This window comes from Coloeus monedula (assembly GCF_965178545.1).
Source record: "Coloeus monedula genome assembly, chromosome: 6".
NCBI classification, from domain to species: domain Eukaryota; kingdom Metazoa; phylum Chordata; class Aves; order Passeriformes; family Corvidae; genus Coloeus; species Coloeus monedula.
In genome coordinates this window covers 22,940,994-23,085,172 of record NC_138786.1, presented here as the reverse complement: position 1 = coordinate 23,085,172, position 144,179 = coordinate 22,940,994, and the positions used below count along the sequence as shown (strand labels likewise).

General features: G+C 42.1%; 2 protein-coding genes across 3 annotated transcripts; both read right to left on the bottom strand.

Annotated features, from left to right (window-relative positions):
• Positions 1-42,325: 42,325 nt before the first annotated feature.
• Positions 42,326-98,823, bottom strand: TTC17 (tetratricopeptide repeat domain 17; the record flags this gene model as incomplete). 2 transcript variants are annotated; one of them, XM_082284105.1, is made up of 25 exons in its annotated part: positions 42,326-43,383; positions 44,700-44,843; positions 47,043-47,162; positions 48,659-48,742; positions 49,212-49,371; positions 49,692-49,812; positions 52,135-52,300; positions 52,825-53,075; positions 53,459-53,629; positions 70,314-70,500; positions 72,633-72,857; positions 74,985-75,062; positions 75,590-75,764; positions 76,884-76,999; positions 77,421-77,561; positions 78,507-78,619; positions 78,931-79,091; positions 79,318-79,457; positions 79,826-79,970; positions 80,264-80,373; positions 81,066-81,197; positions 82,302-82,413; positions 84,072-84,241; positions 85,559-85,648; positions 98,608-98,823. In XM_082284105.1, 25 exons carry the CDS (start codon positions 98,821-98,823, stop codon positions 43,252-43,254), a joined length of 3,660 nt encoding a protein of 1,219 aa, XP_082140231.1. In that variant the 3' UTR covers positions 42,326-43,251. The 2 variants fall into 2 exon arrangements, with proteins under 2 accessions (XP_082140231.1, XP_082140232.1); XM_082284106.1 differs by having other exon boundaries at positions 79,949-79,970; positions 98,608-98,781.
• A 1,656-nt stretch (positions 98,824-100,479) lies between these two features.
• On the bottom strand, positions 100,480-117,714 carry API5 (apoptosis inhibitor 5). Its single transcript, XM_082284108.1, has 14 exons — positions 117,551-117,714; positions 113,877-114,038; positions 112,990-113,083; positions 111,955-112,020; positions 111,440-111,591; positions 109,907-110,113; positions 109,259-109,363; positions 108,488-108,577; positions 107,722-107,903; positions 106,446-106,539; positions 105,882-105,938; positions 104,751-104,827; positions 104,269-104,405; positions 100,480-102,691 (listed from the first exon to the last, which is right to left on the bottom strand). Exons 1-14 carry the CDS (start codon positions 117,617-117,619, stop codon positions 102,612-102,614), a joined length of 1,572 nt encoding a protein of 523 aa, XP_082140234.1. The 5' UTR covers positions 117,620-117,714; the 3' UTR covers positions 100,480-102,611.
• Positions 117,715-144,179: the final 26,465 nt, after the last annotated feature.

Below are 144,179 nucleotides of genomic sequence, written 5' to 3'. Positions count from 1 at the left end.
CCGGGCGGAGGAGCGGCGGCGGGGAAGCCTCCGCGGGAGCGGCGCTGCGGGCGGCGCAGCGCGGTCCCCGCCCGGCGGGCACCGGGGCCGGGACCGACCCCCGCCCGTGGCGGCGGCGGCAGAGGAGCGGCGGGTTCAGCACCGGGGCGCGGACAGCTCCCGGCGGCCGCCCTGCGGGGAGCGCCCGGCCCGCGCCCCCGGCCCCGCCGCCGGCTCTGCCTCTCCCCCCGCGGAAGGCGAAAATAGAGGGAGGGGGGCGGGCAGGGAGAGGGGCTCAACAGCGCCGACAGAGAGAGAGAGAGAGTTGCAGCTCGCTATTGATTCAGAGATTTACCGACAGGGTGATTCCCCTTTCTGCAAGAATTCCCTCTGTCTGGGCTCCGGGCATGCACCAAATTCATTATGTAGACGAGTATACCCCTCTCGCTTTAGAGGAAGAGTAGAAAGGAAGGAAAAAATAATCCAGGCATGCATAAAATAAAGACAAGACTCACGGCCACTCTCTGCATCATGCACAGGAAAGATCACTACTTACCCAAACGGGAACTCCTCGGTTAGGGGAGGGAGGGGAGGAGGGGGCGAGGGGGGAGCCGGGGGGGGGGGGGGGGTGTGGAGGGGAAAATCCAACAATTAATTTCCAGACAGGAGTTGGAAAAAAAATACTGCGGTGATGTCCAGGTTTTCTTCCACCCGCGCTCGCTTTTTATACAAGTGCAACCCTCTGTCTATTTCTGGAACGCGATCAAAACCCTGATGCTATTTTTAGCAGGTACTGGGGAAAAAAATCCACACACAAAGGCATTTTTCTGGAACGCTACGTCCAAAACATTAAATGTGCATCTAGTCTGCCCCCCTACAACACAACAACCCCCAACCACGCACCCCCATACCCCAGCCTCTTTCTGCAACACCATCTACATTTGCTTTAGGTGCATCATTGCAGAGAAAAAACCCCCCACAACAAAAACAAACAAACAAAACCCACACCAAACGACCCAAACTGACCGCCTTCCATGCTGTCCTATTGCATAAACCCCTAATCCACAGTTGTATTGAGTCTGTCTCTGTGCCTCTCTGCCTGTTGCCTTGCAAGCATTATTGTGTCTGTCTTCCTCCGGAGTCTCTATAAAGTGGGCTTTGGAAAAAACACAACCACCATGCACCAGTTTGCCATCATGCACAAATGTGGATTTCAGGCAGGGATGCTTGCTTTGCCGAGAGACAGAGATGGTTTCATGTACTGAACTGCACCCAGCACCAAGAAGGGTTGTTTTCAAAATAATTCTCCCCTCCCCACCCACTGCCTTTTCCCCCTTTAAAAAAATCCTTTGTTTGGAGAATAAAGGATCTATAAATATATATATGAAAAAAAGGGGGTGTGTGTGTTTGCGTTCTAGTAATTCACTACGAGGGGGGACTGGGGGAAAAAATAGAATCATTAGGGCTTGCAGGCTGCAAGGAGCCAGCCTGAGACTCCTTTGCAAGGCTGCGTCAGTTATCAGCTATTGACGTCACGTTCAGATTCTCCTCTTCAGAGGCTCTAGTTCATCATAAAAGATGTCTGTGCTTGGAGCTTTGTGCTTGCAGTAAGGCACTTCAATTCGAGGAAAAGAGTTAATTAGCAAGCCCCATATTTTGTGTAGTGCAGTTCTCTGTACAGTTGCACAAAAATCCTGAGGGCGCTGGGGGGGGTGGGGTATGGGCTGGGGACAGGGAGATATTTCTTAAAAACCACACACATATCCCATGCAGAAGCAGAGGCAGGGAGAGCAATCTGCATAGCCAGACCTTGAAAGAACATTAGCCCACCCCCCCACCCCCCCCAAGCCCCCTTCTCGTGGTTACCAATTTTAAGAAAAAGCAATTTGGAAACATAAGCCTGTTTTCTGAATATTTGTAAGGCAAACAGCATGGGGGTTGCTGAATATATTTTAGCATCCTTACTTTCTCTCTTTCCCTCTCACCCCCCCGCGTGTCCCCCCCATACCAACAACAGCAGCAGCAAGTCCCCCTACCACTTTACACTTGTATTTGGCTACTGTAGCAAAAGACAGATATTGATAAAACCAGGATTAATTCTGTATATTTGTCAGGCAAACAGCCCCGTCTCCTAGAATGACGCAAATAACAGATTCTATGGCTCTGGCTTTCTATATTCTGCACCCACGCACTCTGCTTGGTCTCCCACGGAATCAGCTACAGAGAGCAATGATCCAGATTATACAGAGAGAGGGGTGGGGGAAAGGGAGAGAATATCAAATGAAATTGCAATTAAAAATTATAATGCTGCTATTGTCTGTACGCAAATGGCTAAACCTGAGCTTGCACAGTGGTACACACAGACACACACTCGCACCCCCGAGCCCCCCGCCTCAAACCCAGGCATCAATAGCAACTAGACAAAAGAGAATTGTCTTGCTAACAAATGCGGGGTTTATCTGACCAAGAGAGGTATTTTCTTTAAGCACTACACCTTTCCCTGCTCCCATTAAGCAAAACACATCTCTGAAACGACCTCTCTTGCCACCAAGTGTGTGAAGAGGGGTCAATTAACAAATGCAGCCGGGGAGGGGAGGGCACCAAGAGCCCTTCCACGGTCCCAGAGGAGCTAATGAGGACCTTGAAGAGCAGATCGCCTTCCCTGTCTCCCAGTCAAAGGGATGCAGCTCTTCCTTAAAATGCCTAAAAAAAGGCAAGCGCAAAGGGCTGCTGCTATTTTTAAACACATCTCTCATTTGTTGGAAAATGGCACTAAAAGCATTAAACAACCTCCCCGCCCCGGGGACAGGCTCAGGCACACACACCAGCACCCGAGGGAAAGCCAATGTTTATGGGACCATCTCTTCACCAGGTGAGAATATCCTACCATGCCCTGCCCACCATCAGCCGTTTTCACACCTTGTTTGAAGAGAGAAGCAAAATGCTTGGGCAATCAAGAAGCCAGTAAGTTATTTACTGTCTAATCTGTACACACACATTCCTTATTTATTAACTCACTTAATTATTACCAACTTCTTTTGCAGACAATGAATTTTCTAATGTCAATAAACTGCAATCAATGAGGTAAGGCTGTCTACTCCTCTGTCTCTTAGCCAGATAATGCCACTGCAAACTATGGTACTGATAGAGCAGCACGTAGGGAGCGGACATCACACACCTATATGAGATCACATCATAGACACTGTCAGGCTTGGGGAGACAGATAGGCATTTTAAAATGACTACACACACTCTCTGGTAGAAGTGAGCAGATCCAGGACTGGGAGAGATGTTGTGCTCCAGACCTAGGAGAAAAGCCCAACCTAAGCTGTGTTTTCACCATGTACACCTGGGAAGCTGGCCTTTATAGCAGTAGCAGCCCAGAAGCCAGACAGATGCAGAGAAATACCACTGTAGGGAGACCTTATACTAAGGACAGATCAAGACACCTCAAGAGCCCAGACAGAGCACCAGACACACAACATATCTTCTTTGAGGAGCTGCAAGGAAGCTCATCCTGGGTTAATAAAAACATTAGGCAACACAGGAGATTAAGGATGGAGGAGTGCACACCTAAACTATCTTCTGTCACGCAGACCCAAGAGCTTTCAGATAACCCATGGCCTCCTGCGGAAGGAGGGGATGATCATCTACTCTATTCCCTCCCACACACACCCCAAGAGCTCTGCATTTCTCTGTAGTGTTCACTTCTGCACGTGTGAACAGAGGAAAGCTGTTCAGCTTTAGTTTTTCTCTGTCACAGAGAAAACAGTATCAACCTGGTTGTGTACAAAGGATGTTCTCTGTGGCAGGTCACGAGCAGGCATACTGGCAAATCTTGCAGCTCCTGGACATCAGGCCCTCTCCAGCCATAAAGATACCTGGAATTCCCTCCCTGCTTCACATCTTGAGCAGCTCCCTGCAGTCACATGTGTGGGTTACTTAGGTTTGATTTTGGTTGTTTTTTTGTGTTGGAGGATGGGGGGGGGGGGGGGGGGGGAGTTGGGTTTTTTGGTGGGTTTTCTTTTTCCCTAAGCTCTCTAATCTTAGTGAAAGAACTAGATCTTTCTACCAAAGGGTTTGACATGTTCTCATGGAAGCCGTAGTACCATCTTCCAGACTCATTTTCACAAAACCAGCCTGCCTTCCTCTTTGCTCTCCCCTACTTCTCCAGCCCAATGCATCATCTGCATCTCAGCAGAACCACCTCGTGTCTTCCCTGCCTGCTGCTAAAGGCTTGGTTGAAGTGAGGTCCAGTGCCCAGAGAATCTCTCTCATGAAAAAAATAAGAAATGGAAACTATCCAAACTGAAAAGAATGTTTGGCAGGTGACCATGTACCAAACAGCAGTTCCCATTTCTCCTGATCATTAGAAGCACTAAAAAGAAAATCTATCTTCTATCTCAACATTTTAGTTATTAGCCATCTCCTTATTTTTGAACAATTAAGCCTTCCTACCAATGAAGTCTTAATGAAAGCAATGGATCCTGTATTTTTTCCTCCACTGTTAAGTGATACCTGACAGCAACTGAAGCAGCAGAGTCCCCACCAGCTGCAAGTATGTGGCCTTTCACCTACAGCTACTGAAGATGCCAAAGGGGCAGCCCAGTTTCTAACACATATGATCCACATATTGAACTATTCTCACCCTTGGAAATTTCCCTTTCAGACTCTGGCCTGATGGAGAATGCCACAGACTGGGATACTACTATTATTATTACTAGTAAAACATTAGCGTGCACAAAATTGCTGCTCAAAACCAACTATGATCTGACACTTGAAAAGTAGTATACTTTGAAAAGAAAACTATTTTAGCGGTATTCATAATTTGTTTGGGGTTTTGATCCAGCAAATTCAAGGCACTACCTCCTTCTCATTCTGGTTTTGCTGTAGTTTGACAGTTACCTCCTCAGAGCCTTGGAGATCTGCTCACCTGTGAGCCATTCATTAACATAATTGCTGTAAAATATTCTCCTAGCCCAGTCTTACTCCCACTAACATTTTGAGTCTGTTCTTGGCCTAGTTCACCCAAGCAGCTGAAAGACATGTGATATGTTCCAAACATAAGGAGAACAGAAGATAAACAGAAACAGAGTGAAGTGCCATCAGGATATACTAGGATCTCACAAACCCCCATCACCTTTTTGGATAAAATTCACCTTGTATCAGGTCAATCAATAACTTATGCTAGTTAACTCTTGTAACTGGGAAATATAGAACCCAGAAGGAAAGAGCAATCACATTAGAAGTAAATAAATTAGAGCAACATCTATTCAACAATTTGCTGGGTTTTATAGGTGGCAGAGAATATGCTAGTGAAAGGGCTGAAGAAGGGTAATTGCTAGTTAAAGCAGAGGATTAGAATCTGGATATTCCTCTTCCAATCACAAATTTGCTACAACAAGTGTTGATTTGAAATTTCTCATGGAAAGGCTTTTTCCTTGAATAATTTTGACGTTCTCCTCAAATTTTAGATGAAATGCCAATCAATTTATCCTTGGCATATCTACTCATGAAATGAAGATAAGGCAATACTCACCTAAACAGGATGTTCTTGAAGATATCTATAGCATTGAGATAATCAATAAAAGTAATCAGTAAGAAGACAGCAATATTATAAATAATCAGAGATCAGAGCATGCAAGGAAGCAACAGGAGGAAAGGAATGCTTTACCTCCAACATCAGAATGAGAAACTGCAGTACATTAGTAAAGAAAATCTCACCTGTGTCAGAAGATCAAGGACTTATTAAAACTTCAATTTATGGAACATTTTGAGAAGCTGAATGCATATACCAGAACACCAATAAAATAGACAACTTGTGCAAGTATCATCTCACGCAGATTGTATTAATAAACACTTGGAACAGTTTGGGGTTGAAATGTCAGTATACGTGGGTTGCTTTGTCATCATTAGCTTTTCTGTTTACATTAGAGATACGTATCATTGCTATAACATGTAAAAGGATAGAAACTGGATTTTCCTCCAATGGCTGCAAAATCAGGCCCTGGAGACATAGTTCTGTGTAACAGGGATGAAAAGAAGAAAAGCATTAGCATAATGAAGCTCGTGGAAAAGAGTACTAAGGTCTCAATATTGAGGATGATATCAAAAGAAAATCATACAACTTCTTAATGAAAGTTAAACCTATGGAAGAAATACAGTGAATAGGCATCATACTTCAGATACAAGGAGCATAACCTTTGAGGAATCCTGCTACAAATTTGATGAGCCTTTACACTAAGATTAGATTTTCATTAGCCTTTAAAATGGAACTTGTCACAAATAAGACCCGTGACCTTTAACATAATGTGCACACATATCTGGCAACCACCTTAAAGAAAGAGTTATAAACAAGACTGAAAAGATAAGACAACACTTCAAGGTAAATTATACAGGAACTTGAACAGGTAGAAAATAAGGGAAGGCTGTGATGAAGAGATGCCAGAAATCTGTGTCAGTCTTCATGCTAGCCAGTATTATAGTCAGTGGGAGAGAATGGGCTATGGAGTGGGGTGATATTGAAGTAATTGAGAAAGAATTTATTTACTGAGATAATAAAACATGAAGCCAAAGGATCCAATCAAAGAAAAACCATCAAGTTCTCTCAAGGCAGAAGACAGTGTGGTGGGAAAAAGAAAATACATTCATTTAGCTTCATTTCATAGATGGTGAGGTGAAAGACAAGGTGAGATGCCTAAGGTTATGAGGACATGGCCTTGTGAGATCTTATTCTGATATATGATGCTCCTGTAACACTGTTCTTTCCTAATTTGTTGCTTCTGATTTGTTCTTCCTTATAATGCAGTTCAATGTGGCTATCAAAAATTACAACATAAAATTGCTACTCAGCCAGAAAATGTAATACATATTCAAATAAGGACAGGATTGTGATTTCATCAGTCACTTCTCTACTTACCTTTCACAGTAACAAAAACTCTCAAATTCACACTGTTCAGTAGTCTGGAATCCCTATCTATCTAGACCCCCAAATTCCAGAAATCCACATTCAATAAAGCAGAAACATCTGGCAGTCTCAAATAACATGAAGGAAAATGAAAACACAAATGGATCAAAAGATCTAGATCACATATGATTTTTTGTCTGAACATCTATTTTTATTCTCAGTTAACATTTATGCACTGTGTGCTAATAGCAAGTTCAACCCTATAAATGGCACCAAAATCCAAGCTGTTTCTGCTCAGATCCAAGCTGTGTTTTCTATGCACAGTTCACAAACTAAGCCACTGGTTCCCTGACTGTGACTGGCAAACCATCAGTGTGTACAGAACTTGTGGAAGTCCCAGGAGGAGCAGCTGGGCAAGCACCAAGACTTTTACTTTTCCAGATGCTGACTCTTCTCAATAGAAACATGCTAGACTTCACATTCTTTTACTTTGCCAAATAAATGACTATGTCTATTAGTACATGGTGTTATTTGGTCATGAATCGGGAGGAGGTAAGTCATGTGACTGGGCATAGGAGCAGAAACATCTACAAGTTTTTACTGTTAAGACATGCTGCAGTTCCCCTAGGAAAAGCTGTGACAGCTGCTGGACTAACAGCTATCACTGAGAAGACAAGACATGCCATGAAATTCACCAGAAAAGGGACACACTTCATTACTTGGAAGGGCATAGGCCCTTTAGAAATTCCTCAGAAACACCACTGCACTGCACACACCTGATCAAAACACTAGCACCAGACAATATATGGCCAAATGCTTGTGGGGGAACTACAGTGGTTCTCTCCATTTTGTCCCCTCCAAAGCACAGGATGGGCAGCACCTCTGGTCCTTGCTGTGACTGTATGTATATCCTTTTAATGACAGGAGATGTGTATTAATACTTACCCAGCTCATGATGTGAATTGGATGGAGAAGTACCATACATAAGTTACTGAGTATTAGTAGAATATCTGGAGATCCATGGATAAGCAACAGAGAAGTGCAGGCTACTATCATATTGCTATAAATGCTTGCTGCAGAGCCAGGGGATGAAACCCATATACTTCTGCAAATGCCTCACAGATCACTGTTTTGTGCTGCTTTTGCAGTAATTGCAATTATTATAGGACTATATGAACAGAGATACAAAGTCTGAATTACATTCCATGTAATGATTTTCTGACTAGTTCAAGGTTTGCATATAAAAGCTATTCTGAGTTGTTGTTCAAGACTGACAATGAGTATTTAGCTAAATTTAGAAATGTGTTAATTTTTGTTCACGTTAATATTGTATCAGTTGATTGCTCCTTATATTAGCAATGTGTCACAAGTTAAACTTTCAAACGTGAGCCTCATTATCATATGCTGGCAATCTCAGATTAAGCTCCCATCCTACTGGATGCTGTGTAAACCCAGAATCAAAAAGGAATCATGTGGAACATTCTAGCCAGGAGCCAACACTTGAAAACACAGGTTGGAGCATTAAAATTAAGCTGGATACTTATTCAGGGGGAAGAAAAAGTAAAAATAATGACAGATGATGTCTTTGTTACCTACCCATCTGTGATGCAACTGGTACTGAACAAAAGAATGGACAAGACTCAGCCCTATGAGGTTACAATTCAAATGGAAGGGCACAGAACAGAGTCCCATAAAAAACAGGAAAATTACTTATATCCCAGAATGGTTTTGTGTTTTGGAATAGTTATATTTTGCAGAAATATTATTGTTATATTATAAATTATATTATGGAAATAACCTATTATTTATATTATAAACTATATTATTTATAGTATAAACTATATTGTGCAGATAATTTTGGTAGTGTTACAGTAAGTGACAGACACAAGTTGATAGGCAGGAGATCTTGGGTAGTACAAAGAGAAGTGGAAAGTAAGCAAGCAGTAAGAGCAAGATGCATGGCCTCATACTCCCAGTGGGGATCAATGGGAAGCTGGTGGCCTAGGCTGAAAGGCAGGAGCAGCTGAAGCTTCTACTACAGCAAGAATCTGCAAGAATGCATTGCAATAGAGCAAATATAAGGGCCGAGCCAATCTTTCAATCCTATTTGTGATACTGGTGTTTCAAGGGGAAAAATGTCATAGAATATCAAAAATACTCCAATGAGTATGAGGATGAGTGGAGCCACTCGTCTTGGCTTGATACTAGGTTTTCAATTGAGAAAGGAGAGGTGAACTAACTGGGCAGTGAGACTGCACATGGGTGCCAATGAATTTTAGAGTGTCTTTCAGAGAGGTCTGCAGTGAAGTTGAGAGAGGGCAGATCTTCCGCCAGACAGTTTGTGGACTGGTATCCTCTTGCTCATTTTTCTATAAATTAAAAGGGAATACAAGCAATAAACTGTTTAGCTCTACCTCACCAGCACTGACTTTTTGTCCAGTCCTTCTACAGAATGCACAGTTTAGTAGAAGAAAGAGTTTTGCTTCTTGTGCCTGGAGCTTATAAGGTGGTGTGGGGTTGCCTCTCTGAAGGCTTTTCAGAAGAAAGTGGTACTTTCATTGCCCATTTACTGTGAAGATGACTGTATCTAGATCTCCAGAAGTACTTTGCAATTCTTGCTAAGACCATTCAGAGAAGTCCTGTGAGAAGAAATACAGGATTTTCATCTATATGGCTGTCCACCTGACATTGAATATGCTCTATGGTGACATAAACGATCACCATCTTAAATAAAAACTTCACTTTAGAACTAGCTTATGCAGCCTCCTTGAGATAAGTTGCAGCACAGGACATACTTTAACATGAGAAAATCAGGAGTAGCAGAAGACTGTACAAATCAGGAGGACTCTTAATGAGGAATGTTCTTCTGCACAAGCATCTAAACCAACATATGCATTTTCAGGGTAAGATCATGTGTTGATGCAGTCCTGTTCACTGTTGGACTAGGAGGAGATGGAAGTAGAGAGAAAGGACATGGCAGAAAAAGAGGTAGTGGTTAGCTCTTTCAACACAGAGAATCCTTCTAAACCTGACATGAAAAGACACAGCATCTGGAAAGCTGCAGGAAGGTAGATGAGCAGTGTGCAAGCTGGAGAATTCCCTCTATTGCACAAGCTATGCAAATGTAATTGTAGGCTAGAAAGTGCAGTGACTCATAGGTGAAGTGGATGTGAGAATATCTGGGTTAAAGAGAGTTTGTACAAAGAAGACCATGCGTAGGACCTCAGAAGTTCCCAGAGAAGAGGAAGTCAAAGGAGTTAATGAAAACCCATTACCAAGAGTCATCCTGCCACATACTGCTGTCTTGAAGTGGCAAGGGAGGAGCTCCTGAAGGTGTTTAAACCTGGTAACATTTCAAAACATTCAGATAGCCAGATCAGTCAAAGATTTAGGGGTCAGGGTAAGGAGCAGAGAAAAGAAATACCAAAATTCAGAGGCATTAATGCAGATTAGGAGGGCACAGGTTGGACCCAAAACAGCACCCCGAGGTGATGCACTCCAGCTGCTGCAATGTTATGTGGAGGAAACAAGAGAGTAGCACTGCCCCATGGTGTTTCAGCTTCTGTAGTCTCACTACTCAGATGACCCCAATGACGTATGCATCAAGATTCACAGGAATAAAACACAGGATTTCCATGTTCCCTCAGCTAGACAGGCAAATGACAGATGAAGGGTCAACAGATGGCAGTAGAGGTGATTCAAGGCCAAGCTAACTTGAGATCTCCGTGTTTCTGTAAGGGAGGTGGACCAATGATGCAGCAGACATCAGAAGAATTAAGTGTTGGATGTGTTCAAGACCAGGTTGGCTAGGGCCTTGAACAATGTGGTCACATGGATGGTGTCCCTGGGGGTTGGAACTAGATGATCTTTAAGGTCCCTTCCAACCCAAACCATTCTATGACTCTATGATTAAGAAATGAGTGCTTTGTAACTACCAGTCCATTCTTGACAGACCTGTCCTTCCCGACAAGGGGTGAAAATAGTGTATGAGCAAGTGCGAAGGGAAAATGCTGCCTCCTAACCACCTCACTTTTGACTTCCTGCACGACCTGCCAGGGCTTTGACTTCCACTGCCACCTCACCCTTCTGAGGCACTTGGTCATCACCCCGCAGTTGCATGTTTTGTCCCCTCTGAGGTCAGGCTGCTTCATTGCTCCACTGAGTGCCCTGAGATTCCTCAGAAGAAAAGGCATTGCCCAAGGTGTGACACGTTACTCACATTGTGCCCTGTGTCTGTTGTCACAAGGTATTACTCTTCTAGTTACACAGAACTTGAGCAGGATCCTCTGAAGGGAAAAACACTTTCCACTGGTTAGAGCAGTTGGTCCCTACAGCTACTTTGGAAACCTTCCCCTCAGACAGTGAAGACCATCCAACTTCTTCCAATTAAAAAACCTGCTTGAAATTAGTAATACCAAACCCACTCTTCTCAGGCAAGATATCTCTTGATAACCATGTCGAGTGCGGCAGCAGTAAAGAAAACCAGGATGGTTTTCCTGGTGCAAAAACAGATGGCTGCAGCCTAGGTGGAGACTAAGAATCAGTAGCTGCTAAACCCCCATTACTCTTGAGCTAACAGTATCTGCAATTTGCAAGCCACCGAGAATCTTGGCATCTTGGCTAGCACATTGCAGAGCAGCAAAGTTAGGAACATGTAATTCTCTTTAGTTTCTGTATAGATCAGCTATCAGACATTACTATGTATAAAGATTTCCCTCTACAGGTGGTTAGAGCTTGTAACAGCCTCTCACTTTCCTGCATCGCTTTAATTAGTATTTTGCCTCATCATTTACTTTGCTACTATTTTACCTATTTCCCCCCCTCCACTATGGACTTTCAGTCTATTCCCAGCGGTAGCAAATTCTCTATGCAAAAAATCTCAACTCCCTTTCATCCTCTTTAAGCTTCAACGCTGCTGACTTTGACTCTTTCTGCAATTAAAATTTCATTTGCAAGCTCGTTTCCCGAGTGACTTGACGCCTTCCTTCTCCCCCCACCCCAAAATGTGACAAAATGAAAGTTGCAGCCTCTACAAAAAGTGTGTGTGGGTCTTAAATGCATAGCTCCCTGCCTGCAGTTTGAGCTCGCAACTAGCATGCTTTCCTGCAGGAACATCAAATGCACAGGACACACGACACGACAGCCTAGAGAACTCTTCACAAGGAGGAGGAATGCAACGCTGTCCAGTCTTTTCCAAGGCAGGCAGCCGAACAAATCAGAAAAGTCTACTTCTTGCAAAGCATCTAGCAACTGAAATCAGAAAACTTTGCAAAAAAGCAAAAGGAAAACACCTGCACACGCACACACACGCACGCACACACGCGCACACACAGAGAAACCTACCTTGCAAAATCTTCTTCACTTATTTTTGTATGCAAAGAAAAAGAATCAACAAAGCAAAACAATCCCCAAACAAAACAAAAATAAATAACTCCCTCCCCTCCAAAACCGCTTTCTCCTCTTCCCCACGCCTTAGCTGGATTTCTAGGGAATTTGGGGACGGGTGGGAAGAGCCGAGGGTGGAGGGGCTATATAAATAAACTAGAGCGTTTCGAGCTGTGTATCGCGAAAGGCTGTGGGTTTCGCGTAATGTGTGCCTGCACTCTTCCAGGAGAAAGAGAAAAAAAAAAAAAAAAAAAAAGGGAAAAAAAAAAAAAAAAAAAAAAAAGAAGAAGCCAGTTCGTGTTCAGAGCCTGACTTGGAGACAGGGAGAAGCAGCAGCCCCCTCCTCCCCTCCCCCTCCGCCCCCCCTCTCCGCCGCCCACGCACCACCCCCGCACCGCCGAGCCCGGCACCTCCTGAGCGAGTGCGCGGGGCGGAATCGCTCAGCCCCCGCCGCCCCGCGCCCCCGCCGCTATTTATAGCCCGCGGTCCCGGCCGGCCGGGCGGGCACACGCGTGTCCCTGCCTGCCTCCCTCCCTCCGTGTGCGTGCACCGCCACAATAACGCTGCCTTTCACAGGTAGTGAGGCTTGGCTTCTTTTTCCACCGCACTGGCTCTCATGGCAGATTTTAATTTTTTTTTTTTTTGGGGCGTGGGGGGTGATTGCAAACAGCCCACGAGGTGCGTGGGGGGGGGGGGGCGGGGGTGGCCAGGGAGGCGGCGGGGGTGCGTGTGCGGCAGCCGGGGTGTTGGAGCGGGCTCCCAGCCCTTGGCTCCCGGTAGCACAGTCAGTTCCTCCAGTGTGTGCTATTGACCTGCATTGACGTCATTGCGTCATTAGGTCTCCCTTAGAAACACTGACTTTCAAAAATAGTATCAAATTAATTCAACTGGCAGAGAGAAGCCACTAGCTGGAATGAGCCATAAAACTCCAGAATCTTCAGCCCGGCTTTGCTGTGCCAGCCCACCCCCCTCCCCCCAGCCCTCCCCCCCCCACCCCCCCCCCCAGCCAAGCGGGCAGAAATCAGATTGTATGGAAAATACCACCGATGGAATAAAAAAAGAGAGTAAGAAAAAAAAAAAAAAAAAGGAGGGGGGAAGAGGGAGACCAAATTAGATTGCAAACCCTAGACCAGCCTCTCTCCCTCTCTTTCCTTTCTCTCTCCCTCTCCCCTCCTTTCCCTTTTCTGATCTAAAAATATCCCCTTTGCTTGAGCTGACTGCGGTATCTTTTGTGTTGCATCTTTCTGTTTTTAGCCTTTGCATGAGCCATTGAAGGGTGGCCCGCAAGAGATCAGAAGCACAAGATATTGATCTATCGATACCCTCTGGGGCCAAGAATTAATTTTAAATGAAAGAGCTGCACCTTGATTTTGGCAGTGGGTGGGTGGGCAGATGACAGGGGTTATTTTAGGATACCATTCACATTCTATGAAGCCGCAGCTTCCACTTTCTCCCTCTAGATTCATTTTAAAAATATCTTTCCTTCCTCACCCCACCTCTCTCACGTGGACCTGTGGGCAAGCACATGTCACCCCCATTCATACAAACACAATGCAACGGAGCAGCGGTAATTTGCAGAGATGGTACATTCACAAACAGCAACCCAGTCGCTTTAATGCAGGTTGATTTCACAGAAAGGACACCACAGCCCAGAGGAATTTGATTAGATTGGTGACTTAAATTTGCAAGCTGCTTATTGGGTTCCTTATTGTCTTCACCCTAAGTTAGCAAAACTGATTTAATCTCTCTCTCTCTTCTGTTTTTTTTAAAAAATAAGTAGGAGAAAAATTCCTTTTACACTGTAGATGGTAGACCTAAATCTTAGAACCAGTGGTAAAGGACAGTAAAAATCATTGATGGCGACCAGCTTTTGGGTGCTTTGCATCAAGGCACACACCCATGGCCAGATACAACTATATCTATCCATGACCTACACTATGCAGAGCTGTACATATCTACCAAACAGCAATCTAATCCTGCAACCTTCACAGTTCAGGAGAGTATTTGAGGATTTTTTTTTTTTTTTGCATTGGTGAAAATATTCAGAAACAGAGGCACAGTGCTAGACAGTAATAATTTGCAAGATCAGGCCATAAATAGGGCTCTAGCCCTGCAAACATTTATTCACGTGCCAAGTGTTAAGACTGTGACTAATCTAATTTGAAATCACGGGGATTACTCATAGTAGTAACATTAAACTCATGCATGTTTGCAGGATCAGGGCCTAAATGATTAATCACCACTGCAGCTAGGCACTTTTGGGTACACCATTTATTACTTACAATATTTCAGCACTGTATACGCTCAGATCCATCCTGGACAGTGTGCATTGCTCTACTGTAGTGGAGAATGAGCATCATATTCTGCTCAATGAGGAAGTATGCAACACACCCCAATATTCTTATGCTTGATCTGATTTTTGCAATACTGGTGAGCCTCCCAGAGGCCCTGGCTAAAACCACTTGGGGCAAATTTGGAGTCATTTGAGCAAGAAGTTGCAGATGTGCAGTGTGCTTGAGATGGGCATCTCACATGTCGCTTTTTTCCATGTAATGGCCACATATGTACTATGGCTGAAACTGTATCTGCAGACTGCTGCTGACTCCAAGTTTAGCACTGGTGTGCACAGAGACTCCACTTCTAGTTCCAAGGGAGAAATAGAGAAAGACTGAAAGCATGGCCATTGTATGAATCATTCATTCATGCATTAATTCATCTTTGTATTACTACTGATATTATTATTATTACTACTGCTACTATTATTATTGTCATCATCATCATCCTCATCATCATTTTGCAAAAGAAGTTTTGGCCCTGTTCAGACTGGTCTGTTCTTTGATATTCATTTCTGCTGGTGCTCAGCCCCAGTGATGACACTACTACAAAAGTGACTGACCTTTGACCCTAGGTCCCCACACGAGCTAGTGGCAAACTATCAAGTCAAAGAAAGTAAGTTAAGCATGAGAAGGAAGATGTGCTGAGGCAAGAAGGTTTCCAGGCAGCTTGCTGGTAACATAACTAAGTGATCCATGTGGATCACGGGGTGCCATGGGGTGTTGGCTAAAGCTGAGAAGCACCCGTGCACTGTGCAGGTGACTTCTCTTGGCAGCTTTTGGGAACAGAGGGATATACACGCTTCTCATGTTTTGTCCCTTTGTCCAAACCCCACTATCTCTGGTTTAAACCAACATTTGTGAGTTCTCTAAAATAAACAGTCCAATGTTGTTTTAGAAACATAAGTAGTCAGGAGAAATCAGTAATGACTTACTGAGGGAAGATAGAAGACAGTCAAAAACAACAGGATTAAGTTACCTGGAGCAAGGAAAGTGAATGCAGTCAAAGAAAAACAAGCAATTTGGTCACCTACTCCAATAAGTCACTGACAAAAAATACCTTTAGCACAGACTATTCTGGAGTTGCTAAATTTTTTACATTCTGGGGATAGTGGACAGAGGGAAGGCTTTGGGGCATGTGCATTGACTAAAGAGAGGCAAGGTGGGTTGCGTGGATGCAGAAGCAAGAAGGGTCTGGAGGAAAGCACAGGAAGGAGAGGACAGGATGCTGGAGGGGCAAAAGCAATTAGAGTGAAGGGGTTAGAAGACAGCAGGAAAAAAAGCAAGGGAGTAGAGCTGGGGCCCTAGCTCAGAAGTGTGATGAAGAGCCTGGTGCAGAATGAAGGCCAGGTAGGCAGTGAAGAGGACAAGTCAGGAACACCTTCCATTCCCCTCTGTGTAAGTGGAGTAGAGGGGAATTCTGCCGGGAACCAAGCCTGTCTCTGGCCAGAGCCGCCTGGAGCTGTGCAGTGTTTTCCTTCATGTGGTGCTTTTGTTTGACCAAGAATGAGTTTCTGAATTTCCAGAGCTGTCAACCCCCTTCCCAATGTGCCAGGAGCAGCCTGGAGCTGGCCCTTGGCTCTCATCCCTTGTGTTGCTGCTCTGCACATGGTACACTCACACCTCACAGTACTGCCATGCTCTTACTTGCCCACAGATATGTCAAATAAGCTCCAGTGTGATGTGGGAAGGAGAAGGGTAAAGCTGGGATGGACACGTGGGAGCAAACATGGGAGGAGAGCTGCAAACAGAGCTGCATGGAAAGGAAGGGGAAGGTGTCAGAAGGTATGGAGGTACAAAGTGTGGGTGCAACGGAGGGGATTTCAGAGGGCCTGAAGCGCTGTAGGAAGTAAAAAGAGCCCAAAGGAATATGGTAGATGAAAGCAGTGAAAAGAAATGGGGGAAGCTGAGCACTTCAGCTTTACAAACTTCAGAACCAACACCCATACCTCCCAGGGTTTTGGGGTGCTTTGTTTCAGATCTCCTGCTTGTTGTATGTGTTCCCTTCACATTTGTCCTCTCCATCTTTTAAACTGTCGCCAGTGGCTCCAGGATACTGCACAGTCCTTCCCTAGCTCCTCTTTGGAGCTTCATGCTGGTACATGCAAACACAGGAGCATAAAGAGGGAAGTAGTGTGCAAGACGGTGAACCAAATCCAGTGTGGGGATCTGGGCTCTCGACATGGAAAAGGTTAAGTTTTTCTAGGCGTGTGTACGTTTGTGTGAACTGAAGAAGACTTGGTACAATTTGGTATCCCAAAACTTTGCTTAGAGGGAATTAAATTTCCTTCATTTCCTTTCAGGAAGTAGAGAAGCAGAGAGTGGGTGAAAGCAAGCAAGGAAACCGAAGAGACACAGAATCGTGTTGCACACATTGCTGTTTGCAATTCGACCTCAGCTCTGCCCTCTGGGTGCTGTGCCACAGCAGGGCCCTCACCTGCCATTGCAAGCACACTGGAAATGAATATGGAGGACTCCTGGACAGAGTCTAATGTTTCCTTGCTGTGGCAAAACACAAGGCAAGGTCACAAAAGCAAACAGGTCCGAGCTAGGCTTGGCCTCTGTCTGAGCGCTGAGCCTACATATATCACATAAAAAGATGTATTGACTTTTCCCTTTCTATACAGATTCCTTCTGTGTAATGGCCTAGCTCACCTCTCCCAGTGACCAGGAGATCACCCCACTAGGCTGCGGACAGTTCCTGCAGGCACATTGGCCAAACCTCTGCCAGTGAACCAAATAACCCACACTCCATCTCTCAACATAGACGTTGCAGTGTATCACGATACCAGCTTTCCCAAGCTACTCTGACAGACAATCAATACAGCTACAGTCAACACAGTTAATACACTCAGAATAGATGCAGATAAATGCTGGATTTCCAATTTGTTGTCTGTGATTCTAATAATAGCACACCCAAAGAGTGTCTCAGGTCTATTAGGCTTCTAAGTTTTTGTCATGCCATTTCCAGGAGCTAATGCTAGCAGCTCCCAGTTAAGATTGCGTTGTGAAGGGATATTTCTTTTAGCATTTCATTGTTGACTTCTTAGGCATTGCAGTCCTATGACTATTGGAATTTTCTAGAAGAGCAGGGAGTTACCACACCACCTGTGCAGCAACAAATGTTGTAAGCACTAAATAATAATGAAAGAAGGCAGTTCAGTGCACACAGTGCTGTATGGTTCAGTATAAGAGAGCGTGCTGTACACAAGGAGATTTCAGTCTAAACGAGGAACTGTACAAAGAAGAACAATTAGAAGAGAGGAAGAAGGATGGACAGAGTAAGTTACCAAATTTCACAGTGGGTGGGACAGACACATCTTGCAATTTTCAGCTTTTAAATCAAATTGGCATCCTGTATTTAAAGACTATTAGGAATTACTGCAGGAGCTTCAGTCACAGAAGAAGAACCAGGAGATTTTCAGTCTGGATAAGCTTTGTGGCACGTGGCTTTAGGTGTATTAGAGGCCACAGGCTACAGAGAGCACATGAGCAAGCAGCTGTGTCTAGCTGCAAGTCAAAGGAGGATGTCTTTTTTCCCATATGCAGGAGGGTTACCCTTGGAACTTGGTGTCCAAAGGGAAACTTCTGGTCTGTACAAAGTGCAAGGAGTCTGACGGATGGAGGATTTATCTGGAATTTAGTAAAAGCAAAAAGTACTTCCAAAGGCCTGACTAACTGGTAAGACAGTGAGAGGTGACTGTCCTGCATCCTGCCTAACCAAACATGTCCCAAGGACAAGCTAGGCTTCCCAAAGCTTTGCCCATGCCACACACAAAATGTTGAATGGGGTGGTGTTGCTTTCAGCATCATGACATAGTTTCTGGAAGGAGACCCGTATGCAGCAGCCTTGGATATGATATCCCAGGCTTTAGCATACTTGTGGGTGAGTTTGTTTCTGCTGATTTCTCCAACAAATATTATCATACACACATGCCACTCTTGTGTCAGAGCATCTTACACAACAGAAAGCCCTTTGCAGGTTTATTTCTACCTCTGCTGCATGTACTCAAAATTTTCAGAGGCTCCATTTTGGGAAACTCTTTCAAGACATAAATCTGCTTCTGACTACAGGTAAATCTAGCCTGCTTCTCCTCTTCTTTTTTTTGTATAAAACCTTCCAGCACCTACGTCTTTCTTGTACCTGTGCAGAGGCAGAGATGGAGACAGAGGGCAACAGTACCTTCTGACCTGCATGATGGGGGTTTTCCCTTCCTTTTTAAAATGAGATGAAGGGGCTTGAAGACTGAATAATCAAAGTTAAACAATGGTGGCTGTAGGCCTGGTCCTCCCATGCTCAGTTACTCGAGGAGGCATTCCTTGTGACACATCTGTTTGTCACTATGGACTAATCTAGTATCTTCCCTCTGCATGCTGTGGGGACAGCACTGGTACTTCTCCTTACTGTCTGGCTTTCCCCCTCCCCCTTCCCATCAAAGAAAGGAAAGGGAAGCATGAAATAATCCAGGTAGCAGGGTAAGACTCACTGTCTGCAGGCCTGCCCCTTATTTCAGTGCAGTCTGTAATGACTGGTGGAAGAGCCCTTGAGTGTGCCAGCTGGTCAGAGCTCACAGTGGGTGAAGGTCTGGCAGCATTGCCCAGACACTGGGAGGGGAAGCATTGCAGAAGAAGGTCATGGGCTCACAAGACAGACAGAATGAGTGTTGTCTCCCCCAGCCTGATATTGCTTAGGACCATCCTGATCAGTTCTTTTGTCAAATTCATCCTTGGCTGAACTCTACTTCCTGGAAAGTTATAAACTGACTCCCAGCACATCTGGCTCCATTTTGGATTGAGAATATAGGACTCTAAAAAGCCAATAAACCAAATATTTATTGTGAGATGCTCAGACAGAAAAGCTTCTGCTCATCTCATGTTTTCTTTTATCCATTTTGCAAGACTTTACAGTGGTCTTTAGCAGTTCTTAGTGTTTTAATTCATCAGAGTACTCACACACACCTGAGACCATAGAAAAGCTGGGCTAAAGCATCCGCAGGGATCAGTGCTCAGCCCCTTTCTCTTCCTTCTACGCTGGTTGCCCTTTGGTGAAACCATCCAAGCCCCAACACAGTGCTGTAGAGTCAGGAAGAGACAGCAAAAGGTGGGGAACTTACCATGGTGAGGATGGGTTCAGCCACACCAGGCTAGGAGATGGAGGTGGATGTCAAGTTTGCTTAGAAATAAATATTCTGCTTGTAAATATTCTTCTTAGCCATTAGTCTCCTCTACTGTCACCTAGTGAAGGAATTAAAAATGTTTGGCAGCTGGGAACATTTGCTCAAAACCTTAAAAATCCCAACAAGGCATCCCCAGAGCCATCTCGAGCCTGTGACTATCACTAAGATCTTCCTGGCTTTGGAACTGCTGCTGTCATTACTTTCAGTGGAATTTGGGAGCAGAATTAGGCTCTCTGACTTGCTCCTCACCAGAGCTCCCTGCTTCAGCAGGAGAGGCACAGAGAGGCCCCCAGGTGCACTTTAGACCCCCACCACTTCTCTCCCTCTCTCTGTTTCCCTGGGCACAAGCCCCCCGGCCAAGCTCCCCCGTCACTACCCGTGCGTTCTCCAGCAGCGTTAACTTATGCACACACCATTCACCAATTGTTCAGCTTTTTTTTGTCAATGAAGGCACATTTTATGAATTAGAAGAGCACATGCCCCCTTGTGGCTTGACTTCGCTCCCTGCTCCACACCGCCAGCCCCCTCCGCACCCCGGCGGGGGGATTCGGGCACGGGGAGGCTTCGTTCGAACCTGCACAGAGGTTAAAAATAGCCCACGGCACCCAAAGAAATGGCCGGGGTGTTTGAAGGATGGGCAGGAACGACAGCATGCGAAGAAACACAGAAAAGAAAAATAATTAAAAAAAAAAAAAAAAAAAGGAGAAAAAAAGAAAAAAAAAGCAGTAGCTTGAGGAATAGAAGGATATATATTTCTACAGGGTTTTAAGAAGGGTTTAGCTAATTGAATCAAAGTGAAAAGTAAGACAGCTGACACATATGCAAAATGCAGTCCCCTGTTCATCCATGGAGCAGGTACAGCACAGCAAATGGCTTCTGCCTGACCTATATGGCTCAGGCACTCGCTAGAGAGCTTGAGTGGAGCTGATTCTTCACAGCCTTTTCTCTCCTCACCCCTTCCAGTCCCTAGCACAGGATTTTCTGGGGTTGACTATGGTAGCAGTTTAATCACAAGAACCAGTTTTTACTGAGAACTGGAATGAATCCCATGACCTAATCCACAGAGGGACTCCTGAGAGGATCTGGGTACAACACTTTCATTTTGGGAAATACAGGATTAAAGACCAGAGGAAAAGAAGCAACACTGACAGTGCATAACCCACCCATGGACCTCATTTACAATCAGGGTCACATCCTGCAGTTGTTATTCATGGCAAAACCCAAGGAGACAGTAGCCAGAACAAACCTCCAAAAGCCAGCAAGAGCCCTGGCATCACAGGTTGTGGGATTGCTGTCTCTGGGATTGTGTCTTGGGTTAGGAACTAGGAATGCCAGGGATCTGATTCCAGCTATCATACCACTCCCTTTCCTAGGCAAGTCTCTGTAAAATGAGGATTTAGTTCTCCACCTCCTGGGGGCTATGTGGCTGAATTATTGATGGTAGAAGGTGAAAAGCAATAAACAAGAAATCAACCAAATTGCTAGCATGAGGGAAGAACAGGTATTAATATAATTACGAAAAATAAAATCCTTGTTTCTGCAAATGTAGGAAGGAGTGCTGTCTCATGGTTACTGGAGACAGGGAGAGGCAGGACTCCTGGACTGCAATGCTGGCATGTGTGCAGCAGCTTGTTAAGCTTGACCTAAGCACTCAGGGCAGTTTGGTCCTTACTTGCAGTTGCACATTCCTTGGTCAAGAATTTCCTTGTTGTTTTGCGGGGAGCATCTAGCACTGTGGTGCCCATGGGTGGTATCATGAGGAGACAGGATGCCAGACATAAGCCACACAGACACAATTGTGCATGTGCATATTTGCAACCCTTTCCAGCATAACTGTCTACATCATTAAAAACGTTTTTGGGTTAGTGTCTTACCTTTATATCTGTACACACAAAGACCTTGATCATGATTAGGGCTTCTGAGAATGGACATAATAAAAGCTTAAAAATACAAACAGTAGTGGGTGTTATGAGTGACCTTTGTTTCCTCTGCTTTAGACAGAAAGCCTTGTTTTTCAGTAAGCCTTACACAGTCTTATATAGCTTGTGGGATGTTTTAGTTCATGTGACTGTCAGTTTAAAATACTTGGGTGGAATATTTAACTGGAGTGCTTTCCACCTTCTCTTGTTCTTTGCATGAACCAACACAGGTTTCTTCTCCTGAGTGAGCAGAGTGTCTCTAATACAAGCAATGGCAGCTAAACCTGAAATTGCTGTGTATACTCCTTCATAGGTCATGGTTCAAAATACTCAGTCAAGCAAATAAAGCCCCTTCACATGTGGGGAGAGCTAAGCTAGTAAACTAGATCGTCTTTCCTCCTCTTTCCTCCTCAGAAATGCAGAAGAAAGCAGCTTGGTAACTTACCTTTCTTGGGGCCAGGGCCAGCTCCTTTGGCTCCCAAAAAGAGAAGGGGACTCAACATTTGGTGAAAAAATTGTAACTGCCACCTGTTCACAGGAGCAAATTACCAGGACTGCGTCCCACATTTCTCCAATATGCTTTTCAAAGGTAAAACACACAAGGTTCTACCCAGGAGAGGGCAAAGATGCTTTTGTCTTACAAGATTGGGAGGTCCTGGTAGAGATGTCTGGAGAGTTAGTCCAGTCAGCAAAGACATCTTAAGGATACAATACAGCCTGAAATATCTTTGGTTCTCTGTGCCACAAAGATACCAGTTCCTCTATGTTCCTAATGTCATGCCCAGTGAGCCCCCATCAAACTGACCTGATACATGAGAGCTGGGGGTGCTCAAGGCTAACTCCAAAGGGCACTGGGAGCCCCCACCATCACTGGTTGTTTGCTGGGGAGAGATCCAGTCCTGCTGCTGTGGCTGCCACCACTCCCTAGCGCAGTGCAGAGGGTGCTTGTTCTTGCTCGCCACGTTTGCTCTGGTGTGGACCAGGGACTTTGTCCCCTGTTTGGCTCATCTGGGATGGCTGACATGAGAGTCCTTGCCTACACATGCTGGGGAGGCTCTGAAGTGGAAAATTGCTCTCCCCTGCCCATGTCTCTGGCACACCTGGTGGTGCCTGAGAGGGTGAAGCTCGTCAGGTCTTTGCATCGATGCAGCCTTAAACAGGGAGTGGGAGGAAGATGGCTGGTGATGGGCTGCAGAGCTCTTTGTACTGATGTTGTTTCTGCATGATAGAATTATGAATCCAGGTGGTTCATTTCCTTTTGGACCCAGCATTGGAAGAGTGGATGGTAAGAAAGCGCCACATAAACCAGGCAAAGGTACAGGTACAGAGGAGAAAACTGTCCTATCTATTACCCTGGTGTAAGGGGTCAGAGCAGTCATATTGCCAGAGTTACTTGAGCCCACTGCAGCCACAGCTGTATTTTGTATTTTACCTTCCCTCCTTTTCAGCTCCTTGTCACAGTGAGGATGTGACTGTTGGAGTCAGGCAGGGCAGGCAGCCTGCTGTGGCTTGGGAACGGAGGTGGGCAGGGACACGAAGCACCGGGGTCGGTGGTGGGGAAGTGGGCTGCGGCGAGGGGGCTGCGGCGGGGAGCATATGCTGCTCCTCTGCCGGGTAACTACATTTACCTTGGGGATGTCCGGGTTTGTAACGGGGTTGTTTGGAGTTATTCGCCCCCCAGCACGTAGGGCTTACGTGCCTGTGCCTAAAAATAGACTCGAGCTCGCCACTCCAGTGCCGGGAAGGAGGGCAGAGGCTGAGCTGCCCCAGCGCGGTGGTGCCGCAGGGACGCGGAGGGGAGCGTGCCGCTGATGTAACCGCGTGTGTCCCGGCCAGGGCTGGGATGTGCGCTGGCTCCGTGCTGGCTCTGTGTGCGGAGCTCACGTGGAGCCACTCCCGCAAGGTGGTGGTGTGGGGGTGCGTGGGGGCATGAGGAGGCGGGTGTCTGCCAGCGAGGCCACCCGGGCTCTGCCCCCCCGAGGGAGCACGGGGCGGGGGTACGGCTAAGCTGTGCTGAATCCCCTTTAAAAATCTGCAGTTTGGTGCTTTACTGGGTTTTATTTCTCTCTCCTGTTCCTCTCTCGCCCTGGAGTTCTGTAGTAGCCCTGAATTAGCATGTCACGTGTATGGCATGTGGAAATGAATCAGGGGCATGTGAGGAGGAGGAGGACGCCTGTGTCTGTGTTTGCATCCAAGGATCTCCTCTCACTCTGTGTTTGCGTAGGTGTCTAGCTCCCTTCTCCCTCCTCCCATCCCTGCCTGCCTCTCTCTCCCTGCCTCCCTCTCATCCCTCCATCTGGCCAGCCCAGCTCTCCCTGCCAGCTCAAGCAATACCTCAAGCAGAAACTGCAGCTTTTTCCCTGCACCCCGTTAGAAAAATAGGGTGGCCCTAGGCTCTGGACACGTATTCAGGGGAGAGCATGCACACAACACACTCCCAAATCAAGTTCTCTTTCCTGCTCTCCACCTTCCCTGGATTTTTGCTCCTTAGTCAGCACCTCAAGCCCTGCAGACTGCACCAAGGGCAAGCTTATTAATGCTAACAACAAGAGAACACAACTGCAAACCGGGCCCCAGAGCTGCCTCGGTCAGTGGGCACATTGCCCTCACCCCCTTTTAGGGAACTGCCACCAGCACACGTCTGCATATAATGCCAGGCATGAATCAAATCCACACACGAGCAGGGAAGGGAAAATGTCCCCAGTGGGGCACGGGAAGCAGGCAGGACCTCCAGGGAGAGGGGCCAGGCATGGTGAGGGGAGCAAAGGCTCAGTGACATTTGAGGGATTGCGGGAGGAGGCACTGAGACCCCCTTGGGGAGTTGCCACACATGTGCTGTGGTTCTGCCTGTCTGCTCCAGGCAAGGTCAGAGCTTGGCACCCCAAAAAAGGGGTGATGCCAGGGAAGGGTTGGGGAACACACTACACCCAGTCCCCTGGGTCAACAGGCCACATAAGCCCAGAGTTCCCAATCCCAATTATGACTCTCACTGGACATGCTGCCCCCTCCCCTTGGGACAAACTCCTCTTTTTTAGACTCTCCTGCTGTATTGGGTGAGATGGGATGTTCCTGCATCCTCCCAAATCCACCTCCAAAACAGGCAGGTCTCACTCTGACCAGCTCCCAAGTACTCCCCGATCCCAGACAAAGGTTGCCCAAGATGATTTCATTCAAAGCCCCCATACTAACCGGGAAACAGCTACCTGACATCTCCCTCCTCAAATCTCTTCCAAAACAGCTTCTGTCCTCTGCCAAGCACTGGAGACAGCTCTCCTTGTCCACCTGCCCCCAGCTCCTCTCCACCTTGCATGCCATAGTCCCCCACTCTGCACACCTCCTCTGCTCTGTTCCCTGCCCCTCGTTGCCTTCCAGGCTTACCCCTGCCCTCCTTACCCTTGCCCGGGGCCCTGTGCCCTGCCCTGTGGACTGCCCTGTCCCGTCCCCCCCGGGGGGCTGCTGCTGCTGCTGCTGGCAAGGTGCAGCCTAGTGTGGCGAGAGGCTATAAATAGCTCCGTAAGCTCCGCTCTCACTGACACCATTTGGACAGAGGATGGAAAAATAAACAAAGGAAACTCCAGGCACCAAGCAGCAGCTACATTCCTCATGCTAAATAATGTCAGATTTTCCTCCAAGGTGTGTGGGTAATATACAGATTGCTACTGGGGGGTTGGGGGGGAGCAGGAATCAAAACAAATTATACACACCCAGTGCATGTCAATATTTTGGTCCCTCTCATTCTGCCCTGTAGTAGTTAAGCACACGCAGATTGCCTATATTTAGAAAAGGGTATATTTTTAAATACTCTGAGATGGAGATTGTTTCCATTAATAATGATGGAGCACATTGGAGGAGGCAGACCTGGCGAGGAGCTGTCGAATGTTGCTTTAGTGACATATAGAGGCCTGAGAGATAAAGGACAGGGCAGGAGCAGAACAAATATTTTGAAATCAAGCAGTGATTACCCTGAAGTTTGCAGTTGTGTTGCTATTTTCACACAGGGGGCTGTTTGCACCAGGATATTGTTCACAGTTCCCTGGTGCAGAGACTCAGGCAGTGGAAGAGGAATTATATTATCAGGGGTTTATTTTATTTTGTGGTATTTTCCTTTTTTTTTTTTTTTAATTGAGAACCGAACATACACTGCAGCAGAAATGTTCAGCTCAGAATGGATGAAAGAAGGGATAGACAGAGAAAAAAAGTAGCATTTACTGCCCAATTCTAGGATGCTAACTCAGCCTAGCTTCGGAAGGGCAATGTCTGCATTTTAATAAAATCTTTTTTTCTTCCCCCCTCCATCCTGTCATTCTCAAAATAGCCTCTCCCAATCTCAGTATTCCTACAAGGATATTAATGGTCAATTTTCATTTATAGTATGGGAGGAATTAAACAACCAAGTAAGATCTGCACCATAACATGTGAAGAGCTAGACACGCTGGGTATTAAGAAGCCGCCCAAGGAGCTTAGTATGTGAAAAGAGAAAGAGAAGAAAAAGAAAATATTAAAGACAAAAGGAAAAAACCCTTTGCACTTACTTTATAGCTGGGTAAGTAGAAGCTGAGTGACTCACCGAAGGCTATAGAGATAGTCTGTGGCATTGCTGGGACACAAAGCTGGTTTTTCCACCTTATGGCAACACCCTTCATATGATCAAGAAGATGCTTCTATATTTTTTTTAGCTACTTCACAGGCAGGATGCTGAAAAGCAGAAATCCCAGTAATCTTCCTATTACTCTGTCATGGAGGGACATGTACCAGACAAAGCTGCCCTCCCCATCTGATGTCCAGCATGGTGGGGGGAGGCAGTCCCAGCAGCCTCCAAAGGCCTTCCATGTTGCAGTCATTCCTGTGCCCAGTCTGGATGTGGATGTGGCGAGCACGCACCTGGGGTTTGGGGTGGCAGCTGCCTGCAGTCACGGTGCTACCACCTGGCCCTGGTGCTGGTAGGGCTGCCTGAGGGGTGTCCCTGCTCCTGTCCCCTGCTGAGCTGAGTCAGCCCTAGCCCAAAGCTTCCTTACTCCTGGGGAGGAGAGGCCAGAGGAGGCTCCAGCATAGCTGTTCAGGTACCTTGTTCAGGGAGCTTTAGCTCTTCTCCCAGAGGGCTGTCCTAGTGACACTGGGGAAATCCACTCCTGAAGGGCATCTCCCTGTCTCCCATCTCCACTTCCCAGTCAGGGCTCAGCCCCTCTCCCCAGCCATGCCATGTGGGGAAGGTCATCTTCCTCTGTAGCCTCCTAGGAGGGAGCTGGCCTTCACCAGCTATGCCATTTACCTAATTTATCAGATCTGCACATGCAAATAAACCCCCAGTCTCCTGGGAAAACCCATTCAGGCACCAAATTTCCCCCAAACTTGCATGCACAGAGAACAGATATGGCCTGACAGGTAGGAAAACACTGGGAGCAGATGCTCCTCAGGCTTTCTCTTGGTGCTGTCATGGCCTGACCTGGGTAAGTCATGCTCCCTTACCTAGCAGCACAGAGTAGGAGTAGCTGGGGTAGTCACAGGATGAGATTTATCAGTGACTTGTAAATTCTTCTAAACTCGGAAAAAATGAAAGTTAGGTGATGGAAGATGCTGAAAAATTTGGGAATGTGGGAGAGCTCCCAGCCAGAGTCTTTTTTAACCTGCCCTGCACACACACACGCCACACTGCTGAGAAAGGACAAAGCCTGTCCCCAACTGGTCTTCACCAACACCAGGGTGAACCTCAAGCTGTCAGATCACTTAAGAGGATCATGGTGGTTTTTCGGCTTTGTTATTTTTTATCTTGGAGAGTTCAGCCCACATATTTGAGCTTTCCCCTCACAACTTCCTTACAAACAGATATAGTTAAAGGCAACAGACTGATCGGCCTCCTTTCTCCAGAGGCAGAGGGGTGGGTAGAGGTGGGCATTTCTGGCTAAGCCTCCTAGACTTGCTGAAAAAACTTCCCTTGAAATGTATGTGTGGAGTTCAAATCTATCTTCAGCTAAACCTTTGAATGAAAAATAAATCGACAGCCTCATTCCGCCCATCTGATGCACAGGCAGCACACCCCACACACAGGAGCTTGGGATTTGGGGGAGAGGCAGTTCAGGGATTCCCATTAAGGAAACCCCGCTCACTGTCTGCTCTGGTAAGATGCGGGGGAGGGCTCCTCTCCTTCTCAGCGATACGAACATGAGATCAGTTGCCTCATGGTTTCGTAATGCCCTCACTCGTTTGGGAATTCATGTGCTACTCCATTTAAAGTCTCTAAGAAGAAACCCCTTTTTTCAGGGATTAGGGGCTAAGGAGTGCTGTTGAGCAATGTCACTGGGCTTGTGTTCCCAACTGTCCGTCTTGTACCTCCTGGAAATTCTTCCCTCTTCTAGGTTTCCTCTCCAAGGGAAATGGCTGCTTCACTCGGGGCTGGAGGTGGGAGTGAGTTAGCATGTGTGCTGTGTGACTGCCTCGGGGAACTGGGGGCCACAACATGGGAACTGAATGGATTTGACCTCTTAGTACAGTGTGGCTGCGATGTCAGCATGCCTGTAAAGAGTGACATAGCGTAGAAGACCAGCCATGTCTGGAAAACTCATCTTGCCCTTCCAACCTCCCTCTAGTCTGCTCCTTGGCAACAAAGGGTGAGATGGACCCTGGTTTTAAACTGTGGCAGGTTACCAACTTCTGCAGTTGTGCTATAGCTGTATCTACACTACCACAGGTTTGGAAGTACATTAATTTACTACAAGCTCTCTTCCCAAACCAAAATAGGCTCTTGCCTTCTCTTTATGTTTTGGTTGTGATGGCTCATCAAGCTAATGGTGGCACAGACTGCTCTCAGGGGGTTGTCACAGAGTGGCAGAGCTGGAGGGCACCTGTGTTGCTTTATCTAATCTATCCATCTAGCTGGAGCAGAGTCAGCCGTAACCAACGTCATTCCTGACAGATGCCAGTTCAACCTTTTTAAAGGCTTTGCCAATATCCATTACACCACAATCTCCTTTTCACAGAGGACCTCTCCGTGCTGCAGACAGCAAGTGCAATGTTTCAGCACTGGCCACACTCTTGCCCCCAAATGGAGAACTTGGATGGGCCTGGCCAAGGTCCATGGTCACATCACATAAAGTGGACTGGACTGTTAATCCTGGTAGGCAGCAACCAAGCTTCCATGTTAGCCCAGAAACATTAGGCAAGTGTAGGTTGAACATGCACTGCAGAGCTGTGAGTCTTGTGTGCAATATAACTATGAGAGAAGAGACACGGTACCTGCTATTCCTTCTTTTGGAAACTCTTGGAATCATGAAAATGAAATGGGGGTATAAAAGGAAATACAGCTATGGAAGACGGCTCCAAGGAAGACTTGCAATAGGAGGCTGAGGTATAGCATGACTCTTAGCTGAGCCCCAGGACTAGGATTTCTATTGGCCTTGATGACAGTAAGCCTGTAGCTGACAATGCAGGCTGCTGTTATGCTCTGATATAGCTACAGGGACAGTGGCACCATGCCAGCTGGGTGTTTTATTCATATTTTGCTACTCTTATAAAGATAGGCTCAAGTGACTCATATGTCACTGACCACATACTACACATTTAAAGTCATTGTCATGGATTTGATTTCTGGGGGTTAGGTTGTTGTTTTCTTTCTTCCTTTTCCTTTTTTTTTTTTTTTTTAAAGATATTAATTCCTTTCCCTCTGCTCTCCTCAATTTAATTATGGCCATGTAATCTGGAGATCCGTAAGGCTCTAGCATGAGGTCTCTGGCTATCAAGTTTCCATGTTCACAATTAGCAAATGGAGACAAGAAGAGCAGCACTGGAAGAAAGGGGTTTTAACTTAAGATGCTTAAGAAGATCTGTGAACCTGTTGTCTCATCACTGACAGGAGGGCCATGGGTGAGGAAGGTTTTAGGTTTCAAGCCCAAGATTCAGGACACTTAAACCAGTATGAAAATCAGACTTTGCTGGACTTTCTAGAGATAGACGAATGGTAAGGAATTAGGAGCACTAATGGGATTTTAAGCCACCCCCTGTAGTGTTCAAGAAACATTGAACAACACTGATGTCTGCTTGATCTTAACTGAGAAGTTCTCATTTCCTCTCAAATGTCACTGAATGATGGCTTTTGAGCAACAAAAACCTGAAATTAATGGAATTAATTTTTTCACATTCTGATTATCAGCAAATGCTTTCTCCCTCTTTTCTAACCCATCTCATGCCATAATAACCTCAAAGACATCTCACTTAAACTTTGCACTTGCTCCTACATAGATTCTTGCAGAGGGCTAGGGCCTTTGACACAGTCAAGTGGAAGACAAGAGGCTTGGAAAAGTCCAGTTTGGCACCTACAGTGCTTCTGCCAGGACTTCTACACTGCACTGATGTGTGGAGAGCACAAGAACATCAAACACTCATTAGCAGCAGCATCCAGAAACCTGCTGGCATGCTTTTGAGTTCAGTGTTGGTCCACCATACTTTCCATGTCATGTATGAAAAGTTAAGTCTCATACCACAGTCTTGCAATGCTAACTAGGCATCTTCAACATAGTTTTATCTAATTTTAGGATGAACTCAAAGGATAGATTCAGAATGGTATTATCCCAGAGTTAAGAAAAGTAGACATGGCGTTTTGGGAAAAGATTTCAATTAAGTGATTGGATAGAGCTCATGAACATTTTCCATTTCTAGAACAGATGTGCAGACATGGGGAACTCCCTGCTCTATATCCTGTCTTCCCAAGAACCCATCTCCCCCCTTTCTTTTGAGGGAGAATTTTTAAAAAAATTTTCTTGAAGCACAGTAGGGTGTAAGCTAGCAAATATTTTACACTTGGCTTTCTCAGAGAAAACACCATACCTGTTATGACATACCTGTCTCCAAGGATCTTGGCTCCATCACAGGAGCCAAGGATTTTCACTGCCATCTCAGATGCTATGGAGCCTCTTGCTTATGTCCTGTGCTGTACCACAGTAATGGGGTGTCAGTGAAAGCAAGAGCCAATCTCTACACATCTTCCATGCAGGCACCCCAAGATGCTGGTTGTCTCCAGTCAGACCTGAAAGTCAAAAGAGGAGAGAACTCAAAATTTGCAGACCATAATGAGAAGGACAAGCATATTTAGGCAATGCTATGCTTTAATTGTCATAGCAGTGGAAAAATTCTTCTACACTGGTTCTTGCTGCAGCCACAACTGAGACCTTCTGTGGGCTGTATCCCTGTACAGGTGGTCTCATGGTGAGATTTTGAATTGCTCACAGATGCAGGGAAAAACATTGGAATAAAAGTATGCGGTACATTAGGAAAAACATCAGACCTTCTCACTATGCTTAAACATGGGACAGATGCAGCACCTAAAGCAAGTGATTTCTGTGTAATTCCCTCCTCAGTGATGATGCTCCATTGTAGAAATGAAGGATAATGCAAATAGCCAAAAGCATGAATCCCCTGGCTCAGCTTTCTAAATGGCAGTCTCCTCAAAAGTCAGGTCAGGGTCTGACTTTTGAGGCAGCCTACATGCCCCTCCACCCTGATGTGGTACCAAAGATGACAAGAAGATGGAGGATGCTGTTGCACGTTTGGTACTGCAGTGGTTTGCCACTGCAGGTTTGGGAAAAGGAGGAAACCTAGCTTGAAGGTTAAAGTCAAAACTGAGAATCCCACCTCCTAATTTGTGTTCCAGAAATTGTCTGTTAGGTGGCTTTACACAGACAAATGTAGCTTACTGCCCCCCTTTTTATAAGCAGGTTAGTGACACCAGCTGTCTCCTGGGGGTACCTGAGTGAAGCAGTGGCTGCAAAGGGCTTTAGGAAACCCAGTTAAGGGGTGAGGGTAGCAAAATATTAACTGGCTGGTAATAGACATGCAATAGATGCTCTTCTGCATATTTACTACAGAAAAGCAAAGGGGAAAATGACTCTGAGACCTTCTCCTTGTTGTTTTCCTTTAGACTTCTGCTGCCTGTTTCTTGTTTCTGCTTCACAGGGGAAATTTTTTGGATCTGTCATATAGGCAGAAAACTCCTGGACCAGGATTGTGAGGGCTTTTTGGGTGGGGACAGCTGCAGATAGGTACAAAGCCTGTGCATTTTAATCTCCCTATCTGGCTAGATTAAATACATTTATAGCACACAAAATGTGCTGCAAAGTAGAAGCTAGAAGGCTGGCTTTGTTGGGCAGGAGAGAGTTAATCCCTATGGGGTGCTCATGTACGTCAGAGCAGGTTCCTGTCTGTGCAGTGCTCAGCTAGGATTGAGAGCTTTTGTTCCTTGTTGTTTTTCATGATTTCTTTGCATTTAATAGTGTTTGGATTTTTTTTAAAAAAATACATTTTAAAAAGCATTTCAAGCTGGAAAATGGGGGGCAGTCTGAGAACCCTGTAGACTGCAATCTTCTATGTATCTTAAGATACTAAAGAACATCATAGACACAGGCAGGACAAGTCCCCACCGTGGCCGTGGCTTCTGTACTTCAGCCTTTAGTGCGTGTGCCACACCCTGCGTGGGCAAGTTCCCAGTTCATCTCTCATCACCTGCCAGGGGGCTGAGCAGGGACTAACAAATGGTGGTAGGAGTTGGGGTGGGGATGCTTGCACCACTTCTCCTGCTCTGCCCCTCTAGGTCTCCAAAAGGCAGCTGTTACCTGTGCCAGCAGGATTGGTGACCAACAGGTGAGAAGACCCGATGTTTTACTCCCAGGTTCCGAGTCAAGTCCAGCTCGAAGCATGACTCTCCTGTTTGATTTTTGACTGAATTTAAAACAGTTTGGAAGAAAGTGGTGTCATTGTTCTCGGAGCATGAATCCAGCCTGAAAGGTTCGAAATTGACAGAGCTTGAGGTGCTCTGTGTTCTGAATTACAGACATTTCAGGACAAATGCAGTGCTGGATAATGTCTCTGCCCGCTCCGGAGGCAGAAAAGGTGAGCAGGGAACTCCCTGCCAATGGGCTGTCCCTTGGGCTCTGGGGAGACAGGCTGCTGTGAGAAGCTGGAGGGCACGCAGAGGTGAGGCACTGAGCTAGTAAAAAAAGCTGGGAAGGGTCATCTGGAAAGCAACGATCGTGAGCTTCATGAAACAGATAAAGATTAGCCCAGCTGTGACTGAAGTTTTGGCCAAAACAACAATCCACAGTGAAAGGCGAGGGAATCGCACAGCAGAGCCCGAAGGGCGGATCGGCATGAGGCTGCACAAAGCAGCATTCCGTGGGCTGGGAGGATCGCCCCGAGAAACCTTCCCTGGGCAAACCCTCCCCTTGCAGAATCTAGAGCTGAAGTGGGTAAACCTCTCAGAAATGCAGTGCCGGGCTCCACCTGCCCCGAAGGGGATCGCTGGTAACACCGCGCCGCCTCCTCCTTTCCACCCCCGCCGCCGCATCCCCCGGGTTTCAGACCGCGTGGGCGGGAGGGAAGATTCCCCCCCAGCCGCCGGGGCGCTGCGGTGCCCGCGGGGAAGCCGGGCCGCCCTCGGGGCCGCTCGCCGGGCCGGGAGGCGGGGACGAGGCTGAGGTTTCCCCGCAGCCAGGGCTGTCCCGGAGCCGGGGGTTCCATCCGGGCTGCCGGGCGAAGTGCGGGCGGCCCCACGCAGGGGGAGTCTCAGGAACACCCCCGCAAAACCTGGCGCTCCCACAGCTCTGCCAAGGGAGCTTCCGTCCCCCAAAAGCCCACAACGCATCAGCCCCTGCCCTCCCGGCAAGGGGCGACCCGGGCCGAGGCGAGAACCCCGCGGCCGCCCCTCGGGCACGGAGGGGAGCGGGGGCGGCGCTGCCCCGCCGCCCGGCGCAGCTCTCCGAGGGCAGCGCCCTTTCGGCCGCGGTGTGGACCGGGGAGCACCCGGGTGTCCGCGGGGTGAGCCCGCCGGGCTGGGGCCGCGCTCCGTGCGGGGGCAGAGGGCGGCGGGGGAGCCCCGACGGGAACCCCGGTCCCGAGGCGGCGGCGGCGGCGCTGCCCCGCCCGGCCCGGCCCGGCCGCCTCTCGCCGGGCTGCGGCTGCCACCTGCCGGCCGAGCGGGGAAAGGCGCCGGCCGAGCGGGGAAAGGCGCCGCCCCCGGCCTGCCCCGGGCTCCCCCCGCCGCCGAGCTGCGGCGGGAGCGGCTTTTGTCCCTAGCGGCGAAAGGGGCCGGATCCCACCCTCGGCGGACGGGGACAGGTCGGGACATCTCCGTCATGGACACCCCTTTCCCCTCCCAACGTGAAAAGCTCCTGGCCAGAGTGTGAGCTCAGCCCGAAGCTGGGAGTACTGGGGAATCAGCGTTACCCTCGGCCCGTTCCTTGGTGTCCATCGCCAGCACACGTCCCACCGGCAAAGCCTGGCCGGGATAGGAATACGGGGGACAGACAGAGGTCTGCCATGAATCAGCAGTGAGCGGCTCAGTACGAGGACTCTTTGGAGGGCAGGAAGGGGGCTGTTGGGTGTACCTAGGAGGCTCCAGCGCTGCAGGTGTGTAGGCACAGAACTACACCACCAGGGAGCCACAGGGCCAAAGCCAGAACACAGAGAAAGGCGGAGCAAAAACTGGGCCCTGGGAAAGTGACATTGTCAGTGGAGACCAAGACTGTGATGGCAGAGGAGGAGGAACGGGTAGCATGACTACAGCTCAACAGACCTGGTGTGCCCAGACTGGCAAAGAGCTGCAAGACCCTCACATCACACTGGCTCCCCCTGGGAAGGTGCTGGGACAGTCTGTGGGATGGGATGGGATAGGAGAGGTGTACTGGGATAGGACAATCTTACCTGCTCCTGGTAGGACAGACCATCCATCCAAGTCCAAATATGTCCAGAGAGGAGGCAATACTAATTTTGTCCTTGGCCACTTCTCGTCTTTGCTTCAGCTGCCTGTTCATTAACTTGGAGGTAGAGAGAATAAGACATGACAGTGCTGGAGTGCTTCAGTATCAGTGACAGCACTTTTCCTGGCATGGAGAAAGGCAGAAGCACGGCAAGGGTGAGGGATGTGGTGGGCTTTGCCCCACAGCCGCTGCTCACTCCACTACCTGTCCTCAGCCCCTCTGATGCTACCTCTAGGTGGGGAACAGAAACACATCTGGAGGGGGCTGCAAAGGGGAGCAGACAGCGAGGCTGGCTCTCAGCCCCCAGGTGCTCTTCCCTCTTCTTCCTCCCACTCCTCCCACTTTCCTCCAGCTGCTGGTGCTGCTCTTTCCACCCACACAGCAGCTCTAAGAGGCTGGAGGAGACAGTAAGGAACAGGGGAAGCACTTACAAGCTGACAAATGCCACTGCCTGGTTTCTTTCCAGAGCGCCATCTTCCTTCGACCTTCCCTGTCTCCTCCGCTTGCTCCGAGCTGGCAGCAGTATTTGCAGAAGTGGCCGAGCTGCACGATATGGATGAAGTGGGCACAGAGAAATGTGGGTGGCCTGGGAGCTAAAGCTGGTTAATGAAGCCCTGAGAAGAAGTCATTTTGCTGCAAGCAAGGGAGGATTAACGAAAAAATGGATTGCCCCCCAAAACCAAGCCATGCCATCCAGGATCCATTTTACTGGAGATCTCGTGAGCAGTGTGCAAGCAAGGCTCTGAGATGGTAATCAAGGGTTGCTGGTAACACTTTGAAGTGAAAGAGTCACAGGGATGAATTAATTTCCATTTTATCTGTGGTGACCTTGCTGTTCATTCTAGTAATACCAACTTTTAAATGCATATTGTGAATTCATTCACACTTCACATTCCCCTCTCAAACTTCCTAGAGTCATGCTGACAATATTAGAAAGTCTCGTTTTTCTTTTTCACCCACTTGAAGAGTTGTGTGCTGAACAAAGAAATCACAGTAACCTGATATGCTAGGACATGCTATCCAGATTGAAAGAACTACAAACTGCCATGCAGTCAGTCAAAAAGATTAAAAAAACCCCTCAGGGCTGAGCCAGTAAATAAAAAGATGGAAAGAAAATAAAAGCCCTGTCCCTGGATTCACACAGGTAATGTAATGGGCAGGCTCTACTCCTCTGCCCAGCACTGAGGAAGGCTGAAACTACAGGCAAATAGAAGGGGTTTGTCTTGCCTTCTCTTCTGAAGAGTTTCTAAAGGAACTCCCACCCATCTGGGTTTCTTCCCTTATTTTTGTCTCTTGCAGGTCCTCCAACTGAAGAAAGCAAGCCTTGCCTACACTAAAATACACCAAATTGTTTGTTCTTCTGGTCAAAATGTCTTTGAAACATTTTAGGAGAAAGTGTTTCATAAGAAACACTCCAGGCTTCTAAAGGCACAAAATATCCTGTTTATGAAAAAGGACAGAGGGTTCTTTGTCAGGGCACCAGAAGCAGTGCTGCACTGATCTGATCTGCTCCTGAGGAAAGGCTGTCACTCGGGTTGGAGCCACCCAGTTTTCTAAGAGCTTTTAGTGATGCTCCTGCTCAGGCTAGTTATTGTATACAGGTGTAGGGGGGGTGTTGCTATAGATATTCAAAGGAAGGGGCATGTAAACCTACAGTGACAAGGATAAGAACCCTTGTAGAGCTCTTGCAACCTGATGTGCTGACTAAGCTGCTCCAAATAATTAAAATTGCCCTATGATGACAGTCAGGAATTAATTAATTAGGGTTTGGAAGATCATTCAATTCACCTCTCTCAGATCACTGAAAAAGACTGCAAAGCACTACTGTAATCAAGAGATAACGCACAGATTAAATAGATTTTAGACCCAATTCTCATTATGGCAGTCTAATAGTTAATAGAACTGGTTCAGTGACTGAAGTAGGGTACATCATGCACTTTTTGTTGTACAAATGTGTGCATCCACCCATGCTTAGGGACATACACACCCTGCCATCATGCTATCCACTTGCACAGAAAACTGCCCACAGACAGACAGGTCCTCGTGTCAACAAGACACAGAACTCACTATTTGCAGGTCCCCGAAAAAGAGGGCAAGAGTGAGTGGGCAGGAAGATGTGTGGGAGGTGCAGATTGGCCACCATGGTGTTAACACCTCAGTTACCGGAATCACATCCTGACCTTTCTTTTCCAGCAGTAACTTCAATCTAGGCTGAGAAGGCAGAAAACAGCAGATTATAGATGCTGTACCGTCTTATAAAAATCTCAAAATTGCTTTTAAGCAAGTATTCTACCCTCTGAAAAGAAGTCAGTAGGCTAAAAGCCAAGCCAAGTCTGGTCAGGCCTCACTTTAATCAGGAAGGCATGTCTAAGATAAGCATGTCACAGAAAAGGTGAGGGAGAAAAGCTTTCATGCTCATGATCGTTTATAACACAAGAAATAGCAGGTTCAAAAAGAACAGATACTTCTTCACTGGAAACTGAACTCTGGAACTCCTGGCCGTAGGTGACCACGGGAGCTTCCGTTCCAGTGCTCACAGGATGTTTCTGTGCTTATGCTTGTCCCTCAGCCAGGGAGGCTGAGCAGCTCTGGCCCTCCAAACTCCACAGACATACTCTGTGCAGGAATGCATGTCAATGCCAGGTGCCCCACTGGCTGCAGTAGTTTTGCAGCATTGCCTCACGGCTTCTCAGATGTCCTTCTTGTTTTCTGATGACTCCAGACAACCAGAAGAAACCAGCCACTTGGGCCATTGCTTTGTCCTTTTTACCTTTAGTTCTGCCACCAAAAAGTCTCTGATGTTACAAAAAGCAGGACCCTTGGCTTCCTCGCTTCTTCTACCTGGCGCTTCCTCTCCCTCCTTCAAGAGTCTCACCATTAAAGCCTGGTTTCTTTTCCATTTTCCCAGAGAACATGGTTTCCTACATTAGCTCCTAGCATTGTAGTGGTGGGATAAGATTGGTTCCTCCACCCATTTATTTTGTTTGGATTGCATCTGCCCACAAGTTAGTGTCCCTTAACAATTTTTATATATCACTTCTTTGCTCCTCAGCATATGGATCATAAGGCAGGATACAACAAAACACACTCCTAAGACATAGTGGTAACTCATCATACTGCAATCTGTAACAGCTGCGGCTCTGGGAAATAATTTCTTAAAAAAAAGAAAAAAACCAAATCAACAGTAGAATTACACTATTAGAGAGAGAGGACAAGAGTGGATTTAGATCAACAAGCAGAACAGGAAAAAAATTTCCATTAAATTGTACTAGAATGATGACCATTGATTTGTCAGAGTATTATTCTCAGAAACATGTGGATGGCTTGGATTTTAAAACCAACAGTGGTGTCACCATGGAGGGACTGTGGCCAGAAGGTTTGACTCAACAGCTGTCTGATCCCTGGCTAAGGCATCAGTAACCACTGAAATTCTTCTGTGGGTCAGTGTCTGGGGCTGTACACTTCAGAGCAGAGATTGGCTCTTCTGTCAAGTACCTGGCATGCCATAGGCACAAACAAGTATGCACAGCAATACTCTGCTAGACTAGTAATAACCTGATTCTGAAGGACTGAAAATGGAAGGAGAAGCTTGCAACCAGATTAAAGAAAAAAACTCAACAAATCAAAACACATGCATAAAGACAATCCCCCCAGATTATAAATATCACAAAGCTGACTCCAGCTCACCTATATTCAAAAACCCTTCTTTCTGTGGCACTATCATTGCATCTCCTCTGGGACTACTGAACTTGAATACTAATTTTTTTGCTCTGGAATCCACAAGTAGGTCATTAGGTTTAAAAGGTTAAAAAAACAACTTGCAAAAGTTTGAGGGGATGCTTTTTTAAGCAGTCAGCCTTATCAAAACACTGCTCCTAATCAATCCTGAGCTTTTCAATACCTAAAAATGAAAAAAGCTTAAAGTACAAGAGCCCTCTCCCTTAATTCAGATTATCACTTTCTTAATTTTCTATGTGTGGAATATAGGTTGTATCACTCTTGTACAGATGCCCAAAAAACGGTAGTGAAAACAAACTGCCTTTAAACTCACTGCCTGTCCCTTTGTGGCAGTCATTTGCACGCCTTTCTGTTGGCTCTCACAGATGACCAGCCATGGCACTTCAGCAAGATGACAACAAATTGATAGGAAAGCTTCATAAGCCTCAGAGTTCACAGACCTGAACTGCTTTGTTTAAATAAATGCTGGCACACTTGTGTACGTTCAGCAAATAAAGAGTTAAAAAAACCTCAATAAAACCAATCCCACAAGTGACAAAGCCTTCTCTTGGGAGACATTTCTTTTAAGAGACTCTCATTGACCCAAACATGGCCAGCTGGTCCTCTAAGAAATCAAGGCAACCTGCAGCACTCCAGAAGGACACATCTAAGTAATGCTTGAGATGGGAGGATCACCTGAACCTGCCACACAACATCCAGTAGCTCTGGAGGAGGGGCTTATGTTTTTCTGAATACCCAGGCAAGTTCTTCTAAAGCCTTTTCACTCTTTCAAGTGCTGATACAGACTATTAAACTTTGCCTATTCCCTGTTTCATAGGTTGTTTTTAATTTGGGTTGCTACTATTTGTATTCTCTGGCATTACAACTGTTTCTCACACAAATTCATAAACAGCAATAATGTCAGTTCCAACCACCCCCCCCATATGTTCTAAAAAGGCATCAGACTATGTGTGGGAGGGAGAGGTACAGCAAGGAGGGGGCAATCTGTTGCCTGAAGTCATACAGAAGGACAGCAACAAGGGTAGGAACATTTCTGACTGGGGTTCCTAAATTGGTACTCAGAAAAGTTAATGGAAGCTACTGCAAATGGTAGGAAGCAAAAGCATCACAATATAGCAGCAGAACCAATTAGCATCTTCGGCTATACCATACCATACCATACCATTCTCAGGGAGAGGTTATGGGTTTGTTGTTTGTTTTTAATCTTTTTAAGGAGAGGGAAAGAGGGAGGGTTATAGAGTGGGGAAAGAAGGTTGTGAGCAGCATCGGAAAACTTCTGATGGCCATTTTCTATCACAGGTGATGCAAAGTGTCCACAGGTGATCTCAGTCTCCACTGCATTTTTAAACCTCTTGTTTGAATATGATCCTATGGTCACACTGGATGCCAACATGGTATTTCAGTGTTTCCTTTTTTTGTATGGCATCAGTGCAGTCCTGACCAGTACAACTAGGGCATCAACAGTGAATCAAATCCAACCACTTTATAGATAAAACTGATTCTTTTCCTGTAGCATTTTCCTTCAAAAGTCCCTGGGATGTCAGGAGCTTTAGAGGCTATCTGTGAGGATGCTGAGGATTTTAAGGATGCTATCTGTGAACAAATGGGGACTTTTTTCTCATTTGTACTTCATTTCTGGATATGCTCTGAAAACAACTGAGAAAACCCTTTTTTTTGGAGAAGAGAGGATTTTGCCATTTACCTATGGTTATGTCATCCCTAAATCAGACTACTTCAGTGATAATGTTAAGCAGAGCCAGTCAATGTGAAATAAGTTACTAAGCCTCGTTATTAGAAATCATATTGAAGTTCAGTTTGTCAAAGGTATCTCAACAGTCAATGGAAAGGAACAGGCAGTTTGAACAGGCAATTTGTCACGCTCTACAACAGGGAGGGTAGATCACCCTCTACAGATAATCACCTTTTCCATTTATCAAAGACAGAGCCTAGACAACTACCTTAGCTTATTTTGAAATAACTTAAATGGAAGGAGATGCATGTACTCCCTGAACAGCTAACTTACCCTGCAGAGAATCACACCTTTGCTCTTAAAAATTCAGTGGTCTCCATTTCAGCATGTTGCCCCAACTTGTTTTCTAAGATCAGCATAATTAGTTGTAATTGACTAACATTTGAACACAGCCAAACCACTGAAACCCACCACTTCTTGGCATTTATACAGGAGGGCTGAAGGCATGGAGACAACAGTGTTCCATTAGCCTTCTCCAAGGGCAGAAGCCAGCATTCCCCAGCAGATTCACCAGTGGGTGAAATCTTTAAGACACACACCATTGCTAGCATTAGGTCAAGTTTATGTTCTCAAGTAGATCTTTCAACTTCTCTGCTTCAGTTGAACACACTGCTTGTGCAGTACACATCCAGGAATAACCTAAAATTTCAGAAAATACAGTTAAGAGGGAAGCATAGGCTATTTTAAAATTGGTTGTATGGCAGAGAGAGCACACAGTAGCCAAGTAGCAAATGAACATCTGTACATAAAAATTTTATGGGGCTAAGGCAGTACACACTTAAGTACTTACCCAAGATTCAGAAGAAAAAGCCCATCGTCAGACTACTGCAGTTTTCAAGAACCATTTGTAACATGCAAATTCCCTGAAAATGCACAGATAGCAAGAACAGCAATGTCCTGCTATCTCCTTGGTGCCAATTTACAGTATGGCCACACACAAACTTAGTCTTCCCACCTTCTGCATGATGTCTGTGTACAGTGCATCTTGCTGCATTTCTTAAAGAAACAGATTAGTAAACACTGCAGTAAGCAAGATGTAAGCTGGCATGAGTATTAATGACCAATTTCAAGTGCCCACAAATATTGTGTATGAGCACAATCCTTGGTGATCCAGAAAAGGTCTATTTTAATTTCATCTTTTGTCAAAGCCATGGATGATCATCTGTGCTTCACATATTGGTGCTCCAGGTTCTTAAGGACCAGACTTACTCTTCACTTAAGTCCTGGCATCTCCCATCAGCAGTGAGACAGATGCAGCAGAAAAGAGCTCAGCACACGGCAACTACTTGATTTAACCATGTGATACATTAGGAAACCAAGTTGTAAGGTACATCCTCCTCTGTACCAAGCTAAGTTTTTGCATACTACATTTTAAAACTAGCACATGAAATGGAAGATTTATCAAATGTATTTAAGTAACTCCCAACTATTTATCAACCACTATAAAAGTGAAGTAGACCAGTTAACAAAACTGAATAAAAGCACCCTCTCTACACATTACTCAGTTCAATGAAAAGCCTTTGCTCTTTTTTCCTAGCTCAAATGGAAATTGTTCCATTTACTTGCACCTGCCTTACTATTTTCCCCTTCCCAGCTCTATGTCAGAAATCTCTGTAATTCATTATCCCAGACCATGATCCTAGTGGTGGTCTATTAGACCTCTCATCAAGTGATCTTCCTCTTGGAGTTTATATATAGATACAGCTACGCCTGTCTCCAGCCAACAACTCAGCCTTCCAGTAGCCTTGGGAAGAGAATAAAATTTGACATGCTGTTGACTCTTTTGACAAAAATTTAACACATTCATCCATTTTTAATAAAAATCTACCCAACAGTGGCACTTGCTCATACTTCTGTCAGGCTTCCTAGATAAATGGAAATTACTTGCAAAAAAAGAGGTAAACTTTGCATTAGAAGTGCTCATCTTCAGTCATATATAAAAGTTTCAGGGATCCTTTTATGAAGTAGTAAGTTCCAGTATTATAAAAATTACACCGATATCATAGTTTCTACCACTGCCATACTTACTCTTAATTTGCATCAATGAGACAGGAAAAACACTGGGTGAGAAAAAACACCTAGTTAAGTTCATAAGCATTGTTACTTCTTTAAAAAGAATCACTAAGAAGCACGCTTGACACCAGAAGCTGCAGAGTGGGTTACATGACAGCTGAGTTAGTTAACTTCCCCTTATCTCCTTCTGCCACAAACAGTGTCAGACACAGAGGTGAAAGGAATTTTCCAAGGGTACACACAAAATCAGTGGCTGATTAGGAGTGTTAAAGGCTGCCCTGGCTCCCAGCTTGGTCTGCTCCCAAGCAAAGGCTGTAGCTCCTCCAGACTAACCTGGACTCTTGCAAGTGGCGCATGACACACACAGTACAGGAGAAGCTGTGAGTTCTTCATAAACAATTTATTTTATTTCAAATATGTGCCCTTTTTGATTCTGGAGAATCATGTCCTCCACCAACCAAAGACAGAATTGATTTGGAAATCTTCCACCAGACTTTTTTGCTGTTGATACCTTGACACCATGTCCCTCCTCCTCCTTGGCAGCTGAAAGTATGGCTCAGGGTGAGCATAAACTTGCACCTTATTCCAAAACGGCTAGAAATAACAGTGAACAAAGAATTAGTAAATCAACCACTCAGGGAGGCAGAGGGCTATGCATACACAGACAAACATAAAACATCTTACTGGGAGTTTTACCAATTTTCTTTTTTTTGCAAGATTAAAAACTACTTTGACTTTAGGGTCCTGCTGTTCCCTCCTCATTCCCTAACAGAAACAAACAATTCCAAAAATGCTTCATGTTTCTCATGTTTTTTAAGAAATATTTAAAAGTCTGTTCCTCTCCTTCCAAAAAAGTAGGTAATGTAGTATGGAGTGAACAAGACTGGACAAAGCATGAGTTTCACATGGATGAATTGCTGATTATCTCTCCTTACTATTTGGTACGGGTGTGTGCTTTGCATTTCCAGTGGCTTAGGTTATAAGACACGAAGCAAGTTATTTTGGATGCTGATGCCAATCTGAGCATTACGGAAAAACTAACAGTGCCTAGGTCCTGTTACAGGTGGTCATGGACTCATGGAAGTTTCTCGGTTTAATATTTACACGGATGTTTTAAAATTATGGTCTGTGAAATATATTTTCCAAAGATGCCCCTATATTTGACAAAAAAATAATAAAAGACCCCTTGATCCAAATCCCATCTCTTTTTAACAGTCTTGTTAAAAATTTCAATTCCTCAATTTATCTTAGCACACTTAAGAGCAGAATAGAGAATAATGACATTTTTAAAAAAGAGAAAGATGCTGATCTCTAAGGAGACCGTCGCTCTTTTTTCAGAAGTAAATGACACTGAATGGTGCGGATTCGATTCTTTGCTGGGGCAAACTCCGGCTGAAGCTTTAGTGTTGACTCATACCATTTCATGGCCTTTTCAAACTCCTCCTGTGAAAAAGAAACCAGAGTGCAAAGAGTCAGATTCTAAAACCAGTAAACGCATTTTCTATGCCTTTCCCATCCCGACAAGTTGTGCAGTGTGATATCCACAAAAGTAACTGAACCAATCCTTGTGATTTAGGATTTTTTTCCTTCTTCCACAAATAATTGGGCTAATGACTCAATTCTACATAATCCATGGAAAGGAGTCAAATTAATGCTGAGACTTATTGACCAATGTTCTTGCCTTTTCTTTTTAATAGTACATCTTTGTATTCTTGCTGTGAAAGTAACTTTTAAAAACATATTTCAGTCAGAATTTGAGTAGATCAAAGCTTTAAAATCATGGACAATGAAAAACCATCAGCTTTTCTGAAAAGCTAACATTTTTAGAAACAACCTGAAATTATTTTTAAAGGATTATTCAATGTAAAAACTCAACAAAAACCCCCCAAAACTTAAAGAGCATACAATAGCTATACAATTTCAATTGATAAGCTGGACTCCAGGTTGGTAGTTAGAAGCATTCATGTGGAAATAGCATCTATTTTTGTATAGCTGAAATCTCATTACCTATGCCACCCTGCTTTTTTATTAACTAGGAAAGCATGCCAACATCTGATAGTGTATTAGAGGAAAAATGAGAGGAGAAATGACCTGAAACATTCTGGGGTTTTCAGTCAGTTTCATCACTTATTTTTTCTCTTAAGTTCCTTTTCTCAGTAACTTTAGTTATGCAGTACAGACAATATTAATTTCTGGCCATATCATAAAGACTAACTAGATCAAGGTGAGTTGTAAATCTTGATATTTTAAAAAGGTGTATTTTAATAGTATATATAGACAGTATGAAGAAATTTGAGCTCAAGCTACAAATTATGTTGGGCACTGATAATCCAGCTATTGAAACTGAACTTCCCTTGTGTTTGTTCACCATAACTGCGAATTGGGTTTTACTTACTATTCCAAGCTTTGCTCTTCAGGATAGAGACCAAATTCATCATTAATTTTCCAGTATTATAAAAATATCCTGTGTTTAGATGGGTGGACAACCCAAACTACCAACTGTTTGCTACTGTCTTAACAAAGCTTTGCACACAGCATTCTTAAGCCAGCTTATAAAAATGTTGGCCTTAAAGTACTAAATGAGAAATAGGAGTAAAATAAGTAATGGAAGTTTTGTCTTTCTAAAGATATTCCTTCTTGATGATCCTACCCCAGTTTCTTGAACGCTGCTCCTTCAACATTCTTTGTGAGAATAAGACTTTTACATACACATAAATAGTGTCCCAAAGACAGCCATAACCAGGCGACAGCACACTCACCATTGCTACATAGACATTTGCCAGTGTGAAATGATTAACCACGAAGTGCGGTGCTATTTCCACTGCCATGGTAGCCACAATGATGGCATCATTCCAGAGTTTGGCGTTGTGGAAGATGTTTGCTAGGCTTATTAGTGGTACATCCTGGAGGAGAAGAACAAGCAATAAACAGTTTCTGTCCATTGAAATTGTCTCAGGATCAGCAAGACAAACAGAAGACTCCACCACCAAGCTGCACTCATCTGGTTCCTACCCACCTCCCTCTCTTTTGATGTTGAGAGCAACGATCCAAACCTATTTTAATATAAAACTCCATTTGGGCCTGAGTTACAAACAAAAAAACCTCATGTTCGCATCCACTCACAGTAGTGATAAATATTACTCTTGGATAGAAAAACAACTTGAAAATTAACTCACTTTAGTGTATGCACATTTAGTTTTTAGAAGCTCTTACACTATTTTTCTCCCCAAAGATGAGGTGCACTCTTCAGAGACAAGAGAAGCTGTTTTGTTTGAATACCCTCCTTCAGCTCTTGCATAAAAGGAAAGGGAATATGAACAAAGGGGACAGCAGGGAAGTGAAAACACGATCTAACCATTAGTGCAATAGATGCATCATTTTTGTCCTGCCTCTGCCATAGAAATCTTATTCTGATACTGAGTAATAGCTATAAATAAAATTTTCTCAGCTAGACACTGATGGTATGTTTTTTATTTCCTGGATTTCCCAACTGTGATGTTGTCTGACTGAAAAAACTGTAGAGTCCTGGCAGCCGTAAGAGACTCTCTGGGAGCTGGGCTTCACATCTTCAAAGCACAAAACACCGTTTAGTACCAAGGCTGAGGTGCCTTCAACAGGACAAGAAAAAGTTCTGGATGTATGTGATCCTCGATTCCTTGACCTTCACATGTCAAGGAGTACCTTTGCTGGACAAATTATTCATGTTTGCAAAGCAGATATTATGGAAGTCAGAATCATAAGAGAAGTTCACAGGAAAATTAATTACCTTTTATTTGCATGAGAAAAGTCAAGAGAAAGTAGCCAAAGTGCATAAAAGCAAAGAGGATGGATAAACCAAAATACACTAAGTAGCTTTTAATCCAGGGCTAACTCTGAGTAAAAGCTGCAGCTCTGTCTTTATAAACAAGATCCAGAGTTTTCTTTGGAGGCAGCTTCAATATGGAGGACAAAAACAAGGCACAAATTCGGAGAGTCATCCAGGCTCAAGTAGCATTTTATCATACTTCTAGACAACAGCACTACTCCACCATAATCTTGCCGAATTGTAGTTTCCAATCCATTGTCTAACCCTTACAAATCACACAGCTAAGGACTCCTTTCCTGAGGAACTGATTACATAGAAAGACAGGAAAATAAGCAAAAGCTTGATGTGTTAAGAGATTGGCTCCAACCTTGTTTTAAATGCACAATGCAAAGAAAGAGAATTATAGGAAAGATACAAAGGATGTGCAGTGAGGATGTGCATTTCTTACTTGAAGCATTTTCTACGGTTAATGGTTAAATCCTCCTAATAATATCCTGGAAGTGTGAATTACTTTCTCTCCCAATTTTCAGAGAAAGGTTGAAGACCAAGATTTCAATGGAGTTTACATTTTTCCATGAGGCACAATTTGTTGCTCATGTACCAAAGAAAAATCTGTTATGTTGAGTAAGGAGCCAATATTGCATTTATCAGTTTGCAAGGGGGAGCTGGGTGTTTAAGAACAGACATTACAATGCTCAGCACAGCACCTGGCAAGGTGAAGGGTACTGAGCACTTCAGCCAACTGGAACACTAAAGAGAAGACTGTGTCCAAAGTACTGCCTTCTTTTTTGAATAAAGAACTGCTGCACGAAGTCAAGGACTAGTGTCCAACTGAGATTCACAGCCCAAATGCTTAAGATTTAAGTAACTCCTTTAGATAATCACCCTCCCACCCTCTCTAAAAGCACAACCAGAAGACATACTCCCCTCTTCAAAAGCATAACCAGAAAATATACTCCCACATCTTAGGTTAGAAGACTTGGCCAGACAAAGGCTGATGAAGACTCCAAGTCCTAACTAACAGTGCAAAGTTCAAGCCCAGGATGCCCAGAGAGGTGTCAAAACCACTGAACTGCAGGAAATTCCACTGAACCTTTTCTGCAGTTACCATTTTTTTTTAAGAGACAGTCCACGCTAAACAAGTGGTGAAAATCTTGAGGCTTCACCTCATCTAGCTAATATCTAATACACTATAGACACCTCATACACAGTGTTGGCCTTACCAATAGTCTGTGAAAGCTCTGCTGTGACAAGCAAGACATTCTTTTATCTGAGTACTGGGCACATGTGTACACACCTTCATGTGATGGGGTGCATAGTGCAATGCTTGCCGTAAACAATCAATTGCCTTCTTTCCTTGGCCTTTCACCCTCCAGTAAAGAGCTGCCATGCTAGAGAGGACCCACGAAGTCTGATTCTGGCAAAAGAAGAACACAAAAAACTCATGTAAACACCCCTAGTGAATAATCATCCTACCTTTCACTCTTCCAATTTATTTGATATACTGAGGTAGAGGGTGTTAACGCTTTTAAGAAGAGCATTAAACTATTTCAAAGCAGCAAAAAGTTTCTCACAACATATATGCAGTAGTCAGGTAAATGAGACTGCCAAATGAAGCAAATTCCAAATACAACACCATTTCTTCAGGAAAGGAATAGCAGTTAACTAGCTTTCAACAGTAACAACAGTTTTAGCAGCCACAATAGCTTCTAACCAGCTCTCTGATGCTGAGCATCTAGATGTTCACACACATAACCCAACATGAAGGAAAAAAACCTATCTAAATTAGCTGATTGGACTTGTAGGCTCCCTGTGGTCACTGGAAAGAGAAAGGATGCCCTGGGATGCAGCTCAGTCCAGAAGCCTGACAAAGCCCAGCCTCTAGCTGGCAGACTCCCATGCCCTGTGTTATAAAGGAAAATACTGAGAATTCTGTTTCTGGTCTCTGCACTAAATATTCAGCTTATTTGGATAAAGCTTGCTGTCTGCAGAGGAAACTAGCATGTAAGAGAAAAAGCCAGTATATATCTAAAGTGAAAAGAAATTAAGTCTTGTAACGTAAGGATAAGAGTAGTATCTTTGCTTTCAGGGGATGGGCAAAGCTATACTGGTTTTAATTTCAAAGCACAGTAAGTTCCTCAGACAGCTTTTGCTTGAATGGGCTAGGGGCACCAAACTGTTTTCACAGAGTCCTCTTTTCTATGGTAGTTTGGGATGTTCTCCCTACTAGTTGTAAATACAGAACAGCAATCCTGGCATCCCTGTCTGCTTTGTGGATCCTGTGAAAATTATGTCCCTAAATCCTCTCATGCTAGGGCTCACAGCTGAGGTCCTTAGTAGCCTTTAGCCAGGAAGCATGGATTTCTCTGGGGAGAACAGGAAGTGCAGGCTTGCACATGGTATCACACCTCTGCCTGAACACATCTGACACTTCAGGCCAACACTACACCAGGCAGAAGCAGCAGGCTGAAATAACAGGAAGCCCCTCTGAGCTATCTGACTGCTGCATGCCAGGAATGTCACTGGAGAAGGGAGACATGGCTTAACTCAACTTTCCATAACCTCCAAGTCAATGTAGCATAAAAAGAAAGAAGAGGGCTGAGAACTGCTGAAATAGTTAAATAAATCAATAATTAGCAATGCTGCTCACTACAGGGCAGGAAACACTGGGACATTTGACAAGCTAAAGTTTCAGTAGAGACATACGGAAGACACTTGATGGTATAAGCACAGGATATACCTCAACAAAATACCTGTGAGGGCATTACAGATGCTAAAGAGACACAAATCCCTAGTCCAAGTACTAATACATTCCTTGAGCAGGATTTCAGACAAATGATTTGAGACCAGATTGACCACTACGCCAGTCATGAGCAGTAAGCCCAGACTTCTCATTTTCTCCTTTACACATACCTTTTCCAAAGCTTTGGCTATTCGAGTACCAACTTGTTCTAGTGACTGTGGTGAGTAGTGGTCTTTGCCAAGATTCTGTAGGACCTGTGGAAGAGGAAGTAAAAGTGCTTAGATGCTGGAACCTGGTAAGAGACGTCCCTTTCCTTGTTGACTGCGTTTTTGCCCAGCCTTTTACAGATGCTGCATCCTGCTTCAACCTAAACATCACTCTCTATCTTGAGTTGATACTATAACACAGTGTTATAACTCCATGGCACTGAATACTAAGAACACTAGAAATTTTAAGTATGCTGAGTTGGACTTTACTTTCACTAATTCATCCATGAAGAGCTATAAATACAGACACTAATGGTGTGTTAGGATTTCCCCCAGGCCAGACTGTAGGTGGCTGGGAAAACATTCTGGTAAAATTTCATGTTGCACTGTTCTTACAGTTTTATCCAGGCATTCACTCACTGAAAGTCACCTCTGGAGACAAGGCACTGAGCTAAATGCATCCTGAATCTGCCATGGTATGACCATTTTTGTGTGACAGCCTTCAGCTCTGGCATACCTCTTTCAGTTGACTTTCTCCAGTGTAATGCAAGCTGGCCCGACTAGAGACACCTTGCAGGTGGTCCAAAGTATGCATACTGGCTGGGAGGTTTGGGTTACAAAGGGGCTCCATGGCTGGTTCCTGCAGCTGTGTGGCAAAATCAATGTGTTCTGTAATGCTACAAATATCATAAAACAAGTCAAATTAGTTAAGAGAACACAATAGTCATTAGAAAGTTCTCTAGTGAAAGTAAACTGCCCAGAACCTGGCAGAATCTCATTTGAGCAGCTCAAGAAGCAAAAGGAAGTGGATCTTTCATCTGCACTTGTGCTTTTCTTTGCAAGTCTAATTGATGAAATCCCACATCATGCTTTCAAGCTTCTTAGAAATCCTGGCAGTTCTTTCTTAATAACATAAAATCTTCAGTTTACACACACTGAAGACCACATCTTGCTTTGTGTAATTAACTTACTTAGGGTTCATATCCACAATACTCACTCAATGTTTTTAGCAGAAACAGCAAGCCACGTGCTGGCTACAGTTGTCAGCTCTACCCTGCGGAGCTTCAGGCATTCATCAGGACTTGGCCAGCCAAGGCTACGGTAGTCACGCCTTTTTCCTTGAGAAAGTAAAACAAAAATAGAAGAAACTTTCTGGAAGGGGAAACACATTCTACTTCAGTACAATGATTCTTAAAATACTTTATACCAGTAGATACATCCCCTACATTATAAAAGTCACTGTCTTGCAGACACATTTCTTTAACAACATTCCTGAACCTAAATGGACTGAATGGGGCTGGTAGGATGCACAGACAGAACCAGATTGTGTGCAAGACAGATCAGGAAATAAGGTTTCAAAACCTGTTTCATTACACTTTTCCCAAAACTACAGATTAAGAAGAATTGCCACTCTTGTTTACAGGTAATGTCTCTACTTAAATGTCCTTAAACCAAGTTTGTGAGTCATCATTAATGTTCTACAGCTACAGTTAAAAACTAATTAAAGTTGATTGGTCTATCTTTTGACAATTTCAGGCAAAAAATACTGCCAATATTGTTCAATGAGTATTATCTGAGACAGTCAGTGGCTTTTACTGTGTTCTTACACTCAATATACCAACACTCCTGAAACTATTTAACAATTACACTTCAGCTCTCCCATTCTGCAGAGAAGCAAAGCAAGGCAGGGAAAGCTTAAATAACTTGCTTTATGTTAACAAATGGTTCACTGAGAGAAACAAGAACCTGATCTTCACATCTGAACTAAAGCCTACTGAAATCTTTCCCTCAATTTGGTGGATACTGTATCAAGTCCTAGGAAAATAGCCAGCATCAAATGTTAGGAAACATTTTCCTCTTGTATCAGAAACATCCAAACTATTTGGAATGTAAGAAAAAACTCACTATAGCAGATTTGCACAGTGGAGAGCCAAGTTTAACAACATGCCAGTCCATCAAACCAGCTATGTAGACAACATTTCAGTATTTATTTCTAGTTACATGAAATTTTGCCCATTTGGATGTAATTCCTATTTCTCATCCAAGTTATAGTAAACCACTTCATCATAATTTTGCAAATAACGAAGATGTCTGCAATACCATGTGTGCTGTAAAGTATTGTGATAAAAGGGAAATTAATTTCGAGATACAAAGGGAAATTTCAGAGGGAAATGATCAGTTCTCATCACCACCACTGTGAACTATCTGATTGCAAGTTCTTACTGGCAAAGGACATCAAGAGGTATGGAAATGCTGCAGAGACAGTTCAATAGCCTGGGAAGGAGTGAAACGCAGGACAGACACCATCATTCCCCCATTCTACCAAGAACTCCCCATGTGACCTTTGATGTGTTACTTAAATTTTGATGATTTAGTTCTTGCAAAGAGGATGCCAGCCAACCCTGCCTCACAGGAATGCTGGGAAGATCACTTTATAATTGAGGGATGGCATGTAATAAAGCCACAAAAGTAACTCAGAGGGAAAGAAGAGAAACGCCAAGGAAAGGACAGGTATGTGCTCACAATTGATAGTCTGTTTTCATGTATTTCTTCCCCCCTGCAGTCTAAATATTTAATTCAATAACCTACATTTGTCAGTTGCTAAAAAAAGGAGCTTGTTAAAGATTTAATGTAAAAGCCTTCAAAATGTGAAATCACTTTCCAGGTCATCAAATCATCAAGGACTAAGATGCACTGTAGAACTTAGCTTACACATCAGTCCCACAATATTAAGATTTTAGCAATGTTGAAAGGTAAGACAAAAAGTATGGGGCCCACTTGCTTGGGTTTTATTCTTTGCCACCATTTTAACAGACTGCTCTACGATTCCTGTTACTCAACTAGCAACAACTCCCATCTGCCTCTCAAAATCTCATCTGTGTTGGTGCAAAACTCTACTCTTCTGTAACTCCAGTGTTCTGGAAGACAGTCTCTAAGTTTTCTCTTATAAACAATCATAGCAGAGCACTTAATTTTCATTTACTTCATTTTTTCACTAATCTTTCAGCTCTTTCTCTTTGAGTTGTATGTCTTATGCTTAGCCAGAAGTCAGTCCAAACTCTTATTCTGCATCCTGATGAACTAACTTCTCTGCCCATTCAGTTACTCAAAAGAGATCACTTAAGTCCCCTCTCTCTTTTACAACTTCTACTCACAATACCTACCTCTTTCATCCTCCACTTTCACCACCTCATCACCAGAAGTTTTGGAAATTAACTTCACTCAATACATAAAGTTAGGCTGCACTTCATCAAGAAGGTACAGATGGAAGAGATTTCTTATTCTTCCATGTACTCATCTAGAGGGGACATTTCACTACATAGTCTTTGTGATGCTTATTTTCAGTAATAAACCAGTGTACTATAAAGGCTGCAAAGGAAATAAACCATAATAATACAAAAGCTGCAAATGATTTGCTTTCTCTAGAAGCAGCAGGTTACCTATTGGTCCAGGAGAAGGTATCTTTGGTCCACTGATCTCTAGGGCAGTTTGATAAAAGTTTTCAGTTTCTGCATTAGTCCCTTCTTCCACATTTTTCCCAACTGGCTCCTGGAGATCCAAGCTTTCAGCTTTCGGTTTCTTTAAACGTTTGACCTGAAAAGTGATCTACCAAAAGAACAGTATTAGCAAGGTTAACAGTAAGAAACACTATGTTACCAGCTCCAATGCACCACTTGTTTTAGTCCAAAGATGTTACAGATGAGACCTTTGTCTCTCTCCTTTCCTCCCCATCTCAACCCATTCTCAAAGCCTGCATCACACCATGCAAACAAAGTATACAACTTCTGATCTCCAAAGCAGGACAAAATCAGTTTAACTGTTGGAGAACTGAAAGGCATTTTTCATTACATATTTTACTGGTAACATGAAGACAACAGAGACTTCTGTGTTTTCATGCCGACCAGAACTTTCGGTTAAAATCTTTTTTCATTTTTAACCGTGAGCAAGAAGTTGGTGCTGGATTGAAATTACTTGTTTAGTTCACACCAGCAATCAACAACTACATTTTTAGGCTCATAGGGGAAGTTCATAGATCTGTATCTCTCAGTGTTAAACCCCCTGAACTGTTCTCATCTTTCCCTCCCCCACAACAGTTAGTTCAAGACTTAAGTAAACTCATTCAAACTTACCCATTCAGCTTCATCATCATCACCACAGTCCCCAAAACAGGAGCTGGCCAGTCCATCCTGAGATCCCTTCTTCAGGACCCGGATTCCCTGTAAGTCCATTCGACGACCTTTTACTTCCAGTGCCCCTTCAAAAGCTTCCTGAGGCCAAGAATTTTCAAACTCATCCACCAAAGCCAGCATCTCTTCAGACATCTGATCATCTTCTAAACCCTCCACTCCTTCTGAACCGTTGCTTTCTGCAGTGACTGTGTCTAAGAGGGAATACCATAAAAATCTTCAAAAATTATTTTCCCTGTTTTAAAAGATTCTTTTATACAATTTGTAAAATTGTTTTGTATAAAAAGAATGTTTTTGCTGTGACCTGACTTTTCTGCTTGCACAACCCAAGTATCACTGATTACTTGCTGCACGCTGCAAAAAGCGAGAACTAGTCAATGCAGACTTCCCCACTGCAAATAAGCATCCGTATTATGCCTGGAGAAGAATGGTGAAGAGAATCAAACTAGTCTATGGGTTACTTGTTATTTTAGGGACACAGAGGGGGAAACAGCTTCTCGGAGGAAAACAGAAAGCTCTTCTGAAAAATCTAGAAACTATTTAATTTGCCATAACTGATTTTGTAAGGCTGACTTACTTTCCAGTCTCAAGAAGGAGGGATCCCTTGCTGAACTCTGAGTAAGGACTTCTGGATCTTCTATACCTCCCTCAGAGTGTCCTTCTGTCACTGCTGTAGCTGACTCATAGTGGTCATCAAAGTATTTCTCCTTGCCATAACTGCCATCTGTATTTTTCTCATGACAGTGGCCTGAAAGAGAGAAATTTACTGATATACCAAGAGAGAAAGCTCCTCCTGGATACAAGTGCAGAAGCTGTATTGTGGAAGCTACCATGTTCTAGTTTCTACATATGGATTAAAAGAATAATTCTACAAGGTATCAAAGACTTCAATCAGCGATTAAAAAACTGATCTGCCCATTGACAAGGGAGATAATGTAAAACAGTTACAGGAAACTACGTTATTAGGTATGTATGTGAACTGCTAATGAAAGAAAAATCAGCTGCCTTCCAAGGGAAGGGTTACACAGGACATGACAAATTACTGTGTGCTGGTAGCAACTCCAATGAACACTCCCAAGACATGTTTTAGTAACAATGCACCATATGAAGGGGTTGCCTGCCATATGAACTTTCACTTAAGACACCATCGTGGTCACCATGCTTACTTGCAAGAGGAAAAGGGCCAAGGCAGACTGAACTGGGAATACCAGACTCTGACCTTCTGTGCCAGCAACAGACAGCACGTTGGTATGACTATAGCTCATTAAACAGACAGACAAAAGCTAAGAGCATTAATCTGTGCAAAAAATCAGAAATTTATACAGCTGAAAATGTAACATCTATAATTTTGTGCTCAAGTTACAAGTTCACATTCCACAAAATGCAAAGAGCTAGGAATAACACAAAAAAAATCTAAATGTAGAGTCAGTAATGAGCAGAAACAAAAAAGCGCACACTTGCAATAGTAGCCTTTGAGCATCCTTCAGTGCCACATAAGCAGTCAGACAGTTTAAAGGGTGGCCACCTGCATCTTTGTAACAATATTTTTGATAATAAGTACATTTTAACTACAGATCTCAGATTTTCTCACACAGATCACTTCCCAGGGCCACAGGTGTTTAGGGAGCACAGCTAATGACACGATTCTCCACATGTGAGAGGCTGGGAACTGCCCCAAATCCCAAGGTGCAGCTACAGGGCTGAGACACAGACTGGGTGCACCTGTCTCATCACACAGGAAGCCTGTCACCCCAGAGAAAAACATATTCCATGTACTCAGCTACTGCTCTCAAACTCCTCCTTCCTTTATTATAATCACTTGTGAGTGAAAATAGTACACATATACAAACGGATTAAGCGCACAGTTGAATAAAAGAAAAATTAAGTGCAAGATTCTCAAGTACAATCCCCATTCCACCTTCCTGAATGCAAATTGTATTTCTCTACACTTATGGGAAGCATTTTTTTTTTCAACCAGCAGCATAAAATAAAAAGAACGTGAATAAAGTAGATCAGTGACTCTTTTCTAATTCACACAATGATCCCAACAAAAGAATAATTTTAGGTTTACTCCTTTATCAGGCCAGTGGGATGAGAGGATGGTTCTCTCATGTAAGGGTAACCTGTTCCACTGCTTCTCTGCAAAGTGAAAACAACAGCTTTTAGCTTTCTGCTTCTCCATCTGAGAACACTCAGGTGGCATATCTGGAGGAGAAACAGACCAGTATTTTCTCTGTGGGTAAGAGTGACAAAAATCAAACAAATTAAACTGTTTATAAACCCTTTGGGAAAACTATTCATTGTCCTACCTTTTCTGCTCTGTGTAAGAAGACAAACAATGAGTAAATATATAAAACAGAAGCAGTCAACTTCATTAACTCTTTTAACATCTACCATACAGTTATACTCAGCCTTTTCTACTCTATCAGTTATTGATTCTTTCTTCAATTCCCTGCCCACCTCTTCCATTCTGCCAATAAAAAATTAATTGGTTTCATTAAAAAAAAAAAAAGAAGAAGAAGAAGATAAAACAATCACTTCAATATATGGAGATCTTCATGTTTAGTTTATGAGAAATGGTGCACACAGAACTCTTAAGCTACCCCCACCTGACATCAACCCAGCCTAATTTCAATGCAAGTCAGGTGCTTCTCAGTAATGTGATGACCACAATTCCCTTTGCTGAAGAGCCACTCATCATTATTAGGAAGAAAGAAGCAAAGGGGCTCAAACCCAGACAACTATTTTTAATTGAAATCAAAATGCCAAAAAGAATTTAAAAAGCTGGCAAGTGCAAGCAGACAGAAAAAAAAAATGATGGCACTTAAAATTCTCCTTACCACCAACTCTGTTAATATTATTTTACAAACACTGACAGCTAAAAACAGACTAGATGACTGTGCTGGCTTTCTTGGGATCTGAGAACTGCTATATATAGAAACCTGAGTGACCTAATTTTTGCAAATTGCTGCTTTCAGTTGTCTGATGTTGCTGGAGACTACGATGCTAGTTGAAAAACCAATGGAAGCTGAAGATCTCTAGTGAGTGAACCATGAGACGGGTGGTACTGAAACACTGCAAGTCAGAACTTCACAGCTTCTGTCAGCCAGATGCCTGAAGCCCACCAGGGAAGTCCAGTGGGGAAGAGTGTGAGACCAGCAAGGGAACAACACAGCCCCAAACTCCAGGCACATTCTCTGTCTACAGAACTTTGGTTGTATCACTGTGATACTTCCAGCACCTTTGTTGTGCAAAGGACAAAAGTGACCACTGACCTACAAATGCTCAGCTATTTATTATTAGTATTTCACATATGTTCTGGCTGTCTAAATCTGCACATATGAATTCTGGGTGTAAAGTCCTGACACAGTGATATTACAGCTACAAAACTTGGAAGTCTAAAACTTCTACATGCTACTTGGTAACTTCAGCTTACTCCATCCTGAAAATTTACTAGAGAAGGATCACTTTCTTTCCCATTTATTTTCTGAGAGCAGCTGCTGTCACTTTTCCTATTGATTCTGTACAGCCAAGAAAGCTCAGAGGGAAGTGGATCAGAGTCCGTCTTATCTTGTGTATTATGACACCTGGTTACCAAATTCCAGACAGTGAAACAAAAATCATAGTGATGGCACAAAACAAATGTCTAGGTCTTTATTTAAAGTGATGCAAATAACACAAATAGTCTGTGCCAGGTTAATGTAGAAATCAGCAGAAAAAAACCACAGAGTAATTCCTAATTTACAAAAGGAAATCCTCTGGAGAAAAAAGCAAATACAAACTAAACTGAAGCATTGAGACTTTGGAGATTAAAAGCAGAACACAATATTGCATATTAAAGGACTCTACTCCCATATTATTATAACTTGTAATTTTTTTGGCCAATGTGAACACACTCATCAGCATTAGCACAAACCAAACTTTAAACATAGGAAAGATTTGTTCAATTAGCCATCCCATTTAATATCAACCACCTTCATGATTTTCAGGATCCTTCTCAAATGTCCACTGAAGCTGTGTACCTACTGCAATTGGTAGGGCTGAAAAACCCTAGAGAGAAAGTCAGTAAGTCAGTTTCAAGTTCTTTAGAACAGGGTGATTCCAATCTCTTAAGCTGAAATCCACTTAGCATAAAGAGGGAAGCACCCAGAGTGTTGACATCTGTCACAAGGAAGGAGAAATATTAGGAGGGAGAAGTGATGCAGTAACTGAAGACTTGCTCCATCTATGAATGGATAACAAATACTTACTCTGAACCATACTTAATGTTGCCATATTTCTCAGAAAAGTCACACTTGGAAACAATTACGAACCTTCCTTATGACATGAACTTTTCTGGGGCTACGTGTTTGTTTTTTTTTTTTTTTTTTTTTTTCTTTTTTTGTCTGAGAGCAAATTTCTGCCAATTTAGGTGACCCCAGATGCTCAGATTGAAAGCCACTTACCTAAGACAAGGAAAGAAATGTAGGAAGTATGGAAAAGAGGAAAGATGAACAAACAACACCCCCAGTGTATCACATGGAAGTACTGCACCTTGAGTAAGGTCTTCAAAGTAATCAAACCTCACTATTAAATTGGGCATTGATTGTTCTAAAAATCTAAATTAACTGCCACTGTAGCTGTTTGCTTCTTGTGGTATATCTGGCAGAGAGAATGAGGCCTCAGTAAATATTTTCACTGATTCCTATATACCAACTAAAGATGCATGACTTGGTGTCATCAACAGCATTAGAAATAAAAAGTAAAATTATCCCCAATCTTTGGTCAGCACAAAATTTTTACTGACATTTAGTTCTTTGTCAGTGCAGAGCCTGCAAAATACGGCATTCCTAACTCCACCATCTATGTTCCAACATCCTAGTTTTATGAAAATTATTGGGTCCTGACTTCTAATGTTATACAGACTAGTTCCCTTAAAATTTTTTCAGTACATATTTAGAAATTACAATGGCAGAATAATGCCTCAGAACTAAAAGTCAAGTCATTTTAAATTTAGGTACTGATTTTTTTCCCCCTACCATCTGGAATAAACAGAGCTGCATTATCTCCTGAATTATTACAAGATTCAAAGACTCTTGCTGTAGTCAGCGACTTGCATTAGGTTAGGCAAAATGCGTTATCTGGAAATATGTGTCACTTAAATGATTTGCCTCTTTATGGGTAAATCATGTCAAGAGAGAACTGTACTTAATACAGATGTAAGTCAGCCTAATACCTGAGTTGTCAGAGCAAAGAACAAACTGAAACCAAGCTGCTAACAGGAGTTATTAACTCCATACTTATTTTTTATGAATACTTAAAACTAGTATTCCCCACAGTGAAATTCAGTAAAGATAGCTTTTTTTCTTTTTGCAGTAGGAATGACATATCACTGAGCTCAATGGAAATAAGTTTCAATCCCTGCAGCAGATGAACAGTCTCATCTAGAGACATCTCAGCAGCAGTGCATCAATAAAGAGTCTTTTTTTTACTTTTGCTAGTCACTGCTTACAGATACAGAGACACATAAGTCAGAGTGGGTGCTGTATTACCGTTTTACATTTGAGAATGGGTAACAATGCTGCTCAGAGGTCATGTGAAAAATTTAGGTGTGCTCACTACTTGAGTGACATCGTATATTCCCAATTAGGCTAAAATATATTCATTACAGAAATTAAACTGAAACCCAGCACACCATCACCCATCACTTTTATAGAACCAGTCTTGTTCGGTGCTTTGTGTCACAGGCAATATAATTTACCAGGATTTACAAAAATAATCTGGAATGAGAGAACTCAGCTACCAGAACCTTTTGTGCATCTAAAACTACTGGGATCTCAGACATCAACATTTGGGCTAAATGAGCACCTTAAGAAGGGTCTTACTTTCTGCACCACAGTGACTTGGTTGCAATCTGACATTAACAAGCCAGGGCAGTGTCACAGGGAAGTGATGTTTGGGAGACCATCCTCTAGACAACATAAAAACATGAACTTTGACTTTCATGGCAACGTTAACACTGGTGATTAACACACTGCATACTCTAATTGCCTTGATCTTTCAAGATGAACATGGCAATTTCCTAAAGATCTTCTGAGACATTAACAGCAACCATGTTATTCCAATCACATATGAACAGATATTTGATTGCAAAGCATTTGCCAAGGGAAAAAAATGCAAGCCACTTCTTTTGAGGTGAGTTTTAAAAGCAATAGGATGAGCAGTAACTAGAGAAGAGACCTATCTTTAGCAGCTATTGCTGCTCTGCTTACCTTAATCATAAATTAACATGGTTCTATCTATATTCTGCTTACAGTTAATGCAGTCCTTTTCTTATTGTTTTCATGAAAAAAATACAAATTTATACTTCAAAATGAATCCCATGATTGAGCTCTGAAAGCATAAACTGCACAACACTTAGGACTGAACAGGATTGCCATCAAAAAGGTTACAGGCCATACCTGCTGAACTGTACAACTGCGCTGAACTCCAGGAGCAACACCAAACAAATTTGTTGCTTTCCACACATACAAGCATAAAAAAATACAACTAAAGAATTCTCAGTTAATTTTTAGTGAAAAATGATCAACAAAGTGATAGACCAGGTAAGTAAAAGGAGAAGACGACTAAGTTTTAATTAGAATTACCTGGCTGCACAATACTGACCCGTGAATGTTTGCTAGGTCTGTATTTAGCTCAAGAGAAATACAATACCACATATTGACTGTGCACTACAGGACCCAGGAAGGATACAAAGCAGGTGGGCAACCTACATCTGCAGAAGCATAAAACAGTTCACAGCCTTGTTGCTGACTTGAAAAGCAACCAGCCCAAGCAGTGGTCAGTCTTGCTCTCTCTGAACCCAACAGTATCACTGCTGATTGCAACCATGCACGACTCAGCTCCACAACAGTAACATCAGCAGACCTCCAGTGCCTTTCACAGTTGTAACACACTGGATAAACCAATAAAAAGACATATCTACTACCCACATATCATCATAACTTCTGTTCTGGATAACAAAAACTAGATTGCAGTAAGTTCCCTCTCTGATAAAGTTAAGTATCAGTGAGAGTATTGAAATAGAATGAGTAGTGTAGTGACCAAATTTTAAACTAAGCTTTTACTGTGTTTTCTCCCTACACACACAAATGCTATTTCCTAATTTTTAGCTTTTTCCTTCAATATAAATCCTCCTTTGAAAAGCCAGAAGTTACAGGACAAAAATAAACATTTTCAAAGGACAGGACAAACTACTGATTGAAAAAGTGAAGTATGGAAAACAAATAATGAAAAGCAAAATGAAGTATTTTAAAAGTTGATTTTCATAAATTCCTCCCTTTGATAGCCAATGGCCCTTCTTCAAAGAAGAAGAGAGGTATGCTCAAAATAGAATAGTCAGAAAAGAACTAAATAAAAAGCTTCCATTTCATGCATAGCAAAAACCAGAATGATAATTTATGCCATCAAAGTTTAGGCTGAAGCAGACAAAATGAAGCATACAAAAGTTCTTTCTCTTTTATTATTTATTCCAACAACAGTTTTCCAGTTAAGAGGTTTATATGGTAAAACTGTTCTTACTCATAGGAAGTTTTAAAATCTGATTTGTAGCCAAAAAGATGCCTCTAAATTGGCTTAGCTATAGATTTAAAGGTTATCTATTTGTCTCATCACAGCAGTTCTGATTAAACCTTTCAAAACATACAAATGCCAACAATACATAACCAGATTTCTTGATCATATTGAGAGAAGAACTTCACCACCGCGTAATAGACCAGTCCTTGAAGAACAGATACAAAAATTCTCCTTATGAAATATAAAGAAGTGATAAATAAAACATGGGAAAAAAATTAAAGGGGAAGAGAAACCTATTTAAAATAGAACAATAATGCAGTTTAATAAGGGACATGTGTGCAAAACATTCTGAAGAATTCAGCAGGCTACTCTTTAACAGTGTAGAAAATGTCAACCTTCCTCCCAGCAACAGGGAGCAGAAAACCGAAGAGATTGACCACCTAAAGCCTTCACTCTCCTCCTTCCTTTCCACCCACTAAAATAAGAGCTTTTTTCACAATGCACATCTAGAAGCAGAAACTTACTCTATGATGCCAGGAATAGAGCCTAAAACATAGAAACATCTAAATGTAACCCCCCAATAATCCTGTCAGTGAATAAAAGAAGACTAGAAAATGTCTCTTTCAGAGAACCCTCTTTCTATATATGGAGCAGAAAGGTAAGTAGCCCTCCAGTCTGAATTCCAGTCTGTGTCTCAAGAGTAATGATTTTTTCTTCTTGTTTGTTTTGGGGAAAGAGAGAAAAAAAGCAAGAGAAATAAGCACATAAAAACTTCTGAAGACAAAGGCTTGTCCTCAGTGACTGCTCCTTGGGCCAGATTTTTTTACTGTAGATAAGAAAATAGTTACTTACGAATTTCTTAACAATAAACACTCACCCACAGTAGATCACAATATAAGGCATGCTGTGAATATTAAATAACTAATATTTAGACTCCTGTACACAGCACAATTGTGAAATCTGTTTATAATTAAGCCAAAGAAAATTCTTAGTTTAAGTATCATTAGCATAAGCAAAGCCTACAGTGGCCTGCATTTTTTTTCCCTCTTTCTAATCTTTTCTTTTTTTCCACCAATCTATTATGCTAAACATCACATATTTTGTAGATTCCAACAGATCCTAAGTATCTACGAACTCAAGTCTAAAAAGGATTTTAAGTAAAACAGTAACCTACTACTGAGAAATGGCATCATATAGTTAAAATCTACAGGAGTCAACAACTCCACTGTGGGTTACTGTTAGCTTCCCACTTCTCTGAACGCAAGGGGTTGAAACTCCAAAGCCAAGGAAAGGTCTTATGTATGTCTTTTGATTACCACTCTGTCTGTAAAGTTTGCACCATATACTGGAATTTAAACAATATACCACAGGCACATGATTCCATGTTTTTTATTTTGAGAAAATATTTTGATAAGCTGTATTTACGTTTATCTGCATATCTCTTCACTAGGTTATACTGCTCAGCAAGAGCAGATTATGAGTCAGACTCGATCCACGACAATTTAGAGATTTGTTTGGAATAGATATCCATGCAACTGCTCCCCCTAACTGGACATCAAAGCAGAGGTACTGACATGCTCAAACAGCAAACCAGTGTGTTAACTGGTCAGGTAAGCCTGTCCCTTACTAACCTAAGAGAGCTTTTAAGTGCATGGCAGTTTGCCTGACAGGGCACATCCTACACAAATCCATTAAAAAGCAGAACTGCTGCTGTAAATAGGATTTAAAAAAAAAAAAATCCTGGTGTTGACAGAATGATGATCAAGAAGCAGATTAGTCTTTTCTTAAGTAAGGAATATCTGCAGAAGGTTGTTTGACAAGAATACTGCCAACCACCCTAGATTAGAATTCAACAAGAAAACACTCTCTTCACATTGACAGAACAGTACAAAGTCATAGAATAGCTACTGCAGAAAGACTAGAAACTTTTGGAAGAATGTCCCTTCTCCCCAAAATGGCTACATTCAAGAAGCTTCAATCTCTTTCTCTAGGGAAATGCTGAACTGTCCTAGTTTCAGTCTCTAGTAGCCAGAACAGATGATAGATTTAAAGCTTTGAGGACAGTCAGAGCACAACACAAACTCACATGAACCAGGCAACCAACCTTAAAAGGAAAAAACAAATCAATAAAGCAGACAGATCAAGGGTAGTTAAGTGCCTGGCACTCCATGGCTCAGCATGCAGTGCTCATTTCAATCTGAGCACATGGCATTGCACGCTGCTTTGAGACAACCTCCACATGACTCATTACAGGCTGAGGCTACACATCATCACTTTACAAGTTCTCAGATTTAAGCCAAGTGAATACAGCCTTCAAGGTCTTGGCCAGCTGCTAATGACACTAAACTACATATTGTCACTTTTCCCATATGTGGGGACCACATGTTCTTTTCTCTTCCAAACATGCTTTAACAAAGTCATTAATTCAGTGTGTACAGCTCAACTATAAATATGTTTGTAAAACTACCTCTCCTGCAGATGTAGCTGGGGAATTACTCTTCTTCCTAAAAAGGCTGATGAACATACGCAGTTGTTGGAACTTTTAAAATAGGTCCAGCTCTAGGAGGTGCACCCAATTAAGATTCAGTAAGAAATTTTAGCAGATACATGTAAGTAACTGCCACTGGCAAAGACAGCCTCTCAAACAGAGAGGAAGACACAGGCAGTCATAAACTTCTCATTTTCTCAACATTCTTGTCACAAAAAAGCACCACACACATTGCAGAGAAATGTTAATACATCTGATAACTGAAGGTATCAAGTTTTGAAAAATTTAGTTGGAAAGAGAATCTTTTCCCTTCCAGCAATGCCTGACATTTCTCCTCCTCCTACATGAACATGTAGCTATTGCTCAGGTAAAGGAAGGATCCCAGTAATGTATGAAGAAGAATCTTTTGCACTGTAAAGGCAGATAAAAATGGGAAATGTCACATTATATTTAGTTTAATACTGTACTGCTATTTCTTCATATTGAATGGTTTTGCATCAGTGAACTCTCATTGAATTCCCCTACAGTTCTAAATTCCCTTCCATAGTGCAATTCTCATTTCTTCAGTTACTCCTGCAGCTGAGGCCATGATTTTCTCCTCTCCCCCCTCTGCTAGCCGATGGCCTTCTGATCTTGGGAAGAGACAGAACGGATCCAGAACACTAAACGCTGCAGGTAACATTCTTAACAGAGCATGATGCAAAGTGAGACTCATGACTGCTGGGAGAAGCTGTCAGTACACTGCCATGCAGGAAACAAGCAGGCCATGTATGTAAGATAGCAAGACATACTTTGCATGGTGAAAGAAGCTGCAGAACAAACTCACCCATCAGTATATTTAACACATGCAAAAGAGAATGACATCTGAGCATTAGAGATATACTTAAGGAAGCACGCATTGTTTACAGAAACCTTTAAATTCTTAATGGCTTTCCAGCAAGCAGCAGCTTGGAAGCAATGTGCATGAGCAGTGGGTACGCAGCCTTTGGATACTGGTGTAGCTACAAATGCCACGTTTAATGTAGCACCACATTCTTTCATTTTTCAATTTAAGAATCTCAATCTATACATCTTTTACATAGTTTTGACAAGAAAAATACATGGAAAGTAAAGACAGGTTTCAAAGTGAGCTTGGCACAGGGGTATTAGGGCAAGGTCATTCACTTTCAACTTCCTTCAGCCACTCAAGGCACACTAGATGAAGACTTTCCAGGGAAAGATATGATTTATAAATCAGGCTCCAAGGACTGAAAAGCATCAAGAAGCTTGCATCTGGTCAACTATCTTCAAGATCACATCACTAATATTCTAAGATTACTGCAACAAAAGTGGACTGTGGGAACTGCTTCTTCCCTTACTGGGCTAGCAGTGCAGAAACAGTAGCACAAACCCAAAATAATTGGGTCACATTATTCTCACAGAGCACATTCTCACACGGATTTCTCCAAGATCTTCCACTCAGAAGCACATTGGACATTTCCTGCCACCCCCACTCCCCAGGGATGTTGGCTTCTACCAGGACAAAAAGCAGTCCTCATTCTCCGCAGCTCCCACCTGCCTGCATTCTGCAAGTTGTTTTCACTCTACAAAAGTACAAACTCCTCTTACTCCTTTAGCACCACAGAACCCAAATATGGTGACCTAGAGTCCACTTGCATGGCACCCACCAGATCTTGCAGGACTGTCACTGTATGATCTTCACTGCTAGAGATGCTTGGCTGCCAGAGGGAGAAAGACTCCAGCTTGATTTTCAGATTCCAGGTGGAACTGGCAAGGTGAACAACAGGCACACGGGTGCACTCCTGTGCATGTACAGGGCAGCAACATGCAATTGAGTATTTAACTTCAAAGAATAACAATGATTTTAGAACTGCCACTATTTCACGCAGAACCCACTTTCTCTATGCTACTGCTAAATGACCAAGGTAAATTATTGCTATGATGTGTTTCTGAGAGCTCTGACAAGCTGTTCACACGCTTCATAGAATTCTGCTTGTTTAAAAACCATACTGGTGTTGACTCTTCTGTTCATACAAATGAACACTACCATAAGGCAAGAGAGACAGTAAAAGCAACAGAGAAACGAATGGCCACAGATCCCACCCTTTGTCACACACTGTCAGATAAATAAGAGTACTAATATATGTGGTATTCTCAATAAGCTTCAGGAACACTCATGAATTCTGTGCTCTAATATGCAAATCAAGATGAGAAAAAGTTGAACTTCCAACATACAGAAGTGCTCAGTTCAGAATCCCATAAAAGTGGTATGGATTCTGGCCTTCTGCTTCAACTAAAACACAATTAAATTTTGAACTAAGCTCAATATCCTTTGTTCCAAGAGTAAACATCTTAGGGGATGTTTACCCCATTAATGTTAATGTAACACCATTAACAGTGTAAGTGATAAGCATTCCTTGGACAAACAAGATACAGCAGCTTGAGAAGGAGGAAACTACTATTATGATATAAATGTCTAAAAGGACCTCATGCTGTAGGAAACGGAACCAAAATTCGGCAACCTGTTGCTGGGACTTTCAAGTCAGTCATAACTGGTAGGGAATAACTGAGTTAAGTGAAAGGTGCATTTAAAAATGCAAAGTATTTCACATCCCTGTATCTTAACACACTATTGGAAAGAAAATTATGTGACACTTTTGCTTAATGTTTGTGCACCTCAAATCACTATAGGAACTTGAGGTGATTGCAGCTGTCAAACTAGAGTCAGAGGCTTAAACTGGGATGTTGACTTAAGGAAGTTATTTAATCTGTCATAAGCTTACTATTAGAGTTTCAAGAAGAGATTCTCCTTTCAGGTCAACGTCTCCCCTTTAGGTCAATTTGCTTAAAGGTCTAAGCTTATTAACTTTAACTTGTAAGAACCTAAGTGCTGGGGGATAAAGGAAAATCCATACACATATAAGATGAAACACCTTTCCCGTGTTTTATTTTAAGGGGAAATAGAACAAACCAGGAGTTTTGATTTCATGCGGCACAGAGTATTGGTACCACAAGAGGGCACTAAATCCACGGCTAAAGCGGATCCGTATTACAGAACTCGCACTGAGGAAGAAGGATGAACTGCTTTCACAAACACTCCCTCTACCTACAAGGATTCAGGTTTCCCGATGGTATGCACATACATTCCTAATGAACTCACACTCCCTTGACTTTACACAGAGCAACACGAAGCCTTTTGTAAAAGCACTATCCTGCCAAGGATGAAAGACAGTGAGACTCGAAGCTTGAAACAAGTCATGCTTCATGTTTTGAATAGCAACAGTCTATTAATAAGATTTTGAATTTTGGTCTTGTCTAAAAGAATGTGAAGTGCATGAGCTCATAACAAAATGGAGCAGTGAGTCAGAGGTAGATGCTTAGTCAGATAAAAATATTATGAGCACAAATGACTTCTGTTTGCCCAGGCAACACAATTCTGTTTACACATAGAAGGTAAAGTCTTATCCAACACCAATTAACAAATCAGAATGTTTCAGTGGCCAGCTGACCATGACACTAAAAATATGGTTCTCATATTCTGTAACCTTTTTAATAAGACTTGGCAACATCTGAATATTTACATCAGCCAGGGAAGTGCCACAGGAACAATCCCATAGTTGGACAGTCCTCTACAGACCTTAATACCTGATAAAAGCTACTTGCAATATTTTAAGCCATAAAGTGTGCAAGACAAATCTTGGCAATGTACCATTCAGTATCAGATAAAAATGATACTGGCTTTCTCTACTAGCTTAATAAGCAGCCCAACTACTTAATTTCTGGACCTCTGAGAGCTGGCCCTGTTTTTCACATTAAGCTTTTTACACTTGTTAACACATGTCTCTTGGTCCTGTTATTTGTGTGTCAGACATGGCTGCTGAAGTTATCTGTCAAGCAACACAAAGTTTCTTAACCTGCTTCAGGAACTGACTCACCAGTAACCTAACAGATGATGTAGCAACACCCTCAATACTGCCAAGTCACCTCTGGAAGGATCACCACAGGGTAACACTGGAAGAATGAAGTCTTCAAACTGTTCTGTCAGGTATTTGAGAATCAGGCACTATGTGGACTCTTGCTGTAGAGCATCTGTATCAGATGCAACTGACTGAACTCCTGCAGCTGTCTAAAATACTTGCCCACGGGTGATAGGGTTGGAATATCTTTGGACACTTCACACACATCCTCCATATGAAAAAAACCCCACCAATAACCTCTGCAGATTTAGAAATTCTTTTACAATGAAAACAAACTTTTATATAAATTTGAATACAGGAGGCAAAAGTTAAATAGGAAAGCATTGGTCTAAGATTTTTAATTCTCATTCTCATGTGCATGAAATGACTTAGGTTTAAAACATAAATTATCTATACCAGAAGTAAGTTACTAAAAAACAGTACCAGGCAGCAGTACAGACAGGAGCATGTAAGCAAGCATCCAACAAGTCAGCATTAGTGTGTCACACTTCCCAAGTCCTGTGCTAGCAGCAAACACCCCAACATGCTTGAGAAAATGCCTATTTCACTTATTTGAAATAAACACCAAGCACATACTGTAATCAAAAATCAGGCCATGAATTCAGATTTTTGATCCCATATTCCATCTCATGCTAGCATATAATTCCCACTGACCATTTGCTGGATTCTGCCAATGGCTCACGGCAGCAGAGCAAGGAATTCCATGTCTCGCTACTTAGTTCAGTTTTCATGAACAGAGGCTTTTGACAGGCGAAGCAAAAACACAGCTATCACATGGGCCTACAACCCAAAGCACAGGAAGCCTACTGCTGTTACTTTCAGAAATACTGAAGGAATGCTCATCAAAACAAGATATTAAACCAGAGAAACATCTGACATTCCAAGCTCTTGGTAAATTTTGCAGCATAAGGTATCGATCTCAAAGGACACAAATACTTTATGACATGCCATCAAGTGAATAATAACAATCTCTTTTCAACTGTTTTCCTCGGACTGAAGGGTCAACAGAAGATTTCCAAAATTTCAGGATACTTTTAAGTGTGCAACGTTATTTCTGAGTACACATTCTTGAAATCATTCTGGTTTTGGAGACTTCACCTCACCTTCATATAGTCTGTCAAGGTTCCTCTTGAGTCAGTTGAAGTTTACAGTGGGGGAAAAAAGGTTTTTCCCCAAACCTTATGCAAATAATATAGGTAAAGCTACCTTTCTGTTTTTCAATTCTGAGTTTTGACTTAAACCGCAAATCATCATCAAGGCTGAATTAACCAGTTCGTTTATTTTACACTCTGCACAAGAATGTACAAAGAATATTTACAGTATTTGTCAGGTTCATATTTTCAGATTTCTTGAACTAAAACAAAACATGAACTAGAAGATATTATAAATAAAAATGAAAAATAAACATTAAGATAAGAAGAGTCCCAGAAAAAGGCAAAAAATATAAATACAGAGTAAAATACTTAAATAATGGAATACTGAAATTCAATGAGCACATTAACAAACTAAGGCATATTCAGCTCCCTCTTTATTTAGCAGCTTCACAGATTCCTTAATGAACAAAACCCAACCCCAGTGTACCAGATGAACATATTCATGCTCACTTTGCTAACCTGTGGCCAAGCTGGAAAAAAAAGGAAAGATAAAACTTTTCTCATAAGCACTTTTGATATGGGTTTTCCCACACATTCAAGAAATACAAACTTCCTAAACAGCAGATGCTGTAACAGCTGATGCCTAAATGAACATCCTGCCTCAGGAACCAAAGCAGAAAGAAGCCAAGAATCAACCAAACCACATTATGACAAATTTAAGGAAGAAAAGCATATAAAACAAAAGATGTCAAAGATAACTTTGGAGTTCAGATACAACCATTGCTTGTTACCATTTCTGTTCTGTGAATGTACTTTTAAATTGCTTTCTACTTAACTTCAAAATGAGGCAGCTACGACTAAGATTTGACTGGAATAACTTTAACCTTGTGAGTTACAGACTTTTTAAAGATCTTAATTAAAAGTAAACAAACACTGATTTTTCTAGAACAGTGTAAGTGTCTCTTGTGATGAAATGTGCAAGTTCCATTACTGCTTACAGTATCTAGTAGGATTTTTCTAAGAAGGGCAATCTGAAGTTAAGAGATTCATTGGGAGGTACCAGCATAGGAGTTGACACTATGGACATCAGCAAGACACCCATCAGCTGGGCTGTGGCACCACTCCCTACAGCCCACTTAGCCAAACAGCACTCATTTATTTCTCTGCACAGCTGATGGGCTCTCAATCAGAGCAAAATGTACAGGGCCATAGAAAGTAGTATTATTCTAATGGAATAGTCCTGGAATTTCACCTACTATGGCATCATCCATGTTGTACCAGGAGATAGGATGGCCTCTCATCTATGTTTAGACAGCACAGTTCTAGATGCTAAATCAGAGGAGGTTTCTCCATGTCTCTTCAGTGGAGAGGGAATTTAAAGAAACCCCAAACCCTCAGAGGAAGTCCTAGCAATGCTAAAAATCACAAGCATTTCTCTGGTGAGGTTTACACTCAAAAGTAAAGAAAATATTAGGTGGAAAGATACCTTAGTAACAATTTGAGAGAGAAGCTATTAGAAAATATATTAATAAATTGTCTTCAAGACTGCTCTTAAGTATCATATTAGCCATATTCAAGTACAGACAAAGTACTGAAAATATTCAGTGGGATTGAATAAAATCTCCGAAAGTATTCCATCTCCAAAAGCTATTATTTTTTTTTAAATATAAGTAGCCATTTATGACAAGAAATCGTTCTATTAAAAATATTTTAAAGTATTTTTTGAGGAGAGATTGAATTCGAGGTCATTCTTACAGATTTTTTGAGTGTTAAGAGCAGTGATCACAGGTCCCACATAAATAATATAATGCTGACACAAGACAGTCTATTCCTTGAAGACTGAACTCTAGAAAATGATGACCAAAGTACTGAACACACTGAAAGGATATGAATTAAAACTAAACTGCTCTTCATCAAATTGTTCAGCTTTAAGAAAACAAATCCATCTGACTGTAAGATCTGAAGGGATGTACAAAGGGGCTGCTGAGCAGCCTAGCAGTAGATGTGCACTTCCATAAAAACTGAATCCAGCATGCCTTGTTTATGAGTAAGAGGTATTGGTGTTGCTGTTAAGGTATTACTGACAGTCAGGAAGTAATTTGCACTTAGTGGAAGCCCTCTAGACATTTAAGAAGTCATCCTCGAGCAATTATTTAATGGACTGTAACTTTTCCATTAACAGCAGCGTCTCAACCTTGGTCCTTAAAGGTGGAAAGCACTGTAAAGCAAAAGGGTGGAAACTTGGAAAAAGAAAAGATGCAACACCCAAGGCAAACAGACATTATTTGACTTGTGGTCCATCTTTCAGCAGTTGCTTACCACTGCACACAGAAGAGGTGATGTTGTACAGAAAAGGATAAAACTGCAAACAGCGGATCATCTTCAGGCTGCTTTCACACTCCAAGCACTTGGTTGTCAAATCCAGTGCTTGTCTGAAGGCCTGCAGCGCTCCACTGATGTTGTTCTGAGCCAGGTATGCATTTCCTAGGCTCAAAAATGTCAGGGGCTGTAAAGACAAAAGTGACACACTGCAGCGTAAGCATGCTCACTGTTTAAGATTAAAGCCAACTAGGAAAAACCCTTGTCAAGTCACACCCTCCCAAATTTGGTGGCAAAGAATTTAGAAAACTTCTTAAACAGGCACTGCCTAGTCTTACAATGGAGAACTAACAGCTTGATGCATTGATGCTAAATGAAAGCTGTTTTGCCATAGGGTTTAGGAATTCCATCTTTCTACAATAAAAAACCAGCTGTTAAACACACATTGACTGAAATGAAGCATTAAAAACTTACTTATAACCATCAGAAACATAATGCTTACTTCAGAGAACACCAAAGAACTAAACTGAAATGCTTGAAGACAATTTAGAATCATTAAAAGTCCGTAAAAAAAGTAAAAATAGTACTAGTGTTCTAGCAGGACAGATGCATGCATTTGCCAAAAGTCTTCAAATTTACCTTAGCAAAACTAGGTTACTGAAGACACCAGTGTCACATTAGCTTAGGGGCACACATTTATGCCTTTAAAGTCTTTGTAAAACAATATTTTTGTCTACTGCTTTTGGCTAGTATCCCTAAAATATGTATTTTTTTTGCAAAGTAAAGATTATAAACACCTTTTTCACTGGGTAGAACTCAACACTTTAGTACAGACATAGTAAAGCATTACATTTGTTGGTTGACTGAAAAGTCTTTCACTTGGACAAAATAATTTGCTGCAATTAACAGTACAATTGTAGAATAATGACTACAGCATTGTAATTTAGCAGTCGTTTTTCCCACTGAAACAGTTTTTTACATTGATTATCTAAAAATGTGAAGACTAATCAGTAGCTGAAGATTTTTCCAACTCAGCTTGTATTACTAAACAGCATTCAGAAAACAGTGCAAGCTGAGCAACAGGATTTTTTTTCTTTTTAACAGCTTTTGCTGATAGAGCACATCTTTTTCTCCCAGTAGCTGTAAATAATTTTAATTTGTATTTACTTTCCATTATACTCCAGGAAACACCATGCAAGTACAATGTCTCCTGCTAGTTTTTCTGGTACAATAGGTATTACAGGACTGAGTACACCTGAAAGAAACAGGAGCAAGCATTACTATAACGAGGCAGGATTTGCTAATATTTTTGAAGAAAAGCCCTACTCACACAGCATGGTCCTAAGGACTCCTAGGTTCCTCCCCTCCAAGGCTGTGTTTTCAAGTGTTCTTACTAAGGCATATCACTCAAGCATAGTTCTTTCTGTAGTTGCTTTTTGCACTCTTACCTGCCACCCAAATGGACCACATTCCTTTCCAACACTTGAAAATTTGTTTCTGAATGCTACACTGAACATGCTTATTCTGTTTTTAGCTTTCTTATGTGCTAGGTGACTGGTGCCCTGGTAGGTTTAAACTCTGTTAATCTAACTAGAGAGGCAGAAGCACAGGAAAGTCACTTGAACTTCTTACTGAAGCGTGTCAAATATAAGACCAAAATTACCTGCTAGAGAAAAGGTGTTCCCTGCTATGCTATTCCTCCCCCCTTCCTCTTCACAACTTCTGCCCAGTCCAGTAGTTCAAACAGTTTATACAGAAACTGTCTATCTGACATAGGTGACAACCTACAGAATGTTTATAATGCTGCTGTTCAGAAATACAAAACCTGGTTTGAATCTATGGATGGAAGTAAAGCCACCAAACAACTAGAACATGTTTTCCTCTACGTATAGAGATAAAACCTAGGGACAAATAAAACAGTACAGATAAAAAGTCAAGCATCACAGAAAGATGTCTATAGAGTCAAAAATCTTGGTGATGTATATGCTACTTTAAGGGTTTTAAGAATCAAGATACAAGGCTGACAGCTTGACAGAGCTCTGTTTTAGGTTAAAATGTTGCCAAACACCAGGATTAAATTCCTTGGAGGCATTGTTAATAATACAGGTTTGGGGAGACTAAAAGTCTGTCAAGATGTTTATACTCTCAACAATCAGCATCACCCCCAATGCAGTCAAGAGTTCATATGAAAATTAACATCCATTGCAAATCACAAGCTGGAAGATGAACTGCATGCAGAGTAAGCACAAGTAACATGTATTTAGAAAATAATGAGGGAAAACATTCACTGCTGAGCAAACACAAACCTCATCATCTTACCTCAGAGGCATTGATGGCCAAAGCCTTCAGCAGGAGCCTGCTGGCATCCGAATGAAGACCATAATGAAACAAGAGGTTAGCAAGATTGACCAGAGGGATGTCCTGATACTCATGTGGAGCCAAATTATATGCTTTTTGCAAACAGGTGATAGCAAAGGTGCTATTTCCAACTGCACGCCAGTACAATCCAGCTTCATTAAGCACAAGCCATAGAGGATCTTCTGGCTATAGGAGAGTCAGGGAAAAGGATAAAAACACCTACAAAGAGGTGTCTCAGGAAGACAATGCCTGCTTTTTAATAAGAAGCAAACAGAACTCAGTCTTGCATACTACTTTGTTAACTAGATACAAATTAGATTTCGCTGTGACTATTAGCAGATTACTCAGTCTGCTCCATTCTACTCAAACGGACACGATTTACAGGCTGAACTGTAATTTAGTAGCAGCTGTTGCTCACACACTAATCACATGAATACTTTGTATCACAACCACAAAATCCCTTAAAATATACAAGTGATAATAGTTCACTACAGGAAGCAATGCTTGTAAGCCACTTCAGAGTCTTAAAATTATACAAACACATATCCATGTAAAACGCTAGAATTTGAAAGTCAGGCAGCTATTAAATTATAGTTAGATGTGCTTCCAGGTCCTGTGTCCAACATTACCTTTCCCTGTCAATTTAGGGTTTCAGAGTTGTTTTTTCTTAGATTTAGTTACCTATTTGTCTTATGAAAGTTGACAACTGGCAGGCATTAGATACCATTTAAAGATTGTAAAACAGTAAGCAGGAAGTGAGGGCAGGTGAAAGAATGGAGGAAGTGTCAAATACACCTTGAATGTTCCTTCCTCCTCTTTAACCTGTAACAGCAAAAACAAGCACTCACCCTAGAGGAGAAATAGCAAAATATAAAAATACTGACAGGTTGACAGAGGTAGGCAAAACATCCATTTTCAGATGCACTTTGAAATTATTTAGAAACATGTTCTAGTTTTAAGTATTTTCATCGTTCTGTGTTACTAAATTCTACAAAACATTTACAGTAAAAAAGCAACACCTGAAATGGATATCCAGTCCTACCTACATGTCTGAAGCCCAAATGCATGCCTGAGTAGGAAACATGCAGCTAGGATTAAGGAAGCAAAACAGTAATACTGTGTTGAGTTAATCAGTAAGAAGATTTTTTTGTTTCAGGCTTTAAAAAACCCTTCACACAGAAGGGTTCTAACTATGGCTCTAGATAAACTGGAAGATATCAACATAATATAATATTCTCTGTTTGGAATACCTCACATAATCTGTGATTTCAAGAGTATTAACAACCCCTGTTTAGCAACACATACAGAACATTACTTCCATGTTCTTCATTCCAAACTCCTCACTGAATTACTCTCCACACATGACCTCCCTAAATCCTCAGCAAGTTATTAGCATTTTGTCTTTCCCAATATAAAGATACTAACTGTGACATTCCTGCTCTAAGTAGTTTATCATTAGCAGAACAGGTAAGACACAACGTTGTTGTTACATCAGCAGACAGAGAAGTTCAGGCTTTTAGCATGACAGCAACAGAGTATACTACAGCTAAAACCAAAATACTCATGCACTGCACAGTAAGACATTAGACATGCTCTGAACAACATAATAATAGGAATCAACTCCTACTGCTAATTTTTCTTCTGGTTAAGACAGATGCACATAGTAAATGGTACTGATTTTAGACTAAAAAACTATCTACATATAATACCTTGACACAACTTCTACAAGAAAGTTAAATTGAGAAATATCAGCTTGACATGTCAGAAAGAGTCAACATCTCTCTCAATGCTTCCTGTCATTTGACTTTCAAAGGCCCCACGCAAGATGGAGGTGGCATTCCACAGGGTTTTATACAGAGGTACATTCTTTGCCCTGGAGTGCTAATTATCCTGACAGGAGATTGACAGAGGGTTGGTTTCCTTGGAGGAAGAGTGGAGGGAAAAGCAGGGTAGTGGGAAGGAGGAGGCAGAGCAAAATGCAGGCATGCAGGAAGGGGTGGCAGACGGAGGAGTAGTTCCAAGCTACTTCTCCCAGTTAAGCAAATGGCTGCCAGAATTAGCTAATATATTGCTGCTCCGTGTCCTTCCAAAAAGAACAAGCAACTACAGGGCTGCTTGGTCCACATTAAGCAAAATTAGATACTTCTCTATGTATTTCTGCTTTACTTGTAAACATGGATTTTTAAGTCAGTTTCATCTCAGTAACAGGTAGTGAATAAACTCATTTCTAGTATGTCACTGACTACTTTAGAAGTATAAAAGCAAATCTCAAGTAAGAATTCTGAATTCATCTCACGTGACAGACTGACATACCTTTTTCATGGCATGATCTAGAAACATGCCTATCTTCGTCAGCGTAACAGTTTCATTGTTGACACGAGAATGCAAAACCTGGAACACAAAGATATTTTTTTTCCCCCCAAACAACAGAATAAATTTTAGTCAAGATCTACATGGGCCATTCAACACTTGCTTCCTTAAATCTTCTCTTTAGCAAAGGGAAGAAAAGATACTGTACTAAAACCAGGATGTGAACACATAACATTTAAAGAAACCAGTCTCCAGAATGCAGTATGAAGGACTCATAGCAGCCTGAAGTTACCAGCTTGGTAGAATGCAGTAGCTCTTGGAAACCCCAAGAAGATGAATCATATCAAGTGACTGTTAAGATTTAAAAGAAAGATGTGATTTCAAAGAGTAAATTAAATTTCCCATTTTGTGTGCTTTTGGTCAGCATCTGAAAGAAGTCCGACAAGTTAACCCTTTTTCCATTCCTATTAGAAAGAACTTGCCCACATTCTTTGGATGTACTGATTACCTTTAAATATCAGAATCTTTCATTATCTGAGTAACATTTTTAAGGCAGTAAAGAGGAGGATTTTAAACCAGAAGAGAACCAACAAGAAAACATCTCTTACTTGTCGTGCTCGATCGTCTGGCATCCTGAATTTCAAATCTAGATTAGTGTCCAGTTCCTTGACCAGTATGTTTAGAGATTCATTGTTACGAGCATCAGTAATGGAAGAACAATCTGGTGCCTGTGCTTCTCCATGCTCAGCAGTCTCTCTTGGGATATTCAGTATTGGCTGGATTCTAGCAACAAGGAGAACCAAGACAAATTAACAGCACGTGCTGCACGTCATCACGTATAAACAAACACAAGAATCTGCTAAGCCTCGTACTGCAGACTGCTACGAGACATGAGCTGCAAACATGAAGAACTCAAAGACCACCCTTTCCTTGAAAAGTAATTTATAAGGTCTTTATTTTCCATTTTGAAGCACAGAACAACAAGAAGAATGAACAGTGCAGTAGAAATAACAAACAGAAGGTTCTCATATTATGCTCGTAAGGATTCTATAAAGTTTAGGACTAAACAGATATGTGACAAAAAAAAGCTGATGTTTTCTACACTAAAACTTGATTTCAAAAACCTCAAGAGGTAGCCAAATTATGTATAAAGAACATTCTAAGCTGAACACTGTTTTTTTCCAAAGGAAGCTGCAGGATGTTCGTGGATGGGAACCTTTAACACAAGCTCAATACTACTATTATACTAACTAGGTAGAAGAAAACAGCTTTTTTACTACCACTATTATAATTTAAGTGACTAGGGTATTATAACATTGCATTGATCTATGTAAGTTAGCTACTGCAGTACAGACACACTTATTCTATCCTATATAATAACAAATATTACTGACTCTTCCGTGACTAAGCTGATTTTCCATCTCTGTCCCAAAAGAACGAGCTGGAGTTTTCTGCTCCTAATCCTTTTTTAGTGCTTTCTAGTCTTCATCATTTCCTGTCATCATAACTAAAGCTAAGAGGATGTATGTAATGTACAACAGTTAACTGTAGTTATTAAATAGACACTCACCTCATTCTCTCTCTCAAGGTATTTTTTTTGTTAACATACTCCACAAGACATTCAGACTAGTGCTTAAAACCTCATTCTGTCTGCATTTTATGTGTTCACCTTGTGCTAACAGTCAGGGAAGAATCACCATGAAATTGGATCTGACTATTACAGTTACAGCAAAGACAACAATCAAGGAAAATGCCTTCCTTCTGTGAAAAAGCCAGAGAAAGAGGTTTGAACACCTCTCTGCTGTTGACTACTAACTGCATCCATCCTCTCCAGAAAGAAAATACTCATTAGGGCATTAGTGTGAAGATTTACAAATACAGCTTTTAAAAATCAATACTTGCCTGAGTCCCCTGTTTTCTGGAGGCAAGAAATAAGTTGGCAGTTCTTCTGGGTCGGGAATTTTGGGGAAAGATTTCATGCACTCTGATCGCTGAGGCCAAAGAATATGCTGTTTCTCCTAAGGGGGAAAGGAATTATTTTTTATTATTTTCTCAACATTTTTAATATTCTAATGAACAAGATAATAAAAAGGATACTAAAGGGATAGTCTGTAGAAAAAAAAAAACCCAGAGATCTTTAAAACTATTATTTTTCCATCTTTTTTTTAACATCAACAGTTTAAATTTCTATCTTTACTCAGCTGTACTGCTTTACTTGCAGCAGATGTTTACAGAACAATTCCCTCTGTGCTGTAGTAGTTTCAAAGGATGGGAAACCATACAGAGAAACTAGAGAGATGCTTATATGCTGAGGAAATTCAGAATGCTACATTCTCCAGTGCTGCCACACATCACAACTGTAGCCCAAATGCTAAACAAGGAGAGGATTCACTTTCACCCCTCCTCTTTAAAAGGGCAAAGCTCATCCTCTTCACTCACTCTGCTGGATTCCACACTCCACACCGAAACGACAGAATGAGCCACAGGGGAAGACTGCAAGGACTGGCTGTGAGCACTTTGGTTTGAATGAAGATCCAAATTTATGGATGTCATACTAGAAGTGGAAGAGTCTTCACCAAACTAGAAACAACAGAAAGACAAAATTTAATAAATGAGATGGTACATTCCTTGTTGAATTTCTCCATGTTATTTCCCCCCACTCCTCTCTTATGTTAAGCCTCATTGATGAACTGAAATGTGGGTAGCAGAAAAAAAAAAACAGCTCAGGAATTTAAGCCTCTTGATACACTCAGACCATGCAAGAGTAATATTCATGTTGCAAATAAGTCAACAGTGAAAACACAAGTGCAAATCAAGAAAAAAAATGCTAAAAGGTACCAAGCAAACATTTCTAACAGATGACAAATAAAATCTACTTCTCTAGATTGCACACCTCGAGATCAAGTCAGAATTACTAAGATTCACTGAGAATTATCTCAATAATCTGAATTCATAATTACTCTAATAGGAAAAACAATCAAGAAGACAACAGCAAAATTAAAAATAAATATTCCTATTTCTTAAACTAGTTAAGGGGAAACTTCAGAACATACTCAACATTGCAAAAGAACTGAAACCATAATCCTGCTCTGCAGTTCTAACACAGCAGAGGTGTTGCTTAGGTAGCTGTCATTCTGGATTTTCAGTATTAGTATACACCTTGTTTCCAAAACTTTAGTACTCTTGTATCAGATTTTCTTGGCGCAGTCATAGGAAACCAAAGCTTTGGACTAAAATGAAGTTTTTGAATTCAAGTAATTCTCTTTTCTAAGTAAAACAAAGCCTTTTAGAGTAAACCCCCTGTACTTCTACAGTTCACAGTCAGACTCAGTTTGTATTAATAGCAAAACGAACTAGCATTAAAATACTTTACACTCTGGAAAAGAAAGAGACTAAGAGTTTTCTCACTATAATTACCACACCCAAAATGTAGCCCTTTTGTCAACCCTGAAAAAATTGAAACTATTTTGTGAATAAAGCAAATGGGATGTAACTTAGTGCGGTGGTATCAATTCACAGACAAACCTGAACATATTCCACATTTTCAAAAATGTCTCCACGGTGATAACGAACAGGCTGATCCCACTGACAGTGCAAGCTATGCTGCTGGTTGCCCAGTCTGCAAATCTGATGGTTCCCTGCAAAGCACAAAGTATTTTTTTATACTAGAGAAGTGTAGTTTCTGAGGAGACAAAGACAGCACAGAGTCAACCTTCTCCGCCCCCAATTTGGTCAACCCTTTTTATTTACTTTATCAGCCCAGAGGAAACTGCAAAAGACTCAAAAAAATTCCCTGTTCAAGAACATATTGCAACCTCTTGTTTTAGTAAGCAAAACACAAGAGCCACTCAGGGCCATCTTAATATATGAAGAAGTTATATGCTGACACTTATCTAAATACGTGCAATATTTCATTGCTTTAATGAGCATGAACACTAAAAAGCTGTACCTAATTGAGCTTCTTTTGCCATCTGTGTCTCGTGAATGATGTTCCTCAAGATTTGTTCCTCCTGGATGAGCTTGTACTTGTCTAAAACATCTTGTTGCCTAAGGTAATGGTCATGCTGCTTCTGATATTCCTTTAATTCATTTAATGTTCGCTGAAGTGATCTTAAAAATTAAACAGAATATATTTACTTTGAATGCTTTCTAGAATATCACCTTTTCCTACACTGTTGCACATTTTCAAATGTTTCTTGGAGTATTCTTATGCTAATTCTATTGCATAATCAGAGAAATACAGAGATTTAAAACCAATTCTTGAAATATAAATAATTACTGAAACAGAACTACAGAAATTCGATTGTATGCATTGCCACTGGGATACTTTAGTTACCTATGCTGGGCTTCCAACTTTTGCTCAAGTTTTTGCTGACATAGGACAGCATGTTTCCTTTTTACAGCTTGCTCAAACCCTGGTTTGGCCTGTAGAGCATGATCATAACACAGGACTGAGTGGTTGTACTCTCCAAGCATCTGAAGAATGACCAAGAGAGAGAATTAGCTATTGTGCAGTAATATTTATTAAAAAATACTCAGTTTTTAAAGAAATCATTACCCTAAATTTTAACTTATCGTAACAAGCAGCCTGTCATTTCTGAAACTCAGGCCACTATATCTATTAAAGAAAGGCTGCAGAAGAATTTTCCTGGAATTTATTTTAGTTTCCTTTGCTAAAAGACAGACTTTTCAATAAAACTATCTTGACAGAATCTTAAGCATTACACGTGAGACACACATGGAGCACAAGACACACTGTAAGAGTAAAGCATTACAAACCAACCCAAAAAGATTAAGTAATATTTAATTTTCTTCAAGTCTTGGAAAATAAAGATTGTATTTACTGCGTATATATTTCCTAAAGTGTAATAGCTGGTAAAGAAGTCACTGTAATCCAGAGCTGCATGAACCACAATAGCTGCATCTGCAGAGAAGTGAGCCCGGTGCAAAATATTTGCCAAATTTACCAGTGCAATGTCTTTATTTTGCCTAAAAGAATAAAAGAAAATAAAATGGAAAAAAATTAAAAACTAACATTAAAGGAAGGTCAGACTGTGTAAGAATCATGCACAAGGATACATTAATTTGTCAGTCACACATTAAAATATATCACTTGCTAGAAAAATGTCTCAATTATTTATACGCCTAGTATAGCACATAGAGACCAAGAACAAGTAACAAGGATTATTCCTTAGGATACCATCTTAGAAACCAAAACCTGTTTACTAATTAGGATGACTAGAAAAGCAACCTGAGGAGAAATCCTTCTTAGCAATTCTTACCTTGAAGAAAAATGAAGGGCACGCATAGCACATTCTACTACTTGGTATGGCTCATTCTTTATTCGCCAGTAAAAAGAAGCCATGTTATAGAGTACCCAGGAAGAAGAGTTCTGCAGTAAAGACAAACACATGAACTGTACTAACTACTAACACATGAACTAAAAGGTTAATCAGGGCTTTAATTACTATAGGATGAAAGACTGAGCACCAAAGTTGGTACTCAGCTGGGCTAAGCCATCCTCTTCTACCAGAAAGCTGTCATTTGGCAACAGTTGTCAATGGTTAGGAACACTGAACTAGCATACTAATGTACTAAAGAAACAGAATTTCTGCATTTCAGGCAGGTAAAAATACAAAATGGGATGAAATGAGAGGTAACAACAGTTTAAGCATCAGCAGCTTAGCTGGAGTCCAGTCAGGGTTCCTAGATTTTGCAGGAAGACATTCAACAAAAACATACACTCTACAGTACTGTTGTTTCTTCTCTGCTCTTAAAGTACCTGTATTTTTTCTTTAAAATCTCTTATTACCTTGACAAAGCAATGAATGTGGCTTACCAGACAACGTAACTATGTAAGTCCTTAAAGATGAAAACAAGTATCTATTTACTGGTTTTGCTGATGCCTTCTCCTACCTCTACTTGCCTCGCAGAAAATGGTCTTAGTTTGCCTTTTGAAACTCAATTGTAAACCAAAAATACATGTGCAAAACTGCATCTGATTGCTTGTACGAGGTGTAGCTAATCTTGTGAGACCTTTCCAGCACTCTTTTTTGTGCATCCAGCAAGATTACAGTTTCATACCTTCATGAGCCCATCATAAATACGGTGACCTATTTCCTCTATACTTCTTCCCAGCCTCCGTGATAAGTATGTGAAGATTGGATCTTCTTTAGGTAACAGGGGTGCAGAAAGATTAACCCTTTCTTGGACACCCTAAAAAAAAAATTGAATACAGGTTATTTGCTAGCACTTAAAAGTAGAGAAATATAAACAAAAGCATGACTCCCAGGAAAATGTATGGCTTGGTTATTTTACAATCTCATCTTCCTTTCAAGATCTCTGGGAATTGATAGAACAATTTCACCTCTGACAGATATAATATATATTATTACACAGAGGAAAACATTAGGAGCAGCCAAAAGCAGCCTCTCCTTGGGAGTTCTACAGGGGAAATATTCACTTTGGTAGCACTGTGTATCTGGCAGCTACTGATTTCATGAATGACCATGGAAGCATTTAAGTTGTGGTTGTGAGGTTACATGCACACAACGGAAGCATCCCAACACCTCTTCTCTTTCTTCCTTCCCCAAGCACAAACATACTTCTTTCAAAGATACATCAAGACCCAGGAATTGAGCTAAAAAAACTTCACTTAGTGTTTAACTGTAAGAAAATCCTTATTTGTTGATAAAAAGACTTGCAATAAAATAAATACCAAGATGTAAGCACTTAAGCTGCATCTACATTAGAATATTTGCTCATATAATGCTGTTGACAAAACCAATTTTCCTACCACTCTTCCACTGTAACTTTTCTAAAGCAGCTGAACTTTGTACTAGTAGGGAACAATTACCTCCTCCTCTGGGTTAGGGCCTGGCATTTAGATACCAGACAGACAGTCAGGTATGTTAGGAGCTACCAACAAACCTGCAAACAATTTTCTGATCCTGAATCTTCATACATTTTAACAACCCTGTTCAGCACTCTCCAAATTTCAACTGAGACAATTCACAAGCTAGTAGTAGTTCCAATGAAAGCTACCAATTTGCTAATGAAACGTGTTATGAAAACAAAATACTCTATTTTTCTAAAAATGCCCTCTAAAATAAGGCAAAAACACAACAAAAGAGCAACTGTACACCTGATGGAAAAGGTATACGCATGTAATTTAATCAGGGCCCAACTGTAGTTTTAAAATAGTATGAAACATTCTTGAAAGATTACAGTACCTTTCAACCTTGAGTGAGAATTGCCAGTAGGAGTTTTCTATTCCTCTTCCTAATATGGAAAAAGACTTACTTGCATTTGCTCACTTACCCGTAAGTGCTGAAAAGCATGAATACTGTATGGAAGATCTAGAACTTTCGTACAGTCTGGCTGCTGCAGGTCTGGAGGCACTGGGGACTTTGTGTCGATATAGTCTTCAGGGCTGAGGACATAATAACATAACATAGTAGACTGTTGGAGTGAAAGCTCCTCTGGACCCAGGCCCAGAGGGAAGCCAAAGCACAGGGGTTGAATTAAAACCTTTGGATAAGCTGAGATACATGAAGTCACACCAAATTGAAAAAAAAAATATAGATTTTTAACTTCTGGTAGAAATATATACTAAGTGCTTTAAACGTTGAAAAGCTGCAGCAAAAAAATCTTAAACACAGTTCTTACTGCAGCAGTGTTACCTTTTCACAGAATTTCTTTACTTCAGACAAAACATAGATGGAACTATACTGTTCACATATTTTAGATAGTATTCACATAAACAATAAGAGCTGCTAGAAACTATATACAAATCTGTGTAATACCTATGTAACACTTGTGTAAGGCTTACGACTGTTAGAATTAGACCAGGACAGGTTAAGAAAAGAAAAACTAGAATCGTGTGTTAATTTCCTTGGTCAATTAACAAATATAATCCACACTTCTGTAAGTTTAGAGAAGAAGAAGCAGCTGCTTACTACTTGCTGTTTGCCTGCTGCTGCTGCTTTGACTGCTTGGCCTGATCATGTAACCCCTTCAAAACTCTGCCTTCAGAAAGCTAAGAGACTATGAAATAAAGAACTTAGCAGGACAGCAGCCTCCTCTGCTCTTTCACCCTCATCCGAAAAGGAAGGGCACCCCGTCAAAAACTCAACAGTAGACTACAGATTTAAATACTGCTGAAGTTCGTAAGAGACAGCGTGGTAGCTGATAGAAAGAGTACTCTGATTTAATCATTACAGAAATCCTCTGTTTGGGCACATTAGACCATTTCTGCTGTCTTCCCAGATTTGAGTTGTATCAGGATGTCACGACTATAGGACAAAGTAAATAAATTTGTCTGCTTTAGCATTTGGATAGCTTCCAAAATGTATCAGTGTCAACCTAGTGTATCACTACTATGATTAATGATCTATCTGCCAGGCAAATGGCAATGCATGCAGACTCTTCAACTGAAACAAACAAACCAATCCCAAATATGGGTGATGAGAAGTCCAAATGAAGGTATATGAGGATAAAATTGATCTTTTCCTACTTCAAGCACTCATGTGATTATGATAAAAAAATAAAACTGCTAAAATGAAAGTCATTCCTGAAGATGAATTACCAATGAAGCTGAATGTCAAGTACACTGACTGCTCATCCTTCACTTTCTAAACACAGGGGACAAAATATGACCAGAAAGTTCAACAGATTGGTCATCAATGGAATTTCGTTCAAATTTAAGTCGAGACAGTTTCAACTGAAATAAATATCTAGCTCAAAACACTGAAAGCACACTCAAGCAAATTCAACCCCTTCTATGTGATATATTTCACTTTAATTCACATATCTGGTCATATCAGTACAGAGTAACAGTGACAGAACTGGGAACAGAAAGGAAAAGTTTCAGGTCAGGGCTAGCATAGACAGTTCAGAGGAAACAGCATGTGTGCTGTACCCGTTCACAACTAGTGACAGATGTTGTTTCAATTTAATCCCACAGTAACACAAAACAAAACAACTGTCATCTAAAAAAAGTCAGTGCTAGTAATCTTTTACTTGTATTTAGAGGTACTGTTGATTTTTTTAAATTCAGTAAAAACCTTAGAATATAAAGCATCTGTTTACCGGATATCTTTGCTCTCTAAGGTGATGTATGTGCCATCATACAGATCTAGGTCCCCCAGGGGCACCTTTGCTTTAATGCAGTCTGGATCTTCTTTATTATGCCTTTGTTCCAGCCCTGTGTCTCTGTCCTCATTTTCCTCTATATGAATCTTTTGAGCAACTAACTGTTTCTGTAGGAAAAAAAAGGAAACAGAAGCATATATGCCAATGAAAGCAAACTCTCTAGTTGCTAGGATTCAACAGTCTGATTTTTCCTTAAAACAAAGTTCATTTGAAAACAATCTAAAAAATTCTCATAAAATTTTGCGGATATTTTCCTATATTTTGTAACATCTGTAGGACATTTTTGGATTTGGATGGCATATAAAATTTCATTAGAGATAACACAACTCAAATGAGCCCTTATTTCTACTGTTGTGCCTAAGAAGTGGGCTAGAAACATCCCAGATCCATGGCAGGCCATTTACGAAAAGAAGAAATGGTTGCTAAAAGTACATCATATTTTTCACATTTGGCCCCTTGTTTTTCCACTGTAAGACCTTGTGGAAATGATAAGAGACATTGCAAATGAATCATCATCATCTTAACCACTCAGTGTGCTAAGTACAACTGAACTTTAGTACATGTGAAAAGTACATAAGTACATGTGAAATAAGAAAACCTGCATTTTTAATTAAAGCCATACACATTTGATTACATGCTACTATGAAACAATACAGATATATCCACTAGTAGCAACTTGTGCAAGAACTTACAATAGCTAACTTCTGCTGAAAGTCATTTCTATACCACAAGTTGGACATTAGTAACTTCCACACCCACAACCCATGCCCCAAAAAGCTTGCAAGTATTATTCAATCCACAGCTAAAATGTCCATTGCCACAAAAAAGAGTGTACCCTTCTGAGAAAGACTGGCTGAATATAGACACACAAGGGGCAGTACAGCTTATTTTCCTTTCTCCCATTCACCTAAAGCTATCTCTGGTGCTCATCTAGCTTTCCACTTAGTTAGTTATCCTAATCTGATAAAACCAAAGCTGGCACTAGAAAGGAGTGCATGGCCAGAAGGGCTGTGAGCTGTTTGCTTACCTAACCCCTATTATATTTAAACTTCAGTTTATCAGTTCAAAGTTCACTGAAGCCCTTTTCAAAAGGTCTCAGACCCCCTCTCAATAATAAATGGGCTTGAAGAAAAACAGAGGTGACATCTCCTGTGTTCTTCTGAAACACAGTACAACAGAATCCAGTGACTTTACGTAAAAATGTTAGTATTTATGACTAATAACAGGGAATGATACAACTGGAGACCAGTTAGGCAGGCTTGAGGCAAAAAGTTCTTGAGATCTACAAAATTTTTCATCCCTTCATTGAAGGAGAACTTTAGCAATAATAGGTTCTTTTCCCCACCTAAAACTAACAGTATAAGGTCTATGGAAAAAAATCTGTATTTTCAGAAATTAGTTAGAACTTAAATGTTATGCTTTACCTCCAGTTCTTTGAGGTAGTTAACTGTTGTTTCTTGTCTCATTAGTATTACCAAATCATGTGGGTTTCTCAAGTTCATTGGTGAATCCACCTGCAAGACATTTTAACAGTCCATCATGTAAGACATTCTCCTAATTACAGTGATCTTAAAAGGAAGGCAGTTATGTTCATTCAATTACAGTTTGTCTGTTCAGAGGTTTTCTGTCCAGTCCACATTCATAGTACGTCCATTATGAAAATCCATACTTCAAACAACATTGTCATTTGGGAATCCAATTCAAACCATGCTTTAATTTTAAACCTATTTTAATTTAATCAGGCACACAAGTTCTAAGCATAAGAGGCAAGTAAATTTCCACAACAAATATTACTAAGAGTACCTACTGCTGAAATACTAGATACCTTACAGTGCAGTCACAAAAACTTATTTTGTTTTATAACTTTAAAATTCGTCCACCACGTCCCTCAAAAGGCATAAAGTAGTTCAGCTCCAACTCCTCTCTGCAACTAATTTAACACACTGGCCTACCATTAACATCTACTGCCTTCAGGATTAGTAAGTAAACGAACAAAATCAAGAGGGAAGCAGGTGGAGACTGAAAACTGTTACAGAAGCCCATGCTACAGCTTCCATAGCTATGCACAGGAGTTCACAGCTCCATGAAGAAGGACATTAGAGGCAAGTCACAGAGCACTTACATACCAGCCCCTAGCTGGGCTCAGTAAACCATGGCACTTCACCCCATGGCTGAAACCCCAGCCCTGTTCTCATGCCAAATTCTGCTATCTCACTGGGTGGGGGAAAGTCCCTACAGCTGAGGTGGTGGTGTAGCAGCAGCTGAGCTGATGCAAAGGCTCACTTGGAGGCTTGCAGCCCTGTTTCCTCCCACGTCAGTGTGGTAGCAGTACACTGGCTGCATACCAGCTGAGGTGACCACCAGGACCTCTTGGAAGCTAACCCAAACTTAGAAGCTGAACAGAACATAATTCCCACTAGTAAACTAAATTAGTTAATAAAGGATTCCATGAGCATGAGAACAGAAACAAAGAAACAGTTATGTGATGACAGGATGAAAAGACAAGGTGACAAGGACAGCAAGATCTCACATTTTTAACATGACTGTTAAATGGTCTACATCAAGGTGTTTTTCCTGGCTCTGCTCAGCTTCCATTCAAGCTTTCAGGATACAGAACTAGCTGCTGCATGCAGATGTGAGCACTTAGCTGTATGTTAGCACTGATACCTCTAAATGGGCTGTCCATCCCCATGACATCTGTGCAAACTTGGTGATAGTACAATTTCACGGAAAAGTCTGCCATATATACACGTGCAGGGGAATCTCCTGAGCTCCAGCTCTTCCTTTTTTGTCACCTTTCCAGACAGCTTGGACACGTTTCTGTGACACTGTCTCACTGCAGAGAAATGCATCTCCAGCGTATTTTCTGGTCATCCCTGACGTGTCCTGTCAACAGATTAAGCCTTGGGCCATATTCTCTTGGCTGTGAGTCAGATAACAAGCTCAAATCTACCTTCTTTGGACTACTGACTGTTAAGTCTACATTTGTTGTAAGATTCTTGACTGAGTAAGGACCTTGTCCTCTGAGATATAAACACTTGTTCCTTTTGCTAAACATAAGCATGGTTTTGGCTAAATTTGGCTAAGTATTCCTTTCCAAAACAAAAGCAGCAGTGCTTCTTTTAGTGTGGAGACATTTTGATGGGTGGCTACCTGTACAGTCCAAACAGTTTCTCCCTTAGCAAATTAATTCTCTTTTATCGACAGATGAATAGAAAATAATGGGTGCTACTGACATTAGTCCATTTTTACACTATGAATTGGGAGCTTATGGATTCAACTGTTGCAAATAAAGAATGAACAAGTATCCACCACAATGCAGACAAGCACAAAAAAATGCCACTTAAAAAAAATCTAATGATTTTGTTAGTTGTAGCATTAAAGTGAACAGCATTTTATTTATAGTTGTATTTCCTACTTCTTCCTATGGGCCCCTCACTTTGAATTGGTTGCACACAAAGCCAGAGATGCACAGAATGTAGCAGTTGTTTATGGCTCATTTGCTACAGAAACTACCGTGGTATGTGCAAATGAATGAGAGATGAATTTGCAAAGTAAATAAGAGAAAGTTTCACTGTGTTTAAGCACTTCATCACCCCTTCCAAAATAGCACTGTTGATCTGACATCTAAAGGCTGCTTGCATGATACTACACAGTCGCTGAGGGCAAAGTCAACCATCAGCTCCACTTTCAGTGGCAAACAGCATCTGGGCAGCGATTTTTTGCAGTAAATTTTGCAGGCATCACCAATTAGAAAACCTTATTCTGAAAGATGAAGGATCTTGGCTTATCATTCATTCAGTAAGAGAATGATATTCAGGGTTGGCTTCTGTTTTTAACTTTTGGTAAGACAGTCACATGAGAGTTAGGTCTGAATTTAGTATTTGAGAATTTGGAGTGGTATGTTACCAAACCATTGTGCTTGAGTTGACAGAAAGACAACGCACTAAGTACGATGCAGTCCCATCAACTATTATCTGGCAGCAGAAATCAAAGTGGCAACAACAATCAAACAGCAGTATCACTGCATTAATTCACAGTTATGTTGATCCACCAGGAAATCATCCCAGCTAAGGATATTTTTCTTTATTCTTCAGATTTTCACTTCCACATCTGCCTCACCTTGTCACAAACAAATAAGTACGTTTTAATAACAGCAGAATCCTACAGCCTAGTGGAATGTTAACCTTACCAGTGTGTAAACACAAAGCTCCTTACACAGAACTTTAGTAGTTGTATTGGGTTTGCATGGCAAGGGGTGACTTCTGTGACAAGCTGCGAGAAGTTTCCCCTACGTCCAACAGAGGCGATTCCAGCCAGATCCAAGATGGACTCACTGCTGGTCAAGGCTGAGCTCATCAGTGACTGTGGTAGTGCTGCAGTAATAACACACTTAAGAAGGGAAAAGAAGTTATTGGAGCCAGAAAAGAGAGAAGTGAGACTATACAAGAGAAACAGCTCTGTAGATACCAAGGTCAGTGGAGAAGGAGCTCCGGGTGTCAGAGCAGAGATGTCCCTGCAGCCTGCTGTGAATACCACGATGAGGCAGGCTGTCCCCTGCAGCCCATCAGAGAGCAGAGATCCACGTGCAGCCTAGGGAGGACCTCACTCACACCAGAGCAGGAGGATACCCAAAGGAGGTTGTGAACCTGCAAAAGCCCACACTGCAGCAGGATTTTTGCAGGACCTGTGGCTCTCCAGGTGACCCACACTGGAGCAGCCTGTTCCTGAAGGATGGCATCTTGTGGGAGGGACTCCAAGCTGGAGCAGTTTGTAACAACCCACAGGAAGGAACCACACTAGAGAAGTTTTTGGAGGATTGTCTCCTGTAGAAGGGACATGACTCTGGAGCAAGGGAAGGAGTTCTTCCTTGGAGGAAGCTGTGGTAAAACCACTGTGTGATGAACTGACCACAGTCCCCATTCCCCATCCTCCTGTACCACCTGGGGGGAGGTTGTAGGGAATCAGGAATAAAGTTAAGTCCAAGAAGAAAAGGATGGGTTGGGGGGAAGGTATTTTAAAGATTTGCTTGTATTTCTCACTACCCTATTCTGATTTAATTTGTAATAAATAAACTAATTTCCTCAAGTCGAGCCTGTTCTGCCTGTGGTGGTAACTGGTGAGTGATCTCTTCCTGTCCTTACCCAAACTCTTGAGCTTTCTCTTATATTTCTCTCCCTGTGTAGCTGAGGAGAGGAGTGATAAAGCAGCTTTGGTGGACACCTGGTAAGCTCTTCATTACCCCCTTTTCTGTAGTGACAGACAGATGGCTTTCGAACTGAAACGTATTCATCTCAGATCCAGTCAGCAATACTGTCAAGACTTACAGTTCATTATCCAGCTTTTTAAAACATCCCTCCCTAGATCAAACACATTTTCTTCACAGTGCCAGCCATTTCTACAGCTGGAAAAAGACAAGGCTGATGTACCCAGTTGTGAAGAGCACCAGTACTGTGTTTGCCACTGAGGGCAGTAATGACACCTCATGAAGAATACAGTGACTCAGCTGCAAACAAAAGTTTGCATCTGCATAACCTGCACTGCACAGATATGAGCAGCAGCAGTGGTAAAGATAAGTGGGAAGCAGGATGTGCTGAAATCAGGAAGACACACTTGAAGCCCTGCAGGGCTTGCCACATGGATGCTCACACTTTCCTTGTGCTGCTCGTGTTCAAGTTCCACCTAGCATCTTCCTGCTTTCCTGTGCAGCCACATCCCCAAATGAGGAAAATTATGCCCTGAATAAAAACCTAAAATATACCAGAACTTTCTTGTGAGCTGCTCCTTATTAAAATTCAAAGAGATGGCAACATACCCCAAAGATTTGGAAAAGCCCTCAGAGCTTCACTCCCCTGTCAAATAATTCTTTAGTCAGAAATACAGTCCAAATGAAAGATATATGACAAAAACCCAGAGACTGTTCTGGATTATGCCCCTTCCTTCCCACAACAAGACTCTAGGCAGATTTCAGAGGATACTGGTTTCACTCAGTCTCATGTTATGCTTGTGGTCTTACAAACACTTGCTGCCTTCACCCCTTCACTCAAAGTCTGTTGTGCCTCATCACCTGATTTGGGAGTCAGATGAGTGAAATATACACAGATATTTTGACTTAGATAACCTTTTTCAAAATGTAAGCAACTCTCCACAAGGCTCCTCTGGGATGAAACAGAACAGAGGTCAACCTACAGAGTAAACACAGCCACATGGTGCGGAAAGTAGAGACTCCTGCACCAGATGCTTTGTCCAACTTACTCATTTTTACACTCAAAGTGTTTGGCTGATGGCAAAGCACCACATTCATTTACTCTTCCTCCAAAGTGCTGAAACTGGGACATTCAAGATGAAGTGCTTGAAATGCAAGAATTTGACTTCAATTCCAACACAGTAAACAGGGAAAAAAAGAGTAGTGCTGAAAAGCTTTCTTTGAACATTTGACAGCTACTGTAGTTACACCGCAGAAAGCCTGCCAGTAAAACACTTTTAAAATAAGTGTTCTCTGTTCAACTTTGCCCAAAGGTGAAAGTTTCTTTATAAAGCACAGTTCAAATTTATTCGCTGTCACAAAGTACACCAAGAACCTGATTCAGCAAGAAACACAGAGAATTTGTGTAACTAAAAAAGACATCGAGTTGAATCAAACCCTGAAGTTTGAGAGTCTCCTATGTTACCTGCATATATCAAAGTCTCTCAGCAACCAGACTTAGAAGTTTTGCCAAACCTTCCAGTGTATTTTTCCCAACAATCCAGTTACACTGCACCAGGAAGTAAATTTTTTAAATGAGGGTTGATGAATGCCTCAGTCAACTATTTTTAAATAAGGCTTTCTTTAAAGTACTGGAGATACCCCACTGTTAACTGAGGCACAGGCACATCAAAATCGGAGCAGCTGCTAGTGCCTCTGCACATCCTAGAAGCATTATACTACATGCAGAAGGCAGATTATTAGAGAAAGAAGCTGGAAAACATGCTGTCTCAAATGACGGCATACAGAAAAATGGGCTCTCCATATTTGTTTTATAGGCAGTGGATGCTTTGTCACTGTACAAAATAAAGGCAATTCCCCCTCCAACAGGCTGGAACCTCTTGCAGTCTTGAGGGGGAGCCAAGGACCTGAAAACTGGTGCTTGTCTTTTTGTATATTCTTGCTATTTTGAGATACTTTACACTCCAACATGACACTACATGGCATTTCTGAGGAAGCTGCAAAAAAATCTGTACAGGTTTCAGTGCAAGACAAGCTACAAAACTGAAAAATAAATTCTTTGACTCATCCAAATGATGAGTAGGCAGCGTCAGAAGATACTTGTTTCAAGCGATGTCACTGAAAAATTCAGGCAGAAAAATGATGTTGAAATGAGTTTTTTTTAAGTATTAGCCATTTAAAAGCTTACTGCTGCAGAACCTGCTGTTAGCAAACAGCACTAGATATTTTGCTATTATTACTACTAGCTGTGCTACAGTGAAAACAAATTTTAAACACTTGTAGCACTTCAGAAATAAAACCTAACAAAGTTGCAGTATTACTGAATAGCTATGCTCAACAGAGATCACACGAGTTATGAATATTGTAGATAACAGATCTAAATATATCAAAGGAAAACAAGATTTTATTTGGAACACCATGTGTTCAGTATGTTGCTGGTCATACTTAAGGGTATAAATTTCCAACCTGTATATTCTAGGTCAGGTTTATATTCTTCAGTAGCCATACTCTCAGTTGAATCAAAACAAGAGATGGAGACATCATTCGGATATACACCTGTAATGAACAAGTACTTTTTTCATAAAGGCAGACTGGTTCTTGATGTCTGCTCATTGCCAAATCCTAAAAATTTCAAGTGTTCTAATATTGAAAATACAGACAGGAAGACTAATAACTAGACTTACAAGATATCTAAAAAAGATTAACCCTGAGCAGTAATTTCTTCAGCAAATGAACAACAGAAAACCCATTATTTTTTTTCTGTTAAACTTTGAGGGAAATTACTTTATCCAGTGGTGTATTTTTAAAGCAGGCATGAAATAACAGCGTGTTTCAGAGTCTTGCTGACTTTGCTCTTTTGGGCTTTGGTGGGGTCTTCATGCAAGGGTGTGCTTGAGCCACTTCCAAGGCTACCCTTCAGCTGTGAAGCTCAAAGGGAAGGCAGGGAAGGCATTCCAGGCACCAAGCATAGCTTTCACCACAGAATAATCAGTTTTGAACAGTTGATTTGTATCATCTTTTCAGGTTGTCCAACCCTTATTTGAAAGGTGACAGAAACAGGATGAGAGGCCAGGAAATCGAAGTGTGAGGATCCTAAGAGAAATGGGACCTGGGAACACACTGTGTCCAGAAGACAAAGGCTGTATGAAAACACCAGGAACTGAGGAATGAGCAGGACATGCCTACACGTGGTCTGAGCATTCTGGACTTACATTCTGAACCACCTCAGCGTGTATTACCATGCTCAGCTAAATCCAGACACCTTTGCACTAAAGCTTTTCTGTCAGCAGTCAAAACCTGGCTGGACTGTGGCAGGTGTGAGAGCATGGCCACCCACAGCTGCATCTCAGCAGCCCTTTGAATCTGCCTCTTAGCTCCTTCACCTCAGATGCAAATCTCTGACTGCTGAGTTGAGAACAGTGGAAGTTACTTCACCACCACCGCTCCACTGAATGAAACATTTGCATTTCTGATGCCACATACAAGCTACCACAAGGTCTATTTTTATCAATTCGGATACAGTCATGATGTTCACAGAGACACAGAAATACACAGGCTGTGCTCCCCTGGGAGCAGGCAGTGCTGGTGAAGTGCAATTCTAAATCCCCACCTGCAACGAGGATGTTAAAGCAACTCAGCACTCACTATACAAAACGTTCAGATTCAAAAATTTCTTGTACACTTACGTAAAGGCAGAAAATTTAGACTTTTTTTTTTTAAACTATGATTTTTCATACCACATGAACGCCTATGGTCCTCTGGTGATCAAAAGAGAAGTTCTAAACCAGAGTAAGTTCTCCTTTTCTTGAGGAAAAGCTGACCTCTGCCTTAGAACCACCCTGCTTCAGCTCATCACCCTAGAGTTGGATAACATCTAATGAACTACAGAACACTCAAACCAACCAATCCAGGCGTCTTTGCACAGGGCAAAGGCACTGACAACTGTTTTGGGGAAGGCATGCTACCACCTTACACACTTCAGTAAAAATGAACAATTTTTTTGGCGTGGCTTTTTTTGTTTCCTTGGGTTTTTTTTTTTTTTTTTGTTCTGTTTTGTTTAGCACACAATAGACTTGGAAGGATAAGAAACTCAGTCAAGAAAGGGTTCATACAACCAAGCAAACTAACCTTTAGAGTAAGAGCAATGCAAACATCCACCTGCCATTTTCAAGACAGGACTGAGTGATTGCTTAATGTATCACAGAAGATGCTTTTGTAAGCAGCAAATAGCTTTTTATTTGGCTGCACTAGAATCTCAGCTTTCCTTGGGTTTGGATGGCTGCCTTTCCTGTATTCTTGAGCGTATGGACCACTGCTCTCATCTCAACCTGTCACCATAAAATGTGCACTCAGGTGACAGAGTAATGCATTAACTAACTCTAAAGCCATCCATGAATCAACTTGCCTTGCTGCTGCTTGAGGTACACTCGCACCTCAAATCTGCAACCAAATGAACAACTGGCAGGTACTGTCTCCCCTCTCTACTGCACTAAGCCAGAATTAAGCACACCTCAGCACTGCAGGAAATTCAGATGTCACATTCATTGAGCAGCTGGTTGTCTTAGTCCCAAACAAGCTAGCCAGCATTGCTCTCCCACTCTCCAGATCATCTTTCATGAACTTCAAAACACATGACAACACATTAAAACCAAAGTAACTTTTTGCCAACTCAGATTTCTTGCCAGAGGCTCTTTGCTCCTGACAACACTTTCCCAATCCTGCTTTGGACCATCTGCCTGGAAAGTTTTTGTGCTTCTTTAGGCTTAATTACTCTGACTTAACTTTTTCAGTGTTTATAGCAGTCCACATAAAGGCAGTCCTTTGAGTCCCCACCAGCTTGCTCAGCTTTAATCACCTCCATCACGGGATCTCTAGAAACACCCTACCTCAGCTCTGGTATGTCAGGTCTCTGAGCCATGGTAGCAGTTGCTCCCCACCATTAAAGCCATGAATGACTACTGAGACTGCATCCTGCATTGCACTTAATCTGACAATTGTCTGTCCTCTCTTTATGCCAAGTTTCTCTCTTCTCTAGAAGTATACCAGTATTTCTGTAGAGTAACTAGCTTCCCCACTGGCAGACAAGCACTGTCTAAAATCAGTTATATATTAGACCGAACTTTATACAGTGAATTGTGAAATGAAAAGGCTTATAAACATGTGCACTGAGCAGATATAATCTCATTAAAGAGAGACAATTACTCAGTCCTTGGCCTTGCAAGAGCACGCATTTAAAGGCAGACTGAGACTAAAAGAAGAACATGAACTGATCCAGAGAACAATGTCTTTGATCTGAAAACCAGCTACTAGAGCAACAGATACAGCTTGATGGCTTTTTTCTTGATGGCTGAGACTTTGAAGTATTATATGCCCTGCTAGTAATTTGTTTTGTCATTTAGAAATGCTCACTAGAAACTTGAACAACAGTGCCTACTTGGCAAGTACTCCAAAACATGGAAAATTGTTCAGACTGTGTTAATTTTGCCACTGCTGCCAGGTTGTTGTACCACTAGGAACTCAAGCCCGAGCCAGGGTATACCTGTGGTCTTATGTCACAGAAAAGTCAACCTCACTTGAATGTAGTCTCCTATTAAATACTTACACCCTTGCTGCACTGTAAGGAGAAACAGCTAAGAGAGATTTTAGATCAATAACATAAAATAATCTCACCTTTCCTCCCTCAAACACACTCCAGCAACTATATTTTGTATTTAGGTCAGGACCTGTGACTCCTGCTGTCAGCTCCTCATCCACAGTGTACTTTGGTAACAAGGAAAACAAAGCTCACAGTAGCAAACTCAAAGCTACAAGAACTCAGCTGTCACTGGTGCTCATCTGCATATCCACAGATAGTGGCTCATTTAGCAGTGGGAATGTCTGGGTCTTACTGTCAATTACGTTTTGCCTACATCTTAATTATACAGACTTCATTCAGATAAACTGAGGTAGTCCAAGTGAAGACCAAGCCTGTACCTCTCTAAAAAGCTGGTAATCTTTGAAGACGTGTTTCAGAGGTTAAGAATGCTAGTATTTCCAAAATTAAATAATACAAATGCTAATTAATATCACCACTCTTTGCCACCAGCAGCCACTTCCAGTCAGAGACTGCTGTGCTGGAAGCTTTGCAACAAACAGTGCAAGGTCCAGCAATGGTTGACCACCAGCAACATCCCTCAGGGATCAATACCAGTTGTTACTAACATGGCTCCTTAGTACTGACAGCAATAAAAAAGAACCACAAGCTTGGTGTCCTCTGCAAACGTGGGGTGGGGCGGCCATTGCAGGGCTGCAGCAAGGCAAGGTGATGGAGAATTGGGCTGACAGGGACCTATCTCGTCAAGTCAACAACAGCAACCACAAGCCCATAGGATGAAAGAGCCCCATGCAGCAGGAAAGGCAGGGACTGAATGAAAAACAACTTCCAGAAATAGTGTTTGGGCTCTGGTGGGGAGAAAGCTGGTGGTGAGGCAGCAGTGTGCCCTTGCAGCTGAGGCAGCCAGCTGCACCCTGGGCTGCAGCAGCAAGGGGCATGATCATGCCCCTCCACCAGGCACCCATGTGAAGGCACCTGCTTCAGGTTTCTGTCCTCACTTTGAGGGCCAGCAAAGCCCATTTGAGGTGGTGAGGGCCCTGGAGCACATAATATGCAGAGGTTCCCATTGCCAATGAATCACAGAGTATCTCAAGTTGGAATGGACCCATGAGTTCCCATGATATGTAACAACTTAATGAAGAATATTCTGAAAAATTAAAGCAAAGGGATGCTCTGCAGGGAAGTTTGAGGCTTTTGTTCTGGTAATAAGTTCTCGGTCTTAAGAGGAGGAGAGCTTAAATATTATGGTTCTACCAATGAACTGATAAATCACTCGTAAATCCTCCAAGTGCTGCCCAGATGTTGCTTGAACTCTGACACGTTTGGTGCTGTGATCACTTCACTGGGGAGCCTGTTCCAGTGACTGACCACCCTCTCTGTGAAGAACCTTTTCCTAATGTCCAGTCTGAACTTTCCCTGGCCCAGCTTCATTCCATTTCCTCGTGTCCTCTTACTAGTCACCAGAGAGAGATCAGCACCTGCCCTGCCACTGCTTCACTTGAGGAAGTTGTAGGCTTGGATGAAGTCGCCTCAGAACTAAGCTGAATGAGCTGAGTGACCTCAGCTACTTCTCGTAAGTCTTACCCTTGAGAGCTTCCATCCTCTTGGCTGGTCTCCTCTGGGAGGGTACACAGTCTAACAGTTCCATGCCCTTGTCCTGAGGCACCCAAAACTGCACGTAGTACTCAAGGTGTGACTGCACCAGTGCAGTGCAGAGTGGGACAACAATTCCAGCCTGTTGCTGGACAGGTGAAGATTGTCTGTTACTTTTGCTGTTAACTACTGAACCACTACTACATTCTGGCACTTAAAACAACATTGAAGTTCACAAAAGACCTTGTCCCCTGATTCCTCAAAACACAAGTAAATGGAAAAATGAAATTCAGAGGTGCTGTGCAGAGTTGGCAATGGCAATAACCACAAATTTAAATATAATTTTCATGAGAGCCAGGGAGATGACAGTAACAGATACCAAAATGCATCTAATTACAAAAAACTCACTGGACAATTCGCAGCACTATGTTCCAGGTACTGATGAATCTAGCTCCTCAAGTTCCAAGTAATAACATATTTATAACTGGAATTTCCTTGCTAGAAATGGGTGAATTAACTTAGACCATGCAAATAAGAGAAGTTATTCCACAGATACTGTTTTATCACCTCACCTACAGGCTTTGAGAACTTGACAGAGGGAACATGGGAATGCCCCTGCTTACAAAGCATTTGGAACGGTAATAGAAAAGCCTACTGCACAGCAATGGTACAGTGGAAGCTTCTACCTGCACCATCAGTTAGCTGACATCATGAAATGCCATTCCTTAAAATCAGTAATGAATTTAGCTAATAAGATTTCCAAGCCATCTTATCTAATTGGATTTTTCCAAGTCACAGCTGGTTTCCATGCAATAATCAAAATCAACACCTCACCCAAATTTTAAAATATACAATCAGTATACACACACAGATGCTTCCAGACCACTATCATATACTTACACCACTTCCCCATTACGTTAAGCAGGGAAAGGAGATGACATAGCACTGGAAGTGTTGTCATTCAATAATTTATTATTAATGAGGGCGTTAAGAGTGCCTGGATCCACCCAGACAGCCAAAGTGCCAGAGAACCATAAAGACAGCAGGAGTTTCCTGCAGGCAAAAGTCTGTTCCGCCTGTCTAAGGACCTCAATGCATTTTGACAGGAAAACCCAACAAAAAATCCTCACAAATGGAAGATGATGATGGACATTCATGTCTCCACTCTTGCGTACAGAGGGAAGGCCACAGTGTTTGCTACAGGGATCAACTCTTCCACTCCAGAGGGAAACGATCAGATCTGACACTAAAGCGAATTTCTAGTGCTGCTTGCACTAGCTTCACTAGCTAGTGAAGCTCTAGTGCTTTACAACAAAGAGGAAGGCAAGCAACTAAGAAAAAGCCTAAACATGAAATATGGATCGACTCTTTCAAGCGGCTTAGTTGAACGTGAGGCACAGCCCACTATCAAAGTAAGACATTTTGACTAAACCCACGAGATTACTGCCACACAGGGCGTGCGTGTGATCCTGCACCGAGCACACACGCCACCGTTTCTCTTTCCTACTTCCAGCAGGAAGGAAAAGCGGCCGGGTCGGGTGCGGCTGGATGTGAAAAATCGCAAACTCACTGACAACTCGTCCCCCCCGGCGAGGAGCCCGGGGGTGCCCGGGGCCGGCGGCGCGGGAGGTCACGGCTGCGGCCCGGGGTCGCGGTGCCGCTGCTTTCGCCACCAAAACGGGATCCGGCCTCGTGCCGGAGGTTCCCCGGGGGCGGCCCCTAGGCAGGGAACCGCCGCTGCTCCCAAAACGGTTCCAGCCGAAATCCATCCTCGGCTTACCCCGGCCCACCGACCGCCCCTCCCCGTTGCCTCGCCCCGGGGCTCCGGCGGATTCAAGCCACGTCTCACGAGCGACGCCAGCTCGCCGCGGGAGACCCCCGTGCCGGGGCCGCGGGAGCAACCGGCACCGCCGCCCGGCTGCGGGAATGGGCAGGGCTTCGCACCGGGCCGAGGAGCCCCGTGCCCCGCGCCGCACAGCTCGGGGGAACACCGGGGCTACGGGTGAGCGGCGGCGCGGACAGGGGCTCTCCGTGCCCCCGCAGCCGGGTGGGCAGCGCCCCAAGTCCCCCGGGCCGCTCACCTGCTGCTGGATCTTCCCGTCCTCGGTGACCACCCAGTGGGTGGTAGCAGCGGCGGGCCGCGTCCCCGAGGCCAGCAGCGAGCACAGGCCCAGAGCCCAGCCGGAGAAGACCCATGCCCGCCCCAGTCCGGCCCGCCCGGACGCTCCAGCCGCCGCCATCTTCCCCAATCCCGGCCTGCTCGCACCCCCCGGAAGCGGAACGGCCGCCACCGCCATTTTGGGAGCGGGCGGCGCCGCGCGCTCGGGCCGGTACGGCCGCTCCGGGCGGCGGGGCAGGGCGGGGCGGGGGCGGGCCTGGGTCGGTGCCTGAGGCGGTGCCGGGAGCCCCGGCTGGAGCGCTCTCAGTCCCGTAGCAGCCCCGGGCCGAGGGGAAGCACAGCAGCAGGGGCGCGGGCCTGGAGCACCGTTACAGCACCGGCACAGACTGCCGCGCGCGGGGAGCCGGATCCGGCCATCGGCGCCTTCCCGCACCTGTGGCGGCCGCCGGTAACGGCGGAGCCGCCGCCCCGAGCACAAAACCGGCGTTAAATGCCACCAAGCGCCGTGTGGCGACACGCTGAACGCTTCGATATAAGAGGTAATTTTTGTCTAGGGCATACTAGAACATTTGCCACGACAGCTCGAGAGAATGACTTTGCACCCGGCGCAAACCAAGCCGTACCTGCAGCCATGCATACAGTTAATGCCAGCCCTCCCAGGAGCTGGGCGAAGAGGGCTCCGAAGGACACATCGCGCCTTTTGCCTTCTAATGCTCTTCAGTTACACAGCAAAACCTGAACTTTCCTGTTCTAGTTAACAGTAAATACGAACCCAGCAGCGAGAGCCTGTTTCCCCAGTCCCGAGAGAAATCTAAAACCTGCCACGTTTAAATTTTGTTCTGTTCGCTCTTTCTGCAGTCCTGCTTCTTCGGAACACCAGACTTCCCAGAGCCTATTTAACAGCAATATTCGCCCGCAACTCAAACTCATTAAGTAGAAACAAGTGTACAAATGATGTGTCAGTGGTTCAAGGGATTTGGTTTCTATCAGCCTAGAGAAAATATCCGCACAAGTATGATAGTGCCTTACTACTGCCAGAGTTTTCAAATCAGGCATATTACAGATTCCACAAAAAAACCCAGGCTGCCCTTCCAAGTAGCTCTTGCTCTAACGTAAGTGTCAGGAAAACCCACAAACGCCAGAGGTTTATGTCCGAGACAGGAGTCCTGCAGCTCTATTCGAACAAAGGGAGAGTCCACCGAGTCGCACACCCGCAGGCTTTTCTCTCTCGAGGTTTGGGAGGGCGCAGCCTCCTTTTATCCCAAACTCCCGGCCGCAGTTGCCCTCTTCCTTTCCCCACTGGCTGAGGTACTAGGAAGGTACAGCCTTCCCGAACCGCCTACCGCATATTCCCCGCCCTTGAATCTACTGTTTTACCCCAAAGCTCCGAAGTTCAGGCTTGGGCCGACCCGTCTGTTCCAGGAGCCAAGCTGTCTGGGCTCTGCAACAAACCAGCTACCCAGAGTTAGTAGAGGCATTAAGACCCATTTCAAAGACCTTAACACCCACACCTTCTCCCGTCAAATTGTTTGTAAACACACGAGCTTTCCTCTCATAAGGTACTAACAAGCTGTATCACACTGTCAACATCGAGGAGGTCGAGTAAGAAGACAATGACTGACTCCTTTTCACTGAAGTCCCAAGTAAGATGTGAAACATGCAGCTTTTGCTGAATATTTAAATTCCCCCTCAAAATTCTGCATTTTAAATGACTGCATTTGAATTACTTAAACTTGAAATAATAAGACTGCATTAACTATGATCCATTACTTAGTGGCAAACAGCTTTCTGTATCTACAGCAATCTAAAGAGTAAGTCAACTACAACAAAAAGGTACCACAGAACCTCTTTTACTAAGGCGACACAATGCTGCAGAGAAACTGTGAAACAATGAGCCAAACAAAATTACAAAATGAATTTATTCCAAAGCTGTAAGGGAACATTTACAATTCAACAAGATGGTAAACAGGTGTTTCCACAAGAACTCACTGTGTTAAAATTAGGAAACTGGGGGAAAATAATCTAACTACTTCTGAGGCCACAAGAACTTTGCACATCACCTCTGAAATACAGGAGTCACACAAAGAAAACTCACTCAAAATTCAGTGAGAAAATAAGCTGCTAGTACCTAGCTCCTAGTCTAAATACAAGCTATGTTTAGGCTTTGGGATTACATTATTAAATCCCCTCAAAATACCAATTATAGCTGCAAGTGCAAAATGTCTCTTCTTTTTCCTTTCTTTTTCCTCCCAATAGAAGCATACTACATATCTAGTGCCTATTTTGACCTCACAAATTTCTCCTTCAAAGCTTTTAGCCAAGTTCAATGGTTTTAACGCCAAATCAGAGTGAAGCAGCTGGCATGTAGTGAGAAATACAAGGTCAGCTCACATGTCCTGGAATGTCCAAAGTTTCCTACCTACTGTTCCAGAGTTAAGCAAAACCAGACTTTGAATTTAGCATCATCAACAATGTTTCTAACGTTGACATAATTTTGGTATTCTGGCCTTCTGATTGTAGTGATAAATATCAAAGAGTGTTAATGAAAACACCTGAGTCAGATTCACAAGCAAATACAAATGGAACTAGGATGGGGAGACATCACCTTCTGTGGATATTGCTGGACAAAAAAAAAAGGAGGATAAGAAGTATCATTCACTCTTCTAAAGCCTAAGGTATTTTACATCAACATGCTCTGGAGCACTTAATTAAAATTATTTTCCTGTCTTGACTTCTTTTTATTATATGCTAATTCCTTTACAATGTTGAATGACCTGAGAAGTTAAAATTTTGAGTGATGAGAATAAAAAAAAGCATTGTGCTCTTACATTGTATTTTCTGGGTGCACACCAGTAAATAAAAATTTCAAGTTGCTATGGAAAAAAATAGCATGGAATTGTTGACTTTTCCACCTGAATCGAACTACATAGCTGGAATTTTTCAATGTTACCCAAAATACAATTTTATTTATATACTTTTAAATGCAATTATTGGTTAAAAAAAGAACCAAAACACACACACAAAAAAAATCACAAAACAAGGAAAACCAACCAACCAACCCACCCTCAAGTGCCAACTAATCCAGAAATCTGCAAAAAACAGAAAAGAGCCAGAAACTCCTATGGTTGAGCTCCAGCTTATGAAGCTAAATCACTGCATCAGTCTTTACCCATTCCTGAAATAATTAATCATTTATTGTTTTGGTTTTTTATGCTATTCATTTACTGAGATTTCACGGCATAACTATATGCACATATTAATATTAAACATTAAAAATTAATTTTCAAAACATCACTTTTGTGTTACAATGCACAGAGAAGAGTAAGATGTGCAAACCAAAAAACGCCACGTTCTCCACATCTCTAAGTAAGAAGATTGCTTCATGCTACAAGCAAAACAGATTTCCAGCCATGTTGCAAACTTTAAAAAAAAGAGCATGTATTTCATTCAATTCAATTAAAGAAAGTAAATCAAAGCAAATTTAACAATGGTACTCTTCTCCACATATTGCAAAATATGGTTACAGATGAGGAAAGGATTACTTCAGCTGCTAAGCTTATCTAACACATATCTCTGTTGTCATGCCTTTCCTGTCCATTACTTAATACATAAACTCAATTATATAGTTTCAGTTATGCAGTAGCTGACTTTTAGGTTAATATACAAACTGTCAAGATGCAGCTTTTGATGAAACATCTATGCTCTTTTCCAATTTTGAATCCTGAAGACACTTCATAAGTAAGAACCCAAAACTGCTGACTGTAAGCATCCAAAAATACAGTTGTAGTTTCACTATGGACAAGTTGTAGTCCGTTAGAAAAGTAGATCATACATACAAAGGTATAAAGAACATTTAAGTCAGTCTCAGTGGAAGGCAGTCCTTGAAGAAAACAATGCTCCAAGCAAACTTGCTGAGTAGCACTTTCACTTTAGCCCTTCACGGGCATGGAAGATTTAGCAGTCTTCTCAGTAGATTCTTCCTCGGCTACGATTGCCACGTCCTCCCCAGCCTCTTCCTCGTCCACCCCGGAAACCGCCTCTTTGCTCTGAAAAAGGAGTTGCAACTTTTCAGGCAGGTTTTATGCTGTATACAGATCCAAACTGAATAGCAGGATCTGAAAGTATTGCAGGGTAACTTCAGTCTCTGAGGCTATGCCTGCTTATGGACCATGAGATTGCTGAATTATGTTTTGATGGAAAATGGACCCCACTAATTGTAAAAGGAGGTCAGGAGAATGAGCCTGTCTAAATTAAGTGCAGTCTTTCTGCATACTAATACTGTGATACATAACTGTACCTGTAATTCAGGACTATATTTGGGCCAATCCATCACCACAGAATTGAAAACTGGCTGCCTTCCTCTTCCTTCTGCTCAATAACACTATTAATCTTAAGGTGTCAGTCTGACTTGCTACTAGTGATTTTATAAACTGATGGAAAATCACAACTTTGCCATTCTATTTGTCCTTTTCTATCCTTAACCTTAAGTTATCACCAGCATATTACTCTTTTTTCTGGGGCTGATACCTTCACTCCATTCAATTACAAATCTTAGCTACCACACAAACTATTTGTATACTGTAGAAAGTTTTTCCTTTCTCTTTGTTAAGAACAAATCTGGTCACACCAAACAAATCCCCAACAACACAAATCCTGATAGTTTATATACTTTCCTTGGATTGTTTGAAAACGTACCAAACTCTCATTCTCCTTTCATGATTTCTCTTCATGTACAGTCTTAAAATACAGGTTATACTAATCTACAGAGAGAACTGCATGCTTGTTTTAAAGGCTGCAGAAATCAGAAGTTGACTGACAAGGCTGAAGCACCTCACTAACAAGAAACAGTAGCAAGCAATAAAACATATCTGGTTGAAAGCTTCCCAATCTTTAGACCTGCAGGATTACAAGCTTATCTAAAACGACACAGGTACATCACCTGAAGTCTAGAATAAGAAATTTGCAGGTGATGTTTTCTCTTTGCTTTATATATCTGCCAATGCTTTCTATTAGTTTTTCAACCCGTGGGTGTGGGTGACAATTTGTCGTAGACTCGACTTGCCAGAGGTAGGACCAATTGGCCTACAGGGAAGACAGGAATGGGCTGCTGCCATTGCTACTCATCCAGTCTGCAACTGCTCTTGTGCCTCACCCAAAAATATGATGCAGAAAAGCAGATTCAGTGTGACTGGGAGCACGAGGACATGCACAGTGAACCTGGCCAATTCCCAGAACTTCTGGATCAGGTCTGCAACATCAGCAGTGGCTGTAATAGGAATGCAGCACAGGTCCAGTCGTATGACAGGAGGTGACCCAGCTCTGCCACTTGCTGCAACTGGCCTGTCCAATGGGAAATTGGTGCACTGTGTGTCATAACAGAGAACACAATAGTTCAATTACTCACTCTAGGTATTAAAACACTACTAAAACTAACTTGCAAATGACATTTAAGTCATAGTCTGGTAACACTCAAACACTGCAATAGATTAATAGCTAGGAAGAGACCATCACAAGAAAAAATTCATGACAGTACAATTTGATCTTCCAAGAACACGGTATTTATTTGCCCCACCCCAAGACACAACTGTCACTAGACAAAGTTTTTCCAAGCTGCCTAACTTACCGTAAGAAAAACTACCCAGGTTACTGCTGTATTTTCCACTGGGAGGATTATATATTTGCCTGGCATCCCTTTTTGGTCCTGCTGAAGCTTTCTTTGGGGGTGAACTTGAGGTTGTATCTTCACTTGCTCTTTTTTGACTGACAGAAGAAAACAAAAACATACCATTACACCCCAGTGGTGACAAGTACAGTAATAATAGTTCAGCCACAAAGATTAACCACTGGAAGCCAGCAGCAGCCAGTGATGATGCCCTGAATAATAACACCTCAAAAGAGAAGTAAGCGAGTCTCCAGTTGATTCAGTCTTTAATATCCCTAAAGCAAGACTAAGATCATCTCTCTACAGCCACAGGATGGGTGTTATTTTTCATGTGGAACTTTTAGCTCACGTGCTGTCTGTATTGTACAGATACAGCTTGGAAGGCTAGTTTTTACCATTTACAAAATAAACCCCGCTGTTTTCTTTTCAAGAAGAACTCTTACCTTGCATCTGCCTTCTGTACTGGTTTCCAGGACAGTGTAACTGTACTTTTGTAAGAAGGAGGAATGTGGAAGAGATCCTATGGAGGCAAAATTGGGCAGTTTATTCTACAGTTAAATTCCTGTTGATTTCCTGTTCTAAAATTTTAGCTGCTTATGGAGACTCCAGAATAACCACTGCTTTCCAGTAATTTTAAATCCTTTAGTCCCATGGCAGAGAGAGAAGGCAGTAGCTTACTACCTTATCCAGCTGCCTTTACTAGGAAATTCAAGTAAAATTTATATTAGCAGAACAGTCTTACACTGACCAAATACAGAATCATAGACTAGTTTGGTTTGGAAGAGATGTTTAAATACCATCTACTTCAATGACCCTGCAATAAGCAGGGACATCTTCCACTAGATCATGTTGCTCAGACTCTCATCCAATCCAGCCTTGAATGTTTCAAGGAATGGGGCATCTACAGAGAAAGGACAGGCTGTGTCCTTCCCTGTGCACATCAAGCTTATTACAATGAACTACAGTGGCTCCTGCAGGAAGACATCTGATATCCCTATGATGGTACAAGATAGGCTGCTCAATATGGTGGGCCAAGATTTTGGTTTATTGTGGTGAGTGTAAGTAAGAGTCAAGAAAGAGAGGAAAAGGGGGCTAGAAGAGATCAGAATGGTTTCATGGGTTCCAGATGAAAGTCTCTTTCTTGCAGCCCATCTCTTCTACACTTTTTGGAGAAACAGGTTCTGCATAGAAGCTTGCTTTGCCTCCTCCCTCCTTTACGTCTCCTTGCACTTCTTTGAACTATTCCTTACTCCTCACTGACACTACAGGAAAGGGAAATGACAAGGAAATCCAGAGACCCCTAAAGAAGCAAGGTGGTCTTTTCCTGGGGGCAACCAGTGCTGCGAGAAAGGGTGTCCACACCCTATCTAAAGAGCAGTAGCAGCAAAAGCTGAGCTGCTTGCAGGATCAACAAGGTCCACCTTTCTTCAGGAACAGTAAAGCAGCACCAACTCTTGGGCTGGCTGCCACCAACTAACACAATACACAATACAACTTGGTTCAAATCTATTCCTTTCTTTGGCAGAGGTTAACTCTGCTGTGGGAATTTACTCCTTCATAATGTGCGGACTTACCTTGATTAAAACATTAATGTTATTGGTTATTTTCAAGGCAACCACTTTAATCTTGTTCTGTAAAAAACAATACACACTGCTGAGCATCTAGTAGCTTTATGCTAACCTCATTTCATGAAGTCATAACATTAAACTGACTGCTCTTCCTAGTGAATTGCTATAGTAACAGTGATAGTGAAAGGAGTGTACAGTTCTGAGTTTTCATCACAGCTGCTTTTAAGGTTCTTGCAGTTTTACACTAACTAGTTGCTTTTAATATTCCAGTGTAGCTCCAACTGGGTTTTTTCTTTTTTGCTCAACACATGACAATTTCCCCTTCAAAACAAAGCATAGAGCACAATTAAACCAAATACGTGTGGCTGCAGAGAGCAGCTAACAGTCGAAACTAGAAGCTCATCTTCACTTGCAAAATGTAGCATAAGGTAACGTGCCCTTGCAATAATGTTAGTAGTATTATTCCCTTAATCTATTTGCATGCTTAAAATTGACTGCAGCCTATTAATGTGTCAATGGTTCTTTCAGTAAGCTCAATTAGAAAAATCAGGATTCCCAAACAATTCTTACCTCCTCTGTTTTCAAAGCTTCTCCTGTTTTCCCTTGAAGTGCCAGACGAAGCTGTCGAATATACACCTGCAACCCTCGAGCAAAATACTGTAGCCTAAAACATTTAAAAGCAATCTCTTAGTAACATTTACATAGTCCTGTAGAAATAAAAGCATAAGCAAAGGAAAGGTGTAATCCTGTTTCTTCCCCTTTAGGAAAAAGGCTCAAAATAAGCCTTCCATCAATCTGATTTGCACTTCTTTAGCATCCAGACAATAATTCACACTTTCATAGAGTCAGAGAATCATAAAGGTTAGAAGACACCTTCAGGATCATCTAGTCCAACTGTCACACCTAAACCACACCCCCAAGTGCCACATCCAGATGCCTGTTGAATACTTCCGGAGACAGTGATTCCACTACCTCCCTGGGGCAACTTAATTCCAGTGCCCAACCACTCTTTCAGTAAATTGTTTTTTTCTAGTATCTAATGTGACCCTTTCCTGGTGCAACTTAAGGTCATTTCCTCGTCCTTTCACTTGAGACATGGCAGAAGAGACTGATCCCCACCTCACTACAATCTTCAGTCAGGCAGTTGTAGAGGGCAATGAGGTCCCCCCTCAGCCTCCTTTTCACCAGACCAAATGCCCCCTACTCCCTCAGCCACTCCTCATCAGACTTGGGCTACAGACTCCTTCCCCAGCTCCACTGCCCTTCTCTGGACACACTCCAGCACCTCAGTGTCCCTTCTGAAGTGAAGGTCCCAAAACTGGATACAGCACTCGATGTGAGGCCTCACCAGTGCTGAGTACAGGGGGACAATCATTGTCCTGGTCCTGCTGGCTGCATTATTCTTGATACAGGCCTGGATGCCATTGGCCTTCTTGGCCACCTGGGCACACTGCTGGTTCATACCCAGCTGGCAGTCAACCAGCACCCCCAAGCCCCTTTCTGCTGATAAGCTCTCAAGCCACTCCGCTCCAAGGCTGCGGTGCTACATGGGGTTGTTGTGACCCAGCTGCAGGAGCCAGCACTCCACCTTATTAAATTTCATGCAGTTGAGCTCAGCCCATGGATTCAGCCTGTCCAAACCCCTCTGCAGAGCCTTCATACCCTTCAGCTGATCAACACTCCCACATAACTTGGCGTTGCCCACAAACTTACTGGGGATGCAGCCGAATCTCCTCATTCAAACCATTGATAAAGATGTTAAACAGGACAGGCCCCAGTACTGAGCCCTGGGGAACTCCACTAACACTTTGTAACAGAACATTAACACTTGCCTCTAAATCATTACCTGATTTTAAAGTCTTTCAATTTCTCTGCATTCAGCTTGGCTGTGAGGAAGTCTGGAAGTTTGCGACCCAGCTGATGGAAGCTATACAGTAAACACTCCACATAACTGAATTGTAACTTGGGCTCTTCATTGCCAGCATTTTCCCCATTTTCTGCTTCCTCTGGAGGAAGGGGCATATACTCCTGAAGAACAGAAAGGAAAACAAATGCATGAGACACATTTATGTTGATTGACTGCTCATTTGCAGTGTTTGAACTGGACGATTTATCTGTGCTGACAGTTTGAAAAGTATCCCCCATCTCTGTATGAATGTGATGAACTACTGAATAACGTCCTGGTGCAGGTGGTTTGCCTATACTTCTGTGACTTGAGGCCTCTGACTCAGAGGAAATCCTATGGTGGCAGTACTACCACAGGAAGCAACAGTGTACTGCACCAGTGCTTCTGAAATAGTGCTGAATTTGCTTAGAATTGTCAGTGCAGGTACAGCGTTTAATGAGATCAACATGACTCTCTCATGATTATGAAATTTAAAAAGAAGAAACACACATGAGTTTACTGGATTAAAAACATTCAGGTAACAGCTCTCTATCTACAAAGGCTTTAAATTGCAAAATTATGTTCAAACTTCTATCAGTGGATAGGACTATCTCTGAAACAGCCATTTTAGAAAAAGGATAAAGAGATGAATATATAAAAATAACTAGTTTTGATGAAAACTTTATTTCTTAGTGTTTTACGTGAATAAAAATTGAATTAGTCTTACCAGTAATTTATCAAATAGCTTCTTCAAATTTGATTCAAGCTTTTCCATATCACCACAAAAAGAACTCATTTCAGCAAGAAGCTTCAAAACCTACACATAAGGACAGCCAGGTTTTTGTGTGTTAACTGGAAGTACACAAACTTAACATTCAACCTAAAATCCATTATCACATCACTATGGCTGGTACAGTAGAGGACAGCTATTACAACTAAACACCTCCCAAACATCAGGAAGGAATACAAGGAAGAACATGCCTAATTTGTTTTTCCTGTCTGTAAAGAGAAACACAGGTTTGTGTGTCTAATCCCAACAAGCATTAGTCAACAAGTAAACAAAACTTCATCTCCCACATCTGCAGCACTGCTCACCTTCAAGTGAGAGCCACAGATATCTGAAACTGCAGCACTGATTAATGTAAACAAAATTACAGCCATTAAGCCACTCCCTTAGGAGGCTAAATTAGCAAAAACTATGCAACCATCATTTCAGTAAATGCTATGTGCTTAAAAAAATTGAGAGTAATATAAAAATGATTACACTGATCTACTTATTCTACCTTACTTCAAAAGCTTGGGACAGACAACACATGCTTTAAAAGGCAATGCTCAGTCATGCCTCAACAGATGAAACATTTCTTTTAGTGCAGCTACTTTTCCTACAAGCCAAGAAATGAAAACTACTTAAGGAAAGAGCTTGCAATTTTTAAAATAGCTGGGTTTATCTAGGATAGTTATTTTTCACTATCTGAAAGATACTTTAGCTTTGGCTTACCTCTAACTGGATATCAAGACCCTCCACTAGAGTAGTCAAAGAGCTGAGGTTTGGCAGAACATGCTCACAGAAGTAAGTAACAAATTTTGTGGAATGAACATTTTTCTGAAAAAAACCCACAAACAAACCGTCACACATTATTCATGTTACTCTTGAGTCTGAAAGAGCTAAATGTCCTTCTCCCATCACCCTGCCACCCTTATAAATGCCTGCCTCACAGCTGTACCTTAGAGCTTTATTAAACTTCCCTCTTACTCCTAAGACACAGACTCCCTTGGAAGTAGCCTAAATTCAGAGGCTGTCTGCAACAGCAGCTGAAAGATTGCTTGCAACCCAAGAATAGGCCTTTAAATGCTGCAATTGTCTGGCACTAGACTTGAAATAATCAAATTCATACAAGATAATGTGAGAATCTTGTCATAATTCACTGTAACATCTTCAGTTTGAAAAGAGAAAACCACAAGCTATCTTTACATTTGGAGGCTTTAAGAATGTTTTTCTAACGTTTGGATACATTAGAGATTAAAGGTGGAGAAGTACTGATTTGTGGTGGTACAAACATAATCACTGGGAACACCAAAGCCAAGCTCCAGCCATTAACTTTCAGATTATTCAGATATTCCTCACGCAAAGCAAATAAATACGTACTGAGAACAATGGCACTGCCTGCCGAGTGCACTGCAGAAGTCTGTCCACACAGTCCGTATCTGATGGATTGAATGTTTGTTCCAGGTCAGCCTGTTCGGCTACCAGCTCCACCAGTTGCTGCCTCCCACTGACTGTCTGTAAGCTTTTTAATCCAGACAATATTTTCATGAACAGAACAAATTCCTCGCCTGTCACATCTTCCAGAACCTTAAGAGAAAAACAGAAAACATGTTTCTGTGGTGCTGGTTTGAAAATTTCCAAGTCAAACCTACTGGATTTGAAAAGGTAAAGTATGCAAATATTTAGCACTTAAATTTAGAATTTAGTTATTTAAAAACACAAGTTTGAAGGTACACATGAAAACATTCAGTATAATTGAATGTACCTACAAATTAAAGCAATTGTCATCAAGTTGTACAAGGGAAACAGTTTTTTGTAACTCCAAATTTAAGAACAAACTTCTATCTAACAAAAATCAGATGCTTCAGTCAAAATAAATGTTAAACAAATATCTACTCCTTATTGTTTTTTTAAAAACTTTTTGCATCTTTCCCAGTTTAGGGAATGCATGGAAATCTCATGAAGTTCCACAAAGACAAATGCAAAGTTCTGCACCTGGGATGAACCAATTTCCCTGCATCAGCACATGTAGGGGACTGACTGGCTGGGGAACTGCTCTGCTGAGAAGACTGAGGGTTCTGGGGACAGCAGGCTAAATACAAGTGACAGCAGCATTCCTTGGGTGATGAGCAGTGTTCCGGGCTGTGACAAGAGCAGAGACTATGGGAAACAAAGGGACAGATGACTGTCCTTGGCTGTACCCTCATCTGACCAAATTTGGAATACTGCACGAGTGTTGCGCTCTCCTGTATGAAGAAGCTGTTGATAAGCTTTAGGAAGCCGAATCAACAAGCTGATCTGTGTCTACAGCACACGACCTGTGAGGAGAACCTAAAGCAATCAGGCTTTTCCAGCCTAAAGGAAGAGAGCTGTATGTGGGTGTGGCAAACTAACACTAATCTTCCAACACTTAACAAGTCATCAAGCATAGCAGCCAGGTTCTTTGATGAGGTGGACATGGCCAGAATGAAACAACGACACAAAACTAAAATGGGAGGTTTCAACTGGATAGAGGAAAAACCAATTCTGTTGAGGACAATTAAACATTGAAGCTGGTTGCCCAGAGTATATAGGAACTCTTCTTCCTTAGAGCTTTTCAAAACTCAACTGGAAAAAGCACCAAGAAGTCTGATCAGAATTCAGCTGAGCATGATTCACTGAGTTGATCAATCTCTCAAAAGACCCTTTCCAATGTGAACGATTGGGTCCAATTCTAATCAAAGTCATTCTTACAAAATTAGAAGAGCCATGACTTTAACAATACCACAAAAAAATGCTGCAAACTTTGGAGTGTATCAGAAGAGGTTAGTACAAGATTGCGTTTGTACAATGTTCAAACAGCCCTCCAAAGCAACGCCAATGATAAGAGATGGTTTAACAATACTTGAGTTTGAACTGAAATCAGACACTAACCTTCTTTGATTCAGTCAATATGAACTCTTCCACCTCCTTTGTCATCACTTCCTCAGGTAAGGTTTTCAGTTTTGTAGAAAGGAACTTAATGGCTCTCTCTCTCACAATATCCTCTCCCTGAAGAATTTGACTGAATAAACCTCCCAAAGTCCCTGAATGGAGAATAAATCGGGTAACACAAATTATTTTTGAAGTTATGACCTGGACCTTTTACGCAGAAGAAAGAAGTTTTCTCTTTTAAGATTCCATGACACATTTTAAAATAACTGCTGTACTAACTTTTAAGAATAAATACAATTTTCATGTATCTTGACATAAAAATCCACACTCTTTTATTAGTCTGTATAATTCAGATCCACAATTACTAAGCTCAGTATTGTCTGCAAAACCAAACAATTAGTGTGGGTCTCACTTTTGCACTGTACTAAGAAGACACAAAATTGGGTCCTTTACTCATCCTACTACAGACTGGGAAGTATTAATAAAAGCCATGTACAGAAAAATGTGTCCTTTACCTTTAGCATCCATCTTAAATATACTGAGCAAGGCATTGTTAACCAAATTGAATTCTGCAGAATCATCTGGAGAGAGAAAAAAGAATTAATATACATACCCTCAAAATGCAAAGGTAAGAGAAGAAAAACAAAGATTGCTAATACTGCACAAGAAGTATTCTGTCCTCAGCATTTAGCTAAAAACAACATAACCTGTATTTTAAAAAACTATTAGATTGAGGAAGTTCAAAGCCATGATTATGGAAGCTGGAAGCAAAAAAACCCCAACTATTTGTCACTTTAGTCTCCCTACCAAAACTTAAACCTTAAAACTTGAAGGAAAGTTATTAATCAATATATTAGTTATTTTAATAAACAAGCTGACCTTCACTAAATGAATGTAAAATAGTTATTTATTTTTAAACTCTTAATTAATCTACAGTATTTCTAGGTGGCAGGAACTATTTCCCTCTCAAACTAAATGGAGAAATGCATGCCTCAAAAAACCCAACCCATAACCTATCTTCTGAGAATCCCAGAGACTTAACCATGCAGTTTTAATAGAAGTCTGAACACCTAATATTTAGCACTCTGTAACTTACTGAGATTAAATGTGTATTATATTCTGAATTCATGCCCCAAAATATTTATTTTGTACCAAAAATGCACTGTATGGAACAAAACTCCCTCAGGCTTTTTCAGGTTCTGGAACCTGGATCAGAAATTCAGTAACTTTTTCAGAAAGCAATTTCCTGCAGTCCATAACTGGAAGGCTCCCCCCTTGCCTTTTTCTACAGATGCTTTCAGAGAACTTGAATGAAAAAAACCTGTTTTATTTAAAAGAAAGATTTTCAGTTTATATTAGAATAATTAGTGACCTTTCAGCAGAAGCAGCAGCCTAACTGTACAGCAAATAGAAAGCAGGAGAAAAAGAACAGAAGAAGGACATGAACAGCACTGGGATAAATTATAAATAAATGGAAAACGTTGTATAGAACACAAACTGTATATATATGTAGATGTGCCATGAGGAGATCAGCCAGGATGTGTCTCTACCTGACTGTAGAAGCTGGGTCAGTATGTCTGCTACCCGAGGAAGGTTATCTCCAGTGGCAAACTGAGGCAACTCCTTGATTGCTTGTCGCCGGATCTGTCAAAATTGTCAATAATGTAATGATTAAAAAATTTTAAAAATTCCACTAATTACATAACACCCCAAATCCCCCTATTTTGATGTATTTATGAAGAAAATAATATATTTTTCTTAGATCTAGGCAGTACTGGAGAAAAATAAAATTCAAACAGCACCTCTGTTCACAAAATCATTCATATGATCAACAAAATAAAGGCCAGTATGTGTGTTACTAAGGAGTTTTATTTGCTAACAGGAAGGATAGTTCTACAGTTGTGCACATGGCAGAAATAAACTCTAGGGCTTGTTCCCAGCACTGAAAAAAATCCTCGAATGATCTGTCCTAATCCCTTAAGACCTCATAAACTAAAATGCTTCACAGGTACAGCTTCTACCAACAGCACAGAAGCAGCATGAAGCATCTCAAGACTTCTTCAAGACGAAGTCAGAATCATATCCCTGTGGTTCTCAGGTGCAAACAAGATTTTGTCTCCCAGCAGAATTTATCAAAATCAATTACCACAGAGTGGTTTTTGACAGGAAAACATGTAAATGCTATTCAAGAAACCGTAAGTTTTTTCTACAGAGCTATTCCTTTGATCAATGGTGGGAGCAAAAAAAAGATAAATGAAAACTGATGCATCTTCCCAAACCATCACACAATGAATTAAATGAAAGAATACAATTATATTTATGTTTTCCAAAGAACAACCCTCCCCTCCCAAAAGACACAGTTCATTAAACAAAAAGAGAAAACAATAACAAAATATAAATTCCAAGTATCAACTTGCTACAAGGTTCTTATTCTTACAGAAACATCTTCATCCTCGCAAAGGTCCAACTGGGCATTGATAGCTGAGTCAGCTAGGTCAGGAAAATGCTTGAAGAATTTAGGAATAAACTGGGCTGCAAGTCTCTTCTCCTTGGCACCTCCTTTCACACCATCCAAGATCACCTGGTAAGCATCCTTATGCTGAAAGAACAATACATAAATGGAAAAATCCTGGGTTATTCTCAAGACAAGGAACGACTTTTTTCTCCCGTTCTCTTCAACTATTTAAGTGAACTATAGTATACACGCTTCTTAAAAAGGAAGACATTTTTCTCTTAGACTGATATAACCATGCCAATTTGGTAATATTTGCCTCTGTTGCCTGGCTTTTACTGTTATTCTGGCTCCTGTCTGTTCAAGTGTGCACCACTCCAACTGCTGGCCCTAAGGGCAACAGCTCTTACACACTGGGATCATGTTAGTGCAACAAATTATATGATCATTGTCACTGAACTTGGCCAGCTTTTCAAGGAGTTTCTGCCTTTTGTATGCTCATATATTGTCTTTGAAGTAAAGACCACATTTCCCAGTAACTGTGCCACTGCAGTGGCTCACAAATTTTTGTTAACATATATGGTGCTAAAGTATCTCTGGCATCTATGCAGGTAGTTCACTTAACCTGGAATCTCTGGCATCTATTCAGGCAGTTAACTTAATCTGAGATGAAACGCAGTGCTCAGAAGAACTGTTAAGGGAAACTAGATTAAAAAAAATCACAGAAACCTTCAGTTGAAATATAGAAATAACCACTTCAGCAATAGTAAAATATTCTCTAGCTGCTCCAACTAGAATCACACATGTGCTACAGCCTACAGGACTGAAACTTTAGAATAATTGAAGTCTTTGTTGTGTGTTCGTGAAACAGAAGTCACCATTATTAGGATACTAGTGGAAACCAGAATTCTAAGATAATTCTAAGTTTAATTTTCCTATGGTTGTGAAAAAGAATGCTTAAAACAGCTTATCCTACTTTGAACAGCAACAGTGACAGCACAGGACACTTTCTTTGCCTTATTTACATTAAATTTCCCAGAGCCACATATATCATCACAAACTACTCCATATATCATCACCCCTACTCCACATGAAAGTTCTCCCATAGTGAAAATAGATACTAATTTACAAAGCAGTACACTGCATTAATGCCCTCTAATGCAAGCTGCATTTTAAAATTTAGTGCCAATGCTCCTGAAGCGCTCTGTACAGTTGTTGATAGCTCTGTTGCCGGAATCTGGACTGGAGTGGGATACAGATCTGGATGAAAAATAACCAGGGAAAGAATCAGTTGCCTTTCAGCTGAATCACATCACCACCCAGTTTACTCAGTAGCTGGGGCAATGCAGTGCAGTCAGCAGCAAAGGCAGGAATGAGCCAGCACGAACTAGCAATGAAAACACACATCATTATAGACACAGGTTCTCAGGCTGCACGTTAAGAACAAGTTCTTTTGTAGAACACGTAACATAAAACTTAATACACATGAAAAAGCATTAATGCAGCAACGGAACAGAGCAGTCTGTGCTCTTTGCATTTGTGTTCCTGCCTGCTAACTACTCCTACCATGTAGGCAAAATACAGTTCAGGCAGGAGTTTGTTTTACTTGTACTTGCAAGCATGAAATGCTCTAAAAAACTACAGGCAACTACAGAAGCAGTGTGATCCTTCTGTTTAGTGCATTTCCTTCCCATCAGTAACAATGGTGTAACATAGTGTCCAGACCTTTGTTTTTAATAACTGTTAATTGACCAATCATCCATTAACTTCTCTAGGTTAGTTCTTGAGTCAATTCATACCCTGTAGTGCCCTGTGACAAGTTTCACAACGCGTTATGAAGAAATGTTTGTATTCCTCTTTACTTCCAGCCTGCTTCCTAACAGTTTTTTCAACCTCTCACCTTCATTCCATTCGTGGACCCCTCACACCTGAGCCCCTTTCTCAACTGAAACACTCTTCTACAAGCTCAATACTTCCAGTCTTTTAAACTACTTCTCTTGATGTCATACTTCTGGTAGTCCCCATGCCCATGTTCAGTGTTTCTTTATTTGAGACAGGGTGACCATGACTTTTTGCACTAAGAGATCACATTCATAAAGTTGTTAAAAGATAATAAAGCACTGAGTGGGATAAAACTGATGGAACAAGGAACAATTACTCACAGCTTCTCAGAATCCAAAAACTGGAGACATCAAGCAACATTATGAAATGACAAGAGGTAACTCCTTCACAAACAAAATAATGAAACGTTTTACCACAGAATCTCTGTGGCAGAAGCACATTCACTTAAACAAAGTATCAAAAAAGTTCACTGAAGAGCAACCTTGCAAGCTACACTCATTACAGACATTTCCTCTGGCTCTGGGAACCCAGAAGCTGGAGGGAGCAAAGCTGGGAGAGTGTTTTAGGAATCACCATTCTATACTTACCCTCGGAGGTTCTTACACATCTACCCTGTCATAGGCTGCATTTCTTAACCATGCTGGAGTTTGCTCCACCTAAGATCCTTTCCTTCCTCACAAAAGCTACTCACAAGAATCAAAGTGAAATCAACCATGCATTTCTAAAGCGGCAAGGTAACAGCATGTTTTACTCTGCACCTCTCCATGTAGTTCCTCACATTTTATTTGCACTTTCTTTTTGGTTCTGAGATGACGTTTTTGATGGACTGTCTGCAAGGATGCTTTGTTTCACTACGGCCAAGTGAATGGACTCGAATTAAAATGAAAAAAAACCTCAACACCTTCCTGCCCCCAACGAACCACCACATTATTTGTTCTCTTAATGAACCTTCTAAGTGACCTCGTAGAGCAGAATTCTCGTTTAGTTTAAAATCCATGGTTAGATACAGATACAGCAAAGCTACTTTCCTACTTATTGACATTATGAAAGAAAGAAAAAAAAGTATCTTCTGCTTTTTCAGGGGGGCTTTTGGGAAAATGAGGGCCTAATGCAATATCAAAACTAGCTGTAACTAACCATAATATTTTCTATTGGTAATATACGAAGTAATCCTCTTTTCTTGCATAACTCAGTAATGGTATACACAAATGGCAGATCTTGCTAAGATGTTATGGAAAAAATCTTCAGTCGTGAGGGTCGGCCTTACGTTCTTGCCTCAAGGAAGAGAGACCCAAAAGGCTATAGGCAGCTTTCAAACCATAACAGACTTCAGCTTCCCTCAGCAAGCCTTTTAGCAGGACAGCCTGCCAGAGGCCCCGGATCTGCAAGTACGCTCGATCAGATCTGGATGGCCACCGGTGTCAACGACTTCCAGGCCTGAATTCGCCAGGCAAAACTCTCCGCCCCCATGCAAAAAGCAGCCTGATTTTAGCTAAGAACCAGTTAATAACGGCGACGGCACATTTAAAGGACAGCTGCCGCCAGGACGCGGATGCTGCAATAGCGACGGGAACTGCTGCCGTCCTTGCAGAGCCCCGCAGACGCGATGTTTATCTCCGCCCGTCCCGCGCCGCCGCAGGCCTGAGGAAACCCACCCCGAGCGCAGCCCCGGGGGCTCGCCGGCTGTGCGGCGAGGCGAGCAGCCCCTCTGACGGCACCCCGCTCCCCCCCCCCCCGTCTCGGCCCGGAACTCCCCGCGGCGGCGCTACGCAAGCCCGAGGCCTAGCGAGGCCTTGCAGGCCGCAGCCACGCCGCACCTGGCTCGCCGTCTCCGTGGCGTCCGCCAGGATGCCGTAGTTACGGTAGAGCTCCTCCACGGTGGGCATGGCGCGGCGGGGAAAGGGCAGAGCCGCCGAGACACCGAGCCCGCCACTGACGACGCCGCCGCCGCTCCGGCCGCCGCTCCCGCTTGGGCCGCGTCGTCAGCACCAGCGAGGCGCCAGTCCCGGAGCGGCCGCACGCCGCCGCCTGCGCGCCGCCCCCTGGCGGCGGGCGGTGGCACCGCAGGGCCGGGAGCCGCGGGCGCCGCGCCCGGAGCGCAGCGGGAGCGCCCAACGCGCCGCGCCCCCACCGCGCCCGGTTAGCGACGGGGCACCGTGCGCCGGCATGGTCCGCCCCGCCACACACTCGAACCGCGGCCGCGCTACGGGATGCGTTTGTCTGCTCACGCATGTGCCACGGCCTTCACCTCTTCCAGTCTTTTTCCCTTTTTTTTTTTTCTTCCCCCCGGGCCTGTCTTCACACTCCTCCTTCTCCTTCCCCAGATTGCTGCCTTCCCCCAGCGCCTCATTTCTGTATCCCTTTTTCGTCTGTCCTGTACAACTACGATGGAAGATGCTCGGGAAGTGCCTGTTGCACGCTGAGCGTCTACTATGAGACAGAGACTGCTTTCCTGTGATTTGGTGACTTTCATCTTTTCCTTCAGAGGAAGATGCTCCCTAATTCCAGAAACCAGAGTATATGCAACTCATGTCAATGAAGGCAGCATGTGTTCATTAGGCTCTAATCACCAAATATAAATTGCGGCAAAAGTTATAAGGCTGTAGCAGTGTCTTCTTATCATATCTCAATATGCTTTAGCATCCTGCAAATTTCAAAGGCACTTAAAATGAAAGAGTATTCCCCTTACGTGAATCTGAGGCTGAGCTAAGCAGAGCTCTGGACCTTTCTTAAATACCCTTCCCAGCAGGATGAAGGATGCTGTTGGAGGCATTTGAAGCTCCAGTCTGTCTCTGGAGTCCATACCGGCAGACCACACTCAGCAGGGATGTACAGCAGTGGCATCCATCATTTACCTTCTTCTGTTTTTCCTCTATTCAGTGTTTCAGCCAGTGGCAGCAGTGACAGCATCAGTCACCTTTCTCCCCTTCCTTGAACTGAGGCCCGGTGCCTTCACCTGTCCAATGATAGTTTCATGTCATTCCTGCACACTCTGACAGGGTCTGAGGGTACAGAAGCTCGTGGCTGCTGTCAGATCCAAGAGAGCTCTAACCACATCCTGACCCTCGGGTGTGCTTGTGGCCATCACATTTACCCAAAGTAATCTTAGCAGAATATGCTGGGTCATCTTAGTAGTGGGAACAAAATGTAGCATCAGAGAAGAAATGTTTTTAATGTAGCAAAAGAGCTGCATGCTTCCAAAAACCTCTCATTTTCTCGGAAGGGAGAGCTTCCTCGGGCAGCCTGATGGATATTAAGAGATGTCAATCTCTTGTCCTCCAGCAGCTTCCAGGCAGCATTGCATTTGAATGCAGATTTTACAACTCACTATAATCGTCTTTATCAGCACTACCATGGCAAGCTTTTACAACTTGGCCAGAAAGGAGGAAAGATGTACATCTAATTTAACTGCTTTTTACTCTCCCCTGCTGAAATGTTTATATAGATGGAGCTGTCTCGTTATCTCCTTTTCTTGCTTTTTTTCCCTCAACCACTATCAAACTGTGATTATGTTCCATAGCCAGCATGGATAAATATGTAGCATTTATACATTGTTGTATGTATGACAGTTGAGGAGAAAAAAAGAGGTAAGCATGAATGAAAATGTCTGTGAGAGGGGCTGTGTACCTTCTGGGAAAGACCAGCTCTGCATTCCATAGCAGAGCAGAAGGGGGGCTTCAGGCACCAGAGAGTGATGGGAGGTGAACTCAAATGTTGGATTTCGGCTGCATGGCAGGGAGATGAATTGGTAGGGTGGAATGGTAAGCAGCTTCAAAATGCTATAATAGCATTATATATTTTGTCACAACTAACTATTTTAATCACATTTTTATATGTTGTATCATAACATCTATTATAGGCCTTGGAATTATACTTTTTTACCTTCTGTAGCAGTGATACATTCAGCTGTTGTCACTGTCTTTCTAACAGAGAACACATGAAAAGGGGTATTCAAAGCCACATTAAAAAATTGTTTTGTCTGAGGTTTGTTCTGTTTCCATCCTTTGATCTGGTATTTTATTTCCTCAACTACTTCCTTGTTTCTTTACATCATTAATTTAATTTTTTCTTTCCTTACAATAATTTCCATCTTCTAGTCTTTAGTTTTCACCTATTTATGAAATGTATATAATATTTCTTATAATGGACCTGTTTAAAATTAATCACTGTTAGTCTTTAGCTTTTATATGGAAGGAACATAAATGAAGAGATGATGGTGTTACAGGTTTTGAAGAAATTGTTTGAAATTATTTTTCAAAGTTAATCATGGATCTCTTTGTTAAAGTTGTGATATTTTTGAAAATGCATCTTTAGGAACTCAGAATCTTGAAATGCACATTTGAGAATGACACACAGCTTTTTCAGACCCTGCAGTGCAAGTCTCATAATTTCACAAAACAGGGTTAATCTGGCCATCAGTCAGGATTTTTCTCTCTTTTTTCTTCTCTGTCCCTGTAAACCCAAGCACGCGGAAACCCTGTGGTAAGTTGCACACTCATTTGGTAATGAAGTGGTATCATTATACATTTGGCTCCCATTCCTGTGCACTGCCTATAAATCAAGTACTCTAGAATCATTGTAGGTTATCCAGAGGGACATTAATTTACTTGTGAAATCAATGAAATTTTCTATTTTCCTCAGAGGAAAAAAATTACTATTCCTATGCCACAAGTGCCCTGGTCTTTGGTGTAGGACAGGCTTCAGACAAAGTCATAGGCAGGGCAGTAAAAGATTTCTATGATGACAGAAGGAGAAGACATGCTGAAGGAAAACGTCACACTGGAACAGTGGTCTAATCCCATGAACCAAACCAGGAAAGTTTCTGTGCATAATAAAGTGACTGAAATAGAGTCCATTTGTTGGCTTATGCTGGATGAGCAATTGATCCCGAATTCTTCTAATCTCACTTTTTAGAATTGGGTTTGAGTCACCAACAGAGTTTTTACACGTGAAAGGATATAGCAATTATGCCCCATCCATCTTAAAAATTTGTGAAGGGTTTTTCAGAAAGCGGTGTGCAGATATCACGGAGGAGTACCACGAGTGCGTGATTATGTTCACAGATGTAAAGCCTTTAACCGGCACACGCTAAAAGCATCCTGCGTGGCTATAAGCACCTAATTGGTGTCTTCAGACAAGCGCAGATTTTCCACAGATTCTTCCTCGTGTAATCGGGTTCTCTTGCAAAATTTCTCCCTGTCAAGGCGAGGAATTTTTCCCGTCGGAGCGGCAACCCCTGCGCGCGCCGCGCGGACGCGCTCCCAGGGCTTGCCAGCAGGCGGCGCTCGGCCCCCGCGGATGCAGCAGCAGCGCGGCAGCGGGACAGCGCAGCGGCCCTGTGGCACGGCCTCCCTGCAGCACCCCGAGGCGCACCGCACGGCCCTCCGGAAAAAACCTTACACCTGCTCTGTTCCGGCTCACATCTCCAAATTCAGCCGAAAAAAGGGATTAGAGAAACAGAGCTGCGTTCTTCTTTCCCGCTATACTTTTTTTCAGGTTGCTGCCTTTGTACGCTTAAGAGCAGTCTGCTTGTACACCCCCTTACTGCTTACCTTGCCACAGTGAGTAGGAAATTTAGAACATCCTTTTAAATGGTTTGTGAACGTGTTAGTAATGCTCCTCTGTTCTGCAGATCAGAAGATCCCACAGCCCCGACAAAGCGTGTGCCATGTGCATTAACTGCCGTCAATCGGCGCTCTCATTTGGTGCCCAAAATGCTGCCTGTCTTTCCACACAGCCAAGGCTGGGTAAAGACTGAAAACCCAGCCCTCTTCAGAGTCTTTGATTGTCTTGTTTGTGTGTTACATTCCTACAGCAATATTAGAGACAAAACATCTTGAAGGGTAAGAAAATGGGACTGTGAAATACGATATTTGGCAAGAAGACTTAAAAGCAGACATAGCATCCATGAATTGTTTAGCTCAAAGAGCATCTATGGAAGAGGGACAGATGACTGGTTTATACTGAGTTTATTCTACTTGTGTTGAAAAGTTCCACAAGTATACAATGCTGGCTAGGACAAATTAATGGGACAGATAATGGGTACTCCATCCTTCATTGAAAAGACATAAAATGATTGGGATGTTAATCTTCTACAGGCTGAAGTTTGGATGCATTGTTCCTCTCTGCTATGATGGTCATCACTGACTTGCCATGCCATGATTCTTACATCCTGGGACATTTCAATGTGAGTCCGCTTCTTCTCCAGACTCACTCAGGACAGGCTTAATCTCTAAATTTTGCTTCCAAACTTTTGCATTTTCATGCTGCCAGTTCACAGTCCCCCACAACATCCTTCTCTTCAAACTGGAGAGTGATGGATTTGATGGGTGGACTGTTTGATGGATTAGGAATTGGTTGGATGATTGCATGCAGAGGGTAGTGGTCAATGGCTCAGGGTCCCAATGGGCATCAAGTGATGAGTGGTGTCCCTCAGGGGTCTGTATTAGGATGAGTGTTATGTAGTATCTTCATTAATGACGTAGAAGATGGGATCAAGCCAAGTGGTGCAGTTGATACACATGAAGGGCAGGATGCCATCCAGAGGCAGCTGGACAAACCTGAGACATGGGCTCCTGGGAATATAATGAGGTTTAATAAGACCAAGTGCAAGGTGCTGCACCGAGGTTGGGGCAGTGCACAATATGAACACAGGCTGGGGGATGAACAGATCGAGAGCAGCCCTGCTGCAAAGAACTTGGGGGAGCTGGGAGATAAGAAGATGGACATGACCCGGCCATGTGCACTCACAGCCCAGAAAGCCAAACGTGTCCTGGGCTGCATCCAAAGCAGCGTGGCCAGCAGGGCAAGGGAGGGGTTCTGCCCCTCTGCTCTGGTGAGACCCCACCTGGAACTCTGTGGTCCTTAACATGGGAAGGACATTGACCTGCTGGAGTGAGTCCAGAGAAGGGTCGCCACGTTGGTCAGAGGTTTGAAGCATGTCTCCTGTGAGGGAAGACTGAGAGAACTGTGAAAAGAGAAGGCTTTGGGTTGATCTAATTGCAGCCTTAGAGTATTTGAAGGGAACTTACAGGAAAGATGGGGCAAGAGTTTACAAGAGTGTGTAGTGACAAGACAAGGGCGAATGAAAGAGAATAGGTTTAGATTAGATATTAGGAAAAAATTCTTAATTGTGAGGGTGGTGAGGCACTGGAACAGGTTGCTCAGGGATGTTGATCCTCCATCCCTGGAGGTGTTCAGGGCCAGGTTGAATGGGGGTCTGAACAACCTGGTCTACTTAAAGGTGTCCCTGCCCATGGCAGGGGGATTGGAACTGGATGATCTTCAAGGTCCCCTTCCAACCCATTCTATGACTCCATGAAATTCCCCACCACTTGCCTCTTGCTTGATAAATTCAGCCATGGATGCTGACCCAGCTCCCACACTGGGAAGCCTGACATCCTGTGCCTTCCACTGCTCCTGAGGCTGCTGCTGGTGAGACAGCTGTTGCCACTGCTTCTGAAAACACGAGAGCTGCTCTGCAGCACAGTGACAGATTGGAAGTGCTAAAGCCACATGGCAGCAAGCTGTGAAAACTTTTCCAGAGCTTCTGTGTATTTGCAGTGGCATTTGCAATGGCATCAAGCACTGTTTTCATCTGTGCTGGCTGATGAGAGTATGAAAATGACAGTGGCTACACAGAAGGAGCTAGACGGAGACAAAAGAGACAGAAGCATTTTGAAGACTGAGGTTTGTTTTTGTTTGGTTCTGGCAATGTTATCCAGACATACTTCAGAAAAATCCTGTCACTGTGGGTGAAATACCTGGAATACTTGGAATATATGCTCAAATAGCACTTAATAATGGAAGGCCTATGTCATCTGGATGACACACTGTGGGCTGTAGGAGGCTGTGTAAACACGGCTATGGAAACCACACAAGCCACAGCACTTACTATGCTTCAAGTCACAGTTGAAATAGGATCTCTAAGCAGCTGATTCCTTATGACTTGGAACTTGACTAGATTAGAATGAAATATTATTCCTCCAGCACTTTGAGCCACTGTAATATGAAAAATCATCCTAAGTAGATGCAGGCCTTTGTTATATTGGAAAAAATTTGATGGCAAGTTGAATCTCCAATTACTCTGAAAAAAAGCAAAATGTTCTTTTCCCTTCTCCCATTTCTTGAACTAGAGAAATTAGACTGCCAAAGTGGTTTTTTTCTGGCATAGCTCTGACACTTTTGTTGCCATGGGGATGTAAATTAATGGGGTTGTTTTTTATGTTCTTAACCTAGCTTTGCCAACTAAGCTTTTGCATGCAGACCAGGTCTCACACCAATCTGAAAAGTCATAATAATAGGAACTGGGTTTGCTGCTTAACAAATTCTCTTCTGAAGACTTCACTGTACTCCTTAATGTTTTTTTTCTCCTCAATACCATACTTCATTAAGAAAATGAATGTATGAGCATGTATTGCATGCATACAAATTGGAAGATGTCGTAAACACAGGTTTTGTTAATGCACACAAATATAAGGAATCTGAACTTTATTGGCATGTCTGGCTGTGTGCAGGTCCTGCAGGTGTGTGTTGTAAGGTGCAGGCTGTTCCTGTGCTTTGTATGATCTGCAAAGACACTCTTATATAACATAATGCAAAAATATGTGCATATGCACAATGTCTGGCATCAAGCATGTGTCAAATATACAGGCATGTGTGTAGTGCATTCCTGAGTGCATGATTACATATTTTGTTGGGTAAATACAAAATGTTTTATACTTTGTATACTCATTTGTCATAAATGTGCAGGAGTGTATAGAATTCAATGAAGAGACTTTAGAGTATGCAGTGTGATGCTTACATGAGTCTTAAAGCCTGGAAAGCATCTTTTTGAGCACGTCTAACTATATTGCATAGTCAATTCTACCTTTCCCATGAAAAACATTTTAAAATTATTTAAATTTTCAGTGGAGCTCTGTGCATACCGTGTTTGCTACAGGACTGCAAAAAATGCTGAAGAGGAATAGATATTACAAAAATTTCCTAGATGTTTTGCACTGGAGCTCTTCAGCTCTACCTCAAGAATCTGTGTTTCTTGGAGCACATGAATATTCTGTGCTGAGTAGAAACCCTTGCTGTCTGCCAGCAAAATGTTGGTAGTGCCCTTTGCTGGCTTCCCTGGGGAGTTCATGCAAATCACTTTGAAATACAACAAACAATAAGATCCCTAAATGCTTTTAAACAAGATGAAATTAGAAAAGGGCTTCACATTTGAAACATAATTTTCAATTAGTATCTATTCAGTGGGAATGGGAGTGAGGTGGGAGAGAGCTGGCATGTGAAGTAAACTGGATTTGTTAACACGCATTGAAAACACTTGCTGGCTAGCATGTCTTTTTTCCCTTGGGAATAATACCTTGCTGTAATTTGGTGACACTTCCATAGTCTCTCTGCTCTTGTACTTCAGATAGAAATGAACTCTGCCCAGCAGGAGGTAGGCTTGAGACAACCATCAGCAGACTGTTTATGCGTCATGTGGACAGCTGAGTGTTGCTGCACAGGCTCAAAGCTGGGGAAGAAACAAGCAATTTCTCTCCTCAGTCCCTACCTATTATTATCCATCAGTTCATATATGAGAGCACTGAACAGGGAAGTGGATGACTGAATGGCCGGAGACCAGAGTGACATCTCATTCCCTCAAGGGCAACACAATGTGTCTTTGGTAGCACTGATGTGGGAGGTGTTTTTACATGGATAGAGAGTGCTAGTCTGCAGGAAAGGCACTGGGGACCCTTCATTCCCTGAGTGCATTCTGTCAGTATTTCTCTCTCCTAACAGAGGAAGAGCAGAAAGTTACTTGCTATCTGGTAGCAGCAGTTGCTAACTACCAGAAGAGAGGCATGAAGTACACCATAATCAGCTACTGTTTCTTTTGTCCTTTATTGATTTATTTTCCCTGCCCTCCAATATGTGGCAACATTGACCATTTTTCCTTGTTTTTTGCATAAGGGTGAGTGTACCTGGTCCTTTCCTTCCTGCTTTGGTTTGTTTACATTACTTCGGCTTGGACCTCCTTTAGATGACCTCCTTGCCTTATCTCATTTTCTCTTTCCCTTCTCACTTTCTTTTTTTTCTTATTTTTTCTCTTGTTAGGAATTATCCTTTTCTTGCCTTTGACCTCAGGAAATATCAGCCTTGCCACATCTTGGCATGGTATGCCATGTTCTTTTGCCCAATGAATGGAGTGGCCCTTCCCTGTGCTCATTTGTATGTGCTGTGTAAGTTACCTGCCCTCTCTATTGCATTTCAAGGCCCTATGCTGGAGATGCTCTTTTACATCTGGCTGTGTATCCCTGGGACCACAGGAACTCCTTGGAAAAGTGCCTCTCGGCTCATCACCTGACCAGCTGCTCAGTCCCTGCTCAACTCAGAACGGACCCTGGGATGAGCAGTGCTGCCTCAGGTCCGTAGCACTTACTTCCTCACCTTTACCTTCTGTTCTGGCAGCAGGGACTGAGACATAGTGTTTGTAATGGTCAGGAGAATCAGCACAGCACCTACTGGAAAGAGGAATCTAAAAATTCCATTATCAAAGTGAAGGCCAGTAATATCTGGTATTTTCAGGGTTTTGCTGTCAGGACATGGAAGTTCTGGGACTCTCATTTCACTAGTTGCACCTGCTGTGGTGAACGTGTGATTTTGTCACACTGTTATGAACACTGTACATAGCTGAGTTTCCCTGCTTTTTCAAAGAGAAAGAAGTAATTAAAATATGCACCTAAGCATGTGACAGGGAATATGCATATAATGTTTGTCAGGGAGTGAATGGACTTTTTTGGGGGTATATGATGAATACACTTCAGTGAAGTCAAGGGGATGTCTTAAATTTTAATAGTAGAAGTGAGAACAAAAGAACCTTATAATAAAAGATTTCTAAGAAAGTACTTTTAACATTTTAAAACTAAAGCTAGCATGTGGCTGTGTTTTGAGTTTGTGTTGTGAAGAATGTTGATAACAGGGAATTATCAACAGTGCTCTACTGAGCAGTGCTCAAGGCCTTTTTTGCTCCTCACCCCACCCCACCAGTGGGGAAGCTGGGGGTGCACAAGGAGCTGAGCAGGGACACAGTCAGCACACTTGACCCCAACAGACCAAAGGGACATTCCATATCTTATGGCAACATGCTCAGCTTATAAATCTCAAGGAAGAAGATGAAGGAAGGAGAGGGATGTTCAAAGTGATGTTTTCTTACCAAAGTAACCATTAGGTGCGATGGGGCCCTGCTCTCCTGGAGATGGTTGAACATCTGCCCACCCATGGGAAGCAGTTAATGAATTCCTTGCTTTGCTCTGCTTGCATGCATGCCTCTTGCTTTACCTTTTAAACTGTCTTTATCTCAACCCATTGGTATTCTCACTTTTATCCTTCCAGTTCTCTCCCCCATCCTATGGTGGGCAGTGAGTGAGCAGGTGCGTGGAGCTTGGTTGCTGTCTGCTGTTAAACCACAGCATTCTCACATTCCTTCTTTGTTTCTCTCATCTTTTTTTCCCAGGCTCTGAAGCCAGAGGTGTTATGTATATCCTCTTGTTATTCTCTGACAAAATCGTCCCTCAACTCTATAAACTGGCCATTTTCCTCTCTCCCCCAACATCTCATTTGTAATATGTTCTGAATGAGCACCACCGCCTTGATTCAGTGTCTCTTTCTTCTCTGCATCATTTAGAGAATCCCAAGCAAAGGGTTATCTAGTATAATGATATCCTTTCATGATGGAAATCTGCAGTTGTAATACGATCTTACACATACTATGGAAAGCTGAGCATAATATATAGTAAAAGTGAAAAACAAGTTCACTCTAAAACAATGTTCCAGACATGTAATCTCACAACAGTTTGGAAAAGGCACAGGCTTGGCCTCACTATGTATTTCTTAAAAGGGTGTGAAAGAGTGACTAGTGAAAATATGTGAGGGCCAGCAGAGTTTGTGGCAGTTTGTGGACTGGCTAAACTTTCTCCCTTACCAACTCACTCCTCTTTCCATTCTGAATTTATCACAACAGGAGACCACTGAAACACATCTCAGCTCTGACCTTTTGTTGACCAAACCACCAATTTTTCAGTCCAGACTGTACAAACTTGAAAAAAACTCTGCAGCTATGTATTCCTTCCTGCTTTGCTTGATGCAGCACTGAGAACTGTCTCCTGTAGGGGACAAGCAGGGAACAGCCTATTTCTCTTTAGCTTAAGAGACAGTCTGGACCTTTTCTTCTGGTATGGGCTCAAATGTCTTGATTATTTACTGCTTATAGGTTGGCTAATAATACAGTCTGCAGCATGATGAGCTCTGAAAGAGAGACCTATGATTCCCCTATTAAGATACAGACAGAAATATCAGCCATTATCAAGGAAACAGCAAAAGGTAAAACTTCCGGACATGAGCTCTTTAGAAGTTTACAACATGAACTGTTCCCTCATTAGTTTTATTGGTCCCAGTGAAGCATTCCAACTACTCCCTTTTTCTTGCCATTGAATTTGTCCCTTTGGGCAGCCAACTCAACTAGCGATTGATTATTTATATGAAACTTACCAAGGAGCAAGACAGAATTAAATGTCTGAATCACAAATGGAAGAGAGACAAGTTTCTTAGAAACACTTGTTGTTTTCTCAGAACTCTTCGTGTCATAGATAAATGATTCTTACATGCCATGCAAAAGAGGAATTAGGCTGGGCTGTTCTCTCTTCTGGATTTGTTTAGCCATTCCTGGAGTCAACAGGCAACCTAATCAAATGCCATATTGAATATACGTCGAGTGATAGATAAAGAGAAATTTTGAATCAGTCTTGATTATTCAAGATCCATGGGCACTTTTGGATGATGCTGGTGCTCAAATCAAACTCAGATCTCAAAGTACCTCTTTATATGTGAAAGGGGTATGTGAAGCATGAGATATTCACATGTAACCCTTTCCCACCTGCACACCAGAAAATATTGGAGTAAACTTGAAGTAATGCAAGCTTTTTGGTTCATCCCTATTAAAAGCCTGTATAACTTCATTGCATTTTTAATTGTAAACAGGCTATGGGTTTTTCTGTGCTCTTCTGAACAGCTGCAGTGTTCTCCCATGTGTTTCCTGTGTTTTATTGGCAAGTCACAGGATTTATGAAAGGGATTAGATGATATTGTTTCCTGTGATAGCAGAGGACCAGACTCAATGACCCAGGCAGTCTCTGCCAGTCCTATGTCCCTATTTTCCTGTAGAGTATGTAAATGATATTAGGACTGCTGGCATGAAAGCCACAATGCTAATCTTTTTTATTATTGCTTTATCCATTTTGAGCTGGCATATCCAAATCACAGTGCTTGATTTTCTGTTGTCTTGATGCTTTTGTTGTCATTTGAACCAACCCATAAAGGATGTCAGAACTCAACTGAATCAGAGTGGAAGGGCTTGAAGTTCATTTTACACAGATGTAAAATGATTTCCTATGCAGGGGTAGATCAGCCCCTCATGTATATTTTGATATACCAAAATTCCAAAGCCATTTTTGGACCGTTGGTCCGTGAACTGTCTTTTTTCAATGATTTAACACTTCAAAGTATAGACACGCCTGTGCAAACAGAGGATTAGCATGTTCCAGGCAGAGGATTATGAATGCAGGAGAACTTTCATGCAGTGAAAGGCTTCTTTACAAGAGAATTACCATCATATATAAACATGTAGTTCTGAGACCAAATGAACTAATGAAGTCTGATTTCCTATGGTTTTGTATATTGTGGTTGGATTTCCTAGTATCCTGTAATGTACACACTGCAGGTGAGGCATTTCAGACTTCATGTGAACTCTAATGCTGAGTGAAGATGATCATATCTCAAAAATCTTAATTTTCTTAGATAGAAAAAATACCAGGTGAGAGCAAAATTTACTTCCCAGCACTGTCGCTAGGGCACACTAACCATCAGAAAGAAGCTGGAGCCTTTCCCATCTGTCCATTTATATGACCTGGTACAGTGCACTGCTGGTAGATTCAGCTCTGCAGCCCATCTGTATCATGTGCCACATCCAGTTCTGCAGCTGTTTAGCTGTGAGAAGCTAATAATTCAGAGGCAGGACTGCACATACTTTCTGTGAGATGTTGGCTGCTCCTACAAGAGCCTCTGCCTGCTTTCTGTCACCCTGGAATGCATTACAGAATAAGCATTATTTTTTGTAATGATGAGTGTATAATAAAGCACCCATGACCCACTCAAACATGTGAATCTTCAGCTTGGCTCTAAATAATTCTGCAGCTCTTTCATTTTATTAAGGCCCCAAAGTGGGCATTTTGTTGGCCTCTGTGAGGTAGGGAAAATTAGATTGCTTTGCAGTGCATGGCTCTTTTATTATAATAAATGCATTGAGGATTGAGCTCTTTAATTAATATCTGGAAAAGAAAGGGAAGGATCTACTACCGAAGCCCTTGGGCCATCTCAAGGAGAGGATGAGAGTTAGAATTAGATGAAGAAAAAGAAATAAAGCAGCTTTCTGAAAAAAATCCTCCTTAATACTCATTTTATGTCCAAATACCATGGGAAAGAGGATGTTTTTTTTAGTGAAGCAGACATTTCAGGACCATCACAGAGAGTAAATGATGGTGTCATTTGGGTCAGCATCACATTTTGTCTTTCCTGAGTCACTTTCTCTGAAGGTTCCCAAAGCAACTGAACAATGATGGTTTGGCCTTCTTCCCTCTGGAAATCTATGTGTAAAGGTTGTGGTTTCCTTTTTCTACCTGGCAAAGTGAAGCACTGGAAAGTGACAGAGCGAGGTACACAGCAAGGAGGTCAAAAGCCTTTGAAAACAGTGTTCCTCTACCCTCTCCCCTTCTGTCTGTGGTGTGAATGCAGTTTTGCCAGTTATTTGTATTTTCAAATTTAGAAAAAACCTGCCTTTTTCTTGCTGGGCAAGCAGAAAGTTGGACTGGCAACTTTCACAGTTTCAAGTGAAGAGGCTGGGAGAGGGTATGCTTCTGACACATAAAACTGTTCTCCCAGGCTGGGTGGCCAGGCCTGGAATAGGCCTCTTACAATTTTAACACACACAGCTCAAACACATAAAAAATTGGGAAGATTAAATACCTTCCAATGGAAACTTTGACAGGCAATACATCTCTCATAAATACTGAATTTGCATGTAAAATAAAAGTGTAACAAAAGAAAGAACAAAGCTAGTCTTTGGGAAAATACAACAAATCATGTTGTATTCTTGAAAGAATGTCAAGAATATGTGAATGGTAAGTACAAAATGAACTCTACAGTCTCTTTGGCAGCTGTTGCTCATTTTGCCTCCTACCTTGCAGGCTTAAATCCTTAACGTTTAAGAGACCCATTTTTTCACTGGACTGGAAGAATCCACTTAGAATGCTAAGGGTTGGAAGGGACCTTAAAGATCAACTATTTCCACCCCTGCCATGATGGGCAGGGACACCTCCCACTGGACCAGATTGCTCAAGGCCTTATCCAACCTGGCTTTGAACACTGCCAGGGTTTGGCCATCCACAGCCTCCCTGGGCAACGTGTTCCACAATCTCGCCACCCTCACAGTAAAAAATTTCTTCCTAACATCTAACCTAATTTCCCCTCTGTCAATTTGTACCCATTACTCCTTGTCCTAGAATTACACTTCCTGATGAAGAGTCCCTCCACAGCTTTCCTGTACGCTCCTTTCAGATACTGGAAGGTTGCTATGAGGTCTCCACACAACCTTCTCTTTTCCAGGCTGAACAGCCCAAACTTTCTCAGCCTGTTTTCATAGGGGAGGTGCTCCAGTCCTCTTACCAACTTCGTAGCCTCCTCTGGACTTGCTTCAACAGTTCCATGTCCTTCTTATGTTGGGGACACCAGAAATGGATGCAGCACTCCAAGTGGAGTCTCACAAGAGCAGATTAGAGGGGGAGAATCCCCTCCTTTGACCTGCTGGTCACACTCTTTTGTATGCAGCACAAGATTCCGTTGGCTTTCTGGGCTGTGAGTGCTGGCTCATGGTGGGTTTTTCATCAACCACTGCCCCCCAGTCCTCTGCAGGGCTGCTCTCAAGCACTTCTCCACCCAACCTGTAGGTGTTTCTGGGATTGCTGCTACCCAGGTGTAGTTCCTTGCATTTTGCTTTATTGAACCACATGAGGTTTGCATCAGTCCATCTCTCAAGTGTGTTGAGGTCCCTTCTCCATCACTGACTCCAGAAGTGTCTCCCCATCAGTTCAAGAGATACTTTGCTTACCATCATTCACAGTGGTTCAGCTCCAGTAACTGTTGGACGGTACTGCAAAAAGTGGCTTTTAATTTTTGTGTATGTTTCATTTTTAACTTATGCCATTAAGACACAACAGCTATACTGCTTCTGGATTTGGTGCCAGCCAGGCTGGCATTAGAGGGAGTCAATGCACAAACCAGCACTGGGCAGTGCAGACAGAATTCAGTCATTCTCATTCTTACATCCATGGTGTCTGAAGGAGCTGTTTCAGTTTGGCTGCATTTAAGACAGAATTACCAAAAAATGTTCATGTTACTAGGTTGGGTGAAGTTTAAAAGGGCTACGGTCCATCCCCACAAATTTAATTCAGATGAACTGTTACAAGGAATCAGTCACCCTTGGGAAAGTAGGCTTGCAGCTACACAGTGGAAAGTGCAGTAAAATAGCACAACAGCTCCTACTTGTCTTTTTTTACAAACCCGTTCTAGAGAGTCATAAGGAAAGGCTGGATACATGGGACTGACTAGAAGTAGCATCCTTTGGTAATTAAGATCTGACTGGCTGAATGACTTTGACGAATTTCTGAAGCACTGAACTGAAAAAACAGGAGCAGATCCTCTTTTGGCATGTTAATACAAGCCTCTGCTATGAGCAGCTCCAAGGAACCATGTAAATGCAAATGCAGTCAGAAGATGAGTTTATGAAACAAATACCAAGTTTGTCTTTCATTCTCTTTATTTTGATCTCTGCTACCAATTAAAAGATAGAAAAATTCTACAGCACATATAAGTCCAATTAGATCTTGTAATGAAATCCTCAAGTACTACTGAGGTGGAACTTGCAATAATTAGTTTTGATACATAAATAAATTTTCCAAATGCAATTTTGTTCTTTTAAGATCATGTTCCACTTTGAGTTCATAGTGTCCTATTATTTCACTGATGTGTGAGAAGCAGCTTCCAATGTTTCTGTTCCCTTGGTTCTTACAGCCTCTATGTTAATGCATTAAAAATAACTAGAATTAATGACAAATCAAATAAGTAATTATTCTAGTGGCAATGCTATGAACTGAAATTCTAACTTTAGGAACAGGTGAAAAATATTCATAGCCCCTTAGTTTCACACCCTCATCCATCTAGAGAAGGACAAAGAAACTATGGATTATCAAGGCACTGAAGGATTAACATAGATTTTACAAGTGAACAGTCAGTCATGGCTAAGATGCTGTGCTTGAAGTTATGATGAGTTTTGTAAGCAGCTAATAATTTCACAGGCTGCCATGAAGATTGCCTCCTTAGTGAGGCTATTTGAATGAAACTCCAAATATCTCTCCCACATCCCCCTTTTTAGAAAAGATTTAATAAATTTATGCAGGTAGAGTTCAAACCATACATAGGTAAAACTTCTTCACTTGCTGCTTTACTACACTCCTTTAAGACTTGTTTTCATTTAAACAAAGTAAGATACAGTCTCATAGTTTATGCTAGGACAATACACTGAAAGGATGGTCTTCTGGCTAAAAAACATTACAAAAAGTGGAGATCATGAAAGCCCCCTTCTCCATAATGCACATTTGTGAGTTTATGTAGACCTTCATGTACAGTGAGTTTTTGGGGCATTAGCCTATACCTTCAGAGGGTCAGAGCCTGTCCCCTTTGTGCTGGCACTTTACATCATTCAGGTGCTGAAATCCCTGCTTTGAAGGAGTAGTAAGGGTACTGTGAAAATAAATACATGAATATTTATAAGAAACATATGGAAATTCAGATAAAAGTTGATTTAGTCATTCTTAAACAGCAATGTTTTTGGGTACCATGGCACTGGGAACCGAGTGACTGCACACAAGAGATAGGCAGATGCTAATTACCATTGCTCATGTCTGGCTTATCTTCAACAGCCATAGACATTCAAATGACAGGGCCTTTCCGAGTCTTGCAGGATTCAAGGCGTATTGCAGCTGTTACCAGGTCTGCCTCTTCTAAAATGCTCTAAATCTACTGACTTTTCACCTCAAAAGACTCTACTCTGGACTCCAGTCTTGGCTACCTTATCAGTGTACTTCTTATACTGTTTTCTTGCTTTCTTCTGACTGACTCTCTGGGCAAGTAATCTTAGCTCTGTCAAAATAATTTAATGCTACATCCTTGCTGCACGTCTTAGGTTTTATCTTTGCTGCCATAGAGGGAAACTCAGGTAAGGCTTGGGCCTTACCTTTCAGATCTACGTCAGTGCAGACATTAGAAGGGGGAAAGGCCAGGCTTATTGTCCCACAGCACAGTCTGTGGTCAAAAGAGACCTTTCTGAGAAGAATATGTCAAGCTGCAAGGGGCTGGGAGTTGGTGGACGTGGTAGAAAAATGTGTGTTATACTCCCTGATAGCCTCTGTTGATTGAAACACCTTCCTGCTCCAAATACCACAGAAGCCCAAGCAAAGCACTTCTCACCCGATTTGCTCTTTACAGATATTTACATTTAACATAGGCAGACCGTGCCACCTCTACCTGGCTACAATGTTTGTTCAGATGGGAATATTTTCAGCATCACAAATTGTGGATCCAGTGTGATTTACACTGCCTGCTATAGTAATCTTGCTAAAAATCTCACAGTCTTTATATTTCTGACATCAGGATTACATCAATTTCTATGGCTTTCAGTGTGGATGCACAGACTGACTTTATTCCATCTAGCCTGGGATGTTTAAGTCAAGCACTTCCACTGGGGATCAAGGTATAAAGATATCTGCAATCGAGGGAAAGAAAGAGATACACCTCCAGAGGATTACTCAGATTTAGCTAGTGAGAGGTTGTTTTGTAGTAACATCCCTTCGATTAACAGAACATGACAACTAACTGAAGTAACACCTGTAGTCTGGGAGCCTTATAGTTGCATTAACATGGCTCTGTAGCCAAAATTTACAACAAAAGCACATCTCTGAAACATGGTGGGTTTGAATGATACACACTGTTCATGCACGCCTTCCAAAGTAGAGCTGGAGCAAAGCCAATTTGCAATGTTGTTTCAGTACCTTACAAATAACTGTCAGTGAACTCCCAGCTCAAAATACAGCTAATGGCAACATGGCTGCAAAAGTCTGCTTTTCTCTCTGCTAGCAGACAATAGGCATTTTTCATCCCATGACTGTTTAGGCAGTGAAGGTATCAGCCATTTGAGGGAGAGCTCCTTCATGTAATTTGCAATAAATTAGTAAAAAGAAAAGAAAAAACTTGCTTCTGACCACTCTCATCAATCCTAAAAAAAAAAATTTAATAAAATAATCATAATAAAAGGTCTTTTATGAGTCAATCAAAATCTTATTTCTTAGATGGCAAAATAAATGTCTGAGTATGAAAGATAATAAATCCCACAAAAACCCCATGTGCTAAGGACATGTTACAGACTACCATTTATACAGATAAGAAAGTTTAATTATCTCAAGAATCACGGGGAATCTGAGTATTCATTGCATGTCATCCTCAACGAATCATTTTAATTCAGCAAGAAAAGGTGAAATGTCTTTTTCAAAACATCTGTCAGGAGCCAGGCAGCAGAGCAATCCAAGGTGTCTGGTCTCAGTGTTTATTAGAAAGTCTGTAAAATAAGCCAGTGTGTGGGAGCACACAGAAGCAGCCCATCAGCATCTACTCAGTCCATGCACAGCCCTGGCAGTCAGCAGGGACACAGTGCAGGGATTGTGATCCCCCATCTGACAAACCGAAACAGGGCATTCCTCACCTTGAAAGAGGATGTACACCAGTGGTGACATTCCCAGTGCTCCCAAAGAGGAAAAGGGAACTGGATGATAATATTCCAGAGCAGAACTACTTTTTTTTCCCACTTTTTAAAAAATGCTCAGACCTGTAGTGACACCCAGCTTCCCTGAGTTTATCCCTCCCTAGCCAGGCCGTAAGATAATGATAGGATGGGTGACAGAAAGCATCAAGAACAACACTGTGTTCAGTCCTCATGTGACAGTAGCACCCAGACTCAATCAACAATGGCAAAACTTCCAGCTCACGCTCCATTTCCCTATGTCCTTGGCAGGGTGCTGTGGACACTGTTCTGGAGAGGAGCTGGGTGTCACACCTCCACCCAAAACAATGTGCTCTGGTACCTTGTTCCCTTGGTTGAATAATGAGTGAATTTAAACCGGAATGGAGATGCTAATAGGAGCAGAAAATAAGGCTTTCTTCTTCACACAGAACTCTCCCTTCTCCTTCATCCCAAAGATTTCCTCAGACCTGCAAACATGCTGTTAATTGAAAAGTTTAAACCATCAATGATATAAAAGAGCTTGCACGTTCTGCACTGCCTACCACCTGCTTAGGAGGAAAAAATAGAAGGTACCAAAGGAGCATATGAATTGAATTGTACTGAAAATTTACTCAGTTCATCTTTTGGGACCAATTCATGTCTCTCAAAACTGATTTCACTGCACTATTTGTCTTGGTAATATAACCAGAAGTGTTTTCTTCCTTCTGAGAATTGAAATGCCTCTTGCTCTAACCCACACAGCATCTGAAAACACTGGGCTCTATTACCTACTGAGCAAAGTCCAAGCCATTAAAACCTTTCTGTTCTCCATTGTGGCCCACTTGCAGGTACCCTCTGTTCTGAACAGAAAAGACAGCTGTTGGGCCCAATAAAGCATTCCTTCAGAGATGCACGTCAAGCGCATGCCAGAACTAGCCTGCCCTACTGTCCAGCGGTGAAAAGAGAAGATTGTGATAGACCATGAAATAGCAGCCTTTACACAGGGTTTGAACACCACAGCACCTAAATGTTGTTGATGTTATACCGTGTTTCTGAAGAAAAACTGATTTTCTTGTAGCTAAAGTCTTTAATAAGAAATGTAATTCTGAAACTGCAGATTTTTGGTGTAGACACTGAGAATGAGGCATTAGAAAAATAGAACCATAGAAAGGTTTGAATTGGAAGGGACCTTAAAGATTACCCAGTTCCAACCTCCTGGACATTGTAAGGGACACCTTCCACTAGACCAGGTTGCTCAGGGCCCTATCCAGCCTGCCCTTGAACACTTTGAAGGGTGGGGCATTTAGAGCTGCTCTGGGCAACATGTTCCAATGTCTCACCAACCTCACAGTAAAGAATTTCTTCCTTACAACCTATCTAAACCTGCCTGTTTTTAGTTTAAAGCCATCCCCCCTTGCCCTATCACTACATGACCTTGTATAAAGTGCCTCTTTGGCTTTTTTGTAGGCTCCTTCTAGGTACTGGAAGGCAAGTTAAAGCCTGGTGTGCAGGCAGGTGACACTACAGTTAGCTCTCAGCTATCAGTATTTTTGCAAAGACATATCTCTAACATGTTTGTATTGATCTTTGAAGTACAAGAAAACCCTTTTGACAAGAACCAGGCTTTCTTCCCATCTTAAATATTCCTCACAAAGGATCTGTTCCCAAACATCCTTGGTATAATTTCTTGCCTTTTCTTGATCATTCTTTCAAGTCTTATTCTAGAAGATTGATTTGTCTGTAGTGTGCATGGGAAATCCTCACATGTCCACTCTACATAAGCTTGTAGTCCAAGCAATTTCTCACCTGCCGCTACTGTGATCTATGGGAACTATATATATTGATTAGTGGCTGGACATGAAACTGTGCAAGGCTGAAGGACGCTTCTTTTATTGAGAACCAATTCCCTACTTGCTCCATTTTCCTGTTATGAGCTCCAGAAGCACAGATTAATGACAGCCGTTCCACTTGTTTAAACAGCTGATGTCTCAGGCCTAGATCCCACCTGGGGCTCCTGTCTGGACAATAACAACAGCCATTTCTGAGCTAAGCAAAAAAACACTGTAAAAACCAACAAAGTTTTAGCTTCCAAGTTGGCAAAGAAAATAATTTCTTCAGGAGCAGAAAACCAGTTGAAGGACAGAAAATGAGAACCACCATGGGCAGGCACAGAAGTTTTACTGTAGTCCATTACTACTGAATTTTCATGGCCACAGATTGCAAAATGCAGACATTGCTGGGGTGAGATGCAGCTGTTGGATATGAAGAGACACAACTGCCATAACTCTATGATGGATGTGTTCACGGCGAATGAAATGTAGAAAATGACAGGGTCAATGATAATAAATGTGTAGATACAGAGGAAGAAGCTGGAAGAATGTAACAACTGAGAAGAATAGGAAAAAAACATATGGAGCTATTTTGGGCCCCTACAGCAAGTGTTTTTGACACAGAGAATAAAGAGGATATAGGCAACAGACCAGCAAAGCAGGACCATTGATTAAAACCAGTGCTTTAAAGAGTGGCAATCTAGGAGCAAACTTGGCATTTCTAGTTCCACACCAAAAGACCAGGATGAAGATATATATGGCCCAAAAAAAGATGTAGGTTGCTTTGCTTCTTCAGCTCTAAGAGAAAGAGGCTGGCAATATTAATGAAAGACAAGAGGGACTGTGTTGCTGCTTCATGTGGCACAGTTATACTTTGTTCAGAGGACTTTAGATTGCAAGATTCTTGTTCTGTTACGTTTTACCAGTACAAAATAAATTGATTGGAAAAAGTGGTCAAGAATAATAGCTAGATAAAAGGACTACTTGAAATACTCCTACAGGCAAGTACTAGGAGTTCATTGCTTTCTATTTCTTCAACAGCTCTATAGTCAGGTAAATTGGTTTTTTTTACTGTTAGATATATACATATTTTTAAAGTGCATAATTTCACAATTAACTCTCAGGTACAATCAGAGAAATAAGAAATAGGCATCATGCAGCCACCAAGCCTTCCAGTTATATTTTCTTGCCTCATTCCATGTGAAAAATACCTGCTGAGTCTTGAGTTACATTGCATACCATTGTTACATCCTGTAGCTGCCCTTAACTTGGAGAGATGGAGAGATTTATTTGGCTGCCATTTATTTGACTAAGAAACAAAAAGGGAAAGGAAATACTCAAGCCTCCATCCCTGCCACTTTGTCTATCTCCATCTGTCATCCACACAGGCTCTTAGAGATTAAATTTATAAGCATTTTCAGACACATTGAGTGAATACTGCTGAATCAGGAGAATCACAGTCTGGTCTCAGCAATGAGTTAATATTTTAAACCTCATGTTAGTTAAAGGATTTTTACAGCTGCCAGCTGTTAAAAAAACCCAGCTGGTTAAAAATCCAGCTGTTATTTTCAGAGAACTTGAGCCAGAGGAGAGCTCTTAGATCCCAGTTTCTGCACTCTGACACTTTGGTGAGGAAGGGTAAAAAAAATGTTATTTATCTGCAACAACCTGGTTTGTGTTCTTTTCCTTGTTTTGGGCAAAGAAAAGCTACTAAACCTCACCAATGCAGTGAGGAGGCTGGGCTGGCCTGGCATAGCCACTCTGAGGTGTTCAAAAGGACAAACAAAAATAGTCTGGAGGGGGCTTATTCTGCAAGACGCTTTGGGCTCAGTGAACTTCAGAGCAGCCTGGCTGAGCTGCTGCTGCTGTGGTGGAACCAGATGCTCTTGTCTGCTGACCTGATTGTGCTACTCTGCAGTGATGGTCCAAAATGACAGTGCTATTCTTGGTATTGATGACTTGATAAAGGCTGCCACTGCCTGGGCTGCTTGGGAGGTAAATACAGATGGGAACTTCCTGGAAATTTTGTAGTTTTTATTGATATGTCAAAGAAAACCCTGGCTTTTGAGCTTACTTCATACTGTTGCTTTGGGCTTTTGTGTAACTATCAGGCTTCCCTGTGCATCCTAATGAATCAAAGAGGTCACTACGTAAAAGTCAAATAATGCGTCCTCAAAAGCTGAAATTTTGAGATGTCCGATAAAGGGTTTTAAGGAGAGAAAATGGTGGCAAGTTGCATAAACCCCACATGTATTTTGCTGAGAAACAGCTTGAAAACAATTTCAGGTAAAGGAATCCTGACTCTCAAGCTGGGACTATATGAAATAAAGCTCCATTGATCCCTCCTGAACTGTCTCACTAAATCTAGTTTGACTCTTCAAATAGCTCGTGATAAAATGAAGACTCAACCTCCAATGTAAGTCTTTAGCCACTCCTTTCCTTTTGCAAACAACACATAAATGTCAGAGTGGTTTTACTGATCTCAATAAATGCTTGTGGGCAAGCAGGGATGATCCCAGATACTGCCAATAGGAGGCCATTAAGATTGATGTTATGTTGCTACAGACTCTGTCAGCTGAGAGAACCTTTGCAGTTTTACAGTCTGGTGGTAAGCTTGAGTCTGGTGTTGTTCAGGCAAGAGACCAGGGCTGGCTGAAGCATGGGGGGAAAAACGAGGAGATTGTCTTCCTCTATTCCATGTCTGGTAAGGGCTGAGCAGCACTTGACAGGCAGCTCCCATATAGTCAGGTGGGATGGTGTTTGGAAAAAAGCAAAGTGAAAGGGAGAAACTGCAGAGATATTGTTCTGCTTCCTACTCAGTACCAGCCAGTAGAGTTTGCTCATTGTGTGGATGAGAATACATTCTGCCCCAGGATGGATTTTAGGAGGAGGAGTGATTTTTTGCATGCCAGAATGCTCTGACTGCTTTCTTTAGAGTCCTGAGGGGCTAATTTATCTCTAACATGAGTCAATGGATTTTCACAAGAGCTGAATAAACTCCACTCTCTTTTGTAAGAGAAATAAGAATGTTTTCAACTGCTAGAAAAAAAAAATTATATGATAGGTCTGAAATCAAGCTCACATGTGGTATACTGTTTTTGAGTGGCAGATACAAGCGTCTTTCCCCTGCTCTCTCCAACAGCTTCCCCCCGAGGATGCTCAAGGTGTGCAGATCCCAGATGTTACAGGAATGCTCCCCTGGCAGGTGATGGGGCGGCAGAACAGCACACACATACTGGCCAGGTAAGGGCTGTGCCATGGGACATTTGGCTGCTATGCAATTGCAAATTCTCACAGGTGTTTAAGAGACAATCAGGCTCCAGAGTGAGGTATCCAGAGCCATTTTGGCTGTGTTCCTTCCGATGCTAGAGACAGAACCTTGTAGCATTTATTACTTGCTCAGTTTCCTGGTGCTCACTCCCAAAGCCCCCACAGGAGAACTTTCCTTTGTAAGTACGTTTCTAGCATTGCCTTCTCATTTTGGATTTTCTACTGTACTTTACACAGATTAACAGAGGGAAGATTGAGCAGAAGGTAGGAAAACAGGATGCTGGCTCATATTTATTTGTGAAAAGAAGTCTGACCTTAGCTGGAGAACAATGACACCTGTAGAGGGATAGCACATGAATGTTGATGCTTCAGAAGCCTCAGATTATTTTTAGCTTTCCATCCCAAGGACAGGAATCCCATAGTGCAAGTAGAATCTCTCTCTGAAGTTGCTAGACCACACAAAATAGGCACACACATTTATAATGAAGGAATTTTGGCCAGTGCTAAATAAAGTTGAATTCTGCTCTCAGTTACAGCAGCAAAAAGTGAATAGGAGTTCTGATGCCAGTGACATAATTTTGGGTTTGTTCCTGAAAACGCAGCAAATCTCCAGCCCTCAGTCCTCCCTCCTTTATGTTCACAGGAACCTTCTACTGAGAGTATGCATTAGTTTGTATGTCTCTTTTCATCTTTCTTTCAGCATGTAAAATCCCAGACTCAAAGTAGAATTTAAAAGTAGTACTCAAGAAAGAGATGGGTCCAAAGAAGATGTAGAACTCAAAGGATGATTTTGTCTATACAGATCTCAGCATACAAATATTAGTGAACTTGGTGATTATCTTTTCCAAGTTTATTTCAAAGGCTTCCAGTACTCTGAGGAAAGCTGGCTTTGGTCATCTCTTCCTTCTTATATTGTAGTCCCTTGCCATCCTTTGAAATACTTCACTGTTTCACAGGAGATTTTCTCAGTCTAAGACATTGTCTTTGCATCTTTGAACAGAGCAGGGACAAAGTAGAAGCAATTGCCACTCCTTCTTTTGGTACCAGAGTGAAACTTACTTTCCAAGCAACTGCACTTTCTACCCAGACTGTGGGCTTGACAGCCCTGAGGAGAGAAGTTTCTTGTGGAGCAGAGTTCTGTGTTGAAAAGCAGTGACTCTTCAAAAATCTGGAAAGAAAGGTTTCCCGGAGAGACTTTGTCTTTCTGCATCTCATCTTTCAGGGAACTCCAGCTATGCAATGTTTTATCCTTTCTTTTTTTTTTTTTTTTTTTCTTGTCATTTCAATGAAAAGCTACTTTGGAGGAAGCATTTACTTCTTTATGTTTTAATCTAGTTTAAGTCAATTCTCTGATCATAACACACCAGTGATATCATGTTTAGTGTATGCTCATTTCAGGTTGTTTTCAAAGACTTGCAATATTTTGTTAATCTTCCATTTCAGCCATACCTTCTTGCCTACTCTTTTCCTTCATACCTTATTTCCATTGGTTCTCTATCATACCAAAATGCCATATTTAAATCTCTTTTGCATTGTCCCTTTCTCTAATAGTGCCCTGACAACTGCTATTGTCAAATCCCATATTCATTTTGGGTTTATTTTTAAACTCTCTGGAGATTTTGAACTTCAACATTTCTGGCCCTAATTAAATGACTTTAATAAAGCCATCTGCATATGAAAATGTGCTAAATTATTTATCTCAGGGGCATTATGCAGCTGCAGCACTTCCTCTCTTTCTCCAGACAGAGTCCTAAACCAACAGTCCCACAAAGGCTACAGACAGCCAAAATATAAATCCACATTCTAGGGAATATGAACGGATGGAATTTTGTGAACACATTACTTGTAGGGAATGTTGTTGAGCTTTTGGGATATATCTGTATTTTAATTAATATCGTTGTCCTACATTCTCTTCTGGGAGAAAGGCAAAAAAGCACAATTTTAATGAGCTCCCATAGGTTCTTTTCCAGTCCAGAGACAAAATTCAATGGATAAAGTCAAGGGAAACATAAGAAAATGTCTGGTTAATGGATCTGATTTTGTGTAACAGGGAGCACAGCTGATGTATGTGAAGAAACTGTAATAGAGACTTAAAGATAGAACACTGCTTTATACAGGATTGAAAGCCACTCCGGCAGTAGTACGGAAACAGGAAAGAGGTATCAAGCTGAGTTTAGGAGATGCACATGAATGGAAAGTTAAGAGAGTTTCCAATGATGAGCTTAAGAAGGTATGAGATACTGGAAGGAGAATGGTGATGTGTTTGAACACGCTTTCACTAAGCTCTGAAAATGAGGAAAAACAGAAGTGAAGTTGAGGGAAAGAAGGAGAATTAAGGTTGATGAAAAGCACCATCTGTCTTTTTGTATGTTGGTTTATTTGAAATACATATTTTCACTTAGAAATTGGTTTATGTTTTCCTCAGATTTTCCAAGGTAAAATATTTTTCAACAGAAATTGGAACAGAATTATATTCTTTAAAAAATATACTCCTTTTTAGCTGAAAAAAGAGCAAGTTTTTGTAAATATTGTCACTGAAAACACTAAGGATATATTTTCCCAACAGAAAAAAAAAGGTTTGAAATCCAGAAATAATTAAACCTTCTCAAGGAGTGAAGCGGAGTGCCTTAGCTATATAAGGGAAGAAAGAAATGAGAGTACTAGGAGTTGGACTTCGGACTGGATGTTGGGCATAGGTATATGGTGCAACCAAGCATTCAAAAGTCCTTGTTCTTCTGCAGCAAGAGGACAGAGGTAAGTTACATTGCTAATAACTGGAGATTTATTCTGTAGTTCACTTGGGAGAAGCTTTTGGTTTTGAACCAAAAGCCTGTCTGTGCATGCTTCAATTACAAAGGGGTTAATCTGCCTGACCAGCAGGATTGATACACCTAAGGACAGACCACAGCACTTGTGGTTTGCAATGTCAGGTTCAATACTGGCATGCATAAGGTATTATTACCAGGCAGCTGCTTGATGATCTGGCGAATTGTCTGACTAACAAATTGTTTGCTGACAGCAAAGCACAGAAATCAGAAGTAAAAGATGGAAGGATCCCAGTGGCAAAGTAATAATTCATCCAACTCAGTCAGTTGGGTCTACATGAGGAATTAAGATTTTAATTTGTTGTGTCTCTTTCAAAAACTGCTCTATCTTAATATATAAATTTCCATACAAAATATGTGATACATTTTGAAGTCAACTTTGCTTTACTTTTCATTGGTGTTTATTATACCTGAACAATATATTTCCGATTCTAGTTCAGTGAAAATCTCAGGTGTGTTAGTCTAAACAAAGAAATTTAGCCTAAACACAGGAGTAAAACTTACCAAAATTGTGGCTGGAAAACAAGGCGTTAACATTGTCCACCTGCTGACAAGCTCTTGCCACAGGTGAAAAATAGGTTCTCACTCAGTCCTCTCAGTT

What these genes read in the sequence shown, in the direction of transcription:
- API5 (XM_082284108.1), bottom strand. Translation starts at nt 117,619, where the DNA reads ATGCCCACCGTGGAGGAGCTCTACCGTAACTACGGCATCCTGGCGGAC. An exon ending in GCGAGGATGAAGATGTTTCT is followed by an intron (nt 113,084 to 113,876) that starts GTAAGAATAAGA and finishes CAATTTTGACAG; the next exon opens with ATCCGGCGACAAGCAATCAA. An exon ending in GACCCAGCTTCTACAGTCAG is followed by an intron (nt 112,021 to 112,989) that starts GTAGAGACACAT and finishes TTCTCTCTCCAG; the next exon opens with ATGATTCTGCAGAATTCAAT.